Here is a 120,793-nt window from a genome sequence, read left to right as displayed (position 1 = left end):
TAAAGTTCCGTATACAAAAGTTACAAGTGCTTAAATATAACCCGCGAAGCTAGAGTGCTTGTCTGCAGGTTTTAATTACATTTATAATTACTAACATAGATACATAAATGTCCACAAGTGACATTTCAAATTTAATTTTTATTTTTGTTAAAATCAATCCCCATAAACTTTCAAAGTAATCAACACACACAAAATAAAGATAATTAAGTTTAAGTTTCATAAGATTTTTCCGTTTAAATGTGTTGGGCAGATTAGTTAAACTTCAGACATCAATTTTAATAAATATTTAATCTTTCTAATGGTTATTGGCTTAAAATATAATTTTTCTTATTTATTTAATAAATTGGGAAACATTTAAACAACGTGATATCAGATAGATGATAGATGATAGATACCTTGTAAATCTCTTCAAAGCCATTTCTCCCGGGAGTGGGATTTGAACCCGCATATCATATCATATTGGTTGGTCATATAATTTTTTTCATTTTACCGTATTTATTTTCTTAAATTTGTTACGCATGTCGATCTCTTGATTATAAAATTTTTTCAAAATAATCGTGAAGTAGTAAAATATTTCGATAATGGAGACCATGCTCATTCCCAAAAATAGACTGAAAGCGCTGCCCAAATTTGCTGAAAATATATTACATTGATTTTTTTATTATGCCTCATATTTTGGTTAAAACAATCACAACTCAAAAAGTATGTCATGTTCCAGACTGACGTAAGTTAAACCTTAATAGCAATTTAAGCAAAAACTGGCTATAAGCTAAGTAATTTTGCTTTGTACATTCTTCCTGGGAACAAATTCAAAAAGCTTTTTAGGATTTAATGCAGGACACGCTTTTTGTTAGATGAATTTTGTCTATCTTTCAGTTGTGACGGTTTTTGTTTTTATTTCCACATGGTTAGTAATTCGAGCCTAATTGGTTGGAAACCTCTCAATTTATTAGTTTTTTCATTTTATTTAGCTTTAATTTAAAACTAAAAAGTTGTTTTAAAACAAAACAAAAAAGGTTAAAAAATCTAAGAAAAGAAACTTGCTTACGCGTCTGGTTTTAAAACAAACCCCAAGACTTCAAACTTGGTGCTGAAAATTTTAATATAAAAAATTTCATTTGTGAAAAGAGCTGCAAGCCATAGATTCCTTTTCGAAACATTTTGTTATACATTAAAAGTATTATTACTAGGCAATTCACAGGAGTGTCGTATTCTAGTAAAATTTTAAGTCTTGAGTTGTTTCCATGATTTACAATTCAAAATTGTATCAAAACATACCACATATGGCGAATAGGAGACCGTGTGAGTCGTGTATATCTGCGGTCATAAGTCATAACAGAAACAAATCTCGAATATAAAAGTCAAATATGCACAAATATAATTCAAAATGAGTAGTCCAAATATGGACTACTGTACAATTTTTTAAAATTGTTATTGTATATTCAATATGTATAAAATGCTATCAAAATAAATTTTGTGAATCATCCGACATAGACTTAGGCGATTATAAGTTCTGACCACAGTAACATGTTTTCTTACATGTGATAGCTCAGTAGCTACTAGAATCCGTAGCACGTCGGTTTTTAACCCGCCAACCATTAACTAGAATTTTTCTAATTTTTTATAACTGCGAGAGTACACCTCTCTTATTTCAAATTAAAACCAAGTTCTATGCGTTCATTTTCAGGAAGACCAGTATTATCCTTGATTGAAACCATATATATAGTACAAAAAAGTTTTAAATTTAGGCTCAAACTTCTAACCGTGCATAAATATTTTCATATATGCATACTCACATACTAGAATCAGCTTATTATATATCAGATCAAGTTTATAGCGAGCAAATACTTGACTGTCTATGAAAATATAGACAACGCTGTAATCAGCTTTAATGTCCTTGCTGAAAATGATAAAACATTTAATTAGACTTTATAATATTTGGTTCATAGATAAGAAGTTTGTAAAACTAAATGAATTATATCGTGATAGACTACAAATACCCTCCAGGGTCTAAAATATGTTCATTTCGAGGGATCCCAATACCAACTGAATCACTTGCGGCGGTCAAGAAACGCACACGAATCTATGCCGCGACTAAGATATTACAGAAAACAAGAAATACTTACGGTAGAGAATCTGCACCCCCAACGCATAACTTATGGATTTTTCTATCAGCTCACGTTTATTATTATGAAATAAATCTTCGTTCTAACTATGCGACCGATCAATGGGAGCATATTTCTCACACACTCAGAACCGCCGCTGAGAATACAAGTGGAGCTTCTGCTACCTAAGAAGAACAACTTTTACGATGGACATTGGTGCTTTGTGTTTTTAACTACAATCTGCTATTTGCTTTATAAAATTCTAACAAACTCGCTCTAGATGTTAAGCGTCCGTTTAACAAGAAGAAGTGCATGGGAGGTGAAAACAAAAACTTCATTCTGTCAGTCGCGTACGATGATAAATTAGATTATGTTGGCAGGGTAACACTCTTATATCCGTCGGCCCAGTAGTAGCTATATTGAAGCGGACTTCCGCAAAGTCAAGGCCTGCTTGAATATCGAATGAACATTTATTAATAATCGATGTGTCTCTCTTGTCAGAGCAGGATTCAGCGCCTGTCTGAGCTCTTGAAATTCTCTAGAGGTATTTCCCTGTTGTGTTTCGATCGTAGCTCGACTGTCAGAGTAGATTGCGATAGAGCGTAAATTTTGTGAGAGTAACAACAAGCGGCATCTCTTGTACCTACATGTGTACTTGACGCTCGAGGCGTATTTTCTAAAATGAGCTACACAAAATATATTCGCCACTCAAGGAAAAACTCCGCGCATGTGTTTCTTAAAATAGAATCCCATTTTAATATAAATTTAATGTCGGGAGCGGCGGCGTAGTGTAAAGGTAGTGTGCTGGCCTAACTAATTATTGATCCTGTTTCGTTGGACTGTAAGGACTCAGCTAGACTGAATATGTCGGTATGTGGTGTTACAGAAAGTTTGCTCGACTTCCAAACTCTAAAACCCTATCAAGAACCAGAATCTTTGTTATAAATTAGGTCCTTTTGTCATACTCTTTCGTCTTTGTTGTACCTGTGTTAATTTTATAACTAGAGCGTTAGCCTGGCGAGTGCAGGACATAAACAGAGAACATGCTCGATTCTTTGCTCCTGCAACCCGTACATATGCTATCACGTAAGAGATCTAATTTAAAAGGCATTGGGCTCTTAAGAGCTTTCATGGAAAATGTATTGAGGTGTATAGGTCCAAACATTTTCGCTAAGAGTTTAACAATTTCTAAAACTTACTAGAAATCATTGACTGTTGGTACACCCATTTCCAATCTCGTATTCGTCAATTCCAGTTCAAATCCCACAATATTGCAAAGAGACGGACAAGCACATTGGTCTTTAAGACTCCTTCCAATAATGACAGCTAAATATTAATATTAATTATTTATATAAGATTAAAATGTCTAACGGATTTAAACTCTTACAAAATTTTTTGACCAAGCATGGTATATCCTTAAATGAGCAAATACGTTCATTTATCCAACTGCTGTCATAAAAGTAGGGCAGACAGCCGCACAATTTTAGTGTGCTATTTATCCGACATTCGACGTCACAATTAACTCCAGCATTAGTTTTGAAATGCCTCAAAGGATATTCATTTGGAAAGACACATTTACGATCTGTTATAGCAAGCTTTTTAACACTCTTCGAACTGTAAATCTCTGAGGGTCGCATATTTATAAAATTCTCACGTTTAGGTGCTATAAATTTCAAAGGCATATAAAATCCTGGAAAAGCGCTATTGTGTGATACGAGTAGTTTGAATCCATTCGAATAGGATAGTATTTCATCTTTATCGGTATCATTGTGATATAGAATTAGCGACAGACCCTCATTGACGCTCGAACGTGCACGATATTCTGTATAGTTGATACTGCAATGAGAAAGAGATACACAAAGATAAATAAGATGTTATGGAAGCTTTCACCCTGTTATAAGAAGTGAATGGACTTTTGGACTCTGAACTTCTTACCACATTTGAGTTCAGGGGTTTTAAGAACCCTTCTTATAGAATCAGAATCTGATCTTGAATTTGTTTATTAAGTCTAGTACTTTTGCAATCCAGGCTTAATGGTTCCGATAAACTATTTTTTTTTTTGTAATTTTTAGGCCTCCACTTATGTTGGAGCTTTAACATTTTACCTTAATTCGCAGGTGGAAAATGATGATAAAGAAACTTAAAACAAATTGAAAGCAGTTTTTTAAACCAACGTGGTTGGAGGAAGGCCAATTAAGCCATTTGAAGGTAGCATCTCAATATCTATCTATAAAGCTCAGGTTAGAAGTTATAGTCAGTATTTTGCTAGGATTCCAAATGTCGGGCGCTAATAGCATATCGAACTTGAGGGCTGTGATCGTAAAATAAATTCTTCTTACCCATCTTGATCGATGTTGAATGAACAGCAGTAACCAAAAGATGATTTCGATCTTTTAAATAGTTCATTACAATCGCGGGTTTGCCCTTGAAATGAGCATCGAAACAAAATGTCTTTACACTTCCATTGCAGATTTTCCATAAATGTCATTACGCTTATGTTGTTGTATTCCATCAGATTTTCTATTTGTTCCATTGAATTTTCGAAATTATTGTCTTCTCTCTGATGCTGCATTGCCGTTGGATTTGAAATATATGAATCTTCATCATCTATAAATCGGTTGGCTATCCTCAAATCTTGTATAAGTGTTGTAATGTCATGACCACCAGGTGGATGTCGTCTGTAAAGGTATTTTAAATTACTTAAATCTTCTTATCATCTCCTACTGTTATTTATCCACCGCCAGTGAAATACTTTGCTGGAACTGATTTGCTTACCTTCAGTTCCAAAAGTAGCGAAGAAAGGAAAATAGAATTAATTGCATATATACTATTGCGCTGCAATCTTTGAAAAAGATCTGACTGCATTCTTTTCACAAGAGCTGCTTTTTACGGAAACTCAGTAGGCGTTCGAATCGCTTTGAACTTCCTAAGACATTGTTAGTAATTTCGTACATACGTTTTTTGCATAGCTAGCATATTTAGCACTAGAAGAACGAGGAGCTCCGCTCGTAATCCATAGAATTCCACATGAGTATGATACCCATGCGACAGATATCTATTTCCATAAACATAGGCTGGTATTGTCTTGGCTCAAAACTGGGTATTCTTAGCTATACAGGTTTGGCGAAAGCTAAACATGGAGTCCATATGCAGTACGCCTAATACTACGTATCTCTGGTTTGTTCGCTTCAAAGTAGTACAATTCCTGCTCAAAAAGTTCTCTAAGCACTACTTAATATTCCTGGTTATGACTTCAGACGTAAGTCGAAATATTGATAATAAACCAAATAAAATATACTAGAGTTCGCCCAGAGGTTGAAATTCAACCACAGGAAAGGAAAGGAAAGGAGAGCAAAGAAAAGAAAACAAAGGAAAGGAAAATAAAAGAATAGAATGGGAAAGAAAGGAAAGCAAAGGAAAGAAAAGAAAGCTATGTATTTTTGTTTAATTTTTATTGTGTACAAAGCAACTGCTCGGCCATGCTAACGATTCAGCATAGTACACAAAAAGCAAGTACACACACAGCGTGTCTATAGTATGAATAAGTGCATGTGCAGTGGTGTGACTTTTATGTTAAATTTTTTATATTAAAATGATTTTTCAAATTTTTTTTATTTATGGATAGCAGTGCAGCTCAAAATTTCCTATCAATACATATATAATTTGTATACCTTAGAATTATAGTTTAGCAGAAAACGGTTCCACATTTTTTCAGCTTGTCTATCTAATATATAAAATTCTTCTGTCACGGTTTTAGAGGCTGAACTCCTCCGAAACCGCTGAACCGATTTTCATGAAATTTTGTGAGCATATTGGGTAGGTCTGAGAATCGGCCAACGTCTACCTTTTTTTCGCTACGTGTCTAGGGTCTTGAGATCAAAACGTGGACACGGGTACCCCTAGAATATGTTTATACAATATGAATATCAAATGAAATCTGTTGATGAGTGCTATAGTACAGGATAATTTTCATACCCCTGGGTGACTAGGGTCTCGAGATATAGGCCAAACGTGGATCCGGATGCCCCTAGAATGTGTTTATACAATATGGATATCAAATGAAATCTGTTGATGAGTGCTATAGTACAGGATAATTTTCATACAACTGGGAGGCTAGGGTCTCGAGATATAGCCCAAAACGTGGACCCCTAGAATGTGTTTATACAATATGGATATCAAATGAAATCTGTTGATGAGTGCTATAGTACAGGATAATTTTCATACAACTGGGAGGCTAGGGTCTCGAGATATAGCCCAAAACGTGGACCCGGGTACCCCTAGAATGTGTTTATACAATATGGATATCAAATGAAATCTGTTGATGAGTGCTATAGTACAGGATAATTGCCATACAACTGGGAGGCTAGGGTCTCGAGATATAGCCCAAAACGTGGACCCGGGTATCCCTAGAATGTGTTACACAATATGGATACCAAATGAAAGCTGTTGATGAGTGCTATAGTACAGGATAATTGCCATACAACTGGGAGGCTAGGGTCTCGAGATATAGCCCAAAACGTGGACCCGGGTATCCCTAGAATGTGTTACACAATATGGATATCAAATGAAAGCTGTTGATGAGTGCTATAGTACAGGATAATTGCCATGCAACTGGGAGGCTAGGGTCTCGAGATATAGCCCAAAACGTGGACCCGGATACACGTAGAATGTGTTTTTACATTATGGGTATCAAATTGAAGCTGTTGGTGTATGCTTAAGTACAGAGTAAGTTTTACACCGCTGGGTGACTACGGTCTCGAGATATAGGCCAAAACATGGACCCGGATACACCTAGAATGTGTTTTTACATTATGGGTATCAAATTGAAGCTGTTGATGTGTGCTATAATACAGAGTAAGTTTTACACCGCTGAGTGACTAAGGCCTCGAAATTTAGGCCAAAACATTGACCCGGATACTCCTAAAATGTGTATGTATTATGGATATCAAATGAAAGCTGTTGCTGAGAGCTCTAAAGTTCATTGTGATACTCGATTTAGTCGCATCAACCTGGCAAAACTGATAAATATGCATGCCAAGCCGAAATAAAGGCAGGAATTAATGATACCCACATACCTATTTACATACGTCCTATTCGATTTGCCTGAAATTTCGTATATAAATTTGCCTAAATTAGTATTTACGATTATTTTTTTCCGGGAAGTATACCAGAGACGGACTGGGACTGGGATTAGGACTGGGACTGAGACTGAGACTCGGAGTGGGACTGGGACTGAGACTCGGAATGGGACTGGAACAAAATATATACCACCCTCTGGGACTGGCAATAAGAGATGAAGAAGAAGGAGAAAAACTTGAGAAAAGAGAAAATAGAGAAGGAGACTGAGAAAGAGATAGAATGAGACGAAGATGGAGATGAAGAGAAAAAGACGCAGGGAGAAGTGAATAAAAAGATTAGGAAAAAGTGTAGAGGGGTAGGGCAGAGTTAGACGGAAAAAGCTTATTAAAATGTATGCAGATAGGCCAAATTTAGGGCAGAACAACGTCTGCCGGGTCTGCTAGTTTATATATATAAGATATTCAAGTGCTTTTTTTTTAAACCGGATTTGAGCTCAATAAACTATAATCATTCAAAAATATTTCAGTAAAGGCTTTGGGCAGTTTATACTTACAGTGTTGCCAGATAGCGTTTTGATTCTGCAACATTAAACATTGCTTCTGGGCAAATGGTAACGGCTGGAAAAGCTAGAGTCTCGATAGGAATATAGTTCTCAATGGTCATACGTGTAATGTTGTTTCGATATTGCATGTAAAAACTGTATACCATTGAAATTGCTGCAACCAGGGACAGTAAAATAATGATAATCCAAATGGTGCTGCATGTTGGGCAAATACAAATAAGTTATATTATGAATAAACATAAATAACTTCAAAAATTGTACAGAAAGATGCAGTAAATACTTAAAGCAGGCAGATTTTCACTCTAGATATTAGTTCAATAAACTCATTGCAGCCGAGCTAAAGTGACCGTCTCTTTTCCTATAAAAGTCCCTGCAGTTGAAAAGAAATTAGTTTAGTTAAGTCTCCTCGTCAAGCACCTTAGGTATAACCGACTAGCCTCAAAGCCGCTGTCAGCTTGGCGATAACACTTGTCTACTTTATACATACCCCAAAAGTAATGACATTCGATATAATTGATGGCATTGTAATTAATTCAACAGGTTTTTTTGTCAATACAACAAATTTGTTCAGTAATTTCAACAGAGAGAAACTCTTGATCTCAAGTTAGCAATATTCTATTATAATGACAGCTTTTCAACCAATCATTCTGATTCTTCTGTTAAAAAAATATATTTCATTGGTAAATTCAACAGCGAACAACTGTCAATACTACGCAAGTACATAAGCCAATTTTAAGGAGAACCTTCCGCTCACAGCGCCCAATTTGCTCTCATGACTGTCGCATTTCACTGTCATTCTAATTTTGCAAAAAAATCTGTTATTTTAACAGTTTTTATTGGTATTCTTAAGGTGGCAGTAATAATTGTTAAGTTCACAGAGCTATGGCTTACGTATGATTTAACTGTTGCGATAGTCAATTCAAAATCAACAATTTGTACGAAGTTGATTCAACCACTGTTTACGATGGATACAAACTGATACAAGTTTTAGTTGAACTGACTCGTAATTCAGTTGACTTAAGCAGTTTTTTTTCTTTCAGTCTATCTATTTAATAGGGGTAAGCATAGCTTTGTTTAATACTTTCTCAGCAGATCAAGGCAAAATCAAACATTATTCAATTAGTTACTCTATGGCTTCCAGTCTTTTCGTCTACATGCTTAATGACAATATTTCCTGGCTAAAGGTTTCTGCAGTGATCATAGAGCCTGTAGTTGTGTCAGTTGAGAGTTCTGGACAGCACTGTGGATCTAATGTACGGCAGGCTTATTAAAAACAGCCTATAGCTCTCAAAATTTTACTAACATTTAAAATGATGTTTGGTCGATCATCATTAAAAAGAGAGGACTGTAGACTCATGACGGGTATTCTGACCGGACACTGCCTTCTGCCGTCATATGCCTCCAAATTTGGCTTTGTCAGTGATAGCAGATATTGGAAGTACGGGTTGGAGGATGAAACGATAGAGCACGTTTTGTGCTCGTGCCCTGCGCTTGTCAGGCTAAGACTCCAGCTATTAGGAGTGCTCCAGCTGTCAGATCTACAAGCAGCAAGTGGCATAAGTCCTAGAAAGCTTCTAGTAATTGCTAAGAGGACGGGGTTATTTTATAGCATAGGTCCTGGTTTTTGATAGGGGTTTTTAGTTTGATCGTTAAATAAAATTCTGGTAACACTACCGACTCATTCAGTCCAAGTGAAGTCCTAATGGACCGGCCGGTTCAACCTAACCTAACCCAAAACGATGTTTGCTAAAGCCGTGGTGATGTGCTAGCCTGCTCACCTACCACGCCGTAGTTACTAAGCTGGGTCGTTTTCCTCAGTGGTTTAGCAAAAATATCAAGTGTATTCCTGCCATGAAAATTTTCTCAGCCAAAATTCATCCGCCATGCAGAAGACGTTCGTAGTCAGCATGAAAATAAAACATGTAGGTCCCGTCCCTCCGATATGTAGAAAAAATTTAAAAGGGCACTACGCAATTAAAAAAAAGCTCGGCCTCAAGTTCTTCGGAACATTTCTGAATTTCTCACCGTACTTTTTTGCATGCTTCCTTATCTCGCGTATACTTCAAGCCATGGATGCTAGATGTTGAACAAAGTGCAGCCCATGTACGTTTTAAAGCAGCGCACAGTGGTGTTATAGTAAGGTCGATATCGTTGAAATTTATGTTTTTATGTGCCATAGTGAGTGCTGTGGAAAAGAAGTTATAGTGGGTTGAAGCAAATCGATTCATTACTTTTTTTTATTAATTTTAAATATATTTTTTTTAATTATTTATAAATAAAAATAATAAGCACATTACTTACTAAATATTTCAGAAATTATAAATTTGAGTAAAAGACCTGAAACGCTTAGGCCCACTTGCAGAACGAAAAGTTTATAATTTTACTCAGGGTTAATTTCAAAATTTTTTGAAATTGTACACATGTAGTAAAAAAATAATTTGTTGTTCTGCAAGTGGTTCTTAGTTTTTATTAATACGGCCCAGCAATTAATTTCACTTTGTGAGCGGTCGCTATTCCTAACAGCTCTCAGCAAGCTTTGAGGTGCACTGTTAAGTTGACATGACTCTGTAAGCATAGTTAACACACACACTCTTCCTACACAGTTTTTTTTATTCTATCTTCCTCTGCCCACATTTATTCGTGTTTTTTTTTTTAAAGCTCAAAAGTGATAAGCTTTCGTCAATAGAATTTAGCTTTTTTGTCTGCCCTTGCATTCAACTTGACAACAACATTTAATTCCACGAAGCATTGCATTTGTTTGGCATTTATCTCAGAAACAATATCTGCCGAAATAGCTCAGTTGGGAGAGCGTTAGACTGAAGATCTAAAGGTCCCCGGTTCAATCCCGGGTTTCGGCAACCCGTTCTTTTTGTGTATTTTTTTTTTTATTCTAAAATTATGTATATCATTTTATTCTTAACCCTTGAAAGATAACGTACGTCAAAACGACGTACACATTTTTTTACGTTGTCACACTTTTATTTGTTTACTGAGCAACTTCTTGCGCTTATTTGTCTCAGTCGGTAGCAGCAGCTTATTGGTGGTGGTTAATTTTTTGCGGTGAGTATTTTCTTATGAGTTATGATCAAATCGTACGTCGAAAAGACGCATCGTTATCTTTAGTGTAATTTTCTGGTTTTTCAATCGCATGTATGTTTTATTTGCTTTTTTGTCTTCGGCTTACTAGATTAGTGATTGGTTTTTCGTTTTTAGATTTAATTTGCTAAAATATATAATGTCATCTTCAAATTCACTTGATAACTCACAAATAGCTGCTCTTTTGGAAGAGTTAGATAATGAATCGATTTCATCTGATCCAGGAAGTGAAACGGAGAATGTTGTACTAGAGGACAATGTTCAAAGTGATTTTGAAGATCAGTTCGTTGACAGTCCAAATGAGAGTATGACGGGATCTGAAACACCTGATACAATTACTTCTGATGGACGCATTATAACAGATTCCGTACCAACGCTAAGGAGTAAAAGTGGACACTGTTGGAGTACAACAAAAGGAACTAGTTCTTCCCGATACGCAATGATAAACATAGTAGAACTGCAAGAGGACCTGCCCGGCAGAACAAATCGTTTTATGAACCTCGACCCAATTGATATTGGGAATGATCCCGAAGGTAGTAGCAATCCGAAAAAAAGAAAATACTGCGTTTTTTGTCCTTCCAAAATAAGACGCATGTGGAAAAAATAATGTATTAAGTGCAAATAGCCCGTGTGTGGGGAGCACCAGAATCAAGTTTGCAACGTGTGCATATAATATTGCTTGAATTTATTTTTTTTTTTGTTCTAAAACAATATACAAAGAGTTATTTTGTAAACAAAATAAAAAAATTTGTTAACCTAGATTTAAGAACGAAAATTGTACCTTTTCTGAAGACTGCCTTATTTTTGCTACTTTTTATGAAAAAAATGAATTGCTTTATAAATTTTATATTATCTTTAATTTTATGATTACATGTTTCAAAATGGACTAAAAATGAATGGAATAAATGATCTCAGTTAAAACACAAACAATTTTTATATTTTTAGGAAGCTTAAAATCCATTAAAAGGAGATACGTCATTATGACGTATCGTTATTTTTCCAGGGGTAAAAAATAACGTTATCTTTCTAGGGTTAATTGACCTTTTATCTAATTGATATGACTTTTTTAAATCTACGATTACACTGTGGAACAAATTCAGGTTAGCAAAAGTTAGGTCGATTCTGAGAGTGAGGGGTGAAAATAGAGGCTAAATTAGAAGACCCGTATCGCGGCGTTTTCGACCTTCGAACTTTGCAGTCAAATGCCGACTTTCAGCATATTGTTTGTATGGTTTTCGAAGGTCGATTAAAAAGAATTCGAACTAACATAAACGAACGCCGCAATACGGGTCTTCTAATTTAGCCTCTATTTTCACCCCTCACGCTCAGAATCGACCTAACTTTTGCTAACCTGAATTTGTTTCACAGTGTTATATACATTAATCAAACCAGCAGAAAATGGATTCTTCAACAGATTTTTGTTTATCAGAGGAAAACTTGAGGCTAGATATGAGAAGGTCTACGGCGAACGGCACAATAAAAGGTGTTAAACTGGTGATAGGTAATTCACCACATTACCTCCCTGGTTAATGATTCACGAAAAAGTTAATGTATAAGTTCAAATGTGATTATTGTAAAAAAATTGTTATTGGCGAATTTCGGCCAAATTTCCCCCGTTGTGGATTCGGTTGATGATTTATGGTTTCCCACTACTCGTTATATTGATGGTTATTTAGGCCTACTTTACAAATAACGAGATTCTTATTTTCGTACTTCCTAATCTTTAATTGGGTTGATAGATTTCCCGTATATATTTTTCTTTTCGATAATGGGTAATTATGAACAAATTTTAGAGATACCGACCTTTTTTCGTAGACAAAGTACCACCTCTAGGGTGCCATCTCAAATTCGCTAATAATCTTGTTCCCAGTGATTGGCCATACGTAAACGCGTTGATTATCTATTGATGATTTATCGAAGATAGCGGCCGCCGTGCTTCGCCTACCACACTGTAGATCGTGGGTTCAAATCCCGGTCAAAGCAACATCGAAAATTTTGAAAAGTATTTTCAGTAAAAATGCATTGCCTTGGAGATGCAGTGTGGAGTCGGCATAAAACATGTAGGTCCCGTCCCACCCATTTGTAGGAAAAACTAAAAGTACGACGCAAATTGGAAGAAGCTCGGCCTATAATCTCTTCGCGCCTTACATTTTTTTTTATTATAGATTAGGGCATATGTAAACGTGATCTTACGCTTCTCATATTCGTTGCAAAAAATTTTTACTCGAAGGAAATATTTTTAAAGAAGTAACGTTGCCTTTGTTTTGTATGCATTAACTGACATATTATTGTATCAAGGTGTGATATTGAAAATATCACGAAGAAGCAAACGTTTGATGGTATAACACCGCCTGTTTCTGTATTCGCCTTGCTTACAGCGAAGTTACTTAAAATTTCATTGAAAACCTTCACCGACTTTAATATAGTTTCCAAACATCTCGATCCGTGCGCCACTAAAGTTTGCCAGGAAGGTCAAAACCTAAAGGCAATATCTGTCTAATGCTGCATCCTCACCGGGTTATCAATTACGTATTACGGATTTTCAATTAACTAAAAAATCTACGGCAAAATCCCACATTTTCTAAATATCCTTATCTGTGCGCCTCGCTTCGGAATTATCGGGATATTTTCCCTTTCCCATGATGTAATTTATGGTTCGGTTTCGATTTGAACTTTTCATAAAATCGTTTACTAAAGGAAGTGCCTTTTTTATTACTCAATATGTTAACGTGTGGATTAAAACAAAAAAAATCAAAAGTTATCACATCATATCTTTACTCTGCCGCTTTTTGAGCCACTCTACACTTTGTATGTTTGTATGTGTAATTAGAAGCAAGTAACAAGTATTTTATTATTTAGCGTTATCACTGTGCATGAATGTTATAAATTATTTAAAACTTTTCTGCATATATTTAAAAAAAATGTTTAATATTTGTAACCTGTAAATATCTCTTACCGCTTTCTTATTGCTTGCACCTATGTCTTCAATGATTTAATCTGAAATACTTACCCAAATGTAGTTAGTTCAGTTTTTGAATTCAAACACTAACTACTCAATTAAAATGCAATCAATTACCCGTCAAAACATAATAATAGGACAGGACAAATCCTTTAATCAATTTCCTTAATCATTAACTGGTCACATCCTTATTAGCTTACTGTGGTTTCAACGGCACAGTTAACATACATAAGTAGGCTTCATTGTTACGATGACCATCCGGTATAGGACTGGTTAAAATTGGTGGGGCGGTACCTAAAATGTGTATAGCAACTGTGAATGTTATCTGCAGTTTCAGCTAGCTCCCTGCTTTTGGATAGTTTTTCCACTTGTTCTTTCGAACTCACCCTAGATCTTTCTCTTCCTCTGCTTTTAAAGACGGATACTTAAGGAAATATTTTCTTGACAGATGCATCTTTATCATCTATTTTGCGCAGAGCATGAACTAGCCAGCGTATCCTTTGGGGATTAATTCACTGAACCATGTTCATATCTGCGTAAAGATTTTGCGATATACTTCGATAGCAACAAGGACAGAGTTGACTAAGACTGTCTTAAGCGCCGGCGCCCACTTAGCGAAGAATGTGGTCGTTTCAGTTTACAGTTTTCAATAATGTTAAACTGGAAGTGATAAGACTTTCTTCTTGCCCTTGGTCAGCTTTGCGGTGCATTGCCATTTAATTTATAAACAGAACTATGATAAAGTAGTTGCATCTTCACCTTAGGTTTCAGTACTTCTACCGATACAGTGTGCTGTACATGAAATCTTAAAAATTAGTATAAGGTAGTATCTTTATATAAATGAACCAAATAAGCTGAAAATCTCAAGACATTAAAAGAGTGATGTATATCATTTATCCACCCTGTCGGAATATCAACAAAACAAAATAAGACATTAAAAGAGTGTTGATTGCGCTTCACCGTAGTGTGGTGGGCGGTGACGTACCCCTTTTTTTTAGTGATTTACTTATTGGGTCTATTTATATACATAAATATACCTAAAAAAAAATTTTTCTTTTAGTTTTTCTCAAATAATTTTTTTTTTTTTTAATTTGTCAGAATTGTTGCGCGAAATTTTAAGTATTTGAGTGATTTTCATTATCTCTCACTCCCAGGTGAAAGCGCACAGCGTGTTATGTTGAAAAAAGCCATCAGCAAAATTATATAAATGGGTTGCTGTAAAAAACAAAAAAATAAGAAATGGTCACCGTAATGATTTAAAAAAAGATTTCCACTGCTATTGGTTTATAATTTTTCTATACTATGGAGTTCATGTTTGGTGGAAAGCCACACAAAAAGCAACCTACTTCAAAAAATTAGAGGGGGTATGCAGACTATCAATGGTTAGCATTACTGGGGCCCTGAAAACAACCACGACAGCTGCACTGTATGCCATTCTGCACATTCCACCTGTAGACCTGGTAGCAAAGAACATAGCGTGAACAACTGCAACCAGGCTCGGTGCCTCGGGGCTGCTTGAGCGCCAACCATACGGCCATAGTAGTATAGCGTCATTAATCACAAGACGAACAGACTACCTGATTCCCTATCTGCGCTTCGAGGGCGACCTTAAGGCCACAATAGAGGTGGACGGTTGGTGCAAGGGTGCTCAAATGGCGGACGAGGCGATACATGTGTACACAGATGGTTCCAAAGTAGTGGAAGGAGCAGGGTCTGCGATATACTGTGCTGATCCGGAAATAAACAGATCCTACAGGCTGACGGATTACTGTAGCGTTTTCCAAGCGAAAATACTATCCGTAACCAAAGCAGTAGAAACCTTGGAAGAGAATAGCTTAAGCTGTAACCGTGTTAACTTTTATATTGACAGTCAAGCAGCAATTAAAGCAATAATCTCGCATAGCACAGCATCTAAATGCGTGTTAGAGTGTAAGGAGTCTCTGGAGAGAATCGGGACAGGGAGAAGCATATATCTATATTGGGTCCCAGGGCATATGGGAATAGATGGGAATGAAAAAGCGGACGAACTAGCTAAAAAGGGCGCATCCCTTGAAGCTTGCTCGTAGACGTCCCAATTAAAGTGGGCGAAATTAAGCGACTGTAGGACTGTAGACTCATGACGGGAATTTTGACTGGCCACTGCCTTCTGGCGTCACCTGCCTTTAAATTAGGCTTGGTCAGTGATAGCAGATGTAGGAAGTGCGGGCTGGAGGAGGAAACGATCGAGCACGTTCTGTGCTCGTGTCCTGCGCTTGCCAGGCTAAGACTCCAGCTATTAGGAGTGATACAGCTGTGAGATCTAGAAGCAGCAAGTGGCTTAAGTCCTAGGAAGCTTCTAGCATTGTTTATAGTTTTTGTTGTTGTTGATGAGCTTACAATCAAAGTGCCTTGCTTAGTTTTTTTTTCTTTGTTTATTACCAATTACCTTGTTCTAGTTTCATGCTTTTATAGCTCGATGGTTGGGACATCTAATCAAAAATCCTATAGTTCTTGTTTCGATGCGAGCTTTGGAAGGCAAATTTTTTTTGAATAGAAACTTATTAATAATCTGAATTTTGTATTCCCTTTTTCTGAAGTTTAATAAAACCGTGCATCTAATCATTTTTATTATTCGCTTTCATTGAGTGACGTTCGAAGCTAAATTAATAACGACCCCAATAGTCGCCTCTCTCCGCGTGTCATTTAAAATTAGTGTTTTGCATTGCATTGTGTGACTAACGGTTTTTAAATTTAGCTGACAAAAATATTTAATCATATCAGAATACATACATTTATACATATTTCTTGTATGAAGTACTAAGTACCTGCTTGTCAAACTCATTCGTTGGGTCTGTGGGTTGGTTGGTTTGTTTTAAATAAAAATAAATTAATTTAAATGCTTTCAAGGAAATTTATTATGTCGCAGTTTGTGGCGCGCGTGTCTCGCCTGAGTTCATTAACCACGCAATAATACAACAATACAAACAATAATAAATCTTCTTCAAAGAGCAAGAAAGTCATAAAAAAATTATGTAAATTTAAAATCTCGTTATTAAAAAGTGTTTGTTTCGCTTATGCTTAATTTAAATCGCTCTTTGCTTTTTAATCGCTTTAGTAATTTAAAAAGCACTTACTTGGTTTTCAGACAAGACATATACAAAAAGGACAGCAGCGAACAGAAAAGTAGTAGTGAAGAATTTTAACAAATTCTTCTCTTTTATTTTCAGTATTTGAAGAAAAAATTTCTATGAACTTCTTAACTGAATCTTTGCAAAATTCAGCTCAAAAACGTTTTTGCAAAAATTCGATAAACTTTGGAACAGTTTCGAACTTTTAATTTGGATTTATCTGAATTTTTTTTAGTATGTAGTTTTGTAGCCCCATCAATTTAAGTCTGCTAAAGTGCAAGTTATAGGTCTCTCAAAATTCGCATTGATTTATGACAGTTTTTTCTTCCGAAGGGTGTTTAAGATTTTCTTCTATACGAAATTCTTATTTTTTTTGATTTCAAGCCTTCCTCCACCTGCCTCTCTCAACTGTGTGCAGGTCTACCCTTTCCCTGTTTCCAAACTGTCGTATCGACTGAAATACTTTCTTGGTAGGAGCGCCTTCATCCATTCGCATAGAATATCCGAGACACCCTTAAAAAAAGGATTGTCAAATTTGTTTATTATTTTATTTTTAATTCGTTGACAGATTGGCGTTTTCTTTCAAGAAAGTGAACATATTTTATTCTAAAGCCAAACCTGTCTGAAAAATCATAAAAATCTACCCAACTTCTCTTGCGTTGTAATACAGATACTCATTCTGGGTGCGTGAATACATACAAGGAATATAACTGAATTACTTTTTGAGAATTTTTTAGTGTGTGTACCTTCAGAGTTCGAAAAATGCAAATTAAATTTAAGCAGATTCGATTTGAGAAAAATACATACTGTTACGAATATTAGCAAAACTAAGGGGTGCTACCATCTCTAAGCCTATGCTAAGCAGCGCCTTGCATGCACATCCATAGATCAATCATTATGTATCTACATAAACGAATCAATCATTATGTCTACACATATGTATGTACACGCAGCTGAGAGTAACGCACAAGCACATGCAGATATCTTATCTGAAATGTTCCTAAAGGTATGCAATTGTGATTGTGTATGTGTCGCTCACACATACAAGCGCATGGGGTATGAGAGAAGCTATGAGAATTATACATCTGTAGTTGTAGCTGAGAAATTTATAACTAACTAAATAATTCTGGAAGCGCCTAGAAGATGCCACGAGGAAATCACAGAGTATAAAAGCATCAGCGGTAGAGGCGCTATAAGCAGTTATCTAGCGATCAATAGCAGCTATTAAGCAAGCTATTCGCTGCAAAGTATAAGTGTTATTGTGAAGTACTTTAATAAAGGTCATTCTTCCATTATTCAATATTGGAGTTATTTATTCAACAATTTAGCGATACGAACGTTAGCAGAAGATTGCAAATAATTGCAGTAAATTCGTTACAATACTTAATATCCAAGAAATGTTTTTTACTATTGGGTTTTGCATGTAATAGTTTCTATTCTTGACTTTATCAAAATATAGTTAAATGCAAAGCGTTTGATTTCTTCTTCGAATGGCATTGTTCGATTTTCTCTCCCTTGCTATCGTAAATGGTTTATGGTGCACAAGTTTTATGTGACTTAGATCGTAAACAAATGTACCCGCCACCAGCGCGGTCTTCATTGCATCGATTTTGCATTTTAGATAAGATAAGTGTGATGATATCTTCGGCACAGACGTCAAAATTACAAACATAACCGATCCCCTGGTTTTTAAATTCACTATCGTGGCCTCATCCTGTATCTCTTTCGATTACCCGCTGAAGATAGCCGTCCGTTTGCGGCGCCACATTGACCATCCTGTCAGGAAGTTGACGGATATGGCATCACGCTTGTTTTGTCCATATTGCGATCTGGGACAGGCATATGTCCATATGTTAACGGAAAAAATAAAAACAAATGAAATACGTGTTTTGACTCCTTTCGAGTAATGTTTTTTATTTATATATCTTTTTAACTTTTTTCTTCACGCATTGACTAAATAATTTCGGAAAAAGTGGCTTGAGTACAATGATAAAATATTTACTCCTTTTCTGATTGTCAATTGCAGAGCTAGGTGACTGTCATCAACCTCAATGTAGAGACAATTTTTAACAATCCTAACTAATTGTCAATAAGACTCTTTCAAAGTTTGACAGTCACTTGGGTCGACAACTCACAATCATGCCTGTGGTGTAAAGTAACTTATGAAAATTTTTAAGTTCTGTCTTATAACTTATTAATCAGATTGTTAATAGCATACACACTGTTATTGAACCATTTTGGCTATATTTTCTATTTATTCATAATCAAAAAATAATTCTTATTATATTTTAAGGCTGTTAGCGTATAACATTTTTAATATAAAATTGCTATCAAATCGCTTTGCAAATTTGCTTATATTTTTTCCTTGAACTTCTTTAGCATATCCTTCCTTGAGCTGAAGGCATTTACATTACTTTCACTAGCAACACTCATTTAAAAAAAAATATGTTAACTGAAAAAAATTTATAACTATTTTGAGGCTAGACGGACGACACGATAATCCAGATTAAACAGCTAAGGCAATTGCTTCATATATAGTACTCTAGAGTTGAAAGAGTCGGAATGGCTTAGCTACCGGGTAACAACGTTTGTAACACATTGCGCACGCGCATACTCTTTATAGCCGTTTTCCTAGGGATTAAATGCTGCCGTCCGTCGACGACTTTAGAAGGCACTTACGCTATATCTTAAACTTAGAAATCCTTCGAATTTACTTAACTTTAATTCTAAATAAATAAATTAACAAAAAAGAAAAACAATTGCATTGTTAAAATAAGAAGAAAGAACTATGTTGGCACCTTTGATGCATTTGAATATAATCTAGATGTGTTGCATACTTTTAGTGGCAGCTGTCTTTCTTTTATCCATATTTATTTTTTCACTTCACGTACGCCTAAAAGTATACTTGCAAGTTTTACAAACGCTGCCCCTTTTACTTAAACTTGCTTCCCTAACTTCCAGGCTACACAAATTTATCACTTTGACTTGGTCAATGATTTATTGACTTACTTTAATAATTGCAGTTTTGAAGCTTGCCACGCCTATCTTTTCCTTCATTTAATACTATAAATCTTTCACTTAAAAATATATGTATATGTATGTATACTTTATCGCATCTTAAATTCACTAACATCTTAAAGACTGAGAAAAAACTAAACTGAATTCTTTTAAATAACTGTCTCTTAGTTATGACAAATACGCTTTATGCCTCGAACAGCATCTTGCATGTGGCTATGCTGTTCTCTTTTGAACTTCGCTGAACAAACCGCAATCAGTGCCCCGTTTCATTGAAACTCGGTTTAGGCGCAACATCACCGCTGAAGCCGTTATCAATAGCTGCTATAAATCGCGGATTCACGCCGTTCGTTGTAAGTGTTGTTGTCGCGGCTGGCACTATGGCAACTATTTCTCGAACGTCATTGGATGGATTGTCCCACCATTGGCGTTCACCCGAACCGAATATATTATAGAAAGTGGCACAGAAGATATAAACGAAGGCTGCAATGAAGAAAACGATCTGCCATTGGCCCATAGTTGGCTGTTTGGAAGAGAGTAAAGAAAGAGAGAGAACACGTTTTAAATTGAGTATGAATACAAAGAGTGGCCAAGGTATAGTGTTTGAGCAATCGCCATCTATAAAACGTCACATTATCAAATTCACTTGTGAGCAATATGCGTAGAGGGTAGAAATATTTTTTTCCGATCTGCTTTCATTTGTGACCGGTATCATTACTAAAATGGAAGTAACGCGAGAGACAATCAAGCAATGCTATGCAGCGAGAGAGCGAACCGGGCAATGCATTTTTCGAATGAATGAAGCGCAGGTGTTGTATTTTGATAATGTGACGATACGCTCAGAGAGCAGATTGGCAATAACATATGGTTAAGTCTAAAAAAGTGGGCCTGTGAAAGCCAAAATTAATGTTTGCAACATACCTTGTTATTAATAAGATTTCCAGCAGCGATGGGCGCTAACAGACCAGCCAAATTCGCCAAACAATTTGTGATGGCCATAAGGAAGCCAGCATAACGTGGCGACAGATCCAAGTGATTAATTTTAAAACCAGAGTAAATACCACCGTTGAAACCCACACCCACCGTTAAAATGGCAAGAGTTAAGGCACGATCACAGCCTGTGTAAGAGGCGGCAATAAGGGCCAAACCTGGACCATATTGACCTAAAAACATAAAAAATAAATTGTTAAAAAACCAATACAATTCCTCGCTAAAAAATCTGCGTAACAATAAGAGTGACTACAATTTAATTACGATTTAAATACTTGTAAGGTCTCAATTGAATTTAATAACGATTAATTTAGTTGTAATCAAAACTCCCTTATTTATGGTTGTTATTATGTAATTTAGTTGTAATATTAAAACTCTAACGACTGTGATCAATGAAATTTTGTCTTTGATTATTATGATTACAGTTATCGTAATTTTTATTATTACGAATAAAATAATCGCAATCTAAATGATGAGCATTCCAGCTAAAACTTTAAAACAACTCATGAGAAAAAGTTTAAAAACTAGTTAAGTTGCGATTCCTAATTAATTAGCGTTTTATATTTATAGTTATCTTAAATACAATCAAAGTCAATGCAGCAAGTGTAACTATAATCTTACAACTTCAAAGATTACATTAGCTGCCATGATAATAGGAATTTTAATGATAGTCGTGATTTTAATAATTTAATGCTCCTTAAATGAGAAATTCCATTTCAAATACTTAAATTCTTACTCATAAAATGTTGAGATTACAAGTAATGTAAAGCCAATTACAATTTATGAAATTCTTATCATGAAAAGCATGATTACTATTGCCGTATTGGATTTCGTAAAATGTTAATTAAGTCGCAATTATAATCATTGATACTTTTAAGGACTACAACGAAAATTACCGCAATTTTCACAATGACAGTCATCGTAATCACAACTTATCAAAATATGATCTTAATCCCAATCATATTTAATGTCTACTCACCAATACTGTTAATAATTTTTCTTGTCGAGGTATGCGTAAAACGATGCGATGAAATCATCCAATCCGCAATTATCGAAATAAACATTGAGAACAACCACATAGCCAAATAAGGTAGAGATGAGAGTAAACCATTTGCTTTCAGGGAGAAGCGGAGCACTTGTTTCATGTAAGTGGGCAATTCAGTCATAAGCGTCTCATAGCCATAATTGTGTCCCATATGCGCTAGCAGTATAGCATAGAATGGTAGACACGTGAGTATAGACTTGAAGGGTATGGCAGGAACCTGAAACAGGATAAGAAATATTAAATATAAATTTATGCTCTTAAGAAGACATAAGTTAGAAAGAAAGTTTGTAAATAGTTAGAGGGATTTTAATTGAGCTCACCTTCTGATCACCAGTACCCCAAAGACTTGTGTTGATATATTTCTTTTCACGCTCATCGATTTTAGGATGCGATGATGGATCCTCATAGATAAGCCACAAGAAAGCAATCGACCAAATTGTACCAACAGCGCCAAAAACATAGAAAATCGATGGCCAACCACCAGCAAAACCATATTCAGCTAACAAACCAGACAGCGGCATCGAAATGATGGTACCAAATTGTGCGCCCGCATAAACAGCAGCGCCCATACGTGAACGTTCATTGGGTGGAATCCATTTGGCAAGCAATGCATGCGTACATGGCACAATGGGACCTTCGCCCAAACCCTGAATGAAACGTATTGCACATAGACCAAATACGCCACCTTTGTAAGCGGCGACGGGTACGAGGAAGGCGAAAACTGAATTTATGAGCATACCCCAGCCAAGAAAACCCATGGCGCCATATTTTTTCGCTAAAATACCGAAGGGAATCTGAAGAGAGAGAAAGAAGGAGATACATACATTAATGAAACGAAATTAGTTTTAAGTTTTATTGTAATTTTTTAGGGAATGGGATGAGTGTTTATATTCTAGAATCAGTATGGGTATGTACAAAGTTTGTTCCAAGTGGCTTGCTTTACAAAGTTTATTTACCTGCGTTATCACATAGCCATAGAAGAATGACGATAGTATGTAGCCCTGTAAGCTCGAGCTCCATGCAAAATCACCATCTTGTCCATTATCCTGCAAAATAGAAGATATGCTGATTTGTTGGGGTGAACAAAGATCATTATCATGTGTCAGCTTTTGCATTTTCCGTATTCTATATATTTCGAACCAATAGTGACAAAAGATAAGCTTCCATAAAAACAGCGTAAAGTGATTATTGATTTTAAAAATTTGTGCAGCTTATTCGAAGCGCTATGGTAATTAGCACTTGTTTCTGAATCAGTGTTGCCACTTTGCCACAATTGTGGTAGATCTACCATATTTTTAGCAAATTTCGTTTTCTACCTCATTTACCTTCTTTTTTAAAAGTGTACCATAATTTTATTAGTTAAAATTTGTATATTAGATATTTTCAGAACGAAATATTTTCTTTAGTGCGAATTTCATGGTACTATTTTAGTCAAAACAAATTATTTTAGGGTTAAGCTTTTTGTATTGAAAATCATACAGACCTCGGTTAATATGTTTCATGTACAATGGAAATCGTTGGATTTGATTGGGCCAAAATCTTCTTTTAGAGATCTACCACAATATTATTTTGAAATCTACGACCAAATCGGTTTCAGAGGGGTACTGAATTACATTTCTTCATCAGCTTGATTTTCGGGTACGGAATATTGAACTCGAGTACAAGCGGTCATACTGGTGCATACCTCTATCCACTCGGCCATATCTCAAATTTAATAATTTTTTCTCTAATTTAATAACAATCTTACAGCGAGAATTAGAGGAAATGTCGCAGGGCGCTACTGGTTTAATACTACCTCCAAACTAGTGCAAAATTTGAGTTGAAAAAAATTCGAGGGGACAGAATCAGTACAAGTGCGGCCTCTTAAAAAGATAGGTCTGGGCTAATTCAGAACAAGTGTGATTCGCTACAGGGAATGACATTTAGGATGTCGGTAATTTTGGTTCTGAGTGCTCAAAACAGCAAACCGGGCATAGTGTTGTACTATTGAGCCGAAGTGCTCCCAATACACAAATAGTGACAGTTGTCATGCTTATTATAATAGCAAGTACTTGCTGTAACTTTTTTCATCACTACATAAGCTGCTAATATCAATTTAATTCATACCACTTCTGTTAGATTTTGATTCGGACACTCATCATCCCAAATCTCAGTAATTTCTTTACTGATCGCCGTATGATTGACCATCGCCACTATAGCCACCGACATATTTGTACGCATCACATAGGCATTTGCCATACCCAAGAAGAGCATAAAAGTGACAAAATAACGTGTGGAGAAACGTCCTGAAAAGAGAAAAAGTATATATAAGTTTTACTTCGCACTAAGGAAGTTTTTTTACAACTACAGCTATGTACGTATTTTTATTTGTTTTTTGATGTTTAACGAACTCAAAAATAAGTTTTTGAGATAAGATCTTAGTTAACTCTTATAGGTAATTAATTACTAAATTCCTCACACCCTTTAGGTAATCGGTGGTTATGAACAAATTCTTGAGATGCCGATACCTTTTCCTAGATAAGAATATAATTTTCGAGTTTCATCTCTGAGCAACGTCAATAGGTTAAACAAACTGGCCGACTGACAGATTTGATAGCCAATAATCTAGATTTTAGCGAGGGGATATAACGTGTTGATTGGTACGAAGAAAAATACATTATATTAACAACGTATTTCTTAGCTTAAACAAATTCCTTTTTTATTCCTTCTGTCAGTCAAGCTATCCAGTGCTCTACCCACAGAGCTGTGGTATAAAAAAATATTTTTATATAATCATGTTCGTCTGAAATTTAACTTTTTTTTAAACCAAACATAAATCTCTCAATAATCCATTAGACACAGTGTCAACAATTTTATAAGTTCAAGGAAGATCTGCTAACCAAAAGTCTAGCCAAATTTTCATATTATTTTGCATATTTTTAGCGATTGCAGTTTTCGCCTAATAAGAAATGCTGAACAGTGAAAGCGTCAGTGCTGATCGTAATCAATAAAATTGTTTTGCGCCATAAAGAAATTTTATTTTTGGCTTAGCGTTGGTAGTGATTTTGCTATATTTTGAAATTATTGTATAAGTTGTCTTTATAGAGTAGAAAGGCAAATGTTTTAAGCAATCTGAAATGCGCTTATTTAAGTTATTAAGGCGTTTTAAATTGATTTGACATGCTTCGAAATTTGGCAATTTCTTAAGAAAATATTTGTTTAGGTAGTCATAAAATTCTTAAGAAAAATAGCTCCACGCAGTTAAAAAAAATATATATCATGAGATTACATTGACTAAGACGGCTAAATAGTTATAAGTATTGATTAATAAGTCCAATGCTAAATACATATTTTTCGATTGCCCATTAAAGCATTTGCTTAGTAAACGTAATATAAATTTTTTAGGCAACCTGAAAGTTTTAATGTAACTTTAAGTATGTAATATCAAAATGAATGTTAGTTGTTGTATAACAAAAATATGATGTGGTATCCAATTTTAATTTTCATTACGCTTTGTAGAAAAATACAACCATTTAGAGCACGGGTCGCCAAAAAATCGAAGATATTGCCCAATAGTGCTTCAAAGGTTTTGCGTGGCCGTTTCTTGCTTCTACTTATTGAGCTTCGATTTGGTCGACTTTTTTTATTTCAAATAGTTTAAGAAAAAACTTCTATGAATTTTGTATATAAAACCATGTAAACTAATCTCAAAAAACTTTTAAAAAAGTTCGAAAATTTCGAAAATTTTGTTTAGGGTTCTAAGAATTTTTTTGAATATGTAGTTTTGTAGCCCAGTTAATCTAAAACCCCATTCGGGAACGAATTGTGAAAAATCAATTCGAATTTCGAGAACTTATAACTTGCACTTTGCCTGAAATAGATTTTCGTAACATTTTTTTCGAAATCTTCCGAAAAAGAGTTTGAAAAAAGTTTGCTCAGCTCCAGTTACTAAATTCACAGAAGTTTTTATTATTAAACGGTTTCATTTAGCTTGACTTGACAGGCTGCACGGCTGCACGGCTGCACGGCCGTTGTGAACGAATTTTGTAATTGAATTTTAAGTAGTCCCGATAAGCTACAAGCTTGAAGCTTGGAATATAGTTCAGAACCCGATGTCAATGCAATAATAAGAAAAAATAGCCGCTAGGTGGCGCAAGGATAGAGATATTCACAAAAATTGTATTTGTGGTCCGATTTGGCTCTTATTTGGAACAAATATTACATACAGTCCGGTAGAAGTGACATCTAAATATTTTGGAGTTCGAGGAGAGTCGAGTAAAGTCTTTGGAAAGATTATGAATTGAAGGCTTAGATTGTAACAAATTGTCAGGAAAGAGTCCTTGTAATAATGAGTCTCTAAATGAACTAAATAGAATGAGAAATAATGGACAATCAAATAAAGACTATAAACTTGAAAATAAAATAATTAAAAAAAAATTTTTTAAGTTAAACGGTTTTATTGAAAACAATACTTACATGAAGTAATAATAATACTTAAAGCTAGAAAATAATTAGGTAAGCCCTAGGTACTAGTCATCACACACCTCATCAATCTAGGGCATTGATCAGACAATTAAATAAAAGCGTTTGACGCGCAAAATTTCTATTGATAGTCATAAGTGAGACCAAATGAACTGATTTCACGCGCCCAACAATTTTATATAATTTTTTGACTAGTACCTAGGACCTACCTAATTATTTTCTAGCTTTTAGTATTATTAGTATTTCATGTAAGTATTGTTTTCAATAAAACCGTTTAGCCTAAAATTTTTTTTTTAATTATTTTATTTATGCAAATAACAAAATAAAAAATAAAAAGGATTCAGTAGACGAAATTTGATAAAAATTGTCTGCTTTCAAAATTGCGATGTAGTGTGTTCAAAAATGTCCAACAAATCGGCAGCATCTGCTACGTCAAAAGTTCTTGATGGCTGAAATGCACCGGGAGAGCTTACCAGCCACTACGCGACCCAGTTAAGGAAGGTTTTGTAAGCAGTTTTGTGCTATGTTATGAGTCATCCAAAAACCTATTTCCACATTAGTTTTCAATGTTAAATATGTAGCTATCATTTAATTGCACAAGAGGGCAAAATATAAATTAAAAAAAAAAATGCAAAAGTCCAGCAAATTAAACTAATTATTTTTGCTAACGTCAGAGTGAGGTTGTTTAATATGTAATATGAGTATTCTGCAAATTAAGCAAAATGATTGCCCCACTAAGCCAGTTACTAATTCTATTCACTATATAACATTGTTATTAGCAGCGTTGTTGCGTGCTCGTTGCTCGTGTGATTCAGAAATGTTCTAACCCAATAAACATTGTAGTAAGCTTTGTTATCGTACTATGTTTTTAAATTGCACTGACTCAACCATACCAAGTCCACGGATTTTAGTCGTAATAATCATTTATGAAATTTATTACATCGCGACCGTTGCGCTATCCTTTGACATTTTCTGGGCGCTACTAACTAATTTTTATAATTGTAATTTATCTCGATTTATTTGTAACTTCTTCAAGTACTTTTTGATTATATTATGCAACCATTACTTGAGCAGTTTTATTTAAAATTATGACAGATTTATACAAAACTGTCGAGACCGTAACAACGGAAACTCCCGTGCAGGAAAATATACAAACATATATAGCTTAGATTTTTTACCGAAAGTTTGTTCTGAGATTTTTATTATCTTCTAACTCGAATTAGCTGGTATTTTTTTACCAAACTTGAGTTTGGCTGCTATCGCTTGTGGACACAGCTTCTAAGGTTTTGCAAGTACTCATAACGACTCATATCATTTTCACTTTATTATAAAATTGTTTCAGTGCAATTATTTAAACAATTGTGTATATATGTATGTACGTAACAACATTAAGTGGAATTTGAGCTATTGCAGTAATGTTTATTAGGTTTGTGTATTATTTAGCTAATTGAATTTTTGTTGTAACTAAAACCGAGAATATTTCTATTGTAAATATTTCATCACAAATTAAACAAATGCTTGTAAATATTAGAAAGTCTTCGCAGAAGGTGACTCGTTCTTTATAATGTATATGTTTTATACACGACAGCGCTTTAACCCTCTAGCCGCCCCAAGATCTTAGCTGGATTTTTTTTTGTTTACCGATGTGTATTTTAATAGGGTCGAGCGGACATTTTTGTTGTATTATAAATAATAGTAGCCTCAAGCCCATTCCGACAGAATTATTAATCAATTAGATCTGATTCATTATAGCTCGACATCGCGTCCATTCTGACAACTTATTCAATAATATACTAACGATAAAATTGAAATTAGTCACTTTTGTTATTTCCTACAACGGAGGACAGATTCGAAGTAATCATTTCAAACCTGTCAACAAACTTTTACTATGGTGCTCGAAACTCCGTTCACCCCCACATCATCAGCAATACAAAGCTGAAGTTATGTGAGCTGTTTAGTGTCTTAAAACTTATGGGCAAATTATGCATAATGCAAAGTGTCATTTTTATCCGTTAAACCCAATTTGTAAAAAAACATTCATTCACTTCAGTGAGTGACTGTAAACGTGAATGCCTTTATACAATTTTTGGTGTTATATAGTGGTGACTGTGAGTGTATTCGTCAAGTGTCAAGGCGCTATATACAAACTGACCCTTAATCTAGCAATTCTGCGAACTCGTATGTTTTTTGTATATATTAATCTACTACTAAATATCATATCCTAGATTTCAGGTTCGATAAAACAAAAATAATTGGTCAAGTGAAACTTTTCTTTTGGATACTCTACAAAATTTTAGGAGATATACTTCAGAAGCTGTTGAGATTAGTTTTGTTCAAGAGCTCAAGATACATCTAGTTAAAGCAGATTAACGAAACAATCTCTGTACGCCTTGGTAGCAGTCATGTGTAAGTCACTACACATCAAAGAATGCGCACTGGTTGCGCAAGCTACTTAGGAGCATTCGACTCGATATGTGCCAAGTGGAGTTCACCAGTAAACAATTTAAATAAATATTAACTCGAAATGTAAGTTCTTACACAATTTTGCTGTGCAAGCAACTCAAAACCACAAAGTCGGTTGACATTCTGAGCTCACCACACACCACAAATAATATCGACACACACTCCTACATACATTTTCAAGCATTTATGTAATTTTATTATTCTATTCTAATTTCAGCAAAGCAGTCAACTTAATTTTGAAATAATTTTCATTATTTGTCAGCAAAATAGAAACGTTTCGCAGGCCACTTGTTTATTTCTTTTGGTGTTATTATGCGCATTCGCCGAATAATGTAGACATGTAGAGCGAAAGCCAAAACAAAAAGTTACACAAATCAGTAAAAATGCATATAAATATTGTATCGCCAATTCAATGTAGACTTAAGTGCTAAATATATGGGCATGACTGATTGAATATTTTCTTTCTTTTTTTTTTATTTATTTATTATTACGGTCTTTAAGACCTAGTTTAGGTTAAAATAAGAGATTAACATAAATACTCATGTCACATTTAGTGACGTACAATATAAAACAGTTTTTCTTTGAACTTACTAATATTTTCACAGTCTTTCAAATCAGAAGGTAACTCATTGTACATTTTATACCCTAAATATTCAAGAAACCTTTTGGCGAACTCAGTTCTTATTCTAGGCAGTCTTATATTATTGCAATATCTAGTTCCATAATTGTGCATTTCGTGTTTATAATGTATTTTACTGCTCAGGTAATTCGGTAACATTCCTAACCTAAGTTGGTGTATTAATTTCAATGTGAAGTAACTAACTGACTGTTTAATACTAAGCCAGTTTAATCTATTGAGCATTACAATTTTTGGCGTTCTTGGAGGACATTTTAAAATAAATCGCATTGCCTTGTTTTGCTGTATTTGAAATTTCTTAATATATATATCATTACTTAATAGCAGAATAGTAGGACAATAAATAAAGTGTGGTTCAATAATTGAACGATAAACCAATATTTTATGACTTTGACTGATATGTTTACATGTTCTATACATGAAGCCTATTTTCTGTGCAATTTTCCTTTCCAGATAAGTTACATGCTCTCCAAAATTTAGATTATCATAAATCAAAACTCCTAAATACTTAATTTTGTCTACTCTTTGGATTTCCATGTTTTTTACCTTGAGCGTAATATTATTTAAACTATTGTTACCTATGATATTAGTGTTTTAAAAAAATATCATGAACATAGTTTTTTCGACATTTAATTTCAGTTTTCTAAGGCATAACCATTTGTATAGCGAGTCCAGGTCTTCTTGTACTTTCAGCATGGCACATTCTGCATATTTTTTACTTATGACAAGCAATGCATCATCCGCAAATAGACGTATTTTACAATATTTTAAGCATCTTTTGATATCATTGATATACAATGTAAACAATATTGGCGCCAAGACCGAGCCTTGTGGTAAACCAATGTTAACATCCACCACTGACGAAACCTCCTTTCCAATTATCGTTCTCTGTGTTCTGTCACCCAAATAACTCCGGAACCATTCCAACGCCTTTCCTCTTATACCAATTTTAAACATAACGTCCAATAACTCAGATCCATCGACAGTTTCAAAAGCCCGTTTTAAATCCAAGAAGACAAGCACCGTAAATTTTTTGTTCGCCATGTCTTCTTTCCAATCTGCAATTACCATATTCAACGCTGTTTCACAAGAATGGCTCTTCCTGAATCCCGATTGTTCTGGGATAATCAATCACATTGTTCTTCTCTAAGTATGCCACAAGTTGATTCTTCACCACTGTCTCCATAATTTTTTCATCTGTAGGTAACGTGTTAATTGGACGTAGTTCCTCAGGTTTCATTGTATGTTTACTTTTTCCACTGGTATTATTGTTGAAATTTTCCAGTAACTAGGTACAGCAGAAGGTCTACTGAGATGTGCAATTGTCATTTGTTGGAAGCATTGCTGGCGGACAGAATAAGCACGGTCTCTTAATACAATAGTTCTGCGCTAATTCGAAACTAGCGGGACGACTTACAGAGAGTGCTTCTGTCATTAAGTAGCGAAAGAATTCCTGTCTTTAGATTTACTGGCAAGGCAGATGAGTTTTCACTGAGAAGCTTTTCATGGCAGAAATACACTTGGACTGCTTGCCAAACATTTCCGAGGGGCAACCTCGCGTAAAAAATGTTCTTCTAATTGAAAAAATTTGTTTCTAAAATGTTGCTTCTCCCGGGGCGTGAACCCAAGATCTTCGGATGGCGGAGCACGCTACCATCACACACGGTGGCCACAAAGTTATTAAAAATGCCAAAGATTCGAAAATTGGAACTTTTTATTTAATAATAATTTAATAATTTTCGCGAAAGCTTTTTTAATTTCTTCGAAAACGTTTTTGAGATTGATTTGTATAGCTTCAGTTAAAATTTCCAATAAATTTTCTCTTAAAATATTAAAAGTTAAAAAAAAAGAAGAATTTAACTGATGACGCTACTTTTCTGCTCGCTGCTGTATATGACAAATTATTTAATTTACGAGGCTCACATTCAGAGCTGCTAAACACCTATACACTTATACATATCACTTTTGGTTTAGTTTTGCTCTGAAGAATAGGCACAGATACAAATTCACACTTTGAATAAAAAAAAAAAAAATTAAAAAAATGCATGCCCTCCCGTATGCCGTCGCATATAAATTCAATTCATATGAAAATGCCTGAATTTCATACGAAAGTGCAAAGAAAAAACCAAAGCACTTCGGTATGATATTCAGATTTTTAGTAACAAATCAACAACAAACAATTTTTCAAAAATGTTGTAGCACTGATGAAAATTTGAATTCAAAATTTATTCATTAATAATACTTTAAACTTTTAAAAAAAATTTATTTTTTTTTTCAATTTAATTTTGTATATGTATTTTAATTCGCACTTCAATATAACAATTTTTGAACAGCCGGAGGCATTTTTGAGTTAGCGTGAGTTGCCCTAGTAATTTATATATATACATATATGCTGTGCACTATTCTCAAATGAAGATATGGTGCGTATTTGGCATATTCATATCTAGATATTAAAAAATGCGTATTCTTATCAATTATCAGATAAAGCGAAAATGAATAAAGAAAATATGTGTAATATATTTTTGTAATAAGTTATGGGTTTTTGCGCCAATATGAATAAGCGGTTCTCAAATGAGTAAACTGAAAGCTACTAGAAATGATCAGGCATGGTCTGAAATATCGTTTTCGTTTGATTTTATCGAGTTCAGATTTTTAGTTTTGAAATCGTTCTACGTATTCTGCACCCTTTTTGGGGTTTGAAACTTTGGCAAACTGGCTTTCCTACTCCTCCTGGCAATCGTTTAAATGCTCTTATTTAAATTTAAGCTACTTAATCATTGGCTGTTTCAGTGCAATTTTTTTAGAAAAAAAATTACCAAAATTTTCTAATTAAAATAATGTAAAAAGGTGCTATATCACTTGTCTACTTGAATCTGTTAAAATCTACGGTCGGGCACACAAGGTTAGTAAACTTCTTGGATCACCCCCAACTGATTGAAATATGAACAGAATTAAGTTCAATAAACAATAAGACACAGCCAATAAATTGCCATCAGGCTTCCGTCGGCTAATTAGTTTGAACCAAAATGCTTACAAATATAATTTATGTACTAACTGAAGAAATGTGTGCCGGTGTGTGTATATCTTTTTCAAATACATACACACACATACACACCCACACACAAATGATTTCAAGCTCAGTACATACGTTGGGGTTTTGTATCCTCGAAAATGTCATTCAAACGTGACTGATCCCAGACAAGGACATGGGCGCCACGTGAACGATTACACTGCTCTGATGATATCAACATTTTTGCTTTTACGCTGATGGCAATTGCTGGCGCTGTTAAAAAGTGAAGTGGGTGCGTGAAAATATGTTGCAAGTTCGCTGTTGGCGCTTTTTTTGCTGTCGCCAATGAGTCGCTTTTGTGCGTGTTTGCAGCAAAAAAAATGTATTAAAATGCCTTTTTCGCGTTTTTAGTATTCGCGATCCAAAAATAAAGTGGAAGCGTATTTGTTTTCGGGTTTTCTTTTTTTTTTTTTATAGTTTTTTCGAGTGTTTTTGAATTTAACACTTTTTTCGCACACGTTTAAACCATTTCATGTTCTACCGACTACTTTTGCGCTGCGCGTTACACATATCTTTAAGTTTTCAGTTTTAGGTAAATTTTTTATTTTATTTTGCTTTGTTGTTTATAAATCAAGACTTGACTTGAAAATATTAAATTTATTTATCTTTGTTTTTCACCGCCAAATTCTCAACCATTTGGATTCGCGCTTTTGTTGCTACTGAATTGCAGGCGTTCAATTTGAGCTCTTTTTCTTGTCTGGCTGTCGCTTACATATTCGTTCTTTTCAATTTTTTGTTGTTGTAACGTGAGTAGACATGTACATACATATGTGCGCACAATTTTTTTTTGTTGTAAATATTTTATATGTATGTATGTATGGATGTATATTTGTAAAAAGAACTTTGTTTGCTCCCTGCATTAACTTCCGCGCACATTTACTAATGGTTGAGACACAATAAAGTTTTTCATATAAACGCGTTCAACGCAATCCTTTGCATGCCAGTAACATCGCCACCATTGTTTACTAATACTGTTTTCACACAGAAACTTAATGATCTCATTTCACCTGCTAATGAAATCGTAAATTTTTTGCTTTCACACAGAAGTAACTGCTCGATTAGTATGAAGGATGAGACAGACAATCATGGCGGAACGATACAAGGTGAAAGCATGGTGACATACCTACAAACAAAAAAATTCCATGTACTTGTAAATTCGATGGACAAATGTCAAAATCGTACTGCGCCGGTAGTTGATGTATCAAATCAAATAAAAAAGGTTATAATCAGCTGTTCGATGCGGCCACCTTGTACCGTTCCGCCATGCAGACAATGACATTTGCTTTGACAAATGACATTTCTAAGCACTGACCACACCAAAAACTAAGAAGCGGAAACGGAAGCGGAACGCTGCCAACAGAGTTGCATTGTGCTTTTGACTTCATTAGGCATTCGATTAGCTACTAATGAAATAATAATTGATTCGAATTTTGTAGGGAAGATTGAGCTCAATAAGCGTCTTAATGTAGAAAATTCCCTTTATTATTCAATAAGCCGTCTGTGTGAAAATAGTATAAGATTTACAATGATCGCCACAATCACGCAAGATATTGCGTTTGTAAATATTGTAACGAATTTACTGCAAATCCTCTTATTAGCCCTTTTGCTAAGTTCGTATCGCTAAACTGTTGAATAAATAACTCCAATATTGAATAATGGAAAAATGGCCTTTATTAAAGTACTTCACAATAACACTTATACTTTGCAACTAGCTTGCTTAACAACCAAACTGATTGATAGTTCAAATGAAACTCTACTATTGCCCGCCAGATTGCTTGCTTAATCAATAACTGCTTGATAGCTCAACTCAAACTGAATTCCAGCGCCTCTAGATTTGCTGCCTTTTATACTCTCTGATTTCAACGTTCGCATCTTGTAGGCGCTTCCAGAATCTACTAGTTGCCATCAGCTCTCAAACTTCTCAGCTGTAACTACAATTGCACGATTATATAGCTTCTCTCATTGCATACTTTCAGGAGTATCTCAGATATATGCATGTGTTTGTGCATTGACTCTCCGCTGCTCGTATACGTGCATGGTACATATGTGTAGACGCAATTATTGTTTCGTTTATGTAGATACATAATGATTGAATTATTGATGTGAAGTCACGTCACTGCTTAGCACCGACCTAGAGATAGCAGCACCCCTTAGTTTTGCTAATATACGTAACAATATGAAGCAACTTCAGACTAGGCATTTGAAAATTATTTCGCTTTGTTCATTCACATACAAAATTTCGCGAAGCACATTTTATACAACAAAAATACTCGCTAACATATTCTGTGTCGTATTCATTTCTTATATTGCAGTTTTTAACTACGAAAAATATTGCATTGGTTACCAACGAGTGGGACAAATAATTTCCCCTGCAAATTGTGAAAGTACCCTTAGCCAAGGCAAATGTCAAATTCCTCTTCTTATGCTTTGCTTGCAACAAAAGTTGAAAGTTGGCTACTTTTTCATGTGAGATGGCGCCAGTGTAGCTCAATATGCCGTTCCCCTTAAAAATACGTGCAATCTAATCATAATGCATAAGTTGAGTTAAACGCATCTATATGAAAAACTGCTTATGTGACGGGACTTTAAAGGCAGAACAATCGGCCAAAGTTTATTTATTTGGATATATCTATTTGCAATATTTTATATCTTCGTGTAGGGATTTTGCCGGTTTTGGCTTTTCGTTATATTTTTTTGTTGTGTTTCTCCTCTTTTGCATTTCCACGTTGAGTGTGTCTGATTTATGTTTTGCCCCTACTGTTCTGGTAATTGAGTGAGTTTTTCTGCGTTATTACTTGTAAGGTTTTTTATTTAAAGCGTTTGACGGGGCTAACACATGACTTTCTAACGGTGTAAGTGCTTTTATTGCTTGCTGCCCTTATGTCACCAAAACAGCTCCGTTTTTTCATTCGAGGAGCAGATCCGATTCTCTTCTGGCCAGCACTCCGATATGCGGAGTTCTGTACCAATTCCAATTCTGACACATGAACCCCAATCGTCCAGGCGCTGATGAATATGGCTGCCGAACGGATTATGTAACCCATATTTATCGTAGCAATGTGCAAGGTTATTTACTCTAAAAACCCAGCAGTTTTGCAATAGCTTCCAGCTGTTCTAAAGCTCGTTAATTTTATACTAAGAGGAATGACTCTCTTGGTACAACTTGTATGTATCCACGATTGCCTGTTCTGTGTACTCCAATGAATCGGGGTTTACCCGCTTAATCATAAGATTGAATGACTAACCATCACATGTGTACATCCGTGAGTTCTGACCTCAGATTTCACTTTCATAGCTCAACTTTATTTTTGAAGTATGCAATGCCCAACACTGAAACCAGGCTAAAGAAAATTTGATTGATTTTGAAAAAAGTGATTCGCTGATATATATAACTTCATTCTAATAAATATGTGTGTAGTACTGAGCCTGGAGATTTTAGACAAACCCCAAACCGTGAAGAAAATAGAGCGCTATTCTAATGGAGCGTTGTTCAGCAAATGTCTTCCCTTCTCTATAGCCATCATCCCACTAACTGCAACACAATAAATTGGCGTTAGCCGCCTAGAGGATCGTTAGCACAAAAGTTTTTTTTCTTTTCGTCTTAGGTCTGGTTTTTCAGTGCGAGTTTAAACGTTTAACCCAGCCACTTCGGCCGCTTAAGCTGAGATGAGCAGCAAAATTTGATGTTATCGAAAAGAGTCGCAAGGTTAAACTCTAGTCAACTTTAACTGGAGTTTAAACTCACACTGAAAAACCAAGCCTTAGTGATAGCTGACGCCAATTGGGAAGATCAAGGCAGATAACGTTTTCCCCACCAGCTTTTTTCAACACTTTAATGCGTGCAACACGAAATCTATTTCGACACTTCTGTACACGATTTCAAATTCTGAATTTGATTTTGAAAGTTTTAAGTTCAATCTCGGAAGCTGTGATTGGATTTCGAAAACCCCGAATTCGATATCAGAGATTCATTTTCAAAAGTTATGAACTCGATTTCAAAAATTCAAAAGGTTGATATTCAATGTTTTAGAAATTGATTTCGAAAACTCAAAATCTGATTTCGAAAATTCTAAATTCAGTTTCGAAAGCTCTGCACCTGATTTTAAAAACCATAAATTTGAATTCGGACATTTTAAATTTGAAGTGTATTGTCACACGTATTTGAAAATTTAAACAACTTGAAAGAATCTGAAATTTTCAAATATATTTTTATTAATTATATTCGAAATTGCAAATAAATTGATATGCATCTGAGAGAAAATTTATTTATGTCTCACTTACGATAATAACAAGTCGAAAATAGCGCTGGTGACAAAAATACGCAAATAAAATAAATTTATTTGCAATTCTTTCTTATTAAGTTAAGTACCCAGTAGCATTTAAAGTGACATTTCTCTAAGTAATACTGTTTTCACACAGAAACTTAATGATCTCATTTCACCTGCTAATGAAATCGTAAATTTTGTGCTTTCACACAGAAGTAACTGCTCGATTAGTATGAAGGATGAGACAGACAATCATGGCGGAACGATACAAGGTGGGAGCATGTTGACATACCTACAAACAAAAAAAATTCCATGTACTTGTAAATTCGATGGACAAATGTCAAAATCGTACTGCGCCGGTAGTTGATGTATCAAATCAAATAAAAAAGGTTAAAATCAATTGTTCGATGCGGCCACGTTGTATCGTTCCGCCATGTAGACAATGACATTTGCTTTGAAAACTAAGAAACGGAAGCGGAACGCTGCCAACAGAGTTGCATTGTGCTTTTGACTTCATTAGGCATTCGATTAGCTACTAATTAAATAATAATAGATTCGAATTTTGTAGGGAAGATTGAGCTCAATAAGCGTCTTAATGTAGAAAATTGCCTTTATTATTCAATAAGCCGTCTGTGTGAAATTAGTATAATAAATAATCGAGTTCTTAATGGAGTTGCGCTTTTTCGTTCATTTCAGAGATTCGGTTCATTCGCTCTTTTTCTGATGAACGAACAAGTTGTTCTTTTTGTTCATTAGTTTCTTTTTTTCAAACAAATTTGTCCACTGCTGCTCACACACACGAAAAAAGTCAACAAGTGCAGACAAAGATTGATTGAACAATATCTTAAAATTGTCTCTGGTAGGTATAGATGGGGGTGTGTATGCAGCAATGCTTTGTGTAGGTATATTTATGTAAATGTGTTATGAATAAATAAGTTAATATATTCATGTATAATTAACTTCAAAAAAGTTACAAATTTCGGAAGATCAAGGAAGTTGAAAGAGTACAGGCACAAATTGTAAATATGAACTTTTCAAGTTTAATAAATGTAATACACCTATCCCCCGATTTACACGGTACTTGTTTTACACGATTTCGCTTTTACACGGTTCATAAATCAGCAAAATTTGAAAAACTCCGAAGATTCACAAATCATTAAATACCTTTCTGAGTCCCCTTGGCAACACTGATTGCAATATTGAGGGATTCCCCTTATTGTGAATATGTATGTACATAACCAAACGCAGAGTACATATGAAGTTCATGTGGAAGGAAAATCGTTTGATGAAAATTTGAAAAAAAAAGCCATAATTTTTACTATTATTGCGAGTTTTTTTGGTTTGAACTGGTAAGTTCTCGATTGAATTATCTTTTCGTGAACCTTCATTAAGATGTTTTAGTTTTGTTTTATTTAAATAAATGACTGAATTGGGTAGTTTTTTCACTTTACACGGTTTTGTCTGGAACCGATCTTCCGTGTAAATCGGGGGATAGGTGTAATTAGTTTCTTACAAAAGATATTTTTCATAAATACATACACATATCGCATAAGTGTCATCATCGACATTCGTGCTCACTGTGAATTTCTACGTATGTATGTATGAATTTACAATGTTCGCGAACAAGAAGAGAGAAATAATAACATTAGATAAAACGAACTAAAAGAACAAATAGAACCGAAATCGACGATCTAGTTCACTTGTTCAGTTGAGAGACCCGGTTAATTGAACAAGTTCAGAACGAAACGACCCAACTCTAGTTTTTAATGAAGGGATAACAGTTTTTTTTTATATTCCTTGCTAAAATACCACGCTTTGTAGAACAAGTTCCTATTTTGTTCCGTTATCAAGTAGCAATAAGTAATTTAGTTGAAGCTCCCTTATTGCTTCTGTAACACTTACTGTAACTATTTTTTGGAGGAGAATATGAATCACCTGCGCTAGAAATAAAATCTAATACCCGCAAGTGAGTTCGGGACAAGATTTGTGGTCCTACAGGCTACTAAGTATATATGTATAAGTATTAGGGTGGGTCGATTTGTATGGACCTAAGTTAACCGATATCGCGCCATCGATTTTTCGATAGGATTTGGGCTCAGGAAAAAAAGTTCCACTACGCATACCCAAAAAAAGTATTTTCGAGCCTGCGAAATTTCATTTTTTTTTTTTTTTGACTATTTTTCGACTTTAATTTTTAAGGTTTTTTCATGACCTACTAAAAAAATTTTCATATGAATACCCTTTCCGACCTAAAAAAGTCCGCTAAAAATGTTGTCGATAACAGTTTTTCAAAAAAAAAAAAAAAAAAATATATACATGAAAATTTTATAATCAAATGAAAATTGTTTAGTAGGTCATGAAAGAAACCTTAAAAATAAATGTTGAAAAAAGTCAAAAAAATCAAATTGCGCAGGCTCGAAGATTATTTTTTTGGGTATGCGTAGTGGAACTTTTTTCCTGAGCCCAAATCCTATCGAAAGATCGATGGCGCGATATCGGTTAATAATTCGACCCAGTCTAATATGTATATTTGTGTATATGTTTGCACAATTTTGTACGGTGAAAATGGATTTATCTCTTGTATAGTCGTTTTATCATGTATTTATTTTAATTCTAAATTGTGTTTGCTTTTCATTTTTGCCACTTTTGAATAATGCCACTGAATGAGCGCATTTTCTATTTTAGGGTCATATGCAATTTACGAAGGTTTTTTATCTAATCTCTTCATATTCATTGCGACATCCTTTATTGCTGGTGTTTCGCATGTCTTTTTGTTCTTTTACCTTGATCAGTCTAATAGAACGTTTCTGCCTTTCGTTTATTTTTATCTGCGTGCACAAATAATTAAATAAGCCTATTTTTAAGTATTTTGTAATTTATTTATATAAAAGAAATGTAAAAGTTGTATACCCAAACATACAAATTTATGTGTTTATATAAATTTGAGCAAGTTTCATTTTGTGTGAATTGGGCAATTAGAGGAATCATATTTGCATTTAAAAACGAAAAAAATAAAATCAATACTTTTCGAAATGCATCCAATAATTAATTTCATTGGAATATTTGTCAACATGTTGGTATGTCACAGATCGCATAGAGATATTAGGCAAAACGTGACTTGAACGGAAAGAACGTGTCAATCTCCCCATATTCCGCCATTCTTAGCCAGAGTTGGTACACGCACGGCCCCCACTTCGTTGGAAGGACCAGGTGGAAAACAATTTAAATTCTCTTGGTGTGACCAATCGGCGCCAGTTAACAGAGCGATGAAGCGACTGGCGTGCCTTGTTGGACAATTAAGAAGTAATTAAGAATGTAAAAGCCTATAGAAAGCAAAAAATAAAAATCTTAAAATCTGTTTATTTGGCTTCTGAGACTCTTTCCATAATATCTCACTTGTTGGTCGATTTAATTGCTCTTTGTAGTCAAAACCGACGTGAAACGCATTTGTCGTTGTCATGGCTAAGTCTGTAGCCAAATTTGACCAAGTGAAAACCAAGCATGGGCATGGGCTTGTGAGAGAAAAAAGCGACACTTGGTACTAAGTTATGTGAAAGTAAGAACTTTTAACAATTTTTTGTTGTTATATCGGCCTACTGATTTGTAAGAACGCGGGTTCGAATCAAGCTCAAGGCCTAACAATAATTTTTTATCATTATTATTGGTATAATAAATTTTTTCTCGAGCTCGATTCGAACCCGCGTTCTTACAAATCAGTAGGCCGATATAACAACAAAAAATTGTTAATAAATCCCAGAGCACGGGGAAAAAAGTGTCAATAAAATATGACACTATGTCAGCATTGCCATCAAACAGGTCCAATTTTCACATCCATTCTGCAACAGATGTCGCTGTGTTGTGAATATCAATTGGCACGAACCAGAATAGAAGTAGGATTAATGAAGACAAACAAAAAACCGCTGTGATGGCTGGAAGGGTATAGCAGCGGCGCCTAAACGTTGCCGATGAAGCTTTGGCAGTTGTCTAAATTGTTTCTTCCTTCTATTCTAATTTAAAAATTTTTTCAATTAAGAAAAAATTTATCATAACAATGATAATGATAAAAAATTATTGTAAGAGCTTTTAAGTAAAATTAATTTTTTTAAAGACTTAATGAAAAGATCACAACAAAGCTTAAGTGCATACACTAAACGTTGTAAATATAAAATTTTCTTAAAATAATTCCAGAGTCCATGGTAATAAAATAAGTCATTCAACTCGCATTTAACACAATTAATGCAATTTACGACCTGATTAAATGATAATACAGTTTTTAATAACAAAACGAAAATAGCAAATTGTATACTTACAATTAAAGACAAATGCGTGTTCCTATTTACAGTTCCCTGAAGACAACTTGCGTCATTTTAATAAAACCACAAAAGATTGTATTGACGGAAATGCAATTTCGAGAAATTGTTGTTGGTCAATTGACATTGCGTTGAAATTTGTCAGGTACGATAACATCGAATTATAAAAATAATTAAATATTGAGAAAGCGCGCAATTAGTCTTGCAGCAAGGCAAATGACATGGTAGATTTCCATAATTAATTAAGCAAATTAAAAAAAAAAAAAAAAAATAAGTAAGGACGGGACTGTCTTCAGACTTCATATCTTTCATGAATGGGTCTGACCAATAATCTTATCCCATTCGTAATCTCTAAATAATCGCATGTATAAGATAAGAAATATATAGTGAATAGATGTACATACCTAAACGATTTTTAAGATAAATATAAATTAAAAAATGGCAAAAAACCCCCTTATCTGAAAGATCGGTTGTATGGGATATATATTATATATAGCTACGATCGAAATGATTTTTACAGGAAATCTTCTATGAGATATATATCACCAAGTTTCACGTTTTTATATTGGAAACTAAGAAAGAAATGGCCAAAAATCTTTCTATCTGAACGATCGGTTGTATGGGATATATACTATATATAGCTCCGAACGAAGTGATTTTTTCAGGATACCTTCTATGATATATTAGAATATATATCACCGAGTTTAATGTTTATACTTTCCAAATTGCGGCAGGAATGAACAAAATTGTCTTATCTGAACGATCGGTTGTATGGGAGATATATGTTATAGTGGTCCGATCCTACCGGATACGACAAAGGTCTAATATAATACAAAAATACATCCTTGTGCCAAATTTCATTGAGATATCTCAAAATTTGAAGGACTAGTTTGCGTTCCAACAGACAGACGGACGGACAGACGGACGGACGGACAGACGGACATGGCTATATCAACTCAGTTCGTCGCCCTGATCAATTCGGTATACTTAATGGTGAGTCTATCTTCTATATTTCTCAACGTTACAAACATCGGACCAAAGTTAATATACCATTTCATATTCATGAAAGGTATAAAAAATTGCAAACACTTTGTAAAAACTTGCAAAATATTTAAAAATAAAATTCGTGCTTATATTAATTTTATGTATGTAAGTATAATATTTAAAAAAAGAAAATGATAAAAATTTATTAATTTTAAAAAGTTTCCATTTCTTCATATTTCACATTTTACGACCTTTGATTAAGTACAGCAATTAAAGACAATTTTTACAATAACTCAATTAGTCACTTTCGCAATCACGTTTTCCAGACTTCCTTGAATTGAATTTAATTAATGTGCAAAACTTACAGAAAATGATTCAGATGCCGCACAATTTGAACTTTGAACTAAAAACGCTTGTGTGAACGTGCAAGTAATATATTTAATAAATTCTTAGCGAAAACGTGCACAACTGTACCACTTAATTTTGTTTCATTCCAAGTCACGAGACGTTATGTTAACTACATGTATGTACATATGTATGTATGTATATGGAAAAAAATCAACAAAATATATACAAATCAAGAAGAACGATGGTATCTGAATATGTGAATATGTAATAATAAACCAATAAATGAAAGTCATAAAAAATGTAAAAAAAAAAAAATTTAAATACATCGAATTACAAATGAAATCATACAATTATACTACTGTATATGTATGTGTGTATGCTCGAAATTTTATTTGCTTGGCTTTCGCAAGAGTTCATAAATTCTTTTTTATATTGCTTATAAATAAAACAAACTCACTTAAAGTCTGGCGAAATGTGAATTACAAAAATATAAGCAAAGAATTTTGAGAAAAGATAAACTAATAAAGCGACAGTGCGAAAAACTTGGTTGTGAGATATTCTGCAAAAATATGTTTAAACCGGGGGAACGGATGTGAGTGGATCGTGCCAAACCGCTGCTAGGCAATTCACCACTTACTGCTGAGTCGCCCTATTTCAGAATTTATTTAAAAAAAAGCAGGGGCCGAAACTGTTATTCCTTTTATAATATAATTTTTATTTTTTTAGTCCTAAAGAACTAGTTAAACCCGGACTTTATTTTTAAAAGTCGATAAGTTGATAACAAAGAAACGGCTTATTCGAAACAAAATTTTTTTTTAGTTCGGATAAACCGTTTATTTGTTATCAAGCCGGACTTTTTTTGGCCTTAAAAAATAAAAGTCCGGATTTAACTTTGTTTAAGTGAGTTGTGCTCACTTAAATAGCAAATGATATTCCTGTCCTTAATTGAACTTTTTCACCTAACCCCACCTGTGACCTGCGATCACTTATCTAAGTGACTTGCATTCACTTCACTAGTTATGACTTGCGTTCATACAACCCTGGCAGTAGAGTAGACTGGAGTTGCCATCCAGTGCTTCCAGTCAACAGTGTTGGAATTGCTTTCCATCACTAATCTATGCTATAAATATAAGTGCAATGCATTAACTCGCTCTCTTGTTTACGTGGAACACTGAACACCTACCAGCAACCAGCATCATATACCTTTTTATAAAATTTGTATCGGATCATCAACTCCGGCGCGAGTACAACCATCATCATCTACGCTACATCCAACTCCAGGAGAAAAGCAAAGGAAGTATTATCCCAAAATTGTAAGTTATATCTGTCTATATAAAAGCAACCGAGGTAGCACTTGCACTGCGGTACTCCCTTTAACTTAATCTAACCCTTGCGCGGTCATCCCCACTCTTGCGCGAGATTGGGTCTTGCGCGGCCGCAAGACGGATCAAAATCCCGAAGTATATCCTTCAAATTCACTATTCAAATTTCATCTCATAAAATTTTCGTTCCATTGTGGAATTAGTTATCTTTCCATTTTATATATATTTGCTGTGTGAAGTATCAGCGTTTAAGTTCCAATTGTTAGCTTTAAGAGTTTAAATTCAATAAATGAATTAATATAGAAATACGCATTTGCGTCAATGCGTTAAACAAACTTTTATTTCCGGACTTTTATTTTTAAAAGTCCGAGTTTAACTAGTTCTATCGGACTAAAAAAATAAAAATACAGATTTTACTTTTATATGTGGACTTTTATGGAAAAAGTTCGAAAAATAAAAAGGATGCATGATTCGACATGATATTGCTACAGTGATACCTGGGAACTCAAATATTTTCACCTAGGACAATTTCTTACCAGGACTTTTTCGACTCCGAAAAAAAAAATAATTATTTTCCGTCCCTGAAAAAAGCCCTATCTCCGAAAACTTTTGAAAAGCGACTTATTTCAGAATTTCTTTCAAAAACACCCTATCTGAGCACAAGTCTAATACATTTTTAGGTTAGATAGAACGTTTTTGAAAATTAATTTGAGTTCGGGTATTTTCGAACTGATAGCCGAAAGAGCGTGATATTCCATTCAGCAGTCGACATTACCTTAAAGAAGAGATCCAAAAAACTACTAGTTTGTATTAGTGAAAATTTCACAAAATATTTGAGTAGTTATATAACTTCGAAAAATCAAATCTTACTCCCGTGAGAAAAGGCTTTGAAGAGATTTACAAGGCATAATCGAAACAGATGTCACCTTGTCCGTCGTGATGTCGAGTTGTTTCAAATTTTTTTCCCAAACATTTCGTAATTGAATTTGAAATTATTAGCAGCATTAAAATTAGTGAATTTTAAGTAAAATAGGTACAGGGGTGATTTTGCTGTATTTATTTTGTCCAGTTTTCGACAATTATTCTGTAGTCTTGTATTGAATGAAGTTAAAAAATTATAACTCTCCCATTTCTATCTCCATATTTTCGCTGCTTATGTCTACGGGTTCCCCTCTCTTTGTCATTACTCGTTTGGAATTTTTTTTATAAAGCCGTCTTGCGGTTGTAACATCCATAGTACAGGTCTACAAGTAGGATATGTAGCAGCACACACATACACAGCCACGCTCACCTGATAAAATGCTTGTTCTTGTTCGTTTTTTTTGTGGATGCTATTTGGCACTGTTGTACTTCTTAGGTCCAAGTAAAGTTTAGTAGCTGCTAACGAAAACTCGGTAAAATTTTTAATGTAAAATTACAAAGAAATATCCTTATTTACTTTCAAACGAGCAATTAAATACATCTCTCTTTACAATCCATATGTTTTGGACAATTTTAATTAACAAATTGTGATACTTTATTACGGGGGACGATTGCTAAAACACGACCAAAATCGTCGGGGGAGGTATTAATAGACGCATTTTTTCCTCGTTTCCAATAATTCGAATACTTTTTCTCTTTGGACTATTGAAAACAGGACAAAACGCGTCTTTTCATTTCTCTTTCCACATTTTTGGACGGGTTATTGCAGTCGACCTCGGTTTCAAACTGTTTTTAGCAGAGAACTTTTGAGCGGGTAGAAAAACTTAGCACCCGTGTTTGTATTCCTAATGCTGGATTAACTACGCGGCCTCAGATACCCCAATTCAAGACTTTTGTATAATTTTCTGTATGTCCCATATAGGTGCACTACATTTTCATACTAAATTCGTTCAAAAAAATTTACCATCACAGCAACCCATATCTGATATTGCGCTCCTTTTTCTGTTTCCCTGTGTCGCTTTCCACGACAGCATCCCCGGTAATTTTGGCACTTCGTTCAGTATCAAAGGCATGTTCCACGCAGTTTCCACTGGGTTCCACGCTAGTTTGACACTGACCGAAATCCTAGATCCGCCACTGTTTATTACTGCTTGCAAGCTGTCACCCGCTCACTTTCCCAAAATAAATTAAATTGACACTCAAACAGAAATCACTCACCGACATATTCACCTTCATTCAAACAGACTCACTCATTCACGTAAACAATTCATACCTACGAGTCCATACATATTGCATAGTCAAGTGAACCGGTGTGTTGTGCAACCGTTTCCACTTTGCACAAGCAATCGACGCACCGCTTTACAACAATAAATTTAACAATAAAAACACAAGAAACAATCTCAAAAATATGTCTGTATGCAGCTATTTGATTTATTGTTGCTTGGCTTTTTTTTAAATTTCATTCTCGTCACCTCATATTCGCTCCACTTTACTACTCATTGGATTCAAGCCCCTACTCGTTTATTGATTACGCATTCGAAAGCAAAAAATTCCATAGAAATTCACTCATCGCATTATTCACGGGTCATCATCAACAAGCGGGATGTGGTGGTGGCGGTGTTGGTGGCAATTGTTTGATTGATTTGTTGGTATTGTTGTCCATAATGATGCCGGTGTTGGTGTGCCGGTTCGAACAACCATAAAAACGAGTATTCTTTCCTGCTCACGTGTTTATCGGCTGATAAATGTGTTGTTGTTAAAAGTATGTACTTTTGTTTCAGTGTTTATTTTTAATTTATTTATGTCATTACTGTTGTTGTTTTTAATTTTTTATTGTTAATGCTATTGTTGCGGTTGCTTTTTGCCATCGAATGAAATGAATGTGTATTATTCAGTCGCTTGTGGTTGGCATGTGCACGAGATAAATTCGTGTGTGCGAGCGGGTAGAAGAAGCGATTACGAAATTTATAGGTAAGAACCGGAAAGTATTCTGTTCGCGAAATGTGTCCAATGAGAAAATTTCGGAAAGATAGATACTTTAAATAAACTATAGAAAATATATGCTTGCACATGGGCGATTCATTTCGAAATCGAATTCAGAATTGTTGACGTCAAATTCAGAGTTTCCAAAACTGAATTGTCTAGAATGAAATCTAACTCGAACTTTTTGAATTCCAATTCTGTCTAAATCGTTTGTCAAATTTTCGAAATTTCATACCGTCATTTCGAAAACAATAAGAGCACTTGCTACTCCGAACTGGCTTATGGATTGAACAGAGAACACTCAAATATCAATCCGAACGCATGTGCTCTCCCGACCTTAATGCTTATCAACTTTTCGCCTTTTTGTTTGAACAGCTCGGCCTGTGGTCTGCCGTTAAACGGCACTTTGTTATTCCTGGCGCTTTGAATATTTCTATTAACTTCGGCATAAAAATACATTTTATTTTTTTACGAAGATATCGCTTGTCATGGTCGGCAGGGAAGGCCTATTTCAGACTTGTTGTAAACAAACTCATATGTTAAATCACAGCAATAGGGTGTGTCCAGTTTTATACAGCTTTTTCGATATTGTTCGCAACAGTTTCTTGATTCGATGTTTTACGATAACAGATAAGCGATTTTCTTTTGAAGATTGAAAAAGCTTTTAATGCAAATTTGCAGGAAGTTTTATCAAGAAGTGTAGCCGAGCAAATATATTAATACGCAACTATAAATCGGCTGTGGTGTATTGGCGAGCTTTCTTAGAATCTCATTTAGAGCTCGAACTAGCAAAAGTTCTTAATATCTAATACCCCACCCTAATATGTACACATACATTCATTTATAATTTGTTCGAAGGTGTTCTGAAGTCCGAAGAATTATTGCATATGTAGGTATTTTTTTAGAGCTCTACGTAAGAAAGCTCTAATATATACAGCAGTGAAAAGAAAAAGAACAACAGTGAGAATTCTTCAAATTTCATCAAATTAAATTCTTTTCCTCTTTTTCGACATTTTGACTTGAACTTTAATGAATTTTATAATTGAAACTAAACTCTGCAAAGGAAGTTCAAAAACGTTTTCGAAAAAAATTTATAATTTTTTATAGAATATGTTCAATCAATTGTAGTGTTACAAAGTAAAAGTTATAGGTCTCTCGCAATTCACATTAATTTATGGAGCTTTTTCTCTCTCAAAACTCGCATTAATTTTTGGAATTTCTTTTTATTTAAAACACCCTTAGGAAACTCTACAAATTTTTAATGTACGAAAAAATTATATATGTATTCAAAAGAATTAGAGAACTTCAAGAAAAAAAATGTAAACCTTCGTAAAATCCGTATTATTTCGAAATTTTTTTTGAAATTGGTTGGCAAAGTTTCAGTTCTTAGATGCCGTTTCGTAAAACATCGAAAATAAAAAGAAAATTTAATTGACGAAATTCGATAAAAGTTGCCACTGCTATTTTTCTGTTCGGTACTGTACATTCGTAAAAACATACGCATGCATACGTCTGTGTACAAACTCTAAATTTAGCAATTCTTGAAGTCATGAGTAAGATAAAGAACATATGAAAATAAATTCGCCAAAACACGTTTATTTCGATTGCAGAAAAAACCCAAAAACTTGGGTACAAATTCCAAAAATATGCATACATATAACCTTTTTAAGAAAGAGAAAAGCAGAGACGGTTGCTATTTTATTTATTTTAAATGCAAAACCAAAAGTACTCTTATACTAAATTTATTGAATCACGTCCAGCCTGCGTGGTTAGATGCAGGAAGGTCCCGTCGCAATGGGAGGCTAGTAAAAGGTGAGCGAAGGCAAGGGCAAAGGGCGAGGTGCTATCAGCTGACCTGTGGACGATGATACCTAATCAAATACCTACTCAAGGAGTCGAGAAGATTGTGTTCTCGTTTAACTGGAAGTAAATATAAGGCCACGTATGGGACTTTACCTTAAAAAGGAAGGGCAGCCCTGTAGGAGAAAAATAGTAAAAAGTATCTAGATATAATTTAAGACAGCTAGTTGTTGTGGAAATTCAGTGTGGGACTTTATTTCCTCGATCGATAGTTGCAGCGACTGTGAAGCCAGTCATTTACTATGAAGTTCTTGTTTAGTGTACAGTCACACAAGAACGAATATACACTCATTAAGAAACAAGGAAGGGTATACAAAATATATATTGTGACGAATATTATGATAACTAAGCGATACTAAGCAGCCACTCGTATGTATGTAAACAAATCAATCATCATATACGCACATACATACAAGACAGGAGAGAGATACTCACAAACGCATGTCATCATCAGCCGAAGTATTACTCACATATACACATGCATATGGATACAAACTACAAATATACATATATATATAGCTGGTAAACAAGCATGAAATTCACGAAATTACTAGGCCTTAGGAGAAATTGGTGAACGAGGAAACCGAGAGTATAAAAGCAGCACAATCAGTTTAATTTAAACAAGCAATTAGTTGTGAAGTATAAGTATTATTGTAGTCTAATAAAGACCATTTTGCATTACTGGAGTTATTTGTTCGACAATTTAGTGGTTCGAACGTTTGCGGAAGGTTGGAAATAAGCGGAATTTCTCTAAATTCGTTACAATATGATCCTTTCATCGTGAAAACGCTCAGGCTTGTATGTTATGTTGCACATGCTACCCGTAGACCTCGTATTGTACCGCAAACTAATATCTAGCAAAACCATTACTTGGTCCGTTCCCTGCGCTTCCACGAGGGTCTTAGAGCAACAATTGCGGAAGTTACGTTTATGCTGATGGTTTCAGGCTAATGAAAGGCGTAAGGTCTGCAGTCTTTAGTGTCGTGGCCCTAACAAGCAGATTCTAAAAGCTCCCAGACCTTTACGCATTGACCAATCGCACTTCACATAATCACGTTACCATTACGCAACGTTTCTTATCTATGCAATTTAACAGCGATCACTTGGTAAATTCACATACACATACACATCTATTGATCATGCACATTTAGGACTATGGAGCACAAAATCGCCTGCTGCATTAACTTTAGTGATAAAGTGATATACTTGATAAAGCGATATACATACAAACACTTTTTTTCTTCACTAATCACTAGTTCATATTCCCATCTAATGATTCATAAAGAACCAAGTGATAATCAGCAATTCGTTCATGTCTACGCTTTGAAGTTCGTCTGCCCGCGCATTGGCTCGTGACTTTCAGTTGATGTGATTTGTTAATTTATTTTTTATATTTATTTAAATGTTCGTATGTACGTGTATATGTCGACGGAATTTCTATAGCTATTTTTGCTACTTTCGCGCAATCGCTTTTTTTTTGCTATGTCACTGTTCGAATAAAAATTGACCCTGCTCAGGCATGTATGATCTGATGATACTATTCGCTTTTCCCTTTTTTGCTCATTGTTAGTGTTGTTGCTGTTGACTATAGCGTCCACTTTCTTATTGATCACTTTTTAGTCACTTAGGTATTTTTAATCACTATATGGGTAAGTGAATTTACCGAAATTTTGATTCAGGTATTGTTTTTTGTTGTTGTTGTTTGTGTGAGTGATTTGAGTGATTTAAAAGTGTATAATCGGTGATTATTTTCATTGATTTAACTTTGAATTTTGTAGAAGAAAACTTATTTCATTGCTGACGGAGTAAAATACTCATCTTCTGATGGCCTGAAAATACCCGACTTATGTAAGTAAATGGGAGACGAACACGGCATAGGAGAATTTTCAAAATAATTCTCATCCAACCTTCTTCTTTCAAAAATAACCTTTTTTATACTCAGTTGAGCAGAGCTCACAGAGTATATTAACTTTGATTGGAGAACGGTTGGTTGTACAGGTATAAAGGAATCGAGATAGATATAGACTTCCATATATCAAAATCATCAGCATCGAAAAAAAATTTGATTGATCCATGTCCGTCCGAACGCCCGTCCGTTAACACAATAACTTGAGTAAATTTTGAGGTATCTCGATGAAATTTGGTACGTAGGTTCATGGGCACTCATCTCAGATCGTTATTTAAAATGAACGATATCGGACTATAACCACGCCCACTTTTTCGATATCGAAAATTTCGAAAACTGAAAAAGTGCGATAATTCATTACGAAAGACCAACATGTCAACATTCAACCCCAGTAATAATATGGTGCAACAAAATACAAAACTAAAAGAAAATTTCAAAATGGGCGTGGCTCCGCCATTTTTCATTTAATTTGTGATACTTTTAATGCCATAAGTCGAACAAAAATTTACCAATCCTTGTGAAATTTGGTAGGGGCTTATATTCTAGGACGATAACTGTTTTCTGTGAAAAAAGGCGAAATCGGTTGAAGTCCCGCCCAGTTTTTATACACAGTCGACCGTCTGTCCTTCCGCTCGGCTGTTAATACGATAACTTGAGCAAAAATCGATATATCTTTACTAAACTCAGTTCACGTACTTATCTGAACTCACTTTGTATTGGTGTAAAAAATGGCCGAAATCCGACTATGACCACGCCCACTTTTTCGATATCGAAAATTACGAAAAACGAAAAAAATGCCATAATTATATACCAAATACGAAAAAAGGGATGAAACATGGTAATTGTATTGGTCTATTGACGCAAAATATAACTTTAGAAAAAAACTTGGTAAAATGGGTGTGACACCTACCATATTAAGTAGAAGAAAATTAAAAAGTTTTGCAGGGCGAAATCAAAAGCCCTTGGAATCTTAGCAGGAATACTGTTCGTGGTATTACATATATAAATAAATTAGCGGTACCTGACAGATGATGTTCTGGGTCAGTCAAACTGGTCCACATTTTGGTCAATATCTCGAAAACGCCTTCACATATACAACTACCACCACTCCCTTTTAAAACCCTCATTAAGACTTTTATTTGATACCCATATCGCACAAGCACATTATAGTCACCCCTGGTCCACCTTTATGGCGATATATCGAAAAGGCGTCCACCTATAGAACTAAGGCCACTCCCTTCTAAAATACTCATTAACACCTTTCATTTAATGCCCATATCGTACAAACAAATTCTAGAGTCACCCTGGTCCACCTTTATGGCGATATCTCGAAAAGGCGTCCACCTATAGAACTAGGGCCCAATCCCTTTTAAAATATTCATTAACACCTTTCATTTAATACCCATATCGTACAAACAAATTCTAGAGTTAGCCCTGGTCCACCTTTATGGCGATATCTCGAAAAGGCGTCCACCTATAGAACTAGGGCCCACTCCCTTTTAAAATACTCATTAACACCTTTCATTTAATACCCATATCGTACAAACAAACTCTAGAGTCACCTCTGGTCCACCTTTATGGCGATATCTCGAAAAAGCATCCACCTGTAGAACTAGGGCCCACTCCCTTTTAAAATACCCATTAACACCTTTCATTTAATACCCATATCATACAAACAAATTCTAGAGTCACCCCTGGTCCACCTTTATGGCGATATCTCGAAAAGGCGTCCACCTATAGAACTAGGGCCCACTCCCTTTTAAAATACTCATTAACACTTTCATTTAATACCTATATCGTACAAACAAATTCTAGAGTCAGCCCTGGTCAACCTTTATGGCGATATCCCTAAATGACGTCCACCTATAGAACTAGGGCCCACTCCCTTTTAAAATACTCATTAACACTTTCATTTAATACCTATATCGTACAAACAAATTCTAGAGTCAGCCCTGGTCAACCTTTATGGCGACATCCCCAAATGACGTCCACCTATAGAACTATGGCCCCTCTCCTCCCTCTTAAAATACTATTTAATACCTTCCATTTGATACGCATGTCATACAAACACATTCCAAGGTTACCCTAGGTTCATTTCCTACATGGTGATTTTCTCTTATTTTGTCTCCATAGCTCTCAGCTGAGTATGTACTGTTCGGTTACACCCGAACTTAGCCTTCCTTACTTGTTTATGTATAGAATTACTTTATATGTATATTTATGTCTAAATTAATAGGTCTTACACCTATCTAAAATGATGTCATTTTAAGTTTGAATAAAACTGTTAGTACTTTTGTAGAAGTAAAATGCATTAAAACATCCGAGGTTCACATGGAAACAGGTTCCGGCATTGCAAAGTTTAGCAAATAAAACTGCATGAGAAAATGTCTTACATCACTATCAATATGGTAGTATTCGTCTCTTGAAAACAAAATAATCCCGGTTCATAATTGCATCTTAACTATTTTTGAACTAATTGACTGTGAGAGCATTTATTTTCTAAATAGTTCCCCTGAAACATTACAAAATTTATGATAAATCGAAAATTTAATAAATTTTAAGTAACTTCACAATTCAAATTGTTTAAGCAAATTTGATTTGTAATACCCCACTTGTTCAGCTAATGGTTAAGCGAAAAGCTTAGCGAAAAAGCTTTAACTGAATGTATCGTGATTGGCTGTGAAAGTGAAAATGTGCACATACATATGCATATGTGTGTGTAGTGCGTATTATTTACCACGTTAACTCAGCGTTAACAGTAAATATATGTATGAATGTTTTGCAAGTTTTCTGTTGGAAGTTATGTTGGAAGTGTATGCAAAATAGTTGCATAGTTTTAGGCGTATTTAATATAAGATAACGCTGTAGAAAAAAGTATCAACTGCTAAAAAATTAGTTAAATTAATTAAAAATAAATAGTTAAATATAAGAAATATCATATATTTTCTCGTCGCATTGCATGTTATAATCGGCCGTCTGTGGTATGGTGGTAGCGTGCTCCGTTTACTACACCGAGGAACATGAGTTTAAGCTCCCAGCAAAGCAACAGCGAAAGTTTAGAAAACGAATACTACCGTCAAGTATTCCGTCGGGATCATGGCTTGCATGTGATAACAGATCTGCTGACTGCGTATTCATGACCTAACTACTCATGACGTTGCAAACGCCTTCACAGATGGCTCTGAGCTAGGTAGCTAGGTCGACAGTCGTATATTTGAATATCGACTCTCTAAACGAGCCTCGGTGTACCTGGCAGCTGTATTAGATCATTGTACAAAGAGTGGTAACTACGTTAAGAGCATTTCTTATCGTCTTACTACTTGCAGGCACTATCTACATTCTAACAGTACTGTAAGGCGTATTTGAGATTCCCGAAAACTTCTTACAACATTGACAAGCACCGAAATGGTTTCATAATTACTCCTGATCGTATCTCACTGACTAATGTATAACGGCGATAACCGATGGGGCTATTCTGATATAAAGCGTTTTTGAACAGCCCCTAGTTTCGAAAATTTCTTTAAAAATACGCTAATAATTATGTAATATAATTAATATCAATGTTTGTGAGCTCGTTCGTTCAAATATATTTAATACAATCATAAAAAAAAAACCGCGACTAAACTAACACGACCCGCCACTACCATATGCAAATAAAAAAGTTACTTGTGCATCTTTCGATCTTGTATTCAAGATCAAATTATGAAATCTTTATTGCGCTTGTATTTTATGAGGAAATATTGTAATCCAATGGGATTAACATCAAATAATAATTCTCTGTAAATAATTAAATTTAATATTTCTAATAAAAGGCAGTGCTAAATGTTTTAAAGAATTTCGTAATATTAGAAAATAGTTCGGGGTATTCATGTCAGCTTGGCTTATAACCAGTTATCTGGTGAAACATTTTTCCTGAATGAGTTTTTTAAGCGGGAATTACCCTTATTGCTTTAAATGTATGAAAACATTCATTTGAAGCAATTTTTAATGTATAATTTATTTAATAATTTGGGAGAAATTTAAACAACGTGACATCAGGATGGACAAGGCGACAGTTGTTTCGATTATACCTTGTAAATCTCTTCAAAGCCTTTTCTCCCGGGAGTGGGATTTGAACCCGCACTCCTACGATGGTTGGAATGTTACAAACGCATTCAGCCACGTCATGCCATGACGTCATCAAAATGTATGCATTTGTAACACTTCAACCATCGTAGGAGTGCGGATTCAAATCCCATTCCCAGTAGAAAGGGCTTTGAAGAGATATACAAGGTATAGTCGAAACAGCTGTCGCCTTGTTCGTCCTGATGTCACGTTGTTTAAATTTTTCCCAAATTATTAAATGAAATAATTTTTCTTTGTACTTCACTTTTGTAAAGTGTGTAGAGAAGAACGTCGCGTGAGAGTAAGAAACTGCGAAGAAAAAATTAAAAGCTTAAAGTGTTTTACTTACTCAGAAAAGCTGCACTCACAATTTTACGCGAACTTGTACACTTGCCACATTTCAGCTGAACGAGCGCTGGTGCATACATAAAGGGTGTTGATATTTGCCATATATAATTTGAAGATGGCTCACAAATCATTTTATTAATAGTTGAGGAATTTTCCTGATGGTGGATGCGATTAGTGTTCCCGCACGAACGACGAAACTCTATAAACCTCTCCTTCTGAAACAATTTAGAACGAATTTGGGAGTAAACGAACCTTTTCGGTGTTTATGCCAAGATTATAACTCGCACTAAAAGACATTTGATTTCTTTTTCTCTAAAAAAGTCTGTTTTTACCTCACGTAATAACCAATGTAGTATTTGTATATTTTTCATGTTTATTTTATATTTATTATCGTGCTACACACAGGAGATGATATGTTTTCTGTAGCTGAACAGTCCTAGATGCTTGACCAATTGACCCATTAAAAAACACAGAATTTGCCTGCTTTTATTGGGTCATTTGAGGGCATTGCCCTGTGACAAAGTCCATTAAAAAAACATGAATAAAAAAAAAACAACGATAATAATTATGTTCAAATTAAATGCATAAATCCCCACTATATATTGTTAGGAATATTAGCAAAACTAAGGAGTGCTGCCAACTCTAAGCCGATGCTAAGCAGTGACGTGAATGCACATCAATAATTCAATCATTATGTATCTACATAAACGAAACAATAACTGCGTCTACATAAATGTACCATGTACGTATAAGAGCAGCGGAGAGTCAATGCACAAATACATGCATATATCTGAGATACTCCTCTAAGTGTGCAATGAGAAAAACTATAAAATTGTGCAATTGTAGTTACAGCTGAGAAGTTTGAGAGCTACTGGACTAGAAGATTCTGGAAGCGCCTAGAAGATGCGAAGGTTGAAATCAAAGAGTATAAAAGGCGACAATTGTAGAGGCGCTGGAAATCAGTTTGATTTGAGTTGTCAAGCAGTTTCGACTAAGACTCTATCTAGCGAGCAAGATCAGTATTATTTTGAATAGTAGAGTTTCATTTTTGGTTATTAAGCAAGATATTCGTTGCACAGTTTGAGTGTTATTGTGAAGTACTTTAATAAAGGCCATTTTGCATTATTACCAATTGGTGTTATTTATTCAACAGTTTAGTGATTCGAACTTAGCAGAGGATTGCAAATAAGAGGATTTTCAAGTAAATTCGTTACAATATTTAGATCCCAATTAAGTATTTGGCCCTCCTATTATAAAACATATTTTAAATGCTCTTAAAATGATTCACTTTGCAAATGTGCACTAATTTGCGAATGGATGAATTCTTATTTAAAAATGTTTTTATTTATTTTCTCCTCTCACTAAAGAAACTCCTCAAGCTTTGATGCTATGATAATATCAGAGATCTATGCATTCCCATGTCAACAACATCTTCGAAAAAATAAAAGTTCATGCGCAGCAAAATTTCAACAAGCAATTATTTGCAATTACCAAAATTTATTGTTGTAATCTTAATTGTTTCTTTTATCTTACTTATTTAAATTATTTTCCTTTATTATACTATAAATGCATATAAGAATGTGTCATACAATGTTAATTCAAATAAAATATGTACGTAAATTGGTGCTAAGTGCATTTTGTAAATAAAAGGAAATGACAAATTAATTTTTGTTTTTGTTGGCACAGATATTTACTGTCGACTTGGTGAGCTATTCATGTAACTACACAGAACGTAAGCAAGTGATTTTAATTGATTAATCGTGTGAAACCTCATTTGCTAGTACAGGCATACTCTGATATCGTTGACCCCATGGATGAGCAGAAAAATAAGGTGTTTGTATCGATAGCTAGGATGAATTTGAGATTAGAAAAGTGAATGCCAGTACCGATTGGAAAGTACATAATTCGATCACGAACGGGGCTTATAAACTTCTTTTAGACACTCTGGTCTCAGCTTGGTCAGAAACAAGAGGCAGACCAAATTGCTGGAATAAACGATTTGAGAAACCTAGACTGACATTCGAATATTTCACAGCAGGCTACTTTGGGAAGAAAGTTTTCAGTCGTGGTTACAGCACAATAATCCGTTGAATAAAAAACGGCCGTATCAGATGAGAAAAAAGCCTTATTAGAAAGAAGCAGCTAAACGGAAAATAGAGCGCACAGGGGCTAAAAAATTAATTTATTTAAGGCGTTGCATAAATTTCTATAACCGAGTTAATCAAATGAGTGCAATCAAGTCCACTTTGCCAACAGTTTTATTGAATAATGTGAACAAAACGACTCAAGGTCTATAATAAGCTCTGGTTACCATAGAAAGAAAGCTAGGGAACCATCATACCGCATAACAACAGTGAAACACGAACGCTACTATTTAGTAAGATCGCGGGTTCGAATCGAACTCAAGGCCTAACAATAATTATTTTATCATTATCTATATATATAAAAAAAGTATAAATTTTGATTGTCACTCCATAACTCGAGAACGGCTCAACAGATTGCCATGAAATTTTTAGGAAAGATACAGGAAGGAGAGATGATGGTTAGTTGATTTTGAAATCCCAAATCGGTTTAACCATATATATATATAAATCAAATTCTGTATGTGTGTGTGTGTTCGCTATGGAAGGTTTTAGGCTAAAAATAATTTCGATATATAAAAGGGGCGTGGCACCTCCCATTCAAATGGAATCTTTGGTACTGCATAACTTTGAAGGTACACATGCCAGAACATTGAAATTCAGTAAGGAGTTATTTGAAGTCAATCCTTAACACAACCAAGAAAATGTGGAATTGGGAAAAAGGGGGCGTGGCACCTCCCATACAAATGGAATATATTATACTGCATATATCTGGATGTAGTAATGGTAGGATAATTAAAATTGGTAAGGAGTTATGTAACGTTAAGTCCTAAAACCTCCAGTAAAATGTGGAATGGGGAAAAACTATGGCTGCCGTACAAACTTAAGTTATTTTAACACCTAAAGTTTGACTGCATTGTTGAGTTTAGCTGTTATGCCTTTTGGACGTTTAGCAATCTGCCGCTGTTAAAAAAATTGTTTAGCTTCAGTCTATCTACATCTTCTATAAAAATCAAATTCTGCGTGTGTGTTCCCTATTAAAACGTGTTTGCTATACTTCGATCATCACCAAATTTTGGCTCGAGGTTCCTTCGATCAAGACGAAAGTTTTTAATATTTCAGAATTAAGAATTTTAAATTTAAATGTTATTGTTTTTTGGCTATGCGAAAGAACTATCTTAGCTCCCAAAAATGATCATGTTAAAAAAATCAATGATCACTTTCAAAATCAATTTCCTGGTGAAGTGCCGAAATATAAATCGATCGACACAGTTACAGATGAAGATAAAATTGTGAATTATCCAAATGAATTTCTATACTCCTTAGAACCAAAAGGAATGCCTGCGCATATATCAACTTTGAAAATTGGCTCACCAGTCATGCTTCTTCGGAATGTAATCAAAGCAACAATCATCAGCGGTAAAAGCAATACAATAATATAAAATAAGATACAATAAGATGCAAGAATAAAATGTTTTAACAGAAAATTTCACCAAATATGCGCACAAAATTCAATTCAATTTACAGAACAATAAATTAAATTATCAACAAACAACACAGAAAAAATAACACAACATCCATTCGATCTCGGGCGTTACAACGTGCGCCTGGTAAAGCTAGTTATTTCTATAATAAATTTTTTCTCAAATGAAATGAAATTTTTTTTAAATTAGAAGAAAGAAACATATTTGACAAAGCTCGTTATACAGATCCATTTCTGGAACTGCTAAATTGTTTCATCGGCAACGTTTAGGCACCGCTGCTATAACCATTCAGCTATCACAGCGGTTGTTTGTTTGTCTTCATTATTTCTATTTCGATCCTGTTTCTTGCCGATTGATTTTCATAGCGCTTCGACATCTGTTGCAGAAACGATGTGAACATTGGGCTTGTTTTATGGCAATCATGCCATAGTGTCATATTTAGTTTTATTTATTAGTCTGGCATAGAGAGACGAATGGGAACATGAACGCAATCTTTTTTGAATTTCAACACCTCAATAATCCATTTTTTTTTTCATTTTCCATATTTAAAGAAAAATTTGCTAAGTATTTTGTAAATGAAACTATGTAAACCATGCCCAACAAATTTTTTGAAAAAACTGGACAATTTAAAAAAACTGTACGAAAGTTTCGAAGTGTCTATTTGGAGTTCTCCGAATTTTGTTTTAATATGCAGTCACTTACTTATAAATAAGGATAAATGAGATGCGGAATACAATGATTGAGTACGTTCCGGCCTAAGTCAGCAGATTTGCCAGATCGAGACAGCAATTAAGCTAGGTCCTATAAAATCTCAAGTATTTGCTAAGATATCTGCGTTAGTTTATGACATAAGTTCCGACGTATGCTGGTTATATAAGACTTCTTAACAAAAAGCAGTATCTCATCACACCTGCCATGATGTGTGGCTCGAAATCATGCGTAGTATCCAAAGAAAATACATAAAAAGTTTGAAAGCAAGTTTCTTTGGAAAATGTATGGTCCTTCCCATAACTCAAACGACGTGTATCGTAAGAAGTCAAATGACGAGCTATGCGACCTTTTATACGCGGCTTCGAATATAGTGCAGCTGATAAAACCACATTGGTTTCGATGACTAGACCATGAACTTCATGATATGAAGGAATATAAATATAAGACTTTGTAAATATCCATATTGACAACAAACGATGATTAGTAGAGACAGAAAATAACTCACAAGGAACACGAAATATACTTGAGAATATCACAGATGGGCTTAAGTTAGTCAGCAAAATAAATAAAAAGATATTCCGTACTAAATTAACTTAAAGCCTGCTATGATTCACTTTACTGAAATGAATGTGGCATCGTTTCGTTCCATTTGTTCGATTGGGTTATATATGACTCTCACAATATTAACACATATAAACGATCTTTATTTATATTATTGCCACAATGAAGGTTAATATTGTACAAGAACTGCATTTTGTTAATGGAATCGACATATTCTTCTTCAAATCCTGTTTTTATGAAAACATTTTTGGTATCAATGCCCTAAGCCGCAAAATGTAGTTGGCAATGACAACTTTTAAGCGTTAATTTCGGTAAGGAAAAATAACTAAAATTGTTGGGAAGAAGGAAGATATAATTTTGCTTAAAATGCCTACATTGACTGTATTTAATAACTGCACATACACATGTAGAAGTAAATAAATATAATCATATGTATTTAATTAGCGAGCTTTGCTCATATTGCTTTATACAATGGTTTTTGTAATTAATATTAGAGAAAAATTGTAAGTTTACAAACGGCGATAGTTACTAGGACATGTTTCTGAATTTCACTTCTTCATCAGCTAGCTTTTCGGGAGCTGAGCGTTGAACTCGAATCTCCAACATTCATATCAATGCAAAGGTAGATGCCTTTAGCTGCTAAGCCATATGAATGTCCCGTTGTTCGCTGTAAAATTAGTCTCTAAGAGTTGCCTTTTTTGTTTATATTCCTTTTGATCACCATGCAGGCACATACATAAATAAATATAGCAACTCAAACAATCTGGCAGTGCTGCGTCACTGATATGAACTTGACACCAATTTATTCCGTCGCTACGGTAATTCAGTAAGAATTTGCATATTTAGCATAAAAACAGAAATGTAAAAATGTAAACATAACTTATTTATTTATTGCCATTGTCTTTGCATTTGCATAATATTTCATACTTAAATATTTAAACATATCAAATGTCGTTACAACAAAAAAACAGACTGATTTAGTACCGCATAGTCGGTGCATTCCATAGCAAAACCGCGAAGTGAAAAATGCGTAAAGTAAATACAAACAAAATAAAATTAAAATAAAAATACTAAAAGCAAAACAACTATAAACAAATGAATTTAAAAATAATAAAGCTCCAATAACAGTCGCCACAAAGTTAAAATAATTTTACAAACCAAAACAAATGAGTCGCGCAATCGTAAAACTGATTTTGGTTTTATTACGATTTCTCAGACATTTTTTTGCCTTTATTTATTGTAACAGAAACACCTGCACTCACACACTAGCAAAGTCATTCGCACAGTTTTGCACATAAAATGCATTTTTTATTTGTTTGGCCGTGTCGGCCGTTTTTTATTTATCGACAGCGCAGAAGCGACAGCGTCATATTGAATAACTGGTTACCGGCAAACTTATCTAAAAAGTGCAACGTGCAGGTACTTCAATTTCTTTCGGTTCAAGTTTATTACAACAACTTCTTTGCATTTGTTTTGTGTATGCTTTTAACACAGCTGATTTCAAACCGGTTCAATCAGGTACATTAAGCTGTATATGCAGGTGCTGTTTGGACTAGTCTGCAACTTAGTGTTGCCACATGTACTAAAATAAATTCCCAATTTGTATTCATTAATGAACTTAATTTCTTTCTTGCTTTGTAAACCATTACCATTGACCTCTGAAGGCTTAATTTGGCCTGCGCAGATATTTTGTGTAGACAATCATTTAAACGTTATGCTTGAGAAGGAAGTGAAGCAAGTGCTCTAACTTTTTGCGTTAGTGCCCATCTTGGATTTGACTTGGTTGTATAATTACCATCAAAATAAGTATTGGTACTAACTTTTTCACCAGTTAATTCTAAAACTCTTTTCGCTTACGATTTTAAAATGAGAAAAAAGGGTTTCTTCTCTAACTTAAGCAGTTTTCAGTTCACCATTGTCGTTCCGAATAAGGAGTTTGCCCTTGTATTGAAGCCACATTTCTGGTAAAATTTTGAAGCATTATTTATTTTAGCAATCACCTGAAGCTCCTATTAATGAGAACCTGCGGTTCGTTTGCGCGTTTGGCCCACATTTTTGAAAACAATTCGGTTAACCGGTTGAGATCGAAATACTGTAACCGGCTTTTAACCACTTAAAAAAATGAATACAAGGTGCGGTAACATTCGAAAATATTTAAGGCCAAGTATCTCCCCTGATTTGCGTCGTGCTCCTTTTAATTTTTCCTACAAATTGGCAGGACGGGACCTACGTATTTTACGTCGAATCTGAACGGCATCTGCAGGGCATATGAATATTCACTGAGAAACTTTTCATGGTAGAAATACATTCAGAGTGTTTGGCAAATAATTTCCGAGGACCGACCCCGATTAGAAAAACTTTTTTTTTGATTTCTTGACAATGATTCCTAAAAAACGACCGCGACACTCCGTCCTGGGGTCTACGTTTTTCGTTTATTGAACAGCTTAAACCAGTTAACTCTCCAATATGCAGTTCACTACAAAAACTCAAAAGTATCTATTTTAGAATAATAGTGCCTGAATAGATTTATGGCCTTATATAAATTTTAACATATGTGCATACATATCACGATTTAAAATTTATAAAATTCACCATAAATATGCATATTCACAGATAGCAGCTCGTATTTTGAAATTATTTAAGAAATCCTCTAAATCCAAAGAGATTTTACCCTGTGGCAACAGCGGGTATAAATGGTCATTGCTGTTTGTTGTTGCAGTTCTTTAAAATGTAGTTTTTGTATTCAATGCAGCAACTACTTTTGTTATAATTGTTTTTGTTTTGTCTCCTTCATTATTCATTACCATTTTCCACCTGTTTAAGGTTACATGATGGTGAGGTTGTTCTGCAAGCTTTACCGATCAGCTGTTTGCTTGGCCTCGTTTCGCTGCTGTCTATTTTTGCCGACACATAACTTAGTTTAGAACCTTCCTTAAAAGCTTCATCTAAGCAAAAGACGCAACGGATTGAGAGATGCTCAACTTCAGACTTTTTTAAAAGTGTCGCTCTATCTTAGCCGAAAATGCATTGAGTTTATGTAGAGATGGTGCATTTCGAGCTTAGCGTAGACAAGGCACAGCTGAATACCAAAATATATTGATTTTTAAGATGGCAGTACTTTGAATGTCTCAATTAATTGAATCTGGCAGTTGACAGAACAACATCTGTATCTCGAGCTAAGATTTGGGGATATATGTACATATACATAGGCCTACAATTAATAAGCTATCTGCATCTCATAATTGTGACTTATTAATATATGTTGCGGCCACCATTTAGCGTGGGGATTATTAATAATCAATTATCGATGATCTCTTACAGAATTTTGATGCAATGCTAAGGCAGTTATAAATAAATTTCAAACTACATCAAAAAAATTGACGAAACTTAAATCTAGTATTAAATTTCTTTTAACATGCAGAAAATCTAAACTAATTCCTAATTTTATTAAAAGCTCTACTAGATGTAACAAATTATTTGTATATGACCGTGACACCCACACAGATATTGATAGGACTCTAGACAGACACACAAACAACTACCATACAAAGATACTAAACCTTCTGATCAAACACAAGCACAACATACTCAAAAGACAAAAACAGCGCATGGAATACATCACAACAAAGCTGAAGGAAAAGCTGAGCGAAGATGACTTCGAAGAATTTATAAAACAAGAAGAGGAGATTGCGAACAAAGCTACAGGAGCACTAAAGAAAAATCAAGAATCAAAACACGAAAATCTAAGGAAAAAACCAGGCATGCTTAACGAACGAAACGATATCATTTCGTTACGATAATCAACGCTAATAAACGAAACGAAGTCACCTCGTTTCGTTTATTAACGTTAAGATCGTCAAATTAACGTTAATTTGACGTTCTTAACGTTAATAAACGAAACGAAGTGACTTCGTTTCGTTTATTAGCGTTGATTATCGTAACGAAATGATATCGTTTCGTTCGTTAAGCATGCCTGGAAAAAACGAAACCATATGTGGGTGAACAACAACAAACATGAGGAGTGGTTTGTAAACACAACTGATGTTGAATTTCCCTCAGACATAAAATGTCTGTTAGCAAAGGGTCCAAAGTTCGCGCTGCCAATTGAAAATAAGAGCTTTCCATTGTTTCAATATATCGCGGATGGTGAGGATTTGGTACAAACAAGCACAACGAAAGATAAACAAGAAGAGGCGCGAACAAAATTCTCTGAACTTGTGAAAGCTCATGTAAGAACAAATAAACAAAGTGCAATATCGGATACAGTGAAGCGGACGCGGAATTTTCTGAGCAAAAATAAAAATATTCGTGTTTTATCATCGGACAAGGGAAACCAAACAGTGGCAATGAATGTAAATGACTATGAAAACAAAATGAATGATATATTAAAAGACTTGACAATGTACAGAATTCAGAGACAGGACCCAACAGCGAGGCTTCAAAGCAAAAATAATAACATAGTGGATAAAATGTACAGAATGAATGTAATCACAAAAGTCGAGAAAAATAAACTCACCACAACCACGGCACTACCTCCACGGATTTATGGACTCCCAAAAACACATAAGCAGGGAACCCCACTCAGGCCGATATGTTCCACCGTCGGATCTCCAGCACACAACCTGTGCAAATATATAGCGGATATCTTAAAAAACGTCACGGTAAACTCGAGTTATAACATAAAAAATACACTAGACTTCAAAGAAAAAATAAACAACTCGTATATCTATGACGATGAAAGACTAATATCATTTGACGTAATTTCCCTGTTTCCCAGTATACCAACCCAACTAGCACTTGACATCATAATAAGAAAATGGACGACAATAGAGAAGCATACGAAACTACCAAAGAAAATGTTTATAGAAATGTTAAAATTTTGCATCGAAGATAATCGATATTTCAAATTTAATGATAAAATTTACACCCAGCTGAAAGGGTTGCCAATGGGATCACCGACCTCACCAGTGATTGCAGATATCGTGTTGGAAGAGTTGTTGGAGAATACAATGAAAAAGTTAACAAGAGTACCAAGATTAGTCACGAAGTACGTGGACGACCTATTCGCCATAATAAATGAAGATGAGGTACAAAACACACTTGACGCATTAAATTCCTATAACAAACATATAAAGTTCACAACGGAACTCGAAGACGACGGAAAATTGCCATATCTTGACTCAATTATTATTCGACGAGGCAACCAATTGAAGTTAAAGTGGTATAAGAAACCCACATCTACAGGACGAATCATTAACTTTCATTCGAAACACCCAAAGACGATGATAATAAATACAGCAATGGGCGACGTATGCTAAATATATCAGATGACGCTTACCACGAAGAGATCAAAGAAGAAGCAAAAGTATTATTAAAAAGTCAAGATTTTCCTGAAAATATTACAAATACCCTAATTAAAAGATGTACATCACAAGCTAGTCAACGGGAATCACAAAAACCTGAAATTTTCAAGTCATTATGTTATGTACCAAATTTATCAGAGCGCTTAGCAAACTCGAATTGTTATAATAAAGAAAAAGTTAGAATAGCGCACAAGCCAATTAACACATTAAAAAATTTATTCAACAGAACAAAATCTAAGGTACCTCAGGCGGATAGAAGCAATGTGATATATAAAATACCATGTAATGGAAATGACATGGAATCATGCAATAATATATATGTGGGCACAACCAAAGCTAAATTAAAAACTCGACTAGCCCAACATAAATCAGATTTTAAACATTGCCACGAAGCAACTCACCAAAAAACAGCACTTATGACACACTGTACGACGAAAAACCACTCTCCGAACTTTAACCAAACAACAATACTTCAGGAAGAGAAACAATATAATAAGAGATTGACTTTAGAAGTACTTCATATTTTAAACACACCGACTAACATAGGAATGAATTACAAAACGGACATTGATAACTGCGCGAGCTACTACAAACTCTTGATAAACAATATGCGGACAGTGACTAGCTCCACGTTAAACAGCGAAGACGTGTAAAATAATGTATGTAGAGAAATGTTCATGTTTGTTCAATTTTTTATGTCAATTGTATTTTTATTTTATGTTTCTGTAATTTGTTTATAGTTCAAAGCCCTGAAGACGGTTACCGTGTGTAACCGAAATATATTGGTAAACTAAAGAAAAAACAATTTTTGGTGTTTTAATACTTAAAATTGGACCTAAAGCCGGTTAAACAAATACCTTGTTACAGAATTTTGTTAAAATGCAAAGACCTTAGAAGTAAAACACCGCTACTAATTTTAATATGACAGCATATGTATGTATGTAAATATTACTTTTTATGCTTTTGCAACTAATAACATATGCACTAGACTGGGTCGATTTATTAACCGATATCGCGCGATCGATTTTTCGATGGGAAATATTTTTTTTTTTTCCAAAAAACTGTTACCGACAACGTTTTTAGCAGACATTTTTGGGTCGGACACGATATAGATGAAAATTTTAAAATCAAATGAAAATTTTTTAGTAGGTCATGAAAAAAACCTTAAAAATCAAAGTCGAAAAAGGTAGAAAAAAAATGAAATTTCGCAGGTTCGAAAATTACTTTTTTTGGTATGCGTAGTGGAACTTTTTTTCCTGAGCCCAAATCCTATCGAAAAATCGATGGCACGATATCAGTTAACTTTCGTCCATACAAATCGACCCACCCTAATATGCACATTCTTAGTTAATTATTGACGAGTGTATCATGTAATAAAATTGCAAATAAAATAAATACAACAATGTGATTTATAATGCAAGATTACTGCCTGCTTTTGCAAATTTACATATGTACATACATATTACTATGTAACCATAAACAATAATATTAAAATTTTTCAGCATACTTAATATGCCACCTAAAATGCTTAAGCAATCGCTGAGAAAAATCATACAAGCAATTATTATTTACATACCACACCTAATTACAAACATATCTACACTTACGCGTAATTACAATGATTAGTAATCAAAGTTGGTGGTTGAACATTTTCATTTCCTTGTACAACCGTCTTGTAATTAGTAGCGGTTTTAAAGAATTGATTGGGCTTCAAAAGTTGTTGTATATAGAACAATAAAATTTTTGATTTCTGTTCGATGTATATGGAAATGAAGACGACATTTCTGCAGTATGGACACCGAGTAATTAAAATGCCTAATAAGCAAATGTATGTATGTAGATACGGTTTTTTATCTCGTACATTCATCTAGATACAATAAATATTGCCTAAATTGCATAACTTTTTTTTTTTTTTAAATTGTTCAGTGCATAAATTAAACGTGTACAGTTATCTGTTTATTGAAATAAATTGTCACTCTCAAACTCTCACATCACTTTCATTCACAGCTGTCACACAACGAACTACTTGACGAGACAACAGACAGTGACAGGTTTGGACGAATGCTTAGCAGTTATTAAATCAACGAGTTCATTCTTTAGACACTCGAGTTTATGTAAATGATGCGTCAGTTGATGGTGAGCAATGAAGAGGGAAGCGAAAAACGTCAAAATTAAAGGTGGAAAGTAATGTGGTTTTGAAAGCAATTTAAATTTTATAAGCAATGTTAACATTTTTTTTAAGAAATAATTATATAATGCTCTATGAACGTTTCAGGAATTGCTCACTAACGTGCATACATCTAAGTAGCAGATGAACATCTTTCAGAGTTGGTCCAAAGCATAACCGGTGGCTTGCAACAAGAAGCCTCTCTAGTCCTGACTTCACTATAGGGAGGAGACAAATTTTGTTTTGTGTCCGGAACGCAACAAGTTAAACGGGGTTACATATAAATAGTATTCGTTCATCGAAAACTTCTCGAGTCGCTTCTGGTCATAGAATGAGTCTCCGATATGCTCTCTCTTAATCTTAAAAAATACTAATTGGAGGATTAGGCGGGTTTTTCAATTTACCGCGCTCAAAACTACCCTGGAATATCATCCGATGAGACAAAATATAATTTACACAATTATGTGGAAATACGCCACACAGAACAAAGACACGAAATGCTGAATGCGTATTTCATTGTGACGGGTGGGGCATTTTAACTTGACTTTGACTCAAACTTTAAGTATTCTCTTTCACTAATAATTATAAGTTTTGAAATTTTATCACCGAAAGACACATACTTATTTGCGCAAAGCTAATGAAGTAGAAAACTTAGCTGCGAGGTATCTGCTCCTTAGGTCCCTTTTACTATGTGAAGCAGAAATAGTTTATGTTAAGAGCAGAGGTGGTAAGTAAGATTGAGATTAACTTTAACAACAGCTAAAATTCTCTAAAATACTCATTGGAAAAACTGAGCCAAAGTGTTAAAAAGTGCAAGTTTGAGTTCCGTCAAGTTTAACTGTAGTTTTAACTCGATGTGAAGAACCGGGCCTAAGAGTGAAGGTTGGGATCACGAAATCACCCACCCATGTAAGTCTATCACTTCACTTTCAAACTTCAATCAAACTATAAAAACCTTCCCTAAATTGGCTGAATGATATATTTAATTACGAAAATAACATTCAATTTGTACCTTTGCGTGACCTATATATTTAAGAGAGAAAATCGAGGAGCTCATTTTAGCTAATGACGCGTGGGACAAGTTGCATTCGTTATCTGTGATAGACTTAAAAAACTGATTAAAATAGAATTCATGCTTCAAATCTTTTATGCATTAAAAGAGCATGGAATGGCTCTAAGTCCCACAAACAGTCGGAGAAGTGTTGTGATGACAAATGCCCTGCGAACCCCGTTCTCCGAGAATTGTAGTGCTTCAATATTCTGTATGAAATCTCGAAATTACACATACATTTTCAAAAGTTTTTTGGCATCGAGGAGCGCAGGTGCTCATCCTCTAACACATATTCCAAAAGCCTCTTGTTGTTGTTGCAGTGATAAGCACACTCGCCGAAAATTTTTGGGGATCCCTTATGCGTAACATGCCGGTATGGCCGCTGGAGGCTGTCGAAGCTTTAGTGCACAAATTCGGTAATAAAAAATTTTAGCAGGTGTGAAAATAATTATAAAACTAATGGAGTAAGAAATTATAATAGAAAATTAAGTCATAATTCCACTTAAATTTATTGCCATGCTAATTGGTGTGATAATTCAATCACTGAGGTTACTCATACGCCGTGTACACAGAACAGTGTAGTCTTACGCCATCAGCTGACAGGCACTAATGCGTGTGCACTGTGCACATGTGTTTAGAAGCGTAGCCCACTTTTTTGCTTTAATTTACAGATGTTTTGAACAAATCCAACACTTTCAAAGAAGATAATAAAAAAGTAAGAAAAAATGATGATGCGACAAACAAAGGAAATGTCAGTAAAAGCGCGTGCAATAACGAAACCAATTGCCTTTTGTTTGTCCGTCCGTTATGAGTAATACATACATATGTACATACATACATATGCTATTTATATGAGTAGTTATTTGTATGCCCTGAACTATTTAGTTCTTCCCATTTAGTGACAGCGACAGTTGAGTTGACGAATTCAAATTCAAAACGGAAGTTATTTATTATGCGAAGCTTCATTGCTTTGATTCATTTTAATAATAAAAATAAAATTCATGCAAAAGTATCATTGTGAATACACAGCAGCGTTTTCTCATGTAATCGACTACGGTTGGATGTTATTTAAATAAAAAAAGTTAAAAAAACTGTGTACGTTTTTGTTATTGTGAAGGTTGCACGAATGCAAATTAATCTAAAAATATTTGTTAATTATTATTTTTTTGCCAAAATTTAATAGAGATCAACATAAATATTAATAAATAGCGAAAGGTTGGAGTATTTAAAAAACTGAGTAACACATTTTTGTGTGCAATTATATTTCTTTTTTTGTTGTTGTTGACATAATGACATTGGAACGCAAGTATTTCAAATATGAAACATTCAGTAAACAGAAGTTATACATATTTAAATTATAATTATGACATTTGAGAGGTGGGACAATAACAACTTTGTCAGTCACTCTTAGCGTGAAAAGCGTATTTGTTTTAAACACAAACATTTGTAAATTAGTATTTAAAAAAAATTTTTGTTAATATTTCTCTTTAGCAAATGTATATATATATATATATGAAGCGATGGTGTTGCGTGCTCGCCTATCACACAGAAGGTCCATGGTTCAAAGCCCGAAAAAGCAACATCAAAATCTATACTAAAAAGTTCCGTACTAAGTCCCGACGCGTCAAATTAAAGTGGGACACGGTGCAAAATGGAAGAGAATGTCGGCCTAAATGTACTATGAGTTATAATGGGCCTTATATTTTATGTATAGGTATGTATATGTATATAAATATGGGCGGACGAGTGCACGCCCGACGGTTGTAATCTAAGTGTTCTTTGCCCAGTCCACAAGAAGGGGGATACTGCAAAATGCACCAACTATCGTGGAATCAGCCTTCTTAATATGGCATATAAGATCCTGATTGGACCTTATCAGTGCGGCTTCAGACCTGGTAAATCTACCATCGACCAGATTTTCACAATGCGCCAAATCTTGGAAAAAACCCGTGAAAAGAGAATCGACACACATCACCTCTTCGTCGACTTTAAAGCCGCCTTCGACAGCACGAAAAGGAGCTGCCTATATGCCGCTATGTCTGAATTTTGTTTTCCCGCAAAACTTATACGGCTGTGCAAAATGACGTTGAGCAACACCATCAGCTCGGTCAGAATTGGGAAGGACCTCTCCGAGCCGTTTGAAACTAAACGAGGTTTCAGACAGGGTGACTCCCTATCGTGCGATTTCTTTAACTTGATGCTGGAGAAAATTGTACTAGCTGCAGAACTTAACTGCACTGGAAAAATATACTATAAAAGCGTGCAATTACTGGCATATGCTGATGACATTGATATCATCGGCCTAAATACCCGCGCTGTTAGTTCTGCTTACTCCAAACTGGAAAAAGAAGCAGTAAAGATGGGTTTGATGGTGAATGAGGACAAAACGAAGTACCTGCTGTCATCGAACAAATTTCGAAATAGTAAAAGACTTCGTTTATTTGGGAACCAGCATCAACACTAGCAACAACATCAGCACTGAAATCCAGCGAAGAATCAATCTTGCCAATAAACGCTACTTTGGACTAGGTAGGCAATTGAAAAGTAAAGTCCTCTCTCGGCGAACGAAAATCATACTCTACAAGACACTTATCGTACCCGTCCTGCTATATGGGGCAGAAGCATGGACCATGACAACAGCAGATGAAGCGGCTTTGGGAGTGTTCGAGAGAAAAGTTCTTCGAAAGATTTATGGACCTCTACGCGTTGGCGATGGCGGGTACCGAAGAAGATTTAATGATGACCTGTACGAGCTATACGCAGACATCAACATAGTCCAGCGAATTAAAAGGCAGCGGCAGCGCTGGCTAGGCCATGTTATGCGAATGAAAGATGATGCTCCGGCCAAGAAAGTGTTTCTATCGGAACCCGCCTATGGAAGCAGAGGTAGAGGGCGTCCCCCACTCCGTTGGAAGGACCAGGTGGAAAATGAGTTAAACTCCCTTGGTGTGACCAATTGGCGCCTGTTGACGGAGCGAAGGAGCGACTGGCGCGCCTTGTTGGACGGCCATAACCATTTAGACGGTTAAGCGCCAATTAAGTAAGTAAGTAATGTATGTGTACGTGTTATTTTTGAATGGGAGTCCATGCACAAAAATTTAAAAGTTGGCAAGGCCCTGAAAAAAAAGCTTCACATTGCTTAAAGACAATTGCAAGGTTTTGGTTTTACTTATAATTTTTTGCAGAACTTTTAATACTCTTATTAATCCTCAAATATTTTTTACAATCTTTTCAGCCAAACTATGTATGAATTATGTAAAACACCGTTAAAGCGAAAAAATTAACTAAATTTCTATGATGGAAGATTTTTTTGAGACGTTTATCTGGTAGGTAGGTAGGTGAAATGGCTGCGACCCTGTTCGCCCAAGTAGCTATTTAAAGCCCTTTTGATACCATGTAACTCGTCTAAAAACCTACGGAATGTTATGGTCAATGTATTACAACCAGCCAGAGTTGTTGATAAAATTAAGAATATTCGGGATTGCTATCACAGATAACCCTCTGAGGTCTTTTAGAAACGGGGTTCCAAGGACCCTGAGCAGGGCTCTAGCTATAGCCGGGCATTTGCACATAAAGTGTTCTACTGTCTCCTTGGCATTTGGATCTTTTCAGCTGCTGCAGTATTCGTTATACGGACTGCCCATTTTTTCCGCATGCGTACCTACTGCCCAATAACCGGTGCAGGCTGCTATAAGTTTGCGTGTGTTATCCCTTGATTTGTTCAGAAGACTTCTCGTCCTCTTTCCATCATAGTTTGGAAAAAGGGATTTTGATATTGCACAGGGGGTGATGTTATTCCACTTTGTTTGTGCTTTCTTCAAGTAGAAGCTTTGGATATTCCTCTTGGCTACTGCTAAGGGTACGCCTATTTCGACACTGGTTATTTCCTCGTTCACCTCCGATGAGCCCCTGCGTGCTAGCTCGTCGGCCTTCTCGTTACCCTCAATCTCTCTATGACCCGGGACCCAGATAACGCGTAGTTCTAGATTGGTGGATAACTGGGATATGAGTTGCTTACAAACCCACACCAATTTTGAGTAAATGTGTGGCGAGGAAAGCGCTTTTATCGCTGCTTTGCTATCCGACAGGATGCAAACTTTACCAGCTATATTCAAGCCCGAGGATTTCTGCTTGAAACACGCTGCAGTATGATGGGAGTCTGAATGGTGCAGACAAATCTAGGGACTCAGAGAATACTCCGGCCCTCACTCCCGATTCCATCTTGGAGCTGTCAGTGTAGATTTGGATGTCGTCCCTTATGCCCGGGTTACTCTTCCACTCCTTCCTGCTGGGAATGGCGGTATTACAACCGTACTCAAACTTCAGTTTGATACTACTATGCCCTTGCTGAGTATCCTCCCAACACCCAGACTCCCTGACTCTCAGTGCGATTTGTGACGATGTACAAAGTATATGCAAGTCGATCGGAAGCAGGTGCAAAATGGGGTCTAAAGCAGCTGTGGGGCAAGTGCGTCCGGCCCCTATGGCACCAACACACGCAGCGCGCTGGACTTTTTGCAAGCTGGTGAGATTGTAGCTCTTACTTAGAGCTTCCCACCTGACTATGGAACCATAGGTAAGCACCGATCGCACCACCGCCTCGTACATCCAAAGTACCATGCTTGGCTTGAGTCCCCATTTCTTACCAAACATTGATTTGCAGGCATAGAAGGCGATGCAGACCTTCCGTACCCGCTCTTCGATGCATACTTTCCAATTCAAATTGCAGTCAATTGTTATTCCCATATACTTGGTAGTCAACGACAGGGTTAATTGCTGTGCTGTGTTAGTGTTCGTTTATCTGAAATATATACAAATTTTAGCGGCCGCGTGAAGTTTAAAAAAAGTCAGATTCGTGGTCAGCGACCTCAAGAAGTTATTTCTTTTAAGTTTTGTGAAAATATATTAAAGTTTGGTGTAGATATTGAGCTTTTTTCCCTTACCAGTACAACCTTAACCACTGTGCACGCAGAATATTTTAGCTTTGTATTGTGAAATAGAAATTCTGTGTTTGTAAATTAAAAGTTCCTAGAAATAACCATCCGAGATATTAAATGGCAAAATTGAAACAGCTGTCGCTTTGTTTGATCGCTGATGTATGATTTTTTTTTTTTTCAAATATTAAAAAGAATCACCCTCAACACATGTTGAGTAAATCCAAAAAAAAAAAAGTATTAAAAAGAAAAAAACAGTTGCTGTAAAGTACTAACACTAACCCCAATATTAAAAAAAATATATCATTTTAAAATGCTTTTTAAACCTTTAATTTTTTTTATGAATATACATTGAGAATCTTGTTTACAATCGACAGTTATTCGTTGGTCGATTATTCAAGTTTCAACTTTTGCACTGATTGGTAATTGATTAACTAGTATTCGATTTCAATATTGCATGCAAATTAATAAATTCATTTTTTTTATCATAAAACCTAAAAAAACTAAATTGTTTGCTACAAAATGAGTAAAGTATGGAATTTGTTTTCTAGTTTCGAGTATCCCACAGAAGCAAAGTGTAAAATTTATGAGCTGCAGTTGGCTAAGAATAACCCCAAAACGTCTTTACGTAATGCAGAGCTCATACAAAAATTATAGAACCGACTATTTGAATAGTCAAATCTGTCAATAGTGGAATGCAAAACAGCTTTTCGATAGTGTTAATCGATTTTTTAACTAAGAAAGTTTTGCTAATCGACTAATCGATTATTCGAATAGTCGATTTCCAAGAACTAGTAAACATTATTCAACTGCAAACCTTTCAGACGGTGTTACATTATAATTTAAAGTGAACTGCTCAATAAAAAGTTTTAATGTAAAAAGGATTTTTATCCTAACTCACCTTTTGGTTTATCCAAATCAGCGTCATGGCTGGCAAAAATTTGCTCCTTGGAGGCGGACATGTTGCAATTTTTTCAAATTTGTGTTTTTTTTTAATACGACGATGATTAATTTTTCTGTACGTTTGTTATAAACTCTTCACAAGTTTTAACACTTTTAGTTGCTAAACGTAAAAAAAATATTTAAGCTTTTGCTTTTGGTAAAGAAAAATCAAGTCATCACAAGGTCACAGCGTAAAAACTTTAATCATAAATATTGCACGCTAATACTGTGGGCGATTAATACAAATTTTATAACGTTCGATATTTTAAAATATTTTATTGGCTTAGTTCAGGGTTTTTTTGTTCTGTGCAGTTAATAAGTAATGAGGTAATGCGGTTTTTTCTTTTTAATTTTTTTTTTATTTTATCATTTACATTTTTCAAATTGCACAATTCTCAACAAAACATTATTCGATGTGCTGAAATTCAATTTTTGTTTATGTTTTTATCGGCACGTTTTTGTTCGCAATGCAAAAAATGCAATGTTGAAGCACTTTCGGTTTCGTTGGTTGTTTGTTTTTATTTATTTTTTTAAGAGAAAAATCGAAAAAATTAAATTAAATTTGAAATTTCTTAATTAATTTTAATAACATTTACTTTTTTGCAGAACTTGTTATTATTATCTCCGTGCGCTATACAACTTTCTTCGTTTGTTGTTATTTTTTACACAAATTTTTCTGCTCTTCTAAACGCCGCTGTTTCACGCTGCGTGTCTGGCAACGTTCTGATAAATTCGCGCACTTTAACTGACTTTTTCAAGTCAAATGAGACTTACGATCAACAAGAACAACAAACAAATCTGCGAAACTGCTAACGACAATCTACAACAATAATTGACTGAGCGTCTGCTCTTTATAGGCCTGTAAACACAATAATGAAAAAAAAAAAAATTGAAATTTTATACACACACACACACACACTCAATAAAATGTTTTAGTTTTATTTGTACGCTAATTGGTAGGTAGATAAGCCGGCAAACAGGTAGTCGTAACGTTGAGTCAGTGAGTGAGTGAATGTACCTTCACTATTGCGCGTCTGCTTCGGGTCAGCTGCTGACTTCACTGCAGTCGTTTTCGTTTATATGTCGTTTGACTTTTGTTAATCACTGTTGGTAAACAATTTTATAGCACTTCAGTTTTGTTATTGGTTTATTGTGTGGATTTTTGCGAGTTTTTTTGTAGCGTAAGCGATTATTCACGAAAGTACTGGCTTTAACTATCGGGGCTGTTGATGCTGCCGTTGACTCTTTTTTGTCGTTGATTTCCACAAATTTTTAGGATTATAGCTTTCATTCCATCCTTAGAACAATGTATCGCATGTCTCTCGCATTAATCTGTCAAATAAAAATAATGTAAATAGATTTTTAATATATTTTTATTAATGATAAATACTGGCGTGTTTACTCAAAAGTAGTATATACGCATATTTATGCATGTATGTAAATTAGGATGACCTATAAAAATATTAAAAAAAAATGTTTTTCAATAAGTTCAAAATTCAAAATCGCGAGATTGCCGTGTTAAAATCGAGTTAGAGAGCTTCTTCGTTAAACCTTAAAAGTGGCAAAACTTATTTTGTTCTGCTTTCCTGAACAAGTAATTTATTGTTTCCATGCTATACAAAATATATAACGCGATAAGAGAAAGTGAGATAGTCTTATGAATCAGGCCTGTTCTGAATTCCGAATCGTTTTGAAAAGTAAAACGAGGCTGGTTCCGAGTCTTTTTGGTGTTCTCAATTCTGATTGAAACAAATCGATTCGAAGTCGATTTAGAATCGTTTTCATTTCCAGTCGATAATCAAGCGAAACAACTGTTTTTATTTATTTTGGTTTTAGTTAAATTAAAATTGTGCAAAAATTTTAACAAAATGCCAGCACCAATGGTTTTTGGAAATGCAGAGGCAAGAAGACGTGCAATTGTGCATAAAAATCCCAAAAATCAATCAATCGAAATTGAGAACACGTCGGTTTCCTTTCGATCAGAATCGCTTTGTTTAGCTTGGAAAATTTTTGATAGGAATTTTCAAATTAAGACTTGTTGTATTAAATAAACAAATAGTCCAGCAAAAAGTTTTTATAAATCTTCCAAATAAAATGATTAATTTAATAAAACTTATTTGTGCGAAAAATAATGTGATTATCTGTGCTTAATAGTAAAACTTTTCAAATCGACCAAGTCTGATCGGAATCGATATTCAGAACACCAATCCATTTCGATTCCGAATAAATTGGTCGGAATCGAAATCCAGAACAGGCCCGAATATTACTACGCCTGGGTATTCGTGTATTTTTTGTAATGTTGACATCAACATTGAGTTAGGTGGATATTACAGATGAAAATAAAAATTTCTTCTTCGGTGAACGTACCATGCTCGAGATTATCAAAATATGTAGGTCAGATACTACAAAACATCGTTTCGGACAAATACAATATAAAGAATTCACAACGACTAAAAGAAAACATTAAAAATCTAACAATTGAAGATGACGAAACTCTAATATCATTGGACGTAGTATCCCTATTCACAAACATACCTATTCACTTTGCGATTGGCACAATAATGAAACAATGGACAGGTTTACAAAACCACACAAAAATCTCAAAAACCCAATTTCTCAAAATTCTCGAGTTTGCTTGAGAGAAAATAATTATTTCGTACACGATGGGACCTTCTACCAACAAACATATGGTATGCCGATGGGCAATCCCTTATCACCAACCATAGCAGATATTGTGTTGGACAAGATTATTGACGACAGCATCACTGAGCTAAGATCTAAGGACATACATGTAAAATACATAACAAAATATGTAGATGACATGTTCGCTATAGTTAGGATTAATGACGTGGAAGAGATACTAAAAATATTCAATGGACAACATACTAAAATAAAATTCACCCTGGAGAGAGAAACGAACAACAAATTAGCCTTCCTAGATATAGAGGTCCATAATACAGAGAACAAAATAAGGACCAATTGGTATAAGAAAGCCGTAGCATCATCGAGAATGATCCACTATTTGTCGAACCACCCATGGAGTCAAAAGAAAAACACGGCCATAGGTAGCATATACACAAAAACAAAGGACAAAACTAATAAAGAACAACTACACAACAAGGAGAAAGCTGCAATAAGGTTTACATTGGCACAACAAAAAGATCGCTTGAAACAAGGGTAAACGAACATAAATCCGATGCCAAAAACAACAAATACACTATAGCATTAGCGCAACACCTGATAGAAAATAACCACACAGCTGATTTTAACAACACAAAAATATTGGATGTGGAGAACAGAACAAGAAGAAGGATGACGCTAGAAGGGTTACGGATACAACAACAATTTAACAAAGCAATGAATTTTAAAGAAGACGTTGACAACATAAATTGCGCATATGCTACTGCGATCACACAAAATGTTTGAGCCTGAACAAGAGAAGATGTGCGGTGTTTTTTATATATATATAATTTTCCATTGATTATACCCAGATGTGATATTTAAATAATTGTTAACTTACCTTCCTGAGGAAGACGCGAATATGCGTCGAAACGCGTAGAAGATAAAATAAACGATGGTTTTATTTCAAAAAAATCGGCCGAAAAGCTCCACAATTTAATAATTAAACTTTACGACCTGGCCCAATATAAAATAATTAAAAATTTTTTAGTTCAAACATTTTCGACCAATCTCGACCATTGCTGTTTCGTATGTGGTACTAGAATTCATTTTATTGTCTATTTAGAAAGCAGAGCTGTAAAAGTGTGCAATCATTTGAAATTTTAAATCATTGATTTAAGGATGCTGTTTCTTCATTCTTTCACTCCTTGTTAAGGAATGTGGCTTAAAAGTCAACCCATTCTTCATTCAGTAGTGGGAAAAAAAGAATGCACTCTTGAACTCTTCGAAGAAAGAATGAAGTAATTGAATGAAACACAAATATTTTTCAACACAGAATAAGCATTCAAATGAATGCAGCCTTTGCTGAGATTGCGCACACTTTTCTAATACCAATCAATTATGAAAAATGTCGTACAAGCACAAAACCCGCTCAAATATCACATGGTTGTATTTAATTAAAGCCTCTTAAAAATATCAACACAAAAATTTAGTTATTGACAGTGATGACCAGTTTTTTCGTTATTTAAATGGTAATAAAGCACAAAGAAGTTAATTGAAAAAGCATTTTTATTAAAATTGTTCTAAAAATTTAATAATAAAAAAGCAAATGACAAATATTTCAATATCCCTGTTCCGAAAATTGTCATCGTTCTAAATAAGTGTTGCCAATGTGGCATATAAAAGGCTTGCAGGAAAAAGTACTAATCTACATTTGAACGTCCTCAATTGTTGATTAAACAATTGAAAGATATAAAAGCTCTTAAGTTCCTTCATATATTCTTCCTAGCGGTTTTGTGGTCAAATACTGTATAGATAATGGTTTGTGAGTTTCCAAATTGCAACAGCAATATACTATTTTTCTCTATTTTCTAAGAAAAATATTCTTCTAAACACAATAGTTTGTAATTACAGTCTTTTAAAGTAGGCTCTATAGATAGTTGTAGCTTTGTTGACAGCAAAGAAAATTAACTTTGAATACAAATCTGCTCAAGTAAGATAGAATTAAACCTACAAAAGCCATGTAAAAAGGCAGAGAGACTAATGGTCCTTCTCAATCACTCGGGCCCTATATTTATATTCCGTCAAACACTGTCATAACATCATCTGCAGCTTAATAACCTCTGAAGAGTTTCTCCCAATGAAACATCTTTTTTTCGTGGCACATATGAAGGAAAACTGGGAAGGTGACTCAGGTGAATAGAAAAATCCTGAATCCCTGTAGGACGATGCCATGGAATTAGACATATATTTATCGAAATTCTCGGAATTAGGAAGCTCCAACGAAATCGCTGATAGGCCTATATACTTTGATGTATTTAATTTTAAACGACTTAAACTCAAGTATCTGTTTTTGTTATATTATCAGCAAAAAATATCCACAATTTACTCTATTTAGTCAATGCACAATGTGGTCATTTACAATATCCATTTTACTACATCAACAAAATAAGTAGGACATATAGAACCATTTTGACATATAGCAAGAAAGCAATAGATTGTCTTTGCGAAGTTTAAAGAGAAACTGTAAAGAAAGAAACATTTAATGGCATATTTCGATGATTTAAGGCAACTGTAGTTTCACCGTGTGATTCGCGGTTCGGATATCAGTGAAGCCGTTGATAACATTCGAAATTGACTGATGATGATTATGTGGCGATTTTCGAAATGTTAAAATCGCAGTATGCCAGCAAATTTTTCTTTCTTTTCAAAAATAATGATTGAATATTCAATTATTATAAGCCGGGGTTAAGCTCATGAATTCTTAAATATTAAACTACTTGAATAATTAGAAGGAGCTATTATTTCTATTGATAAATTTTACGCCTTTTTTGCACCCAACTCCTAAATTGATTTAACATATCTGATGGCAATGAAAGTATACAAAAAAAAGAACCCTTGAGAAAAAGTATTTAGTACTGAATGGAAAAACGTGTGCATTCATTTCAAGTTTACATTCATTAAAGATTGGGAATGGTTCCTACATTCCCACTCTATATTGAATTATATTTTACCATTCAATAACACACACACTTTAGATTTGAGTTAAGGTATTTTGAGCCATTCAGGAATGGAGATTTATAATATGCAACCAATAAATCACATTTTTTAAAAGAATGCTGAGAGAATGCACACTCAATTGATTCAATCTTTTTACAAGCTCTGTTAGAAAGTAACCGAACTCAGCTGTTAAAATATTAATTGGCTGTTTACACAACAACAGCCGTTAAAAGTTGTCGCTCGATTCCTAAAGCTTTAGCGGTCCTAACTGGAGTGAGTTAAAGTGTTGCCAGCTTAAAACGAGTTTTTACACATCTGGCGTTACTGGAGATTTATTGCGCCAAGGTATCACGATATATTGTATCAGCACCAGTAGTTCCACACTGAATGTCAACTCAATAATTTAACACAGCACATAGCTACACAACCTTAAATATTACCAACTCGTCATAGTGAACCAGTGGTACGGCATTTTCCTCATACCAGTAGAGTTTCCAGATTGCCTGAAGTTCTCAATATTGGCAGAGGTGGGATTGATAGGTAAAAACACCCCCACTGATCCGTTACATCGCTAACCGAGTGTAGAAATTACCGAAATTACTCGTGAGCGACTTCTCGATAGAAAACTTTCCTTGCATCATTGCGTGCACTTTTGTCACCGGATTGGGAAAACTCTTTGAAGTAGATGAATGCTGAACCCTTTTCAGTTTTTGGGTCAGCCTAATGAGCATATAGCACAATGAGCAATAATTTGCCCAATTTTTTGATGTGGGTGATATTTTTGCTGATTTGCCCCTCAAAAAAATTTTTAGCCATGACATCGAAGCCTTTTTGTGTTAAGCATTGTCTGGGATTAAGTATTTGCGCATGCGCTATTTGGGAACGTGCGACGTTTGCAAATTTGGTAAGAGGATTGGCATACATATATTAACGCGTATAGCTTTCAAATGCCAACAATATTTTCTTAAAAAATATACCCAAATGCAATGCAATATATATAATAATAACCTTGAATGACGAGAATTATTCCAATGTGTGAATATTTATCTTCAAGTGCCCACCTAATACTATGTATGTATGTATATTTAATAACCTATCCTAAAATATAGTCTAACTCTTTATTATATTCACGAGTTTTAAACGTTTTCAATATTTAGTCGTCAATTGGGCAAATAAGTTTATGAAGGCCAAAAAGACACATTCATTATTGACTGCAATTAGCTTTGTATTTGAATTTTGATTGCTTATTACGTGATGAATTGGCAAAATCCCCTCGAAATCGTTTTGCAAAAAAAAAGCTATCTCAATAATTATGTATGTGTGCGTATATGCTCTCATATCGCTATTACAAATAAAATCATGATTCTTCACAGCTCATTACTTGTTGTTGTGTATTCGTCGATTCCTTTATTCTGTTGTTATCACTGCAAATATTTACTCTCGTGTCGTTTATATTAAGTTTTATAAATAATGCCGAATAAATATGTCTAACTATTTACGAAACTTAGTATTAGCTAGAGAACGATCGAGCTTTAGACTTTTGCGCGTCTTCGCCCATGCTTCGTTACACAAGTTTTGCTTAATTTTCTTTTGAACTTTACTGGAAAAAGAAAACTTCTGAAGCATCACTGTCTACACCTACGTCACTTCTGTCACTGCATATAACACAAATTTCATCGCTTGTGTTCTTTAGTCGAGTTCTTGCTGCATCTCACCGCCAATCTCATTATCTTAATTTTTTTTATGTCATTGTGTATAAAACAAATGTGATACCTTATATGTCAAATCAACTGACAGGTTATTCAAGATGGAGACTAATAACGCTTTGACAGCGTTTTGACCGAGTGTTTAATATGCCAACGCTTCCGGCTAACTATCTTCAGTGAAAGAGATGCAATATGAAACCACGATAGTTATTTAAAAAATTAGGTGAGCGCGCCTGTTTGTTATTTTGACGTTTATGCTTAGATATTACACTTGTCCTATTCACAATGGCTTTTGGTAATATATTACCTCTCTTTCTCTTTAACGGTAAGTGTTATCTTGCTGGCAAACAACTAGTACATTGGACTTTCTCGGTTCCGCTTCTGTCACAATAGGCAATATCAAAAATCCATATCTTATAAAACTGGTCTCCCGCGTTCATATCCGATCAATCACTTTGAAAAAAAAGCCGCTAGTATCAGTTTTGCAAAAATGCGCTAATAACTTGGTCAAGAGATTAGTTCAATATTACAATATAAATTTTCGCAAATTAGCAAATCGCTACGAAATTGTTTAAATGGACTAGGCTGAATTTTTTTTATTATCATAATTTATATTTAAATTTATTTTGAAGATAAATAAAATCGACAAAAATTTGTTTATTTTTTTTATTTTTCGAATACGGCTCTCCTTTTCCAATAGTTTGGCCTCATTCTAATGAAATATTGAATAAAAAGTTGAATGAAACCTTCAACTTAAAGTATAGAGAAAATTGCTTGAGCTGCAATACTTTTCAATACTGGTTTCAACACAGTGCAAAATCGGATTTAAAGTAAACTCCTAATCCTTGACCCATTTTGCGGAATTTTTTTGTTTTTGTGCTAATTTTTCTTTTGTGCCGACGTAACTTTCTATGCAAAGTTAAAATAGTTTCTATAAAAAAATTTAATTTAATTAAATTAACTGAATTAGTTTTTTTTTTTACAAAAATTGTTAATTTTCATCTGGAGTTGTTTTAATATTAAGCTGTTTTGGGGCCAAATTTCAATCAAATCAAATCAGAGTGCGCATTGATTTCTATTTGCGCAGTTATGATAAATTAAAAAAATAACAATTATCGCAAAAATTATTGTTATAGACCTTAAGCTCGAAGTCGAACCAAGAATCCCAAACCAAATGGCCAATAAAAACAAAAACAACTAAAGCATACCGTGGCTGAATGCATTTGTAACACTTCAACTATCGTAGGAGTGCGGGTTCGAATTCCACTCCAGTGTGAAAGAGGCTTTGAAGAGATTTACAAGGTATAATCGACAGCCTTGTCCTTCCTGATGTCACTTTGTTTAAAATTTTCCAAAATATTCAAAACTAAATGGTAAAATGTTTGGTTTTTCGCGACTAAGCCGAATAAAATAACCATTAAGTTTATTTATTTTTTTGTTCTTATAAACTTTCTAAGGCTCTCTAAAGTCACAAAACCACAAAACGCTTCACGGCCTAGTAAAAAAAATTTTTATATTTTTTGTTAGATACAATTTTTTGTAATCAATGCATATCTAAACATTGGACAAATAACAATAAATGTTCATTGTTCGTAAAATTTGTATAAAGTAAACAAACGAAAAATAAATAAAAACTGACAACTTGCAAAAAACAAGTAAGGAAGGCTAAGGTCGGGTGTAACCGAACATGACATACTAAGCTGCGAAATTACAGCTTGAGAAACTTTTAAATTACCTTCTTTTAAAAGTAGGCGGTGCCACGCCCATTGTCCAAAATTTTACAAATTTTCTATTCTCCGTCATAAGGTCAACCCACCTACCAAGTTTCGTCGCTTTATCCGTCTTTGTTAATGAATTATCGCACTTTTTCGGTTTCTCGAAATTTTAGATATCGAAATAATAGGCGTGATCCGATTTCGTTCATTTTAATTTGCGATCTGTGATGAGTGTCCAGGAACTTACATACCAAATTTCATTAAGATATCTAAAAATTTACTCAAGTTATCGTGTTTACGGAAAGACGAACGGACGGACGCACATGGCCAAATGAATTTCTTTTTTCACCCAGATAATTTTGATGTATAGAAGTCTACATCTATCTCGATTAGTTTATGTCGTTACTGGGTACCGTTATGCGAACAAAATTAGTATACTCTGTGTGCTCTGCTCAGCTGAGTATAACAAGAGTAAGCGAATAACCAAAAATAAGTTGAGAAAGATTAACAACGAAATTCAGTTTCGCATACCTTTAGGTAAACCCGTTTCTTATTATTTTAGCGAATGGAAAAATGTTAAACAGAAAAAAAGGTGTAAATAAAAAATTGTAAATAGTAGCAAGAAATATGGGAAAAATACCTGGTAATGAAACAACCCCAATGTTTCCATTATTCATTTAAGATTCATCATCTTGCTTGTATGTGATATTTGCTGTTGTTCAAAAGCTTACTTGATAGCAAGAATAGATAATTATTGACATCTCAAAAGTTATAAACAAAGATCAACAAACGTTTAATGGCGTTGTTGCAGAGCTCTAAAAAATATTTACATACTGTAAGTAGGTATTTATGTATGTATGTACTCAATCATTTTAAAGAAATGGCAACCGGCTTCGGTGAACCAGAAATTCACAATTCTAACTCGAAATAATAAAAAAATTTAGCAAATCGACTGCAACTTCGAAAACTGCCTATCTCAGAAAATTTTTTCGAAACGGCTTATTTCAGAATTTGCAACACAGCGTGCCACCTCGAAATTTCATTTAAAAATTTTCTATCTCAAAAACGTCTAGGAATGACTGTCCCAAACGGTGTATTATACCGATATATATTTTAACGATTTTCCGAAAAAACACCATGCTCCTGAATACTGAAAAATGCTGTGCGACCCTGTTGCAGGGAGAAATTTCTAGGCATAGTTATAACTTATCAGGAGCATCACTTGCACAAAGAATATGTTTTATCATTTTATTTAATTCAAGCATGGTGATAATTCAATGCTCAGGCGATGTAATAATGAAAATATAAAAAATTATATTATCAAAATCAAAATGTATGTATAAAAATCAACTACTACTACTTTTTAGTCATTGCTACTATTTTACAATTGAAGCGCGCAAAACGTTTCAGAATTACGTACAAACACAATGTACGTATTGCCTTTTATTTGGTCATAAAGATATTGTTTTAGCAGCCTCATAAATTTTGTTTTGATATTTAGCTTTTGTTAACAATCAACAACCAACTCAATATATGAACGAAATTGTGTGCATTACCCAATCGAAAAAGAATGACGTTCACGATATAATAAAAATAATTTTAACTTTTGGCGCGATACCCACCATGCGGATAAGGGTGAGCCTTTCTACCAATTGGTGTTGTGCTATTAAAAAAATGTTTCAAACGAATTGGCCGAACATGCATGTTTTGTGTCGACTCTGAACAGCATCTGCTAAGACAGATTAATTTTTGCTGAGTAGCTTGTCATGAAAGAAATACAATCAGAGACACGGAAATACAAACCATTGAAATTACTCCGAAACAGTCTCGATAGGATTCTGAAGTTTTTTCTAAATGATACCTAAAACAGTCACGAAGTGATCCTGACAATTTTCAAAATTGGATACAAAATATCCTAGATATGGTTCCAAAATAGTCCAAAGTCTTCCTGGTAGAGTACAAAAATGGTTTCAAAACAGTTTCAAAATTATCCAGAAGTTGCTCTGAAATGTTAACTTACATAATCCAGAGGTGATCCGGCAACAGTTCTGAAATTGTTTCCAAATAGTATCCAAATGATACCAAAAATAGTATCGCAGTATACCTGAACCAATGCGTAAACTATCCCAAAATTATCTCGAATCAGTCTGGAAACAACTCTGAAATTTTGTCAAAAAGAATCCCAAAACAGCCATACAGTTAACTTGTACCAGTCCAAAAATGGTAGTTTCGAAATAGTCCCGAAATGATTCTGAAGCTGTCCGTAAATAGTCCCGAAGTGATCCTGGAATCACTCTTATTCAAATTGTTTTGGAAATAATGTAATACTTTAATAATCCTGAAGTCATACCGAAATGTTTATGAAGCTGTTTCAAAACAGTTTCGAATTTGTTCGAAGTGCGTCAATTTCTTACGCATGGACAAATGTAGCACTTAGCTCTATATTGTTATGCACAAGTATCCCCTCTGTACCCAATGTCATGATGTGTCCATCTTTATCGCTACAAGAACTACAACGATTTGGAATGTTCTCTTCTTATCGGAAAAAATTCCGATTCTCTGTTTGAATGTATGAAACGGTGTGTCCTGGTTTGAAATAAATAATAGTTTAAAAAAACTAAAAAAAACACGCTTTTATAGCTAACCGAACTAAAAAAGAGAAAATAATTTTCAATTAAAAAGAGTTTATATAACAGTAGTAGAAGGTCAAACAATCATTTATAGTTAATCACCTCAAAATAAAATTATAATAAAATTTGAGTTATAACCAGAATAATTTAATTCAGATTAAAAAGCGTGGGGTGCATTTGACTACATTTCATATCCTTCCTCTCAGCTCTCAGATAGTTGCCAATGGAATGATTGTAACATTCAATATCAAGCACCCCAAGCTTTTTACTGTGAATTAAATTATTCTGTTAATAACTCAAATTTTATTATAATTTTATTTTGAGGTGACTAACTATAAATGATTGTTTGACCTTCTACTACTGTTATATAAACTCTTTTTAATTGAAAATTAATTTCTATTTTTTAGTTCGGTTAGCTATAAAAGCGTGTTTGTTTTAGTTTTTTAAACTATTATTTATTTTTAATTTTTAGTTCAAGTAATTTTAAAAGTTTTAGTCGAGAGTGATGAAACCTCGAAGTGCCAGCGGTCCATGGATGAATCCATCCCCACGGCACCGAAAAGGGCCAAGACGCAGGGAGGCTGGACGCGGTCTTTCCCCAAATTGCCAAGGGTCGGCATATCATTGGCATTATAGACGAGAGCAGCGAAGATGGCAGGATCCCGAAACAACAGTGGAAGTGGATCGAGGCCGCGCTCGCTACGGTGGCCGTTAAGGTTAAGAAAGACAACCCTGGCCCACCGCCATCTTACACCGATGCAGGGTGGTTCCAGGGCAATATCAAGCTAATTGCCTGTGACGACGCCAGGTCGGTAAACCTCTATAGGGCCGCCGTCACGCTGATAGGGGTGGTATATCCGGGCGCGCGCCTCAAGGTAGTGGAGGCGCGTGATATCCCCTCACGACCAAGGGCTAGATCCTGGGTTCCAGTGACGCCAACGGACCCAGCTGACATTCCTGGAGCAGCTCCAGGAGTACAACCCTCCACAGGTTTGGAAGTCAACCCGGATAAAACCGAGCTTGTCCTCTTCACGAGGAGGTACAAAGTACCAAATCTCACACAACCAAGAATAGGCTGTACGTTCTTATCATTTAGCGATCAAGTCAAGTATTTGGGAGTCATTCTTGATAGGAAGCTATTATGGAGTGACCATATAGTGGAGCGATCCAAGAAGGCAGTAGCAGAGCTGTTCACCTACAAGAGGGCAATTGGCACCTCCTGGGGATTCTCCCCTAAGGTGACCTACTAGATTTACACAGCCATTGTGCGCCCGATTCTTCTTTATGGCGCCTTGGTCTGATGGCCTGCACTAGCTAAAAGGACCTATCTTAAAATACTTCAAAAGGTGCAACGGAGTTCGGAGCTCTGCACTACCGTGGCTCTTGGCTCCACTCCAGTTTCCGTTACATACATTCATGGATACAAAGATACATAGATATATACAGGCCAAGCTAATAAAAATGTGATAAAAAGGGCTCCAGTATGCTCTTTTGTAGATGTACCATGCATACACTTCTGTCATTAAATGCGTTTTTCACATTATGTACAAGGTTTCAAATCTATGGACATTTGGGGTGGTCATAAGTTCAATTGACCTTATGTCCGTTAACCTGATGTCATCCCACCATCACATTATTGCATTGCCATCGAGCCTTGATACGTGTGCAAAGTTTCAATCAAAATTTTGGCCATTCGAAGTGGTAATAAGGCCAATTGATCTTATGGCCGTTGACCTTATTTCACCACACCATCACATTAATGCATTGTCATCGAGCCTTGATACGTGTGCAAAGTTTCAATCAATATTATGGCCATTTAAAGTGGAAATAAGGCCAATTGACCTTATGGCCGTTGACCTTATGTCACCACACCATCACATTAATGCATTGTCATCGAGCCTTGATACGTGTGCAAAGTTTCAATCAAACTTATGGCCATTCAAAGTGGTAATAAGGCCAATTGACCTTATGGCCGTTGACCTTATGTCACCACACCATCATATTAATGCATTGTCATCGAGCCTTGATACGTGTGCAAAGTTTCAATCAAACTTATGGCCATTCAAAGTGGTAATAAGGCCAATTGACCTTATGGCCGTTGACCTTATGTCACCACACCATCACATTAATGCATTGTCATCGGTCCTTGGTTCGTGTGCAAAGTTTCAAATTAATCAGGCTTCTAGAAACCGGTGAAAGTTAAGCTCAAAGATTCCGTTACATACATAGATACAGGCCATGCTAATAAAAGCGTGTTAAAAAACCCCTAATATCCGTTTTTACTGCCTTCATTTTTCCCTTACTTTTACGGATATGGTTATGTAAATGTAAGGCGCGATAACCTCCGATGAGATTTTAGGCCGAGCTTCTCTTCCAATTTGCGTCGTGTCCTTTTTTTAATATGTACTACAAATTGAAGGGACAGGACCTATTTTTTTAATGCCGACTCCGAACGGCATCTGCAAGGCAGAATTGTTTTCACTGAGAGCTTTTCATGGCAGAAATAAACTCGAAATGCTTGCTAAACACTGCCGAGGGGCGACCCAGCTCAGAAAAATGTCCTTCTAAAATATGTTTATAGGTTACGCGTTTTTTAACCTCAACATAAATCCCTTTTATACTGCCGATCTTTCATACAGCCTTTGCAGCGGCAATTGATTATTTTTGTTTAGTGTAAATAATAAAGGTACACGGGGTAAAAATATTGGTCAATATCTCTCTTACTTGAGCCAGCTTGGTTTGGGATATCATTTCACACATTTCAATCGGCGCGACATTAATAATGAACTTTAAGTGGTTTCAGAACTTGGCAAATTTTTTACTGGATTTGTACAAACTGTTTATACTGAGTGAACAAACTTCAGTCTTTAGATGAAGATCAATGGCTTCCAAATGCTAAGTTTATAGAGACACAAACAAATAATTGGAAATACATATATTGAATTAGTATAAGGATATTCAATCTACATAAAGACTTATTATGAAACTTAATTTACTTGTTAAATTGTTATTATGAAGTTCAAATAAATGATATCTAATCTATGCAATTTAGTTATAAGTACTTTCGATTTCTATCTCATTATTTCAATGCTACCATTCCATTGATACTATCAAGTGCTAAGTAGATAAAATATGGATTGACTGCTGAATTGCTTCTTATCTAATTACTTAAGTGTTCTTTGTGTTAACACGTGTAAATTTAATTAAAACGCTTGTTAGAAGTTTCATAAAATGACTTTGTTATTTTAAAGGCGGCATTTTTGCTTTGATATGAATTTTCTTCCAAAATAATGAGGGCCCACATTGGGCGGCGTTTTCATGTATGTAACTTTTCTAAGTCACACAAGTTGCCTGTTTGAAAAAGTATTCAGCCTATCACGAATCTGCATAGTTATAATGAAAGACAAACTAAATTTTTTTTTTATTAAAACTCAGCATTATTAACAAATAACAACATAGGTGGATATCTTTGGGCATAAGTTGACATTTTTTATTTAATAATTTGGGAAAAATTTAAACAACGTGACAGCAGGACGGACAAGGCGACAGCCGTTTCGAATATACCTTGTAAATATCTTCAAAGTCTCTTCTCCCGGGAGTGGGATTTGAACCCGCACTCCTACGATGGTTGAAGTTTTTTGTTTTAGATGGGAAAATTTTTAAAACATTTCCTCTGGTAAATCTGGTTTCATGAGGCTCTCATGTATATCACTGTTTTAAATATTTTATATGCCGTTATATGTCATAAAATTTTATAATGTCAAACATTTCAATAATTTATGACACAAAACAGTAAGTTGTAGGGCTAGATTAGTTGGGGTGTGCAGGTGAAGTGAGTTAAGGTAAATGGCATATGTATTTGTCTATTTTTGGATATTTAATCTATATAATGCTTCACGATAAAGCTGAAATCATGTTCTCAACTTATCTCATCTGCATATTTAAATATTAAGAACATTGATCGCTTTTTATTGTTGATTTTTATCGCAATGTTGCAATTTTGGTATACGGGGCTAATTTGGCCAAGTACAGGGTTTTGGATCGTCTCTGTCATGGTTATTATCAGTGGATGGCTATGCGAATACTAAATAGATCTTAAATACCTAGACGATTCTGTCTGTAGGCGTGGACCTGTGAGTGAGAGTGTAGAAGTGAGCTTGAAAGAGTATTAAAGTAAGATGCTGAGAATGGTGAGATAGGAATTTGAAAATTGTGGGGAAGAGGAAGATAATGAAAAGGAGTTGATGGAGAATTATTATTTTTCCAATATGGACTATCAATTTTTGGTACATAATGTCCGCTAGGCATGCAATGAAAACTAGCACATTTTAAATTCACATAGAAGACTAACACTGATAACTACTAATGGAACAAGTACAGTAGTAGGTATTTACGACCCTCTGGGGAAAACTTTTAATTCAAGCTTTCAACTGGCAAATTTCCTAGGCGAACTGGCAAATTTCCGAACACTTGGTTTGACGTTTTTGCCAATGTTTTTTTTTTACACCTTAGTGTGAAAGCGTTTCAAGTTTGGAAAAGAAGGCATACTTATAGTTTAAGCTCATTAGCCATATCGTAATACATCACAATGTTAATAGTGCCAGTTGACAGCACTGCGAGAGGACATAATTAGAATTACTACCTTCTCCTAAATTGAAAATTTTTGCGTTGTTTCGGAACCGAAGTGATTCGCTGCAGGGTAGTTACTGACTTACCACAGGGAACTTTCTATTTTTAGGTCTTAAGCAGAAAATTTTAATTTTTGGTTGTAATTTAAACTAATATTGAAATTGGGGACTCATTGGCCAGTTGGGCTGAAAAAATTAACTACTCGGATCCTACATGTTCCTTGCTGACTTCAAACAGCAGATGCGTCGAATACAAAACACTCCCTTTCATAATGTGGAAGGCTGGTATATCTCAGTTGTGCGTGAACAACGAATTTTGGGAGTTTTCCACTCGGGATTGACGACATAATCTTTTCTTTGCTTAAATTTATGTGGCCTAGCACCGGAATTGTAAATTATCGTATTGCCAATGAATGTTTATGACAAAATAAAATTGTTTTTAATTTTGTTGCTTTTTTATTGTTGTGTTTTGTTCTTTCTAAGCTCTGAATTAAATTTATTTTTAGTTTGGCTCATAAATAAATAAATGTTTTAATTGTCGTGAATATGTAACTTTGTTGTATTTGCTATTATTGATGTTGACGCTGAAGACGATTAGAGCACGTCTAAACGAGTAGCACGTTTCTCTACAATAACAGTACATGCTTACATACAGATATACATGTACAAACACGTACATTCATACGCTCAGATATTACGAAATTTGCACTTGAACTTTAAAAATTTGTGCTGCTGAGTTTACGAGTGTTTTCTGTAGAAAAAATGTATGGGCTGCATCCGTATATGAACTGCAGTTTATTTATTTATGTTTGTATTCAATTGTACAAATGTGACACGAATAAAACTGGCTATAATTAAATTTATGTATATAGTAGGTACATATAAATGTATGAACATGTACACATGTGGCCATATAAATCGTTACCGAGATGGTCGGGCTAGCACCTTAATGGTGCTGTGTTACCGGAGCGTACTGGATCTGTATCCGGCAAAGGACCATCACATCGATAACACTCCCCAAAGCAACCTTATCGCTACAACAACAACAACAACACCTACTTATATTAGCTTATAGGTTTAACTGGTTAACAAATTTTTTTAAACTTATAGGTACATAGATATTCTTTTTACATTTTTTCTGTTGCCGACATTATTTTTTTAAAATTTTTTATTTTTATTATTTTGAACTTATTTTATTTTATCTTATTTAATATAATTTAATTAAATTTTGTTTTGTTTTATTTTATGTTATTATGATTTAATTTATTTTATTTCTTTCTCATTTTATTTTATTTTATTTTGTATTATTATGATTTAATTTATTTTATTTTATTTTATTATTCTTTATTTTATTTTATTTAATTTTATTTGAATTTATTTTATTTTTCCGTTTCATGCTTTATTATTTTGAATTTATTTCATTTTATATTATCTTATATCATTTTATTATTTTGTTTAATTTTTTTATTTTAATTATTTTATTTTATATTGAGTTTACTTTATTTTCTTTTCTTTTGTTTTATCTATTTTTATTTAACTTTTTAATTTTATTAATGTTTTTATATACTTTTATTTTGCCTTGTCTTATCTCATTTAATTTAATTTTAATTCAGTTTATTTTAGTTAAATTTATTTTATTTTACTTCATTTGTTTTTTTTTGTATTTATTTTTTTTTTGCTTTTTTATTTTATAAAATTTTTATTTAGTTTAAATAAATAAATAATTTTGCTACAATTTCATTAAAACTTTTATTTCATTTTTCTCTCAAATCCAACTAAACCCTGTCATAATTACTAAATTCTTATCTAAGAAAATAATGAACTAATAACTGTTAGCACTATCTCACGATTTATCCATATTCGTACAATTCAATTCACACAGCAAAATAATTGACAATTTATTATCGGAAAAATATTCAAAACATATTTACAACTTTTTCTTTACTAGCGCAGTTGCCAGACCTCATATATTTTCAATGCCAAAATTTGTGGTAAAAAATTACAAAACTAAGAAATTGAAAGCAAAGCACACTAAAATTTAAATTTTTTATGTACATGGTGCCAAAAAATCTCATCCCAATTACTAAATAAAATATTTTCGCTCCCAACGCAGACTAGCATTAGTAGGCTTCAACACTAATGGCGTTTTCTTTACTAAAAATTGTGTCACCCTGTTTGTTCGTCGCAGCTCTTACGTGGGTGTGCGTGTACCTCTCACAAAATATTTTCCACTAAATAATAAAACGGGTCTCCTTATCTACAGATTGAGCCATTGACCCGGTTCAAAAGTCAAAATTTAAAAGGGTAAAACAAAAAAAATACCATAACGCGTTTCATTATGAGGGTGGAAGACAAGCACCGTTCAGTTGTGATAGTCTTAGGCTAAAATAACCGAAGTGTGTTAGTGTTGCATGGGAAAGACGTATATAAAACCACGTTATTTCATGTAGGCAAGTTTAAATAAAATGTTCGCACCAGTTTTAATTCGAAACTGAAAGTGTTCTAGTTTCAATGATTGTTCTTAGGTTGAAGGTTATTCTGAGCGCCCCGCCTCTACTTATTTTAACAACTGTCTTTACCTTTTGCTATCGTCATGAACTTAGTAATATGGATATTTCAGACCTGACCAGGCCATCAGACTTAACTTAAACAAAAAGGACCAACTTTGGTCTAAATGAAGCAAGGTAGCAACCTTGTTACCGCAATGACTGCTGTACCTATATTAAGGTGCCTCAAGAAAAACTGATGAAGTTTTTTTCCATCGAAGCTGTTCATTTTTCTCTGTTTCGCATAGGACACCCGTCCAAAACGGAAAAAATGCAAAGGTTTAAGTGAGCAAGAGAAGAAGAGAGTCTCATAAAAAAAGTAACTGTGTTGACTTGGAATACCCCAAAGAGTCTTACTCACTTTCCGCACTCGTTTCTATAAAGATGAAACTGAAAAAAGACACTTTCAGTGCAGAAAGTGGGTCATGAGCATAAATAAAGTATTGGAAAATTTGGGATGGGCTTTAGATGTCTCCCTGATAATACGAAAAATCTCAAATTAAAATATCTCATTGAGCCATATGCATAAAACCAATGAATTATTTTTTTATACTCAGCTGAGCAGAGCTCACAGAGTATATTAACTTTGTTCGCATAACGGTAATCCGTAACGGCATAAACTAATCGAGATAGATATAGACTTCTATATATCAAAATGATCTGGGTGAAAAAAGAAATTTATTTAGCCATAGTCCGTCCGTATGTCCGTCTGTAAACACGATAACTCAAGTAAATTTTGAGGTATCTTGATGAAATTTGGTATGTAGGTTCCTGAGCGCTCATCTCATATCGCTATTTAAAATGAACGAAAACCACGCCCACTTTTTCGATATCGAAAATTTCGAAAAACCGAAAAAGTGCGATAATTCATTACCAAAGGCGGATAAAGCGATGAAACTTTGCAGGTGCGTTGATCTTATGCCGCAAAATAGAAAATTAGAAAATTTTTGGACAATGGGAGTGGCACCGCCCACTTTTAAAAGAAGGTAATTTAAAAGTTTTGCAAGCTGTAATTTGGCAGTCGTTGAAGATATCATGATGAAATTTGGTAGACACGTTAGTCCTATTACTATATCTGTGCTAAATAAAAATTAGCGAAATCGGATGACGAACACGCCCACTTTAAAAAAAATTTTTTTTTAAAGTCAAATTTTAACAAAAAATTTAATATCTTTACAGTATAAAAGTAAATTATGCCAACATTCGACTCCAGTAATGATATGGTGCAACAAAATACAAAGGTAAAAGAAAATTTCAAAATGGGCGTAACTCCGCCCTTTTTCATTTAATTCGTCTAGAATACTTTTAATGCCATAAGTCGAACAAAAATGTACCAATGCTTGTGAAATTTGGTAGGGACATAGATTCAATGACGGTAACTGCTTTCTGTGAAAATGGGCTAAATCGGTTGAAGCCACGCCCAGGTTTTATACACAGTCGACCGTCTGTCCTTGCGCTCGGCCGATAACACGATAACTTCCGCAAAAAATGATATATCTTAACTAAACTTAGTTCACGTACTTATCTGAAGTCACTTTATCTTGGTATAAAATATGGCCGAAATCCGACTATGACCACGCCCACTTTTCCAATATCGAAAATTATGAAAAATGAAAAAATGCCATAATTCTGTACCAAATATGAAATAAGAGATGAAACATGGTAATTGGATTGGTCTATTGACGCAAAATATAACTTTAGAAAAAAATTTGTAAAATGGGTGTGACACCTACCATATTAAGTAGAAGAAAATGAAAAAGTCTGCAGGGCGAAATCAAAAGCCCTTGGAATCTTGGCAGGAATACTGTTCGTGGTATTACATATATAAATAAATTAGCGGTACCCTACAGAAGATGTTCTGGGTCACCCTGGTCCACAATTTGGTCGATATCTCGAAAACGCCTTCACATATACAACTAAGGGCTACTCCCTTTTAAAACCCTCATTAATACTTTTAGTTTGATACCCATATCGTATAAACACATTCTAGTCACCCCTCGTCCACCCTTATTGCGATATCTCGAAAAGGCCTCCACCTATAGAACTAAGGCCCACTACGTTTTAAATAATCATTAACACCTTTCATTTGATACACATGTCATACAAACACATTACAGGGTTACCCTAGGTTCATTTTGCTAAATGGTGATTTTCCCTTATTTTGTCTCCAAAGCTCTCAGCTGAGTATGTAATATTCGGTTACACCCGAACTTAGCCTTCCTTACTTGTTGTAATAGGAATCCCTCATTTTCACTATAATTTTGAAATTATTGCTAATTTTCTATCGAAAAATTTGTTCAATGATTTAGAGCATATTGCCCACAATCTCGATAACGTTGCAGAAAGATTTTAAATACTTTGTAATAAAAATATATTTATAAAAACTACTAATATTATAATAAGCATTTCAATTATAAAAGTGTCTACACATATGGGGTCAGAGTCGAGTTTCAGTTTCGATGTGTTAGTTAAAAAATATTTTAGTATTAGTCACACAGACATGACTCTGGCGAGTCAAACGCAACGGGTGTGGACCCCATAAAGGTTCTTTCGCATAGGCCTACTTCATGGAATATTTTGGAGAACTTATTCAAATGTACTTCATTTATATTCATTTCCACTACCTCTTAGCATTTAGTGGTAGTGGAAAATTAGCACCCTTATGATTTTGACAGTGAGACACTCTAATGTACATAGTACTATATGCAAAAATGTTTATATTAGCTATTTTGCAAATTTCCATGAACATATTTACATTGATAAGAAAAGGGTCAGCTGTTGGCTGTAGTCAGGTAAATGCAAATAAAAGTTTACACCAATATCATGCAGGTACTAAAATGAGGAAAATAGTAATATTATGGAAAAAGTTAACATTGTAGTTTATGGGAGCTAAACTATTCTCACTGTAAAATACTCTTTTTTAGTACTAATCGGGTTGAGTTTTATATCATATACCCACATGCAATTGACAACTAAATAAAAAAAATTTATTGCGACAGTAAAATAATGCAAATGAGTAATTCCACACTATTTTGATAAGCCAAGAATTTGTTTTGCTTCATATTTTGATTAATAGCAAAACACTTCCAAAAATTACTATTGCAGCAAGAAATAAGAAACATTTTGTAGGTGGGATATATTTTTTAACAACTTTATTTAGTTCGTCATTTTTATTTCTCAAGCAAATATTTTTGTATGACTTTCCATTTATTATCGAATATTTTATTTTAAATTGCATGACTATGTTTAACAATGTTTTTCTATTTTTTCATGTGTTACATATCACGATTCGTCAAAAACAGGTGATAAGTGCCCGGCTATAATTTGCGATTAAGTTTGCGTGATATCTGTATTTTTGCATGCCTTATTAGTGAATTGATAAAACAAGCATCTACAAGCACGTAAATATATGTAGGTATAAATATATGCACACTAGGTTGGATCGAAGAAAAAAATGGCAATGTCTATGCTGAGAGGGTTCCGAAAAAAAATTCTTTTTTTCCGAAGCTTGCAAATAAACCCAAAGGCATCGGCTGCCAGTTAAGTGTAAGGCAAAAGTTTAAAAATATAAGCTGTATTGTTGATTTTCATGTATTCACAAATAGATTTTTCCGATTTGTACTACAAAATATTCACATTTATCTATAATAGACTAGCTACAAGGTGGTAAACATCATTGACACACCATTATTCCTGGAAAATCAGTCCAAAATGATCTGTCAGAAGAGACACAGATCTAAAATTATTCTGTCAATCGGCGCAACACGTTCACTTTCATACAAATTAAAAGAAAACCATGTTACCTATCCGTCCAGTTCAGCCTTTTCTAAGTTCTAAATTTCCTTCATATTTGCAAACTGAACTGATTGAGCGTGTTCCTTTCTTAGCGTAAAACAGTACCCTGAGGACGGCCACAGACTTACATACATTGAATATATAAGTACATTTGCACTTTATCTAAATAGTTCGGAAAAGCTTTAAATATATAAAAAATAACCAAACTGATCGTAAACTAATTTAAAATTATATCATATATGTAAGTTTGTTTATTTACATTGTATAAATTTTATAAAATTAAGCTAATCAATATTCACTTACAGATTATTTTGCTAGATCTTCAATTAGTTATTGCTCACAACTCATATGTATATGTAAAAGGTTTTAATTTGTTGAACACGATTTTTTTCACTTTCGCTTATATTTTTTATGTTTTTTTAATAAATTATTGCCACAACCGAACTAGCATTTACATGTGTTGATTCGAATTCAAACTGCTCGCAAAAACTATGCAAATTAGTGTAGATGTAAATAAAAAAGAAGGAAAACAAAGACCACGCGAAAAAAACGTAACCATTCGAGAGCACTGGGATGCTGTAAATCAATGCTGAGGACGTTAGACCAAACCGAGTCGCCAATAAAATAAAACTGATACCAAACAGGGTCGTCGCTTGATACAAACCCGCGCGACAGCCAAAAAGCTGTGCTCCAATCTGCAGCTGATGAGGCAGTGAATTAACTTGGCTAATTGAACATTTAAGTACAATTCGTTTAAATTTAACTGGCGACCGCAAGCGATTGTGTTTGCTTTATGATTAAAAGTTTGATGAATAATAAAGAAATAAAACGGTTGTAAACAATGGACAAAAAATGCCAACAACAAACACATTTTGCCTATGCGACATGCAGGTAACCAGCGCTCTGAGGTAATCAAGTCCCAAAAACAAAAGATCTGTATATGCAGCGCTCCCATTGACGTCGACTGCGCTGCTTCGCTCCTAATATAACATCAGAGATTCGTTCATCTCTTGTTGACTTAGAAATTACACCTACCTAACGCTACGGTATTGTTCTGCTCTGCTCAACCCAACTGAAAACTTACAGAGAACAAAAATTAATTGGGAATGACGAACAGAAACAAAAGCGAGGGCAGATGAAAGCGAACCTTATATACCCAAATGTGTGCTTTAACATCGAGTGCGAGAATTTTCAGTTCACAGTTCAAAGCATTAGCTTTTACATAATAGCTAATAATCGATAATAATACTATTAATAACTATTTTATTTAAAATAGAAACTTGTAGTCCCACTTTGCTTTTTTACAAACCAAAAAGTCTAAACAAACCGTTGAAAATCTAAAATTGGAAAAATTCACTTTTGAAAAGAACTGCAAGTCATTGTGGATAAACAAGTGTGATATCTCATCCGTCTACTGTCTGACAGGATGTTCAAGATGGCTACTTTTTAGCGTTTTGACAGGATGTTCCATATGACAGCGCATAGGCCGGCTATCTTCAGCGGGTGTTAGAAATAGATACCGAATGAGACAACGATATTCAATTAAAAATCAGGTGATCGGTTCTATTTGTAATTTTGACATCTATGCAGAAGTTATGACACTTGTCTTATCCACAATGCTACAATTCATTGATTATCTTTTCAGAATATTTTGTTTCACATGAATCATTACGATGTGATAATTCAGTGGGTAGAGCGACCGACTCGAAACTTGCCGAATTACAGCAAAATTTTACTTATGTTACATATATGCATCGGTATCGGAAACAAAACATTTAATTGTTTAAGTTGAAAAGTTTAGACTCGAATAAGCTTCGGTGTGAAGTTGGTATTACGAAAATGTTGATACCGAAAAGGGTGGATGTTTTTTCTGTGCTTACTAATACTTATGGGTATAATATCAGGTAGCAACAATAAAGTTTTAAAACGATTTGTTTAACGAGCGAGTATAATTGGTCGATAATTTGTAGTGAGACAATTAAATTCTGAAATAAAAAAATATTGAATAAAAAACTTGCACTGACCATCTCCAACAAAAATCATAATGGAACATTTTTAAGCTCGGTCTTTATTTGGCAGGGGCGGATCCGGACACATTTTGGGGGGAGCTACTCGAAAAAAAATCGGCAGCCACTACTAACTTTATCGGTAAGTTAGCATTGATAGTTCGTTCATAGCTCAATCCACCAGTCTATCCGTACTAGGGGTCATATTTACATATAATAAATTTATTATTTAAATTGTTAAGGGCTCGTTTATCCCATTATAATAACAAGTAAAGACCGAAAACGGAACTGATTAAAGCAAGACACGACACAAGATCGACCATAATGCAAAAGACAGTGTTGGATTACTAGCCAATAGGAATAATTAAAAATGTTACTAAAAATTCGCCGAAAAACGTAAATCCGGGCCAAATTCCTGTGAGACCGAAAAGGGCGACTTGATGACCGATATTCAGAGATTACTTAAATTTATGACGGAAGTCTAATCTTCTCTCTTAAGCGGAGGCAGCGATGAAGCTCCCAGCTTCACAACAAATGCAACACGGTTAAAAGTTTGAGCTGACACTTTTTATACTACATATATACCCTAATAAAATTTGGTTTAAAATGTAGACACCAGTCTTTCTTATAGGAGTCCACACTGCAGTTATTTAAAAAAAACAAAAATCTGGTGAGCGGTGGCCTGGCTTGAAACCAATGTGCCCTGATTACATTAGCCTGCTTTACCTACCAAGCCATCACGTTTGTAAAACAAAACATATCTGATACCTTAAATATATAAAATATGTTTCGAAAAAAAAATTCCTTTCTATATTTTCAGCTATGAATTAAAGATTTTGGTTTGTTTGTAAGCCAACAATATATAGAGGTTTTTTTTTAGAATTTTTAAACTGGGTTTGGTTTTAAAATAATTTAAAGACTTTGTACTTAATACTTATTGTTCAAAAGCGTTAAATTTAAGCGCAATAAATTAAAAAGACAGATAGGCAACTCACAAGGTCTCCTATTCGCCATATGTGGTATGCTTCAGTCAATAGGAAAAAGAAATAAGCCCCCCGCAGATCCTCCACTGCTGTTAGGTATTTGTCATCGCTTTTCCGTTGTCGTTAATGTAGACAATCCCCTTCGATGTCATTATGACAAATAGAGGGTGTTTAGATAGGCAGCCTTATTGACCAGCAATAGGAAGCAGTGAAGAAAGGAGAAGAGTTTCCCGAAGCACGCAACTGTCACCTTGTTTGTTCCACAGTCTAAACACCATCGTATGAACAAAGCGTCATACATTGGCGCTGCGCATTTTTACTTAACCGCGAATTTCAATAATTTTCTCGAAAGTAAATAGGCACTAGCATCACGTTCTACGGCCTCAGTAACCGCACCTGTGATGTAATAAATAATGAACTGCAAGACTGAAGGTTGCTATGAGTAAGTAACGGCAAACAAGTTACAATGTTGCTTCAATTTTAGCTTGCGAAATTTCCAATAAAATTATTTGAGACTCGGACGTAGCCTATTTACACATTAGTTTGGCACTATCGGCATATTTGAAGATCTTGTCGCTAGAGCTATGCGTTAGAATGGAACTTTACCCGGAAGCAACGACGTTCCAGCAGTAAGCTGCCTAGTAAAGAAAAGCTTTAAAAGCTGTTAATAAGTAACATATCGCATAATAACTGTACATGCAAATAGCAATTGATCTTAAATGTAGTCAACGCCTCTGACTATTTGCCTTTACGGATCTTTTGTATCCACGCAAACGTAGAATACCTGCTCGCTAACCATGATTCAATTAGTAGAGGTTTGTTCTTCAATGACAGCAGAGCTTTGACACTCCCAAATTGAAAAATCTGGACGGGTTACTTTTACGAAGTAGGGAAAACGGGGTATAATTCAATCCCCTTTAGCGAAAATTGTAGTAGAAAAATACCTTTAGTAGTATATTCGTAGTGATAATAAATTTGTAAATGCCAACAGGTTTTAGAGGAAATAATTCATTTTCTACTAAATGTATCGTGAATTGATAAAGAGCTGTGTTGGTTTAGAATTTTATTCAAAAATACACTGTATCAAAATTTGTTTCAAAAACTCCCTATATGAGCATAAGTTCAATGCACTTTGACATAAGAGGTAGTTAATGAAAAGCATTCTGAGGCTTCCTTCAATCTAATTATAATATACGGAGTTTTTGTGAAAAATCATGAAATGGGAAGTTTTTTGAAAAATATTTTGAGATATTGGATGATATTGAAAAGGTGAGCTGCCTGGCAAAAAAAAAAATAAATAAATGAAAATAGCTTATTGTCTTAGAACTTTATATTCCGGTCTTGACTTTGGCAGAAGAGTTTAGCTTTTATGCGGCCCTGCTACACAGGAAGTATTCACCTTTTTATTCTGAAATTCAGGAAAGCTCCTTTACGTTAAGTATTCATGGAAGTGTTCCGGATAAACCGTCAATTTAGAATATTGAGAACACATTCGTTTGGTACTACCTCACGAGGTCCGAATATACATAATATTCAAAATATAAACCAATTCCCCAAAGTCTTAAATGGAGACGAATGTTCTGAACATACAGAATGTATAAGTTAACATGCTCAATGAGTACATTTCGTTGTGGCATCTTCATTATTTACTAATCTCATTTTTACGTGAATCGATTTACTGGACGAGGTTTGGACATTGAGCGAGAATTTTGAAGTGGTTTAGGGTTCGTATGTTCATAGGTTTACGAAAGTGCACGATTCCTTGGTGTCCGTACTTTTCATAAAACCTATGTTTAGCCACACTAATAGATCATGGCATAGTTAATAAATTCATCATAAAATTAAAATAAATGTTCAAAGGAATTATGCAGTTCAGTACTTATCGGGTATTTGTAAACTGATTTCTTCCTATTTCTACTACTAATATTTTGCGAAAAATCGCAAAGAAACAACACAGTTAACGGATAATGGGAACAAAATGGCTGCAATTGTCAAAAAATTTGTCTGTCGAGCAAACCTCTTGTGATTGAATCATGCTCGCTAACTATCTGTAGATCTACCCTAAGTTATGAACGCACCGCTTGCTGATTCAGCAGAAATAAATTAAAAAAAAAAAAAAACGTTTTTTTTTCAACAGTGTGACATTCACGTGAACACTGGAGACGCCCTCAACCCACTCGATATTCACGTTCGTTATCATAAGAATCTAAATAAAGTCTGTTTATAGTCAGTTTCTAACCAATTGTTGTTATCAAAACAATATTGTTTTAATGATTGTCATTCAAATTATAAACGGTTCTTGCTGCCTTCTATTTGATTGTGCAGGCCAAATGCGCAGTCAGGCTTCTAAAAATAAGGCTGAGGAAAATGAAGTTCATTGCATTCGTTTTGTAGCAGAATGCATTGTTGTTGGCGCAAGATTTTAAGATATATTCTTTATTCATTCCGAGGTCCATTCTCATGACCTAAAAGAAGAGGGTGTTTGTAATATGAGATGCCTGTTGGTATTGGCCCCAAATCTCTCGTTTGAATACCAAACACGAGTAGAGTTTTATGGGAGATACAAAAAATGGTAAAGCTAAGCAGATTTTTTTTAGATTCAGGGTAAAACTACAGTTTCGCCATATTGTCAGTCGGCGTATTGAAAATTGAAACAGAAGCTCGGCCTACAACTCGTCAGAGTAAAATTAGCTCTAAATTATTCTTATCGCTATAATACATTTTTTACAACTACAGTGGAAGATTTTATTTATAGAATTAACTAATTTCTGCTGCACTTAGGAAATATTTTTATCTCAAGAATTATAAAAGGGATTCTTTATTTATAAACTTTTGTTTATTCACAAATCAAGATATTGAACAAAAATAGCTCAATGTAGTTTGGTGTACGGGATCCTTGTTACTAAGGATACTTCAGTGTATAAAATAAGAACAACACAATGCGACAATGGATTACATATATATTTTAATTTGTGAGCCTTGTCAAGTATACAAAAGCTGCAGACTTAGAGCTTCGTATATTCCTTAAAATGGGTCGGCAATCTAACGTCGATAAAGAAGGAGTTATATGAATATTATGTCATTCGCTTCCCATGGCAGCCGATTCTATGTACCGGAGCAACTCGTGATTTTTACCAACCAAAGGCGAGTAATTACCATGAGTATTATATAATTTTTTGACTATGTAAACCAGAGATTGCATTTAACATTCAACCGCGTAACGTTTTTTAAAGCTGTTGAGACCGAAATATATAGGTTCCGGGAATGGTAAATATCTCGCCAGCTCCGTTAGAATTAACATAAAGGAAATTTACAATTTGGCGATTTCAGCGAACTCTATTTTTAAACGGCTTTATTTAGGTTGACATTCATCGACTAATACTCGTAGCATTCGGTTGTGTTATGGTCTCCTGTGTGCTCACAATTATTTCTCAGTAAAGTGTCACCTTGTGATCATATTGCCTTTGTTATTTTGTGCGATTTTTTCTTTATATAGAGATGCTTGTTTAACCTACTAATAAAAGGCAGTGTAAAACGAAAATGCCCCAAAAGGGGTCCCCTCTGGGGGATAATAGGTTTTCTATATTAATGGAAAGCCCAACTCGTAAGCGAAAAAAGGCTCCACCATTAACGAAGGAAAAATTCCCACCTCTACCCACGGGTAAAAAAGACAATCCAAAATTTCTAGTGGCAAACTCTTTAGATCCTAACAAACCATTAAACAAGTACTCTTGTTTTGCTGTGCATAAAGCTTTGAAACATATCAGCTCGGAAATAACCAACATATCCGAATTAAGAGATGGTTCTCTATTGCTACTTGTGAAAAGTGATGACGTGGCAGAGAAGTTTCTAGCTAGTAAGCAACTGCCTGGTGTTTGTGACGTAAAAATTGATCTACACGATAAACTTAGCTCTGTCAAGGACACAGTATACACCCTATGCCTTAACAATGTTTCCGAGAGCGAAATTGTTAACAATTTAAAAGAATAGGGTGTTACAGCTGTTTATAAATTTACGAAACAAGTTGACGGCAATCACTTCCCAAGCGGAGTCCTACTCTTAACGGTTTATCGGTACTACCTACCAGAAAATTTAGAAATTTCATCTCCTATGAGATGCAACTGCCAAATACTTGGTCATGCATTAAGACGGTGTACTAAAACTACAATGTGTGAATCGTGCTACCTCTCTCCGCACTCCCCAGAACCATGCTCGCGTATATTATGCGCAACCTTCTCTGGCGCTAACACTGCATCAAGCAAAGCTTGCCCGAAATTTGCACAGATGAAAGAAATATTAATTATTAAAACTGATAACAGGTGCCCAATTTGTGAAGCCATTAATCTCTACAAACAACAAATCCCTAAAAAATCAACGCAGACTCAACTTGTTTTGCAGACAAAACTAAAGAAAACATAAAAAATGCTGAAAGTAACATAATCCCATTCTCCTTTGCCGATAAAGAAAAAGAAAATACAAATCAAACACAAAACGACCCATTCCCATTTTCCTATGCCGTAAATACAAATGAAAACTTAAAACAAATGCAAAGCAATGTATACTCTCTGTCCTCTGCCGACAGAACAAAAAATGATCTCAAAAAACAACAAATCAACATCGAAAGCTCTCGCTTAGAGAGCTCCATCGTTAACAATGAAAAAGAAATACCAAAAAACACAAGTAATGTAACAAAAACAAATATTTCTAACGAAACATATTCAGTAAATAATATGCAAACAATAAACTTAGTCGATGACTCGTCATCAAGCAATACCTTTGTTTCCAAATTTTATTTCCCAACTTCAGTATATCCCTTTGGACTACGTCCCCCACATACCAACTCTCCTTACCCCCAGTTTACCCCCCCCCCCCCCCCCCCCCCCCAAACCACTCAATAACATCCCATCCGATACTGATGATATGCAACTATGATATTGCTTCAATGGAATATGCATGGCCTCCTAAATAACTATCCCAATCTTAATATTTTAACCAAAGAAATTAATCCAGACATAATTTCTCTTCAAGAGACTCATATTACGGCAAAAACATCTACCTTCGCACCAAAACAATATGCTAGTTACTTCTACAATGATCAAGCCAATACCTTGTGCACGCAAGGTATTGCGGTCTTTATAAAAAAATCCATACAACATAAACTTATCCCTGTGACATCAAAATGTCAATCACTGGTAATAGATATAGACATAGGCTTCAAGTTGACCATTATCTCTTGCCACATTCCTCTAGAACAAGTGATTTCAAGTACAGACATACAAAACTTACTAAACTGTGTCCCATCGCCCATAATCTTCTCAGGCGACGTTAATGCCTGGAGTCCCCTCGGGGGATCAGCTACCTCCAATAAGAGAGGAGAGATATTAGAAGATCAAGATCTGATAGGACTAAACGGCGGCCTCGCTACGCACTTTTCAGCCCATAAAACCTTTACCAATCCTGACGTTACATGCTCGTCTGCCTCCATAGCTGCAAACCTAATATGCCAAACTTTGGAGGACTTACACAACAGCGACCACTTTCCGATCAACACCACCCTCCACAGACCAAAGTCCTACCAGGTGAAACCCCGTCCCAAATTCATGTTAAAGAAAGCCGATTGGTTAAATTTCTGCACACTCTCAGCTAATATCTCTGAGCAATATGAGTGCAGCAGCAACATTAATGCCGAGGCCGCCACAGTCAAGCGTATAATCCATTCTGCAGCTCACATAACAATACCGCATAGCAGCACCAAAACATTCTCAACGAAACTGCCCTACTGGTCAAACCTTTTAACTACTCTCAGAAATAACAAGCAGTCAGCCTGGAAAAAGTACAAAGGAAATATGTCAGATGAAAACCTTCTAAGTTATAAAAGAGCCAACTCTCTATTTGGAAGAGAACTCAAATCGGCCAAACGGCAGTTTTTTCAAAAGCTGAAATCTAACATCACTTCATTATCTAGCGCAAAAAAGGTTTCGTCAGATATAAAAAGGCTAACCATTAACCCGTGGATATCCAAGGTACTAGAAAAAATCATTTCCAGACGACTCGTTTGCGACATTGAAACGAAAAACCACAACAATTTACAACAGTTTGCATTTAAAAAAGGCTTAAGCGTAACATATCCCCTATTAATCTTTGAATACTTTGCCTCAAATGCACTTGCGTCCAGAAACCACGTGTCAGCCCTAAGTTTAGATTTTGAAAAAGCTTACGATCGAATAGGTTTGCACGTTATTATATCAGAACACAAACGCATGGAATTAGGAGACAAAATTTAGAGCGTCGTCAAGTCATTCATCTGCAATAGAAAATTTCTCGTCCTTGCCGATTTAACTGAATGGTCCCAGATATCTGGTGCCAAACTTTCACCCAGCAAAAGCAAATTGTTTCGTATTTGTAGGAAACACAAATGCCTCCCCCCACCCTATCACTTTATAACCACTCAATCCCAAATACTGACTACCTCAAAATACTAGGTGTAATATTTGATAAAAAATTAACATTTAAGCAACATTGCGTATATGTAAGAACAAGCTTAATGTCTAGAATAAACACTATTAAATATCTATCATCTAAACACCCGTTGGTTAACACAACTACACTTGTTCAGGTTACTACAGCACTAATATTGGGAAAAATTGACGTCCGCAATTTACGGACACTCCGTAAAAACAAATACAAATGCATACAAGCACCATACCATGCTGCAGCTAGAAGAAGCATTCGTGCATTTCCCACCTCACCAACCAAAGCTGTATTGGCGGAACATTACTGATCGAGTAAAGTATAATACAATGATGTCCATCCACAAAATCATACACTGCAGGAACGAATACTTACTCAATTTCGTAAAGGCCTGTCAAAAAACGCAAAGGAAAATATGAAATCATTCACAATTTTACGCATGCTAAACTACGTCAAAGAGCTCGAGATAATCTCTGCACCACCCCTTATGACAACGAGCCACCTGCCATACTCTTACCTGCCACATTCTATCCTTATAGATAATCTGATTAAGCATCCGAAACATAATACAAACGCACAGGAATAAAGGCAATATTTTCACGCAACGGTAGAGCCTTTAAAGAGAGACTGGGAATTTATATTTACAGACGGTTCGAAATTTGACACCAGCACATCTTTTGCTGTAACAAATGAGCAAGGTGCCACTATAGCCGTCGGCAGCCTGCCCTTGTACTGCTCAGTATATACAACCGAGCCAACTGCATTGCTAGAAGCGGTACTATATGTTTCTCAAAATAACAAAAGAACTGTCATCTGCACAGACAGCAAGTCCACTATAGCAGCCTTATTCAACAGTGACAACGATTCTAATATAATATCAAACATACGTCACATTCTGTTTTGCCATCAAAGCACCATAAAAATAATGTGTACACCTGGACACGTGGGAATAGCTGGCAACGAACATGCAGATGCAAGAGCTAAAACGACCGGCAGAGAACCAATGCACACATGTCACCAAAATAGATCTTACACTACTAGCAAAAAAACAGATGGAACACCATACCTCAATTTCTTAGAGCATGTATCAACATCGCTATAAAAACTTCAACCCCAACAAAATTAAACCACTATATCCGCCAAACATATCATGCCACAAGGCAAAAACATTTGCTCGCCTAAGAATTGGCCACACAGTAACAACCCACTCACACTTGCTCAACGGCTCAGCCATGCCTCCATGCCTGTATTGCAACAGTAATGAACTCACAGTAATACATCTACTCGACGAATGCGTGGGCTAAACGAAACAAGAGCTTCTATTTTCAACACTAACACACCATCGGATTTTCTTAAATCGACAGATGGAAGCAATATAAATATCATATTTGATTTTTGTTCGAAATGTAATTTAAGTATTTAAATCAATTATCGAGTGATTAGATATTTTCTTACAACCTCCTTTTAATTTAGATACAATTAAATTTAAGTAATGCCGAAGGACTTGGTAGCCAGTGCTTTTTAACTTATAAGTGGAATAAGCATTTTTCATTGTTTTTCTTCAAAATAAATAAATATTTAGGTTGACTTGACAGGCTGGCTGGTTGGATGGCTGGCACGAATTTTGTAATTCAAATTTAAGTAACTTCTTGATAAGCTACAAGCTTGAAACTTGGAATATAGTTCAGAACCCGAAGACAATGCAATAATAAGAAAAAAAAAATTCCGCTAGGTGGCGCAAGGATGGAGATATTCACAAAAATCGTATTTGTGGTCCGATTTGGTCCATATTTGGAACACATAATACTTACAAGATTAGAAAGCGACATATGAAAAAAATCGCTGCTAGGTGGCGCAAGGATCGAGATATTGACAAAAATCCTATTTGTGGTTCGATTTGGTCCATATTTGGAACACATAATACATACATGAATGGAAAGCGACCTATGATGTCCAATTTGGCTCATATTTGGAACAAATATTACATACAGTCCGGTAGAAGTGACATCAAAATATTTTGGAGTTAGAGGACGGACAAGCATACGTGGCGCAGTGTCGAGTAAAGTCTTTGGAATGATTATGTATTGAGGACTTAGATTGTAACAAATTGTCAAGAAAGTCCTTGTAATAATCAGACCAATTCTAAATATTCTCGCGGAATTTTGTTCTCGCGGATTTTTTTATTCCCGCGGAAAAATTCCTCCAGTTCTGTTCTCCTAGGGAGAAGAATAATTGCGGAATAGGAAATTCGAATTTTCGAAGTCAGCTGTTTTGCCAATTGAAATTTTGTTGCGCATTTCTATTTTTGGTTAGGAAATTGAAAAGTTTAATTATTGCTGCGAGTTTGTTTAAAATTAGGAAATAAAATATGAACAATACACAATATTGCATTTCATATGGAATTGACTAAAATTAGTAATGAATTGGTGCCACAGCAACATCGACAAAGGAGCATAAGAAGAAGCAGACGGCGCGATAACACAAATCCGTTGGAGTTGTCTTCTTCCATTCAGCAAAGCAATTTTCTGGCGGACAAGTCGAGAGCATTCTTAAAAAATCCTTGCACAATTTCTGGATGGCTGCATCAAATATGCCAATAGCTCTTCCGTTGCTTATGATATACTTTCCGACTTAAAATGTACATATTTTAGCACAAATTTGTACAAATAAGTTCTCTCTGAAAAGAACCATTTTTCTTTAATTATTTTGATGCATTCCCTTTAATTTAACAAGTGAAAAAACTCCTAAGAAATGGCAGAGAAATCTACCTCTCACTCACATTCATAATACCTACTTTTCTCCTGTAACCGGTTTCCGCTTTTTCGAACATTGTTCAGAATAGGAGGAAAGGGAGAAGTGAAAAAACTCACAAGGAATTTTTATTTAGAATTCGAGGAATAGGAGAAGGGAAAAACTCGCACGGAATTTTCGTTTAGAATTGGGCTGAATGAGTCACTATATGAACTAAATAGATTGAGAAATAATAAGCAATTAAGTAAAGACCAAAAACTTGAAAATAAAAAAAAATAAAAAAATAAAAAAATTTAAGTTAAACGGTTTTACTGAAAACAATACTTACATGAAATACTAATAATACTAAAAGCTAGAAAATAATTAGGTAGGTCCTAGGTACTAGTCATCGCACTCCTCATCAATCTAGGGCGTTGATCAGAAAATTAAATAAAAGCGTTGGACGCGTAAAATTTATATTGATAGTCATATATAAGACCAACTGAACCCTAATCAGGTTATGGCACGCCTCACATTTTTAGAAATTTCACGGGCTCAACGCTTTCATTTAATTGTCTGATCAACACCCTAGATTGATGAGGAGTGCGATGACTAGTACCTAGGACCTACCTAATTATTTTCTAGCTTTTAGTATTATTAGTATTTCATGTAAGTATTGTTTTCAATAAAACAGTTTAACTTAAACATTTGTTTTAATTATTTTTGTTGATACGTTGCAAACATGTTTCCGTCAGTTGAAGGGCAAGTTGAGTCAATAGCCAAATGAAATAATTATCTTTAAATTTTAGGAGAAAAGGAATTCTTAAGTATTTTTAACACTTCACTGAAATATTAAGGGGAAAAGTTTTATTCATAACCAACATTTTAAAATGTCATGGAACTGTCAGATAGCCGAATAAATACGTTAAACGAACGTAGCGGAAAACTTAATGCTCAGTAATTTGACATAAGATACCGTTGAGTGGATCAAAAATTCTCAACGGTGCGTTCAGAAAATTATCACTAACAGATTAATCAACACTTGTGTGCGCTGAAAGCGCCCATTGTTACTATAAGGGTTACATATAATTGTAATTCCTTAAATTTTTAATTATGCAGGAACTATATATATGTACCTATAGCTTTGGTGAATTTTCGACGTGTTATCGGTTTATTATAGAAATTTCAACAAATTTCGATTTGGGATCGAAAAAATATCGATTCGTTATCGAAAATTTATTGAAAAAATTTTCTTTTTGTAATGAAAAAAAGGTATTTGGTATCGAAAATTTATCTATTCGATCGAGCTCACCATATACCTTTTTCCATATCAAATTAGGGCAGTGTAATTGCATCGTTCGCTTGATGAGAACAAACGCTTTTGGGTCATAAGACCGATGCTGCATTCTTTATGCTTGTTTAGGTCACAAGGTATATGTCGCTTTGATATATATTTATGTATGTACATTGGAATGTGAGATATAACATTTTTGCCAACCTTTTTTTAAACACATTTAAAACAGCCTCACCTGTAAGCTTGCATTTATGTAACTGTAATAATTAGAAATGTTGCGTATAGGCATCCGTGCCCATCTTCACGGATGGTACGGATATGTTTGCGTGTACTTTGTTGGGTTTTAATCAAACCACGCACTAATACACACTAGCCTTAAATTAAATTTTCTACCGAACTTTGATATTTTAACTCTTAGAATGCCAGAAACTCTATAATTACGGCGGACAATTATACACGGTTAGAAATTTGAGCCTAAATTATAAACAATCTATGTAAGCAATATTTCTACGCCTATGGGTTAATTCAAAACTTCTCAGTTTAATACCCAGTTTTCTAATTTTATTGGGTTTAGATTTTGGGCTTAATTGAACTAAATGTCTTAAACCTCAAAATTATGTAAAAACCAATCCTTAAAACTAAAACCTTCAGACACTCCTGGTTTTAAAACAAAATTCAAAGGACTAAAAAATTTAAAAATGGAAATTTGTACACATTTTAAATACACAAAGCCGTAGAGTTTAAATTTACTGCTGAAAATCAAAAACTAAAAATTTTATTTCAAAGTACCGCAAGACATGGATTATTTTTCGAAATATTTTGTTAAACATGCTATAAGGTGTTATGACTACTCCAATGCGTGGCACGTCGGTTGAAAACCAAGCCACCGCATTCTATCATCCGACTAATTTTTGTGTAAAGAATGATACACCCTAATGTTTACAGTTAAATATTCAGTTATGCCACGCTTCCTTTTTTTTCGTTATCAAATATCTGCTATTTCCCAGAGTTTTTGATGAATCTAATAATTTTTAACCGCATACCAGAGCACATTTGTATGGGTTAATCCAGTATAATGTCCATATTTGCAATGTCCATTTTGCATGTACTCTCGGATTTAAGCGCATTCTCAAACTAATACTTGTAGATTTAAAATTAGATAGGATAGGACTATCCGCTTTTTAATCAAACCTGATGAGCCTTTCTTGGGCCACCAAAGTCGTACGCATTTCACATCCATAACGCAGGATTTACCCGTATGTACTGTTTTATTTCTATAATAGTTAGACCACAATCTTTATTATGTTTATAAATTAGCCACAATTAAACGAAAAATAACTTGAATATCTTTATCTCTACTTAAATACTTGAATACGTAAACACTTTTTTTTCAAGCCCTTAATAATCCATTATGGGATTGATTTAAGGCTACGAAATTTGAGTTTAAGTTGACATGCCGCTACCAAATTTCTATTATTCTTAAATTATGTTAGATCATTGAAATATAGAATTTTAAATGCCTACGAAATCATATGCATATGTTTCCCGTATCGGTTCAGACCACAATTCAAATCTTATCTTATGTTATTATTATAAATTTCAAGCCTTGAAACACTACGTTTTTCAGAATTTTTTGACGTTATCTTTTTATTGTACGTGAAGCCCTTTTTAGTAAAGCCTTCGCAAAGGATTAGAACCGGCCTTTCATCGTCCTGCCTACAAAAGCAACCGATTTGTGTACGTGATAGATTCAGCGTAGAGTATAGTTTGCTCTTTTGAACCCAATGAGTTCCTCTTTGCCTTAATTAATGATCTGCCTGTTACTTAGGTAGTCTATCGTGCTTTGTCTATTTTGTTTCCCAATTACATATAAACTCCCTTTTGTGTGCCTTGTTTAGTTTGGACTTTCTGATATAACATCCTAAACTGACTGACGGTCTGAAACAATTTAGACTCCCTTTGAGTATAAGGCGCATTGTCTACAACAAAATGTTGTTATATAGTTCGGTCTAAGAGCTATTATAATAAATATTTTTCAGAAAAATACGTCTTTGGACCTCTTATGAGTTCAAAGTCCAAGTTCATTGGACAGGATATATGGATGTTGTCGTATATTCTAGGAACCCTCAAACACCACAGAACACCTCACTGGTTCCTGTGGTCAAAAAGGATATCGCCTTAGAATAGAGCAGACCAAGCACCCTTGATGGCTGTTCATATCTCTTCATATTTTCAGCGAAAAAGTGAGATGAGTCAACTGCAATCAGGAATTCGCCCCAAGTTGATTTCAGCCATGGCATTTTTTCCAAGGCATTTGGTTTAGTTAATCATGTACTCTCAAGTGAAAAGCTCATGTGTTAATTTGAATTTAATGCTAGCTCAGTTAAACTTATGACCAGCTGCCTTTCAAGTAGAACTGAGAAAGTCGTGCGCAAGGCTCTGCATCCAGATCATGTATGGTATGGTCTTCCACAAGGCTTTGTACTTGGTCTATTCTGTTCAGTCTAATCGACTTATCAGCCACTTCAAACTGGGCTCGTGAAAAGTTTGTGACTTTATTCAGTTTACTTTGAGAATGTCTGCCTCGTTTACTCCTTCAGAGACTAGAAGAAAGCTAGCAATTCTACTAATTATACCACACTAACGTACACTGAGCTCGTTTATAACCAATTTGATTCTGTGTCGCGTCATAAAATTGATATTGTTTTCAACAACGTAATTCGCGATGTTTATGGACTGAATAAATATGCTCACATCTCTTCATGGAAACGCGAAATTCTATGCTGTATGATTTTCGGGTATATTGCCATTTGAAACTGTATTTTTGGTACAAATTTATTGAGTTCAAAACACCTCAGTATCTTTTTGAAAAATTACAATCCTCCATAGCGAGTAGCCAGCGCAACCTAATTACTCCGAGGTTTGTCTCTTTGATCTCTTCTAGGCTGCTTTTTGTACATGCTTTAAGGCACTGGAACTCTTTTCCTGTTCCTATGTGTTAAAGTGTTATGAGCGAGCAGGACAAACTACAGAAGGTGACCCTTCTACTGACTACTTTGTTTCAATGGGCTAGACGTGATTGCAACGAAACTAAACATTCTCCCCTTAAACTCTTTCTATCTATATCGTGCAGTTTACCATTGGCACCACAAAACAAATAAATCAAATGATCAAAAAATTACTCCAGATGATAGTTACTTAATTTTGCCTTAAATTCGAGTGCAGCCAAAGAAAGTCAGTTTTGCCTTGTTTATGGCAGCGTCTGGATGAACATTCCACTTGCGGCTTCTATACGGTAGGTAGTTTGTGTCCATTGAGAAACCGGGATGAACCGATGACTGGTCGAATGCTATCAGATGTTCTTTCCTCATTCATTCAAGGCGCATTGGGATATAGTTTTAGATTCTTTAAGGCTCGTTTAGGTCGTTTCTTTAAGGCTAAATTTAACACTTACCTCTCTCCAGACTATCAAATTTTCATGTTTGTCTTTTATTGCGTGCTTCCATTACGAGATGACACCTTAACAGTGGTTAAAACTCCTGAGAAAGAAATGGGCATCTCTAAAATTTGCCTCATAATTACCGATTATCCACGAGAAAAATTTATATGCGAAATGTTGTTATATAAATACCGCTTAGATGTGAAGTGCGAAAATGAAGACGATAGTCTCATTATATGTAAACTAGGTCTTAAATATTGATTAAAAATTTTCTGCCTACCTTTTTTTTGGGAAGTACTGATAGTAATTGATTAAAATGATGACCACATATGCTTGGTCTTCCCTAATTTTTTGTATGAAGACGATCTTAACCTCTGTTATCTCGATAGATTCCATGAATATATATGTAGTACATATTTATTATTTGTTTATTTCACTTTCGGTGTCGAAGACTTAGATGGATTGAAAGCCTTCGCGCATTGCACTCGTTTGGCAGTTGTAAATTTGCAAAAATTGTTTCTCTTCTACTAACCACTTCGCAAAGCGAGTTGTACACTCACGTAGATTACCATAATCAACTGATTTCTAAAAATTGTTTTTAATCTGTGTGGAACCGTATAACCGTATACAATGTTTTGTGACTTCCTGTTTTTGTGGCACTAACAATGCCTTTTGAGAGCAAACAAAACTTCAAAAAGAACGCCGCTATTAACAAATTATGAAAATTTCCCAAAATTTTATAACAAAAACATGTAGGTATATCAAAATGGTTTATGATAAGTATTTACTGCCCTAACCCACATTTATCCTCCCAGACGAAAACTTGACAATGACCTAATTGTTTAAGGCGTTACGGAACAGCGACGGTCTCGGTAAGGTACAAAGTTTCTTGTACCACAACGTAGCGAATTTATATCCAAATAACGACTATAATGCCGGCAGCTCTCCTCAAACATTCGACCAGTCTTAATACCGTTAAATAGACAGGCTGATGTGTTTAACCCTTTACTGAGAGTGCTCCTTGTTATCCTTTTCGAAAAGTTTGATGTAAACAAGCTGTTCGAATGCAAAAAAGCAATGTCTAATAACGAATGAATGACTGAAGTTAAAACCTTATACAATCCAGGTATTTGGACGCGAAAAGGGAAGGTCTTGCAGTTGGGCAAGCTTAAAATATAAAATAACTAGCAGACCCGTCAGACGTTGCCTGCCCTAGCTTTGGTGTATCTGCATAAATTTTAAGCAGTAATTCCCTTTTACTCTCTCTTCCCCTTTTCCTTATCTTTTTATTCACTCGTCCCTCTGCCATTATTTTTTCTGCGGTTCTTTCTTCCCCTTCTATCTTTCTTCTATCACTTCTTTTCCTCTCCATATCAGTCCCAGTCCCAGTCGGTCCCTGCTACATTTCTCGAAAAAAAAGTTTCATAAATAGCAATCTAGATAAAGGACTACCTATATGCCCAATTTCAGGTAAATCGAACCAAGAACAGGATTTGTTCGAAAATATCGGTTCCTGATCCTTTCCCCGAAAAAAGGATGGTAAGTAGTTTCCTAGGCAAAAGGCCTAGGCAGATGGAACCATTAATATAATTCTATAGTCCTGGTCTTTAGTCACTAGTCCACTTCCCGGAAAGCAATTTCACAGAAACGGTATCCTATCTTTCAAGTTGGATCAAACTGCACGCGGTGTGCGAGTTAAATTGAAATCGCTTAAGTAGCTTAGGAAGGAGTCCAGCGCGGACACCTTGGCGAAATTTATATATATTAAGGATTTGAAATTTTTCGGATAGCATGGCTCTCTAGACTTGGAGAACAGCTTCTGTAAACGCTTCGTACTCTTTTCTTTTTCTACTGGGATTATTTTGAAATATACGCACTGATACCGTTCAATTCTAATTTATTTATTTGACTAATTGCATGTTAAACGTAATTAACGTTATTGTTTGCTTATTTTACTTTGATGTCAATACAAAATAATTTATTTATTTCGACAGTTCTACTTAGTAATTCGTTCAAATATAAACGAATAATTACTACATAATTGTGATATAATTGAGGTTATCGCCTCAATTGACATCCCTTTCATTAATACTTCGTAAACACATTTCTAATTATGAAAAGTCCAATACAACCTTATATTATTTCACCTACGCAACTATTTTAAATCGACTACTTAGTGGAACATCACTCTATCACAGCTGTCGTTTCGAAAACGTTCTATTTATTTGAAGTACGCCTTTCTCAGAATTCGTGTTAGAAACACCATATTTGAGCATGAACTTAATACATTTTGGCGTCAGATGGGGTTTTATTGAAGATAGTTCTAAGGTGGTGCTTTCTTCAAAAGAGATTGGGCTTTTTTGAAAAAAAAAAAAAAAAGACGATTTCGAAGTGACTGCCGAAATAGGGTAATATTCTTCTTAGCAGTCGAAATACAGTTGAAGGAAACGCTGAAGGTTTATAATGTTAAAAGTTTATATAGATCATTATTTCTACACACTTTTCGTAATTTGGTTTTTTAATGAAATCATACACCAAAACAACTCGATCTCGCTGGAAGGGCGAAAAATTGTGACTTTTTATTGAACTTGGTAAAAATTGTGGTTTCACAAAGTTTCTATAGAACGGAATTTGCAAACTGAGTAACACTTTTCCCATCACCACCACTCGCATTTTTTAAGCCGCCTGTTTTTCTTCTACTCCATACTTCTACAACTCTTTCGTTATTTATCTATAAAATCGATATTTTCAGTACACTGCCATTAAGTCAAAAATAATCACTTCTAATATTTCAAAACTTGTAAAGAAAAGTAAACTAATTTATTTATTTTCAAAACGTTGTCAAATATTTTTTGTAAAACATAACTTTATAAACATTTGCATTCATATATGTTTGCATTATTTTTTTTTCATAAATCAACAGAATAATGACTTCAATGATACCAACAGCTCGTTATAGGCCAGTGGTGCGTATTGGCAATTGGTTTGAGGACATCTGTTTGGAGAACGTAAGTTCGTATATATATACAAAGTACTGTTAAAGTAAATATTCCACTTCCGAATTTTGAATAGGAAAAGGTGGAATCCTTCAAAACGTTACGCGATCAAGGTAATTTGCTTGTGGAGAAGACACGCCGTTTGTTCGATAATTTTCACAAAGGCATTGAGCTAGAAGCGCCCAAAGAGAATGTTTACTTCGGTGCCATCGTACAACTGATGCCAATGAAGATGAATATTTGCGATGAACGCGTAAAAGCTAAGCCTGCACTCTCCATAATAATTAATGAGCGAGTCGTTCGGCACAGTCAAAACATCAACGACGAATGTGAAATAACAATAGCACCTTCGGTGAATCCTTGCGTGCGCAATTCATTTCGTATTGTGAGCGCTGATGAGAAAGATCGTACCAATGAAGTGATTAAGTATGGACAACATTTTCGTTTGGAATGTGTAGAGAGTCAAGATGATGCGCTCTTACTTTATAGTGCTGCAAAAGCAGCAAACTTAAAAAGTATGATCTATACGACATTCGATTCTAGGAAATGGGGCGAAATTAATTTGCCATTGGGTTTGTGTAGAAAAAGCGTGAGTTAAGTGCTGCCGCTGGTGTGAAATGAGAGGAGTTTGTTAATTTTTTGTATTTTATGATCTTTCAGATGATTGGTCCCGGTAAGGAAATACCATCGGGTTATACAAAATGGTATTGCAAACACATTGAGCCAAAAAAACGTTTTGAAAGTTTTGGGGCACCCGTACCGGTAGGTTTTGTTATGGCGGATTTTAAAATATCAAAAAGCTTTCTATGAGCTTGTGATATTCATAAAAGTTTTCCTTCTCGTAGAGCAATACCGCATTAGTAATCACTCACGTGCCGACTAATAAGAATCTTGCGGCGGAAAATGTAATTGTTCAAACACTTTTTGGCCCGGTGAGTATTTGCGATATATTAAAAAATCGAAAGGGACGACTTAAGCTGCAGACATTGGTGCTTTATCGGTAACCTTATAACAGTTGATTCGACCAACCTTATGAGAATCAATGCAATCGATTATTGGTGCCGCTAAGGCCGTAATCGTATCGTATCCAACCAATTGGTTTTTGGTTTTCCGCAGTAACGATAAACAGCTGATTACGTTATGGATACGACTACGGCGATACGGCAAACGGCACCAATGACTCCGCTTTTAGGCTAACGTGACTTCACCGGTGTCCAGTCGAGTGTTTAATGGCTACTGCAGGCTCACTATCGCGGAACGTTTGGTCTCAAGACAAGTTTCCCTGAGTAAGAAGAAGGCAACGGAATCCACACTTTATACTTTATGAGCATGTCATTATTGTTGAACGCTAAAGTAAAATAAAGAGTGCGGTGGGACTAAATATCACACCAAGTTGGAAGCCACTATAGAAATTACTTTTTCCAGAGGAAGATCTCTGACGGAAAAAGAGCAATCGAGTGATTTACCGATGTAGTGTAGTCAATTTCTTCGATGACTCCTGCTTTAACGGGCCATTGTCCCAAAGAAAATTTATTTGATACCTCTCAGTATTCTTCAAAAAACGCGGAGCGTATTTCCGCGTCATTTACTCAGAAGACGGACTGAGAAGTAAAAGCAAATGTGGGCAGGTTAAAAAATGTTGAACATATTCTGTTTCCGTGTCCTGCGCTTGCAGGATCAAATATGTAAAAACATTTAGTCTATGTAAATACCGACCAGTTCAATTTTATCTAAGCCTACCTCTCAGATTAGCTAACATTGCTCGACTTATGGAAAAGCTGTTTTTTCTTCAAACATTTTCTTTTTCAGGAATTTCTCGTCTCCGTGCAAAATTATAAGGATATTTATAATCGCGAATGTTGGCAAAACATTTGGATGATTTGCAATGGCCAAAGTAAGGCGAAGTAAACTTTAAGCAAGTGAATATTCGCCGTCGGATCAATAAACGCCATTTCCTCTATAAAATTCGTTTGCATGATAAAATGTGGCAGAAGAAATCTAAATTTCGCAAGCCAAAAATTGCACAACCATAACAATTAAATAAACAAAATAAATGCATATATTTACTGAACCGATAGCTGTGTGACAAGTCTTTTTGCGAAACTCCGATATACCAATTGCCAGCTAACATGTAGAACCACAGAAGGTCTTTCACCAAGATAACAGTTCTGCACAGCTTGACTTCCACATAGACGACAGAAAATATTTGCACGACAATGAGTTGAAGTCAATGCCTTCAAACCTGGCTAGCCCGTCATCGGCTGAAAGGTTTGCGCGTTGCATTGCAAATATTTCGACAAATCTCTTGTGACCTACAGAAGTTTTTTTTTTCACAGACATTGAACTCGTACAGTAGCCAACTGCTACAAAAAAAAGTGCAAGTTCTAATACGCGCAGCTGGGCGCCGACTACCACTTGAAACCCGTGGCTCACTTTTGGTCGCCGTGTTAAGCAAATAAACTTAAGCGCTCATGTGGTGAACATTTTCTAATGCTTTGGTTTCCATTATCAGTGGAATGCGTGTCGACTATAAAATGCGTTTGCAAATTTCTTACAAAAATAGTTGTCTTTATATTTCATAACAAGTGTTAAAGTTTTGCTTCCGGAAGAAGTTCGGCTGTCATGTCCGCCACAATGTTTCATCTACTCATCTTGGCCTATTTCGCTGTATGCGCTCTACAGCCTGCCGACGCTGGTACACGCATCATTGGTGGGCAATTTGCCATTCCAGGACAATTCCCACATCAGGTCTCCCTACAGCTGCGTGGGCGTCATCATTGTGGTGGCTCTCTAATTTCCCCGACATACATCGTCACAGCTGCACACTGCACCATTGGCCAGAATCCTGCACAAATGCGTGCTATAGTCGGCACCATTGATCTACTTGCTGGCGATGGAAAATCTTTCGATATCAGCAAATTAATAATACACCCGCAATATAATTCACAAACTCAGGATTATGATCTATCCCTTATACAGCTAAGGGAACCAGTGACGCTAGGTGATAACGTCAAAACTATTGAATTAGCAGATGGCCAGTCAAATCATGCTGCCAATACTGTTGCTACCATTAGCGGATTTGGCGCCACCAATGGCAATTTAGAGCTGCCCAATCGTTTGAAATATGCTCGCGTGCAGCTGTGGAGTCGTGACTTTTGCAATCCACAAAATATTCCAGGTGTTACGGATCGTATGGTTTGTGCTGGCCATCCAAGTGGACAAGTGAGTGCTTGTCAAGGTGATTCAGGTGGTCCGTTGACTGTTGATGATAAACTGTTTGGTGTGGTATCGTGGGGATTTGGTTGCGGTGCACAGGGCAAGCCAGCCATGTATACGTACATCGGTGCATTGCGTTCGTGGATTAAACAGAATTCCGGTGTATGATGTGCAGTGATAACGCTAGTAATGAAACAACGTGGCTATGTAGAACAGCAAAATAGTTTTAAGAAATAAGAGTTTATTGCAATATTAAATGGACTAATGTGTTTTGTTATTAATGGTTAATGGTTAATGCTAGCTCGAGCTCTTGATCAGACGAACAATGGGAACGGTTGTTGTTATTGCAGCGATGAAGAAACTCCCAGAAGCTTTTGCTAATGAATGGCAACGTGTTAGCGAATGAAGTATTGCGGTAGCCAGGCTGCGTAGAACGAATATGCCGTCCCCGAATAGGGCAATCGGAGAGTAAAGTCCTCCGCAGAGGAAAGTATTCCCATCGATAATTTTTGGATTCGCCAATTTTTTCTTTTTTTGAATAAGAAAATTTTAACGCAGAATAAATTGCTCGACCCACTCTGTGCTCTGTGCATCGCGATTTCACAGTTTGAGCGCTACTCTTTCAAATTTCAAATGTAGCAGATACAACAACCTTCTTTAAAAGTTTTGCTGTCACTGTATGGCGGCCACCGTGGTGTGATGGTAGCGTGCTCCGCCTACCACACCTTATGCCCTGGGTGGTTCACACTCCAGGCAAAGCAACATCAAAATTTTAGAAATAAGGT

At 34.9% G+C, this 120,793-nt stretch overlaps 4 protein-coding genes and 1 non-coding gene across 10 annotated transcripts; 3 read left to right on the top strand and 2 right to left on the bottom strand.

The window, feature by feature from the left end:
• Window positions 1-481: 481 nt before the first annotated feature.
• On the bottom strand, window positions 482-9,923 carry Nach (nach). Its single transcript, XM_067777053.1, has 7 exons — window positions 9,772-9,923; window positions 7,738-7,941; window positions 4,445-4,783; window positions 3,493-3,941; window positions 3,305-3,431; window positions 1,797-1,900; window positions 482-633 (listed from the first exon to the last, which is right to left on the bottom strand). Exons 1-7 carry the CDS (start codon window positions 9,921-9,923, stop codon window positions 482-484), a joined length of 1,527 nt encoding a protein of 508 aa, XP_067633154.1.
• Window positions 9,924-10,531: 608 nt separating this feature from the next.
• TRNAF-GAA (transfer RNA phenylalanine (anticodon GAA)) lies at window positions 10,532-10,604 on the top strand. Its single transcript has one exon. It is a non-coding gene; the product is annotated as a tRNA-Phe (tRNA).
• Window positions 10,605-18,789: 8,185 nt separating this feature from the next.
• On the bottom strand, window positions 18,790-97,520 carry Picot (putative inorganic phosphate cotransporter protein picot). Of its 3 annotated transcripts, XM_067770418.1 has the most exons (9): window positions 97,177-97,520; window positions 74,831-75,566; window positions 74,194-74,355; window positions 24,065-24,243; window positions 22,915-23,004; window positions 22,279-22,752; window positions 21,893-22,175; window positions 20,845-21,086; window positions 18,790-20,446 (listed from the first exon to the last, which is right to left on the bottom strand). In XM_067770418.1, the coding sequence occupies exons 3-9, from the start codon at window positions 74,252-74,254 to the stop codon at window positions 20,180-20,182; spliced, it is 1,596 nt and encodes a 531-aa protein (XP_067626519.1). In that variant the 5' UTR covers window positions 74,255-74,355; window positions 74,831-75,566; window positions 97,177-97,520; the 3' UTR covers window positions 18,790-20,179. The 3 variants fall into 3 exon arrangements, with proteins under 3 accessions (XP_067626519.1, XP_067626518.1, XP_067626517.1); XM_067770417.1 differs by having other exon boundaries at window positions 74,194-75,566; XM_067770416.1 differs by lacking the exons at window positions 74,194-74,355; window positions 74,831-75,566; window positions 97,177-97,520 and adding an exon at window positions 32,668-33,264.
• Window positions 33,264-118,853, top strand: LOC137243127 (cilia- and flagella-associated protein 161). Of its 4 annotated transcripts, XM_067770421.1 has the most exons (7): window positions 50,369-50,430; window positions 56,308-56,644; window positions 116,720-116,804; window positions 116,869-117,381; window positions 117,453-117,554; window positions 117,638-117,724; window positions 118,602-118,853. In XM_067770421.1, exons 3-7 carry the CDS (start codon window positions 116,724-116,726, stop codon window positions 118,698-118,700), a joined length of 882 nt encoding a protein of 293 aa, XP_067626522.1. In that variant the 5' UTR covers window positions 50,369-50,430; window positions 56,308-56,644; window positions 116,720-116,723; the 3' UTR covers window positions 118,701-118,853. The 4 variants fall into 4 exon arrangements, with proteins under 4 accessions (XP_067626520.1, XP_067626523.1, XP_067626522.1 ...); XM_067770419.1 differs by lacking the exons at window positions 50,369-50,430; window positions 56,308-56,644 and adding an exon at window positions 33,264-33,335; XM_067770422.1 differs by lacking the exons at window positions 50,369-50,430; window positions 56,308-56,644 and adding an exon at window positions 46,423-46,501.
• A 514-nt stretch (window positions 118,854-119,367) lies between these two features.
• Window positions 119,368-120,265, top strand: LOC137246190 (trypsin-1). The gene has a single exon (XM_067777273.1). The coding sequence runs from the start codon at window positions 119,415-119,417 to the stop codon at window positions 120,174-120,176; it is 762 nt and encodes a 253-aa protein (XP_067633374.1). The 5' UTR covers window positions 119,368-119,414; the 3' UTR covers window positions 120,177-120,265.
• Window positions 120,266-120,793: the final 528 nt, after the last annotated feature.

The sequence above is a fragment of the Eurosta solidaginis genome, chromosome 3 (assembly GCF_040869045.1).
Source record: "Eurosta solidaginis isolate ZX-2024a chromosome 3, ASM4086904v1, whole genome shotgun sequence".
Taxonomy (NCBI): Eukaryota; Metazoa; Arthropoda; class Insecta; order Diptera; family Tephritidae; genus Eurosta; species Eurosta solidaginis.
This window is presented reverse-complemented; position numbering and strand designations above follow the sequence as displayed.

What these genes read in the sequence shown, in the direction of transcription:
- Nach (XM_067777053.1), bottom strand. Translation starts at nt 9,923, where the DNA reads ATGGCACATAAAAACATAAATTTCAACGATATCGACCTTACTATAACA. An exon ending in TTCAACATCGATCAAGATGG is followed by an intron (nt 3,942 to 4,444) that starts GTAAGAAGAATT and finishes TTCTCATTGCAG; the next exon opens with TATCAACTATACAGAATATC. An exon ending in TAATAAGCTGATTCTAGTAT is followed by an intron (nt 634 to 1,796) that starts GTGAGTATGCAT and finishes ATATATTTTCAG; the next exon opens with CAAATTTGGGCAGCGCTTTC.
- LOC137243127 (XM_067770419.1), top strand. Translation starts at nt 116,724, where the DNA reads ATGACTTCAATGATACCAACAGCTCGTTATAGGCCAGTGGTGCGTATT. An exon ending in AGGACATCTGTTTGGAGAAC is followed by an intron (nt 116,805 to 116,868) that starts GTAAGTTCGTAT and finishes AATTTTGAATAG; the next exon opens with GAAAAGGTGGAATCCTTCAA. An exon ending in TGGGTTTGTGTAGAAAAAGC is followed by an intron (nt 117,382 to 117,452) that starts GTGAGTTAAGTG and finishes ATGATCTTTCAG; the next exon opens with ATGATTGGTCCCGGTAAGGA.
- Picot (XM_067770416.1), bottom strand. Translation starts at nt 32,770, where the DNA reads ATGTTGATATCATCAGAGCAGTGTAATCGTTCACGTGGCGCCCATGTC. An exon ending in ATCAAAATCTAACAGAAGTG is followed by an intron (nt 23,005 to 24,064) that starts GTATGAATTAAA and finishes TCTATTTTGCAG; the next exon opens with GATAATGGACAAGATGGTGA. An exon ending in GAAATCTTATTAATAACAAG is followed by an intron (nt 20,447 to 20,844) that starts GTATGTTGCAAA and finishes TCTTCCAAACAG; the next exon opens with CCAACTATGGGCCAATGGCA.
- LOC137246190 (XM_067777273.1), top strand. Translation starts at nt 119,415, where the DNA reads ATGTCCGCCACAATGTTTCATCTACTCATCTTGGCCTATTTCGCTGTA.